At 43.3% G+C, this 142,472-nt stretch overlaps 8 protein-coding genes across 17 annotated transcripts in view; 7 read left to right on the forward strand and 1 right to left on the reverse strand.

Annotated features, from left to right (window-relative positions):
- Positions 1-12,783: 12,783 nt before the first annotated feature.
- On the reverse strand, positions 12,784-42,286 carry rasgrp2 (RAS guanyl releasing protein 2 (calcium and DAG-regulated)). 4 transcript variants are annotated; one of them, XM_061248076.1, is made up of 17 exons: positions 42,148-42,286; positions 35,121-35,257; positions 34,684-34,786; positions 34,022-34,078; positions 33,237-33,368; positions 32,286-32,436; positions 31,593-31,766; positions 30,575-30,691; positions 29,138-29,419; positions 27,568-27,648; positions 26,211-26,330; positions 25,814-25,929; positions 25,140-25,281; positions 21,666-21,702; positions 16,265-16,423; positions 14,553-14,615; positions 12,784-13,591 (listed from the first exon to the last, which is right to left on the reverse strand). In XM_061248076.1, exons 2-16 carry the CDS (start codon positions 35,224-35,226, stop codon positions 14,557-14,559), a joined length of 1,836 nt encoding a protein of 611 aa, XP_061104060.1. In that variant the 5' UTR covers positions 35,227-35,257; positions 42,148-42,286; the 3' UTR covers positions 12,784-13,591; positions 14,553-14,556. The 4 variants fall into 4 exon arrangements, with proteins under 4 accessions (XP_061104060.1, XP_061104059.1, XP_061104057.1 ...); XM_061248075.1 differs by lacking the exon at positions 42,148-42,286 and adding an exon at positions 40,614-41,259 and having other exon boundaries at positions 12,784-13,800; XM_061248073.1 differs by lacking the exon at positions 42,148-42,286 and adding an exon at positions 40,614-41,258.
- A 713-nt stretch (positions 42,287-42,999) lies between these two features.
- LOC133132613 (RNA-binding protein 4.1-like) lies at positions 43,000-57,615 on the forward strand. 5 transcript variants are annotated; one of them, XM_061248146.1, is made up of 8 exons: positions 43,000-43,131; positions 44,111-44,532; positions 50,932-50,988; positions 51,097-51,189; positions 51,920-52,116; positions 55,212-55,374; positions 56,544-56,656; positions 56,823-57,615. In XM_061248146.1, exons 2-8 carry the CDS (start codon positions 44,121-44,123, stop codon positions 56,886-56,888), a joined length of 1,101 nt encoding a protein of 366 aa, XP_061104130.1. In that variant the 5' UTR covers positions 43,000-43,131; positions 44,111-44,120; the 3' UTR covers positions 56,889-57,615. The 5 variants fall into 5 exon arrangements, 4 of the variants coding, with proteins under 4 accessions (XP_061104130.1, XP_061104132.1, XP_061104131.1 ...); XR_009709147.1 differs by lacking the exon at positions 55,212-55,374; XM_061248148.1 differs by lacking the exon at positions 55,212-55,374 and having other exon boundaries at positions 56,544-57,615.
- Positions 57,616-59,840: 2,225 nt separating this feature from the next.
- On the forward strand, positions 59,841-72,630 carry sf1 (splicing factor 1). Of its 2 annotated transcripts, XM_061248089.1 has the most exons (12): positions 59,841-60,310; positions 62,606-62,734; positions 65,009-65,084; positions 67,727-67,879; positions 68,157-68,246; positions 68,591-68,774; positions 69,224-69,339; positions 69,462-69,569; positions 69,750-69,930; positions 70,185-70,410; positions 70,717-70,878; positions 71,268-72,630. In XM_061248089.1, exons 1-12 carry the CDS (start codon positions 60,061-60,063, stop codon positions 71,597-71,599), a joined length of 2,007 nt encoding a protein of 668 aa, XP_061104073.1. In that variant the 5' UTR covers positions 59,841-60,060; the 3' UTR covers positions 71,600-72,630. The 2 variants fall into 2 exon arrangements, with proteins under 2 accessions (XP_061104073.1, XP_061104074.1); XM_061248090.1 differs by lacking the exon at positions 65,009-65,084 and having other exon boundaries at positions 60,098-60,310.
- Positions 72,631-75,479: 2,849 nt separating this feature from the next.
- pygma (phosphorylase, glycogen, muscle A) lies at positions 75,480-93,370 on the forward strand. Its single transcript, XM_061250541.1, has 20 exons — positions 75,480-75,824; positions 80,800-80,901; positions 81,242-81,320; positions 82,299-82,402; positions 83,193-83,324; positions 83,624-83,735; positions 84,141-84,223; positions 84,868-85,011; positions 85,607-85,699; positions 87,053-87,199; positions 87,736-87,899; positions 88,064-88,178; positions 88,374-88,475; positions 88,786-88,933; positions 89,532-89,590; positions 89,741-89,882; positions 90,552-90,759; positions 91,440-91,574; positions 92,689-92,755; positions 93,094-93,370. The coding sequence occupies exons 1-20, from the start codon at positions 75,582-75,584 to the stop codon at positions 93,241-93,243; spliced, it is 2,529 nt and encodes an 842-aa protein (XP_061106525.1). The 5' UTR covers positions 75,480-75,581; the 3' UTR covers positions 93,244-93,370.
- Positions 93,371-100,297: 6,927 nt separating this feature from the next.
- On the forward strand, positions 100,298-115,356 carry LOC133134117 (solute carrier family 22 member 6-like). Its single transcript, XM_061250544.1, has 10 exons — positions 100,298-100,708; positions 101,412-101,515; positions 108,198-108,352; positions 108,772-108,940; positions 111,815-111,938; positions 112,307-112,422; positions 112,614-112,828; positions 113,086-113,194; positions 113,515-113,718; positions 115,206-115,356. The coding sequence occupies exons 1-10, from the start codon at positions 100,298-100,300 to the stop codon at positions 115,297-115,299; spliced, it is 1,701 nt and encodes a 566-aa protein (XP_061106528.1). The 3' UTR covers positions 115,300-115,356.
- Positions 115,357-122,711: 7,355 nt separating this feature from the next.
- Positions 122,712-136,099, forward strand: LOC133134116 (solute carrier family 22 member 6-like). 2 transcript variants are annotated; one of them, XM_061250542.1, is made up of 11 exons: positions 122,712-123,174; positions 123,427-123,903; positions 126,221-126,324; positions 127,110-127,264; positions 129,854-130,022; positions 130,631-130,754; positions 131,145-131,260; positions 131,493-131,707; positions 132,060-132,168; positions 132,545-132,748; positions 135,496-136,099. In XM_061250542.1, the coding sequence occupies exons 2-11, from the start codon at positions 123,493-123,495 to the stop codon at positions 135,584-135,586; spliced, it is 1,698 nt and encodes a 565-aa protein (XP_061106526.1). In that variant the 5' UTR covers positions 122,712-123,174; positions 123,427-123,492; the 3' UTR covers positions 135,587-136,099. The 2 variants fall into 2 exon arrangements, with proteins under 2 accessions (XP_061106526.1, XP_061106527.1); XM_061250543.1 differs by lacking the exons at positions 122,712-123,174; positions 123,427-123,903 and adding an exon at positions 124,313-124,339.
- Positions 136,100-137,726: 1,627 nt separating this feature from the next.
- LOC133133652 (cytochrome c oxidase subunit 8A, mitochondrial) lies at positions 137,727-139,967 on the forward strand. The gene is made up of 2 exons (XM_061249775.1): positions 137,727-138,113; positions 139,617-139,967. The coding sequence occupies exons 1-2, from the start codon at positions 137,994-137,996 to the stop codon at positions 139,710-139,712; spliced, it is 216 nt and encodes a 71-aa protein (XP_061105759.1). The 5' UTR covers positions 137,727-137,993; the 3' UTR covers positions 139,713-139,967.
- A 704-nt stretch (positions 139,968-140,671) lies between these two features.
- LOC133134004 (ubiquitin thioesterase OTUB1-like) overlaps positions 140,672-142,472 on the forward strand; it is a 7,289-nt gene continuing 5,488 nt past the window's right edge. The window contains exons 1-2 of the mRNA XM_061250353.1: positions 140,672-140,773; positions 141,955-142,016. Coding sequence (XP_061106337.1) covers positions 140,728-140,773; positions 141,955-142,016 — 108 coding nt within the window. The 5' untranslated portion in view covers positions 140,672-140,727. The remainder of the gene's footprint in view (positions 140,774-141,954; positions 142,017-142,472) is intronic.

A 142,472-nucleotide genomic window follows, 5' to 3' on the forward strand; every position in this document is an offset into this window, starting at 1 on the left:
TCATTCACCTGTGTCTCGTTACCTGTTTCCTTGCACTAGCACCTGTTTGTCAGTGTATTTATACCTACCTTATTTACCCTGAAAGTACAGCAATGTTCTCTTTGGGTACTAATGAGTATGTTTTCAAAGCAAAAAAGCTACAAATGAATGATATATTGCTGGCTATTGTTTTATACACCTATAGGGTACCACCCCAGCAACAAGCACTTTTCATACCTTTATTTCTGACAGTATTCTGTACTGCTGTGGGGAGATGTCCAGCTATGTATGGCAGTAATTTGGAGGAGGAGGGTAAACGGTGGTGTGGTATCCCTCCCCATCCCTCACTCTGTTCATTCTGAGTTAAATCCCCCCCAGGCTCAGACTGGCTCTGATCTATGACCTCTGTACTGCGCCTCTTACAGTACGTCTGTTTCAGCCCGACTATCGTTCAATATCCCAGGAACTGGAGTGGAATCCGGAGTAAAAACGTATGCTATCACCAGGCACCAGCAATTACCCCGTCACCTGGTGTAAAATCCAGCTATGGCCAGTTTGAAATGACCAGCTGTTTCAAAACGTTCTGTAGCTTGAGCTGGTCCAACAATGTTGAGTATGGAGCTGCTCTGAACTGGTCAACCAGCTATCAGCTGTTTCAAAACCTAGCTTGAGCTGGTCAAACCATGTTGAGTATGGAGCTTGTCTGAACTGGTCAATCAGCAACCATTACATGGCATTTAGCAGACGCTCTTATCCAGAGCGACATACAACAAAGTGCAGATCAAACACAAGTACAAGTGCGAAGAGGACCTTAGAGGACAGTACAGTTCCGAGTCCTAGTGTAAACATACAGATAATCAGAACCCTTGAAGAATACAAGAACCAAACTGAATGTAATGTAATGTAATGTAATGCAACCAGCTGTTTCAAAACCTAGCTTGAGCTGGTCAAACCATCTTGAGTATGGAAGTGGTCAACCAGCTACCACCTGTTTCAAAACCTAGCTTGAGCTCTTTTCAGCAGGGCCCTCACCTGGCAACTGAGCCTGTTACCTACTGTACAGGTGTATATACACTTGGCTTCAGGTTCACAGCTCCCCTGCGCTCAGTGACCGTGTGAGCTGGTTCATGCTACTCCAGGGCCTTGCAGGCAGAACTGAAGGCCAATCGCCATTGTGCACACAAACACACTCCAGTGCTATTGTACCTTCTATATTTCACTCTACCTGTGACCATAAAATGAAACATTTAAAACCCTTTAAATCACCAATATGTGATTATAGTGTGCTTAATTGAACATAATTGTAGTGCTGATGTAACACTCACTGCTGGTGATTGAAAGTTTGAGAACACTGACTGAATTTTTAAATTAAAAAAACATTCAAAATCACTTGCTTTTTAAAGGATTAAACTGTGTACATTTCAGCTGCATTACACAGATATGTGAAAGAGATATTTTTCCAGTGATGCTGTATATATTGCTTCAAGACCAACACACACAGACAAACAGACAGTTACCAGGAGGTTGTAGATGTTTCCCTCCTGTCTCCCACTGCAATCTGATAGAAATTTCAAAATAAGGTGCAGAGGTGAAAGATGGTGAAACAACCCATCAGGATGCTCCACTGAACCAATGTGATGTACAATGCAAGACTTTCTGTTCCTGAAAATGAGCTTTCCTCCAAACTGAATTTATCTGGAGCATGAACCATGCGCCACAGAGGAAACACAAGCCCTCAGTCTTTTTCTCTCATGTCTCCACAAACATAAACGTATTTCTACACACACGCATATACAGTACACAAAAACACCTGCATGTTTACACACACGCATATACAGTGCACATAAACACCTGTATGTTTACACACATGCATATGCAGTACACATAAACACCTGTATGTTTACACACACGCATATACAGTACACATAAACACCTGCATACCTACGCACACACATACAGTATAAACCTGCATACTTACACATGCACATGAACACCTGCATGCTTACACACACACACACACACACACACACACATATTTCCCTGTATGTTTACACACACACACACACACACCCCTGTATGTTTACACACACACACACACACACATATATACCCCTGTATGTTTACACACACATACACACACACATATACCCCTGTATGTTTACACACAAATATACACACACACACATATATACCCCTGTATGTTTACACACACACACACACACACACACACACATACCCCTGTATGTTGACACACACACACACACACACACATACCCCTATATGTTTACACACACACACACACATATATATACCCCTGTATGTTTACACACACACATACATATACCCCTGTATGTTTACACACACATACATATACCCCTGTATGTTTACACACACATACACACACACATATACCCCTGTATGTTTACACACACACACATACATATACCCCTGTATGTTTACACACACACACACACACATACATATATACCCCTGTATGTTAACACACACACACACACACACACACACATATACCCCTGTATGTTAACACACATACACACACACACACATATACCCCTGTATGTTAACACACATACACAAACACACACACACACACATACCCCTGTATGTTTACACACACACACACATACATATATACCCCTGTATGTTAACACACAAACACACACACACACATACCCCTGTATGCTTACACACACACACACACCAGCATACTGGGGCTACCGTAGCTCAGTTGGGCCACAGGTGAGCACGACAGTCTCAGATTAATTCCGGCCCATACAGGTGTATGAGTGGGTCTCCACCCCTGCTCTGTGTGTGCATAGCTTGTGGCTGCAGTGTGGAAATAAGCAGCTGGCTGCTATCATGTTTTTATGAGGAGAACTGTGAGTTGTCTTCACTCTGCTGAGCCTGTAGCAGTATATGAGGGTGCTTTGTGCCCAAATTCAGGTGGGATTGGAAATAAATAAATAAAATAAAAATACACCTGCATGCACACACTATTAGACACAGTTACAGACTGGCTTACGTACACATACTCTGAGTCACACAGTCAAATACATACACATAATAGGAGACCAGATATAGCACATTTCGAAGATGTCACATTTACACACACACACATGCAGAGAGAGAGAGAGAGAGAGAGAGAGAGAGAGAGCTAAGAGAAGGCTCTTGGGAGAAAGTTTAGTAATGGGTTGGCTGACAATATCGCTTGGGCGGCAAGAAATAATGATTTCAAAAGAAGACATCAATTTGCCACAGCTGTCCCCTCATGAAGAGAAGCTTATGAAAATTGTGTTTAGTATGTTTGGGTCGACAGTTCAGTGTTAATGACAAGGACAACGCGCATCCACAGCACAAACAGATTTTCAGCTAATTGTGTTTTTACTCAAAACCACACAGGGAAAGCGGGGGCGAATTAAGCAACACTTGACAAAGTGCTGCCACCTCAGACATGACTGAGGAGAGGGAAACAACACACAGTGCCCACGGGGAGGAAACAAAATGGAGGGCAGAAGCATATGTGGAGAGCTTTTTAAAAACAAAATGGTGGAGACGCAGTGCCTGCAGCGGGTGTTGAAATAGATCAGTCCGACAGCGATATTGGTGAATCCCGTGGAGATGGAGACGTGCAGCCCCCCAATCTACAGCACTGTGAGTCTCCCCTCCTGCCATACAGTTCTTCCCTGTCTGCTGAGAGGCGGGCAAATTATTAATTATGCAGCCGGCCCTGTTGATCTCCCGTCAGGCCTATTGATTCTGTGTCAAGCCTCCAGCCAGAGACAGTCCACTGAGCGCCACTGACCATTCATCCTGATCAGGAAGATCCAAACCAGGCTTTGCAGTAGGGAGCCTCAAATCATGGTCCTCCAGGACTGCTGCTTTTCCAGGGGTTTTTGGGGATTTTTTAGATTTTCAAAAATCAAGTCACTGGTCTGTAACTTCACTCCTTTCAGTTAACACTCCTTTCTGGCCAATCAGTAGCATTAACTGTTCAGCTAATTACCTGGGAGAAAAGAAAACCAAGGCCAGGTTTGGATTTGAGGTCCAGATTTGATAATTGCTGCTTTAGAGGAAGGCTGCCCAACTCTGTTCCTGGAGATCTACCATTCTGTAGGTTTTCATTCCAACCCTAATGTGGCGCCATCAATTCTACTAATTAGCAGTTCAACAAGATCTCTAGCCATTGATTGTGGTGTGTTTTGTTATGGTTTGGTAATTGGGTAACTATTGTGAAGGCATTAAACTGGTACATCTTATATGGTCTTGTGCTATATACACCAAAATTTGTTTATGAATGTAACCTTGCGTAGGCTTAAATTAGAGAACTGTGGGTTCTCTAATTTCAAATTTTCAAAGGGCACAGTGCATTAATTGTCCTTGGGATTCTGGGAATAGACTGATATTTGAATGCAATCGACTGACACCTTCTGCACTTACTGTATGTGTGTTAGGTTTATAATTACACATGCTATCACATGTATTTACTTAAAGTGACATTTTGACAGGATGAGCTGTCAGTGGCAACTGAAGGCCTCAGCGGGATGTGTTAATACCATCTGTGTGCTTTTCAAATCCGTCAACGTACAGGTGATTTACCAGCCCTTAAATTACTGGCAGCTGGATTGGTTGACGGGTCTCTAAAATACCTTCTTTATGAAGTCTTGTTTACTCCAGTGGAACACGATAGTGGTATTAAAACCGCAAACTGTTATTGGAAGATACTGGACATAATTTATTTACTAATATATTTATTTATGTTTGCTGGATGGAGTTATGAGTGTTTGTATCTTTGTGTAAAATCTAAAGAGGTGATTTTCTGGATTGATTTCAGCAATTTAGCATGTCGTGCAAAAATCTCCCAGACCAATTATCTTCAGCTCTTGAATGTGATACTATTACACCATTACTGGCAACATATCCATGTATTTTCAAGGTGACTTACAGGGGTTATATACTGTACTTTCAGATCCATTTAAAGTCACAGTGAGAACAGTACCAGCTACCCTGATATGACGTATAGGTGAGTGAAACAAATCTTTCGGGGGGAATTTTAGAGGGGCGGGGAGTAAATTTGACTGACTGAATGAGAGAGAGGACGAATGCACACTGCTGCATGAAAGGACTTTGATTGGATGGAAAACATACTAAAATTGACAGACTTTTTATAGACATACACGCCCACTGGTACACAATGACATAAAATCTCAATTCAAATCGGTTTCCAGGAAGTGGATGGAAAAAGCTTTGGTGTGAAAATACACAGGTATTAAAATTCTTTACATTTTATGGAATATATATGTTCGTATTGAGGAAAAGGTTCATTTTGATTTCAGCTTCTCTTGTCTTAACAAATTTCACCAGGCAGCATTGTGGCGTATGATTTACTGAGCAAGGCTTATTACACAGAAGTTTAGAATCTCAAATCCTAGATACAAAACAGCCACTGTAGCCTTGAGCAAAACACCCAGCCTGCATTTCTGTATTAAATGTCCAGCGGAATAAAAAATGGCCATTAAAATGGTGTATAAAATGTAACCAACATAAGGGCACGGGTAAAGCAAATGCCTCAGTATTCTGCAGCAAAACGACTTTTCCAAGTGGTAGAATAGTTGAGTTCTGTATGGGAGATCTGCCTCACGTCAATATGATGATGAATTATGGCATTTCAGCGGCATCCAGCACTGTCTGTTTATTTAGCTAAACACACGCGCTGACTAGCGCCGCCCTGCTCTCACTCCACCTGAGTCCAGGCCCACCTGGTAATATGGAATGATGGCGATTGGATCCTACAGTAGTGTGCCATTATCGAGATTGATGGGACATCTTCCAGCGAGAAACACTCCAGTGATCTGTCCTACAAAGCCAGGCGCCCACGCCCTGCGTTTTCGATCCGGCCTTTCGATCCGGGCAGTATCGCTCTTTTTCTCTCTCTCTGTCACGTGCATTCATCACCCTGAGGCCGTTCAGCGAGAAAACGCCGCTCAGTCATCCAGTCCTTACAGGAGTGAGGAATGGGACTCGCTTTGAGTTCTCATTCCGTTTGTTGTGCTCCGTGACTGAAGACCACTAGGGGGCAGCCTATCTCTCGGCAAAGTAGCTTGACTGGGACCTGGAAGGTTGTTGGTTTAAGCCCCAATGTAGCCACAATAAGATCAGTACAGCTGCTGGGCCCTTAACCCCACACTGCTCCAGGGGGGGATTGGGATTTGTTAGTTGGATAAAAGCGTCAGCGAAATAACTGTAATGGTTATGGTATACTGATTTCATTGTTGTGCTTAGTGTCTGAAGACCACTAGGGGGCAGAATCACAGCTTCCTCAGAATGTTTGCGGTGTTTGCGCTCTCTGCTGTTCTTTAACACCCTCCAGTGATGTGGTGTTATCTGGGCACTCGAATCGCAGGCTCAAATTTGCATGTTGACAAAAAACACTGGCTGTGTTCAAAACCGTATCCTTAGCATGCTTCTCCTGCTACATTTCAATGAAAATCAGTTGCATGTGGTTTCAAACACAGCCAGTGTTTCACCCCATTGAGTTTGCATAACCCTGTTAAGGAGTCAATTGCCTGGAAGAGGTGATATTGTGGGCAATGGAAGATCCCATCCCCTGTTCTATTTCAGTCTGAGTGCACATGTGAACAAGGCCTGTTTAGCCCTGGGCTAAATTATCACATTTCCCACCAGCACAAGGTCCTAACATTGCCCTTTGCACATAGTTTTCTCCTCCTCATTAGTTATAGCACTTGCTTTAATTCTTCAAATTATGCTGCAAATGACAGGGATAAAAATTAATTAAACAAAGGAACGTAGACAAGGCACTGAAGTAATTCCCACCAGTTAAGATACGTCTTGCCTAGACTCGCACTTTCCACTTCAGCTCAAACGACTTTCGTTTTGTGTCGCATTTTGAGAGACAAAGGGTTTTTTACTATAATAATAATAATAATAATAATAATTTATTTGGCTGATGTTTTTATCTAATCATTTGATTAGACTAAGCAGGGGACAATCCACGCTGGAGCAAGGTGAGGTTAATGGCCTCACTGTGCGGATGTTATCGTGGCTCCACCGGGGTTGGGACCATGTACTACGAGGCAACAGGCTGCCCGATCAGGCCTCTTCCTTACCCAGCAACAGAAAAAGAGACAGTCAAACTAAAGTAAATTGAAGTAAATTCCCCACTTCCAGTGTACTTCTCATCCCAGCCTGGATGCAGGATTCTAATCTCGGCAAAATGGAGTCCCACATTCTCCTGGACACTTCCACCTGCCCTAAAGCATGGATAATGCATTATGGCATTATCCATGCACCCCCACCTCACATACATACAGACATATACACACATAGTTTTGTAATAAGAAGCGTGTTGTTCATTTCTCTATCCGTGAGGGACTTGGTAGATTCACAGGCCCCTGGCAGAGACAGGGAAAGGCATTGCACCGCATTAGACTCAGTCAGGTGAACAGGGGCCAGCTGTTGAACAGTTCTCTTGTTACAACCTGCCATGCTGTCTAATCAGGCAAACCAATAAAAACTGTTTTTTATTTTATTTTATTTTATTTTATTATTATTCATTCATTCATTATCCTAACCCGCTTATCCTGAACAGGGTTGCAGGGGGGCTGGAGCCTATCCCAGCATACATTTGGCGAAAGGCAGTTGCTGTAGTTGTTGTTGTAGTTGCTGTAGTAGTTTTATTTTTGTTCCATATACACTCTCAGAAATAAACAAAAAGTGCCTAAAAAGGTAAATGCTTGTTGGTGGGTCGGTACCCTATATATGCATAAAATTTTACCTCTAGCCAGCAATATAATTTGTACCTTTTTTGATTGGAAAAGTAATCATTTTACCTAATACATGAATTTACTTTCAGGGTACATTTGGGAAATTTGATCCTTGAATAGCAAAAATGTCCCTCCACTGCCAGTGTATTTCTGAGAGTGAGAGTGTATAAAACGTGGACTTGCACATGCAGTATTTGTTTTTGTTGTTTATTTTTTATCAAGTAGATGTTATTGATGTCCGGTGATGTACAGCAGCGTGACCACAGGAGTCGACAGAGCACAGAGCGCGCTGCTGAGGGTCCCCGGCGAGGGAGAAGCGGCGGGGAGCGGTGAAAGATAAAGAGCTGAAAGAGGAGGAAGTGATGGGGCCTAAGGGGACGGATGTAGGAAGCCATTACGCGTCCTAAGAAAAATGACTGCCATGGAGGAGGAAGAAGAAGAAGAAGAAAGATGATGAGAACAAGAGAAGGGGCTGTTGAACGTGTTTGCAGTTGTTGCAGTGTTGACAGGAACTGTTTGTTTCACTGCTTCCTGCTTTCATTGTCTTGCTCTATCCCTAACTCACAAAAGCAAAATGGCAGGCCTGGTATAAAATGCAGCTATGAGCAGCTTGAAATACCAACTGCCAGTTGTTTCAAAACATAGCTTGAGCTGGTCAAACCATATTAAGTATAGAGCTGGTCTAAATTTGTCAACCAGCTACCAGCTGTTTAAAAATCTAGCTTGAGCTGTTGTTTTAAGCAAGGAGGGCATCCACTCTCAGAAATAAAGGTATGAAAAGTGCCTAAAAAGGTACAAATGCTTGTTGCTAGGGCGGTAATCTATAGGTGTGTAAAATTCTATCCCTAGCCAGCAATATATAATTCATTTGTACATTCTTTTGCTTGGGAAATGTATTCATTTGTACCCAAAGAGAACATTAGTGTACTGTCCATTTCTATTGTGATGCTTTTCTTGAGGATGTTTTTTTCTTCTTCTTTTGCCAGACATAAGCTTTCACTGCTTGTGTATGGCTCATACATTGTATGTGCGATAAGTGCATCCAATCTACAATCACGCATTTCAAACATTATAAGGTCTTTGTTGAGCTCTGGTGAAATCTCACACGAGCAGTTTTTTCACTGAGGTGAGGAACTGAGGACTACATCGTACCGTAATTTGAAGAAGATTTTTGCCCATTTGATTTTATTTGCAGTGGAAAACAATTCAGGGGCTTTTGACTTGCATAATTGCACCGCGGCTCCATAGAATATTTCTGTAGTACACACATCAGTATTGATGAAGAGAGCTTAATACCATTATCTAAAAACAATACTTGGTATCACACATGATGAAACATCTACCCTGAGTCTATCCCGTGTGGTGGAAGTCATATATCATGCATGAAATGGGGTATTATAAGACAGGACAAATGGATCATTTTGCCAATCCTAATACTGTAGTTTCACGTGAGCGGTCTTTCAGCGAGACTGTGAAAATATGAGACAGTTAGAACACGGTATCGACCAGATCGCCAAACATTATCAGGGCAGGAAAATTACAGCAAGAGGCAGAATGAAAAGAGCGAGCATGATCCTCGCAAAGAAGTCATCAATAAGTACTGAAATAGCTTGCACAATATTATTATTGACCATTTATTATTAAATTATTTCAATATAAACTAGCAAAGGCTAAAGCACAGGAAGTGGACCCGATATGTAAATACAAATACGATGGATGGGAATAACAAGTGGGACAATAGAAAAAACTATGCATTATTCATGCATAATTATATTACCTGTAGAGAAAATTAATTTCATATTGGAGTGTATTTGCCAAGGTGACTCGTCTCATGATCAGATGTGCTATAAATTTAGCGACTGGAAAAAGTCGTAATCGGCGATAGCCTTTTATTCCATTATGGCGTGATTTAGGGTGTTATTGGTTAGCGATTGCATTATTGGTTGGTTGCCATGGGCATTAATCCTGGCGGCGTTATGAAAAGGGGCTGTTGAAAATGTACGCGGCGGTGCGGAGATGTGAACGCGGTAAGGCAAAAAGCAGAGTGTACGTTCCTCCGGCCATCCATCAACGTGATGCTGGTGTACTGAGGGGAATTGGATTAATCTTCTCTCTCTCCTCTCCTCTCTCTATCCCCACCGCACACTCATACGCACACACCTGGGACCAGCAATTCGAGGGGTCACGCGCCATAACATAATGGATAATGGACATGACCAGAAAATGCTTGATTGTCATGAACTGCCTGCACAGTAATCCGCAAATAAATCTGTGAATACATTTTAAAGAGGCGCATTCAAAGGACATAAACAAATTAGTAGCCTCATTTATGCATAGAAAGCCAATCACATCAGATTTTCTTCCACCATCTGGAAGTTCTTGAAATACCACATTTTCCAAAAAACATTTTTCAAGGAAAAAAAGCGAGTAGGGTGCGTGAAAGAGAGAGGGAGTTGTGTAATGAGGCGAGACACATCCTGTCGACACGCGAGAACCTTCCCTCATGGTCAGGATTTAAGTGAACAATGGATTCTTAAAGAAATGACGGTCTTGATCAAGTAGGGGACCGAACCCTGGTCGACCAAAGAAAGACATTATACAATTATCCATTTACCGTGTGAACCAGACTTCATGACCATGGATAACTGATGTGGATTATTTGTAGGGTTTATATGACACGACTGTAAATATGTGCAATATTTCCCCATGATATTTCTGTGTGGTTGATGCTTTAACTTGTGGAAGAACCTATGCACTTGTAAATCGCTTTGGATTAAAAGCGTCTGCCAAATGACTGAAATGTAAATGTCTCCTTATTTCTCAATGTTGTCATTTTTGTTGAATTGATGCTTTGACTGACATGCGTTCTGTTGTTGTTCAATGACTGGTCTGGTTTAGTAAACATATATTTGGATAAAAAGGCCAAATATGTAAAAGAATAAATATAATGTCATGTAATCCAGCCAGCCGTACAGAGACCAAACCTTTCGTAGTGACATTCTACCTGTAATGGCCCATACTTTTCAGAATTTATACAGTCATACAGATGCTGAATCATTCGGGTTAAGGGCTTTGATGGAGGATTCGGCAGAAGTGATTCACTGGGGATTCTTACAGTGTCCTCATTCCTAATCACCGGGAAACGATTGAGTGGTTCATAAGCTCCAGTGCGGTAGCGGTTTCACGCTCATTTCTGTTAGAGGAACATAAGTGGAACACAAGTAGGCAGAAAGCCATTTCATATTTTTCCTAATATACAGGTGGTGGTGGTGGGACCTGAAATACTAGTTTTGATTAAGACTGGGCCGGCCAATGTGTTGCTGCGTCCCTAAAGTGGTTCTTTGTAGCAACATTTTATTCAATAATTGTTTATATTTCTTGTTTCATTGTTTTTGACATATTTATTGTTCATGTTATGTTCTTGAAGCATAAATGGGGATCCCAGGGGATCTTCGTCAGGTTGGAAGTCAAAATCTTTTCAATCTGACGAAGATCCACTGCGATGGATCTTACTTACTGGACGTGCATATGGTGGCGATCTTTGTTCTTCAAGCATCACATGAGAAGCACCACATGAATAAGATCGTCTGTTATTTTAGCATAAAATGGCCAACCCAACCCTACCACTTCTCAACACAGTGTTCTTTTTTTCTTGTCATCATTAAATGACATCTCAATTTCCAGCAGAGCTTTCGCTACTAAGATTTATCAGGCACGGGTAAGTGGAGAGAGAGCCACGTGCTGGGAGGATGCATGCACATCTCAATTATACAATTCACAAGATCAGAGAGCAATGAGAAGTCTCTCAAAGCAGTTTAGCACAATATGCTTCGCCCAGCTTCACTGACCTAGCACTGCAGAGAAGACCGTGACCGTCTGTCTGTTCACTGCACATTCGGATATATCAACAGCTCCACCTAGTGAAGAACGAGATATTAAGCCATTTCACATTCCAAGGAGGTGGGGATATATGACGAGCTTAAAAATGCCTGTAGCACACTGTATTACAAAAAACGCACTTTGAGATATTCATTTACTCTCTCAAATTAGCATATCCTGAAAAAGGAGCAGCCTGGTAAATGTGCATTAATGTTTTATAGTTCATTTTGAAAATGATTAAAATTATGATATCCACTGCGTTTCATGTAAAAGCTATCATTGCCCAAACGTTCATGGGGGAATCCAGAAACCATAACTAACGTCACACTGGGCAGAACGGAGTTTCAAATAGGGTCATCCATCTCCTTATTTCCAAGGGCTGTTAGTTCCGGTTTACTGGCTAAATGTCTCAGAAAAACCTAAAGGGATCGTTTCTTTCTCAGTTCTTCATCAGAAAACCTTTAATGAGCACAGTGAATCTGAACCACTGTTTGAGACATTATCAGAAAGACAACATTTTCCCTGTCACTAAGGAGCATTCTAGACATGTACCAACTTACCAACGCAATAAAAATGTGCTATGCAGCATTAAAAAGAAATACAAAATTCTAACATGCTGAGGATCAATCGCTTACATCTTTTTAAGTCTGGTTCTGTGGGCCTCAGGAAGAGGTGTGGAAGCTGCCTCGTGCATTTCATGAATCTTCATAATTTCCCTGTCCAAAATTGAACTAGAGTTGTTACAAGCGGTGATTTTGAAAGCAGCCTTGAAAAGTCTAAATTAAGTTATGAATGGAGATTCTCCAGACAAAACTGTACACTTGTTTGTCCTTAATTGCACCTAATTAAGGTTCAAATATGGATTAAAAAACATTCCCTTGTGTTGCTGTTGTGTTGGACTGTCAACCGTTTGGAAATGTATGCTTGAATCTGACTTTTGACTATTGCCTATTCCATTAGAAAATGGTCTTGTACATTAATTATTGCTATTATTTTAAGTTCATACAAAATTCATATAAAACTATATTTTTCATTTTACAGATTTGCTGAACTGTTTTCTATACCAGACAGAATTAACCTTGGCACTGATATGGGAAAAAATAAGACAGTCTCACTCAACAAGTTCTTGTTTTCTTTTAATGCATCTGAAAGCAGGAAAAGATCCTTCACAAATGTAAGCCACAGTTTGCACACAACACTGCTGTCTCAGAAATACAGACTGTATTAATACACAGAAGGTTAGCACAGAACATCATCTGCACAAAGATCTGAGCTTTTACTTGTGCTGGACACAAACGGGTGACATTTTGGTTCAGACGAGGGTCAGAGGTCAATCAGGCTGGAACGCAGGAAGGTTTTTTTTTTTTTTTTTTTGTTTTTTTTCAGTAGACAGAAGGATGCTGGAATCATCGTTTAGAAAAGATGAGACTATCATCGCAATGACGGGTCCTGATTTACCTACGATGAGAACATGCCTTTCACACTTAAACCGCATGCTGTCAAATTGTTAACAGATTCCGATTGATTGTGTGTGACTGAAGCCGTGAGGTGTTATGTGGATTATTTGTAAGGTTTATATAACATGACTGTAAATCTGTGCAATGTTTTCCCCGATATTTCAGTGTGGTCATGTCTCCTTATGCCTCAATGTTGTCATTTTTGTTGATTTTCTTTATCACATAGATTTAAAGAGACGTAAAAATCATAGATATTTAAATAAAAAAATCACACACACACACACAGAAAGAATATTCCACAGTTTTCCACAAAGCGCCCTCGCCTGACCTCAGGGAGAACTGCAGGGCATCAGACCCTTTACCTGCATCACTGCTCTCATTCTGACCTCCCTCATATTAGACATGGAGCTGAGGATTTACAGTACAGCACTATACACCAGAAGAGTTCATTCATCCTGCAAACAGGCTTTCATTCTGCACTGAGAGAGAGGGAGAGACAGAGGGAGTGAGACCAAGAGAGAGAGAGGAAGAGAGAGAGGGCGAGACAGAGAGAGAGAGAGAGAGAGATATGAATAAACGGACATACAATAAACATACACATTGTCATTGTTATATATTGTTACATTTATCATAATAATTCTCATTGTTTTAACATTATTATTGTAATATTATTCATATGTATGCTTTGTATCATATGTACATTTGTATATTATGCCAGTAAAGCAATTTGAATTGTGTGTGAGTGTGTGTGAGAGAGAGATTGAGAGAGAGAGCGAGAGAGAAAGTGAGAAACAGAAAGTGAGAGAGAGAGAAGATTAGAAGATGGATGCAATTTCCCTCAGTACAGCAGAACCACAATGATGGAAATGAGATAAGATGATTTGCATGCTTATAATATCCATATCAATAATATCTACAGTATATCAGCAAGTCCATCAGTTACCAGTAGCTACAAACACAATAGGTCTTGGTAATTATTATAAAAATACATTAAAATCTGGTCTTAGGGAAGACACACAGCATTTAATCAATACAGTGAATCCCTTGTATCATGCTTTCAATATCCCATGACATTAGCATCAGACAACACTAGCCTGCAGGCTTGCACATACTTTCCTAGAGATTTCCTTTTCTTCATTAATACAATATTGCCTTCATTTAACCCGGATGTTCTTAAGTGAGAATTTCATTCTCTTTCATGGCAATGAACTGGGGAATCAATGTGGGCTAATTTTTGTGAGAAATGTCCAAGACACTCTATAACAATGCCCATCACTGTATGATGCTGAAGAAAAATTCTGCCATTATAGTGTCATTTAGAAAGGGGCTTATGCAGTGCAATGTACTTTAATGTACAGGAGGGTGGATATCAGAGCCTACTTAAGCCACTGACAAATGTGACCCCATTTCACAGTCTAATCAGCGGTCCTCTTACCCAATCAGAGGTGATCATCGAACACTTCATCCTCAGTGAAGTCCACATCTTCCTCCAAGATGGCTGCACAAGAACACACCATTCTCATTATTCTTATAACAGCACTACTAAAGTATATCCCAGTTTTTCAGCAAGTCCCAAACAAGTCAGATTACATAACCAACTTCTTTTGTTTTCATACAAGAAAAAAGGGCATTCTCAACTGTCTTTCTTTTTTATTTTTTATGTTATTATTTATTTGCATCTTTACTGACACAGATAGCTTTGCTTATATTAAATGTATACTTTTGAACAGAAGGAAGGTGCATCATACCCCTGAAAACATATAGACAGGAATACCAGCTCACTGCTATTGGAGCTCTAACACAACACTTCTCATTTTTAAACCTTTTTTGGGCAAATTTCATGTGGAGTGCTCATGTTCTTTTGACTAAATTAGGCTTGTCTGGAAGTCTGGAGGGTTCTCAGGGCTGAAAAGCACCTGGCACCGTACAAAGCGCAGCAAAGAGAGAACAGGCAGTGTCTTTACCGAAGGTGCTAATTAAACACCAAATCAGTCATCGCCTTTTAGAGAGATATTTTTAACTGAAAAGACCAAAATGTGCATGCAGACAAAGAGTGCATCCGAGTCTACGGACTGCAGTGTATGCAGAGATAAAACTGTTCTCAATCTCACTCATGTGTTCAATATTTGCCTTATTTCTGCCATACATTTCAATGATAGTTATGCAAGATTACCATGCAATAAGGCCAAGTGAATGAAAATGAACACTCATTAAATGTATAATATACTCCTTAAGGATTAAGCGGTAATTGTATCTTAAAGTATGTAGCTTTCAAGAAATCCTAGGGGTTGCACATTAGTTAGATGCTTAAATCCAAAGTAACAGTTGATTAGACTAAGCAGGGGCCAGTCTCCCCTGGAGCAATGTGGGGTTAAGGACCTTGCCCAAGTGGTACTTGTGTTCGGCAGGTTGGAGGTTGTTGTGGTACCTGTGTTCTGCAGGTTGGGGGGTGGGGTGTTGGGGTGGTACCTGTGTTCTGCAGGCTGGGGGGTGGTGGTACCTGTGTTCTGCAGGCTGGGGGGTGGGGTGTTGGGGTGGTACCTGTGTTCTGCAGGCTGGGGGGTGGGGTGTTGGGGTGGTACCTGTGTTCTGCAGGTTGGGGGGTGGTGGTACCTGTGTTCTGAAGGTTGGGGGGTGGGGTGTTGGGGTGGTACCTGTGTTCTGCAGGCTGGGGGGTGGGGTGTTGGGGTGGTACGTGTGTTCTGCAGGCTGAGGGGTGGGGTGTTGGGGTGGTACCTGTGTTCTGCAGGTTGGGGGGTGGGGTGTTGGGGTGGTACCTGTGTTCTGCAGGTTGGGGGGTGGGGTGTTGGGGTGGTATCTGTGTTCTGCAGGTTGGGGGGTGGGGTGTTGGGGTGGTACCTGTGTTCTGCAGGTTGGGGGGTGGGGTGTTGGGGTGGTACCTGTGTTCTGCAGGTTGGGGGGTGGGGTGTTGGGGTGGTACCCGTGTTCTGCAGGCTGAGGGGTGGTGGTACCTGTGTTCTGCAGGTTGGGAGGTGGTGGTACCTGTGTTCTGCAGGCTGAGGGGTGGGGTGTTGGTGTCGTACCTGTGTTCTGCAGCCTGAGGGGTGGTGGTACCTGTGTTCTGCAGGTTGGGGGGTGGGGTGTTGGGGTGGTACCTGTGTTCTGCAAGCTGAGGGGTGGTGGTACCTGTGTTCTGCAGGCTGGCTGGGGGCAGGTCCGGCGGGGGGAAGCTGTAGGAGCGCATGTGGCTGGGGTGGTGGCTGTCGTAGCTTGCGCTCTTTGTCCGTTTGCGGCACTCGACGGACAGATGACTACGACAGGCCTTATGACAGCTCACGCCACACGCTGGAGAGAGAGAAAGAGAGGGAGAGAGAGAGAATACAGTTCCCTGAGACTGATAAGAACATATGTACGAATTGATAGTCGTGTGCCTTTCCAATTTCTTTTAACATATAGCTTATTCACCTTTTTGTCAAGGGTGTGAATAATCTTTGAGGCAATGTATAAATATTGAAAATAATCAAACTTAACCAACATGGCAACTTCCCCCCTCCCATAGCAGGACAAGTAATTTCAATGAAAAATACTGCAATCTCTTTCCTCCCCCTCTCCCTCCCTCCCTCCCTCCCTCCGTCCAAGTCAAAATAAGCCTTAACGAACTTTGCCTGATCTCCAGACTGGGCTTATACACGCAACTCTGCTCAGAGATACATTTGGCAATTAGGTCCGATGACAAGCAGTTAGTTTCAATTACCTCTATCCCCCCTTCCCATCCCTCCCCGATCACAGGTAACAGCAGAAATAGAAATTAATGACTTGCTCCTGAATGGAATTCCCATTGACTCAGTGGGATTTAATTAGCACACAGAATGGCCCTATCGCTCATAAACACAAAGGAATTAGCCACTATTCCACAAGGTTGAGGGGGTTCTGGAAATTAATTCCACTGCCAACGAAAACTTTAAGTTGCCAGGTGATTGAGAGGCCAGTGAGGCATTCGGGTTTGTGAGACGCTGTGCAAGAAGACTCCCTTCGACCTCAAAGTAGAGCTTCATAATTTTAGGAAGTGATTTTAAAAAATGATAGGAGAAACAGTGAGCACCCACACGTCTGCCCTTCAAGATGAAACGGTATACTAATGAAGACCAGCACTGCTAAGCTGGGAACGATAGCAAGTCTCTCTTAATAGTGCTAAGCTTTCCGCCACTCAACCTTCATCAAACAGGCTTGTTAAAAATGCACGGAGTGAAGAGACTTAAAAAGGCAATCCTGGGTCCAATCATGATGCTGTGCACAGCACTGGTTGAAATGTATCTAATACGTGACAAAATATGTGTATTCTGTCCTTATACAATGGCAGGGTCAACTAAAGGTGGGTATATGAACTGGTATCACATATTTGAGCAGTGATAGTACTTAGACTGTAAACACACTGTGAACACGCATATCATGAAAATACATATCACAGAGTAGCCTTCCATGAAACATATTGCATTTATATAGCACTTTTCTAGACACTCAAAGCGCTTACAGTGATGAGGGGGAAACTCGACTCAACCACCAGCAAAGTGTAGCACCCACCTGGGTGATACACTGCTGCAAAATTGCACCAGAACGCCCACCACACAACCAGCTGAGGCGGAGAGGGAGAAAACAATGTTTTCGCCATTTGAATGGGGGATGATTAGGTGGCAGGTTGAGAGAACCCGGGTTGGGAATTTAGGCAGGACACCGGGGAACCCCCTATTCATATCATGGGATCACAGTGAGTCAGGACCTTGGTTTAACATCTCATCCAAAAGACAGCATCTCCTACGGCATAGCAAAGCACTGAAGTGAGGTATTGGCCCACCAACACCACTTCCACTTAGTTTTTCCAGAATGTCTCCCACCTAACCAAGTACTAACCAGGCCCACACCTGCTTAGCCACCACCATTCGGCAGGGGCTGGGTGCATTAAGGTATGGCTCCTGGCAGCTATAATGGCGTGTGCAAATAACACAGTGTGTAAGAATACAAAAAAAGAAATCGAAAAAATAAAAAGGAACAAAGTAATAACACTGTGCAATGTCAGTGTGTTTCTCTTTGGCACTTCAGGAAGTACCATCATAAAGAACCTGCAGTCTACAACTGGGAAGAAAAACGAAACATAAGGCTGCAGAAAATTACAGCATTACTCACACGTCAGATTGTTATTTAAACCCCCATTGCAGCTGTCCAAAACGTGGATCTGGTACAGTTCTCTCTGCAATGGGATTTTGCCAATGTCACCTCTGCCAGTCATCTCAGCTCTTTCAATGCCGTGAAAACGGAGAGGGACAACATTGTCAGAACAGCCATCAGACCAACTGGCTGTTGTACAGCATACACTCATTATCAGATCACAAGGCCATAAGCAGCCTTTCTTCTGTTACCTGCAATACCACCATCTACCAGAGAAAGTATGCAAGACCTCAGATGACAAACAACATGAATCTAAGTAGGAAAGATTAAATTATTGGGTGGCACAATGGCACAGTGGCTGGAACTTTTGCCTCACAGCAAGAAGGTTCTGGGTTCTAGCCAGGAGCCATAGAGTTTGCATGTTATGTCTATGCGGGTTTCCTCCCACAGTCAAAAGACATGCAGGTTAGGTCAACTGGATAAATAGCTCCTGCCGTTGCCCTTGACTGAGGCCCTGGCCTCAGAACTGGAGTTGGTCCCCGGGCACCGTACTATGGCCGCCCACTGCTCCTAAGCAATTAGGACAGATTAAATGCAGAGAACACATTTCATTGCCTTGGAAGGCAATGACAATTATGGATAAATAAAGAAATATTATGACAATGAGCTCAATTTCCAAATGGGTATAATTTCCATCCCAAACAAGTTCCAGAAGAGACTGCAAGGCACAATCTGTAAATTGTAGACTAATCAAGGCTTGAAAAAGCAATATGATATTGATTGAACAGTTACTACCAAACATGTTCTCACAACGGTATCTAAATGTTTTCATTGCTCTTGCTAGTCATGGTAGTTAGCTACCTGACACATACCCTGTAATTCAAAGTTATCCAGTTTATGTCAACCTAGAACCATAATACAAGTCAGTCTTACATAACATTATTATGAAATCATAAAACCTGCAAATGCCAAACTAAAATACTGTAGAACATAAAAATAGAGAAAGTTTAGGAAAGTTGAGGGCTTGTTGTGGTAAAAGCTGTTACTCGGGGCAACACAATGATACCCCTCCAGGTTCTTGGCTCTTTGCAGGCCGTTGTTGTGTCACAGGCAGCTGACAGCCTGCATACAGAAGGCAAGAGCCACAATGGAGCCCCTCCACTCATGCCATCAAAGGACACACAAGTATGGCTGTGGGCCATTTCATTTCAGGCAATATCAAACTGAATTACTTCAAGCTCATTTTCTTGCATTTTAAAATGGCTGCAACATCTTACACCACCTAATATGTGATTATTTTTTAGAAATCACACACACGTCCTAAAATTCTGCAGCTCGGGTTTAAAGAAGCAATTACACTGTGTGAGTAAAGAAGCAATTACCCTGTGTGTGACTGTTAAAATAGAAATCTGACTGCAAACCCTATCCTATCCAAGTACCAGTTGTTCCGCAAGGGATTTTTTGGGCCCCATGAAAAAATCTCACATTGGGCCCACCACCCAAGGCCAAATAATAAAATATTCCACTGATGCCAACTTCAAACACTGATGTTAGTGTTACGCCTCACGGCAACTGGGTTCGAATCCCCGTCGGCCGGGGCCTCTCTGTGCGGAGTTTGCATGTTCTCCCTGTGTCTGCGTGGGTTTCCTCCGGGTACTCCGGTTTCCTCCCACAGTCCAAAGACATGCATGTTAGGCTGATTGGAGAGTCTAAATTGCCCGTAGGTATGAGTGAATGGTGTGTGTGCCCTGTGATGGACTGGCAACCTGTCCAGGGTGTATTCCTGCCTTTTGCTCAATGTATGCTGGGATAGGCTCCAGCCCCCCTGCAACCCTCTTCAGGATAAGCGGGTTCAGATAATGGATGGATGTTAGTGTTATTAGTTCTATGTTCTCACATATTGTGACGGCTCCTTGTTCAGGGCCCCCCTTGCAATGGCTGCAGCTAATCTTGAAAGTCATATATATCAATTTTAGCCAATCAAAGTTAGCAGTGTTCCTGGAACAATCAGCATGTCCTGGCCTGAGTCTGAATGGCAGCGCTAAAGCTGAGTTTCTGCTCGGGGAGCCAGTGAGCCCATAAGCCAATGCTGCGGTCAGCTCTAGAGCAGTGCTGTCAGAACTGGGCCCCAGCAGTTCATTTCAAAGAGAGAAATTCTGATCTCCGAAAAGCAAAAGAACAAGCCTGGATCTCTGAAGACATCTCTTCACATCTCTTTCATTTTCACTCTTCATTCCCTTGCCCTACAGCACATTTTAAATTAAGATTACCGTGGGCTGAAAATCTGTGTTTTAGAGAGTGAAAGCGCAGAGAAAGCTTTTTAAGACATCGATGCAATCAAAAAGCAAAAGAAAATTGCACAAAATAGGCATCCCCATTAAAATCTGGGTCAAAATATTTTCCAGCATGATCTTGCCTGTATTATATGAACTAAAAGCAACATACGTAAAACACTGTATGTGGTCTGCTCAATTAACAAGACTACCAAATGCGACAAAGATCCAATAGAAAGTGGATTTTGCCAAAATAATATAAAATATAAAAAAGCACAAGAATGTCTGGATGCATGGGACACATTTTGGAGCGAAAATTGTTTCTAAAATATCACAAACTTTGATAGATTTGATTGATGTACAAGGTAAATTGCCACAGTTCTTCTGGAGACTGCTGTCTCACTTCCTTTTAGCTCTCCAGGTAATCCCAGACAGCCCTGATCAAGTTTTTTTTAATCAGGAAAGTGCTTAATATGTGACTTCACTTTACATAATGAAATACAAAACAATCTCAGTAAAATTTAATTATTTGATGGAATATTAATGCTTGAAAAACTCTTTTCTACTGACACACTAATACAGAAAGAAATAAACATCTAAACCAGATTTATATAAAACAATCTAAGCTGCTGAAGACTTTTGCACAGTACTGTAGATGCTTTAGGTCAATATAGTCAATATAGCACTTTATGTATTCATTAGCATTTTTGTGATAAGCCATAGCCACTGAAAGTTAATTGGTTTACAGTGCTGATATTTGTTGATGTAGCAACTTTCTTTATATACATATAAGAGTACATTGAGCAAATCTCATGCACACACAGACACACACACACACACACACACACACACACACACACACGCACACAACCACGCACACAACCACGCGCACACACACACACACAAAGTCTTGTTGTCAGCTAATAACAGTAATGGATATAAAATGCAGAATTAAATGTAGTGTAATATACAATAGAGAGGCACACAAACTTGCGCTGACTCGGCATTCTACAGCTTACAGCCATCCTCCAAAACTGGCCCCAGGAAATAAACACTGATCATGGAATAAACAAACATTCTTTTCAATTTGAAACAGATTCAAATATGCTGCTTAAAGCACATTTCTGACGGTTTTTGTAAGCCTCTCTTACCTTTGCACTTATATCCCCGTTTGTAAAATCCCCAGATCTGAAAAGACAGCAGTTTGCAGAGATTAAGCTAAGGAATTTCGATTGATGTCCACAGAACCATACAGAAAATCTGACTTGCACAGGACACCTGACAGTGTGCAACAGCAAAACAAGACCAAGACAGCAACACAACACAGTAGTATACACAGGGCTGGAGCTATGAATTTTCAGGCCTGGGGCAAAATATTTTGGGAGGGCACCCTCAATATATTTTATAACAAATTTAAAATGGTTACAGCCCATATCCTGTGCCTGGGACAACGTGTCCCAGTTGTTCCCCCTATCTGCGGCCCTGCGTTGACATCAACAAAAAACACTGGTCAACATTAAAACAGTTGGGTTACTGGCGAGTCTTGTTCAGTAGCTCTAAAGCAGGGGAGCACAGCAAGGGCTGAACCATTTCAAGATTTTGTGGCAACTCCTGCTGTTAATGATTTAATTAGCTTGATCATACTGCATTCTTGGTCGTTTGTATCAGCACCAGCTATAGTCATAGACTGCAGGGGTATCCTATAGATTTCACTGTGATCCAGTACAGGAGTGAACCAGTGTAATCTATAGAGCGGTCAGAAAAAAATAAAATTAAAATAAAGGTAACGGGTTGGAAGAAAAACCAGCACTCAGAACAGCCCTCCAGGAGTTGTGCACCCCTGTTCAGGTTTCAGGTATGAACGTCCTATATGTTATTGTTTTGTGTAGTGGCTGCTGTAAGGTTTCAGGTATGAAGGTCCTATGTGCAGTTGCCATTTTGTGTAGTGGCTGCTAGCTGGAAGGAGTGCATAACTCTTGCGTAGCGGATGGGATAGATCACTGATAATGCAGCTTTTTTGACTACCCTCGATGTGAGTAAGGAAAGGATATCTTGGGACCTTGCTCCACATATTTTACTGGCTGTATTGACAATTCCTGTTATCTTATTTTTTGTTAACAAGAGTGAGTGAGCGAAACCCAAGGTCATTGGGCTCTCAATAAACGTCTGATAAAACAGATGAGGTATGTTGCTCTTGACACTGTATTTCCTACGCTTTCCTAGGTGAAATCTCTGTGGACTTTTACTGTAGATTGTCTGTGTATTGATGTTCCAGTCGAGCTGTGAATCAGGGTGGGACCGCAGAGAGAGGTAGCCATCAAGGGCTTCAGCGAGATGGCTGTCCATGCTAATCTGTGGAGTGTGATCCTTTGCTGTTTTAAGGAATTTATCCCTACTTAAGCATAACAGATCATAATTATCCTACCCCAGTGTATGGATTTGGTATTGAACCAACCACAATTTGGCACTTCATATTGGGATAACTGTTCCCTGCAGAAGTGCTTCAGCAAGATTAGAGCCTGTCAGTTAGGACAGATGGTGGAGACAGTTATTGAGCTAACACTTTTATCCAAAGCAACGTACACTTGATTAGACTAAGCAGGGGCCAATCCCTCCTGGGGCAATGCAGGGTCAAGGGCCTTGCTCAAGGGCCCAACAGCTGCACTGTGGGAACCACCAACCTTTGGGGTCCCAGTGAAGCAGCTAAGCCACTAGACTACAAGCTGCCCTAGACTATAGATCAGTGAGGTATAGTGCACCATAAAGACAGGGGATAGAGGCTCCAGATCATGATGTCACTCCATTCCAAAACACCTGCCATTGTTCCACAACTGACTGTAGCAGAGTGATCCATCAAGGCCAATGAACATTTAATTAAACCTTTGTGTAAGTTGTATAAACAGCAGCAGCAACAGAAACAGAAACCAAGACCTGCCGTTTTGTATTTTTAGAGGAGGTGTATGTTTGAAAAGCCCTTATTAACCTGGCAGGTCCACACTGGATGAGGTCAAGAGCAGGAACACAGCGCTCTTATGTTAGGGACAGGGGTTTTCCACCCACACGTTGCGACAAAACAATGTTCTTCAAAGAAGGCTGTTGTGTCGAGCTTTTTCTCCAAAGAAGGCTGCCTTGCCACAATGTGTGGGCTGTAAGTAATTTACCTTTGTCCCTGGAAATCAAGCCTCCATTTTCTTTAATTCAAACATTCTCTGCAACAGTTTTAATGTTGCTCTTGGGGGTCTATTACATTCAACATTAAATATACTTTTCTTAAAATGGCTTGTGTGTACTATTTTCAGTTCACAAAAAAACATTATACAATTTGCCTTTAAAATATGGTTTCTGAAAATTGGATTCCAAAGGTTGATGCGTTCTGTTCACAGCATAATTCTACCATTTTCTATTAACACATTTGATTGATCCTGCTGTGAGAAAAAATCTGTTTCATAACTTGTGGTTCTCTGCATATCTTACTTGCTGCCTCCCGCAACTAAAACACTTATCTCTAACCTGTTTTTTAATCAAAAAAAATATTTGTGTGTGAAGTTCCCCTTTTTGCAGGAGTGAGAAAGGACAGGAAGGACTGTGAAAGCACGGCGGTTTCAGGGCAGGGTGGAGAACAGGGTGCGGTGCATTTGCGGTGAGGTTTATGCGCCGCGGTGATCCATCGAGAGGAGGAAGGAGAAACGCTGTGTTCATGCGCGGGGCCAGATGAAAAACGGGAAGTGGCTGCTTTTGTTGTTTCGGAGACATTTTTACCCCAGGCTTCCAAACGTTCCCACACTGTCTCCGACTGCGGCTGAGGCAATCTCTTCCACAAAAAGGTAGCGCCCCTCAATCTCTGCCACTCACTCGCTGACTGCTCTGCTAATGCTGTTTTAAGAGCAGACAGTGCACACAGTCCAGCAGGAAGGCTCCCGCAATAACCTCGTTTCACCACTAGAGGCCACAATAGTAGCCATGGTCACAAGGATGTGACCTGTTTAGCTCTCTCTCTGTGTTCATTGCCGTCCTTACGCTGTGCCTTTTCACGGCTGCGGTACAGGCTGCAGAGTTTTGACGCCGTGTTAAAGTGACCTCACCCATTTCCTCTGCGGAGAGACAGCCTTATGCAGCGGGGAAGACTTGCACAAACAGAACCAAAGCAGGACGAGGCAGGAAGTGACAAAGAACAGAGCAGGAAATGACCGTTACTGGCCTTCCTCTCATCTTCGCTAGGGGTGCCCCTTCCCTTCAGCGTGTTAAAAAAACAATATTTCCATATTTCTATCCTGAAAGAGGAATGCTGCAAAACTGTGTGTGGGGAAAATGATTCACTAAGACCTTTATAATAACGATAATAACTTGTTATTTAGCTGATGCCTTTATCTGAAGCGACTTACAGTTCATTAGGTTAAGCGGGGAACAATCCCCCCTGGAGCAATGCAGGGTTAAGGGCCCAACAGCTCCACTAGGCTACATGCTGCCTCTACCTTTCGTACATGCAAAACGTTTTACCACACAAAAAAACAAATAACATGACCACTGTTTGTTCATGGCACCTGTTTTGTTCCAATCATTGGTTGTGTTGTTAGTTTTGCATGCGCTAAAAGGTTTTAAAAGGGGGGGGCAGGGTTCGTACTCACAATGCCAGTGCAGTGTTGACAGAAGGAGGGCTTGACATTGTTACTCTCAGTAAACGTGTGGATGAAGCCCATTTTGCAGTTAAGCATGGAACTGGCCCCGGTGAAGTAATCAATCATCTCCTCTCGACTAATCTGGCCATCCCTGTGAGAGAGAGGGATGGAAAGATGATTCACATATTATTAGTGTTATTATCAGTAGTGTAATTATCAGTAGCAGTCATAGCAGCAGCAGTAGTAGTAGTAGTAGTAACTGCAATGTTAGTCGGATGGTTGTAGTATGACAATATCTTGATTAATATAACAATTTTGGTCACCATTATTGTTGTTTTGACAGTATTACATATTTCCATTTTTAATATTTTCGGAATTACATTTTTACTTCAGTAATCAGTTTTTAAAAAAATCATTTCGCTCAAATTGTAAAGATGCTGATGATCAACATCACTCATAATCACACAGGTGCAGGTGGCTACTAAGGTTTACACTAGGGATGTCCAATCTTTGTTAATTAATTTTGGATAATTATATTTCGGATAAGATGGGACACCCCTGGTTTGGACAGTTCCTGTTCTATAAAACAATATCTTGTCCAAATGAAAATAAGTTCCTGTGAAGCCGGAAGAGGCAGATATGCATAGCTGAGTCAGGGGCTGCCAGCTCTTTCCGTAACTCACTGATTTTTGTCCAGTTCCCCAAACTTGCTGAGGTAGGGGAAGTTGTTCCTGATGCTCTCAAACTCCTCCTGGGAAATGTACCCGTCTCCATCCGTGTCGAAGTTCCTGAATACAGACTGCGAGACCCAAGAAGACCAGTGACACCCAGACCCGATTTCTCCTTCATTAGTTTAGTCTTAGGTGCCTGAATATATGGTCCAACGACCACCACCTCCCATCCCATCCAGCTGAACATAATAAATAATAGGCCACTCTTGGTCTTGATGGCCAGACCACAGTCCGTAATCAGCTGGTCTAGCCTCAAAACGCTTCACAGCGGTAGACATGCCACCAAGATAGTTTCACAGGTCAGAGAGCGTAAAACTGAAGTTGTGTTTGAGGACCAAATGGCTCATACCTCCACCATGGTTTCGATGTGTTTGCTGATAATGGAGGGGTTGGCCTTGGGCTTCACAGAAGAGGCCCATTCATCCATCATGGAGGGAGGGGGCCCCGGACCTGGGGGGGAGCTGGGAGCCTGAGGAGTTTGTGGAAAAAAGAGAAATGTCCAAAAAGGTAGCGTATGCCTGAGATATATTTCAAATTTAAATTGACCATTTTCATAACATACAGCTAACAACTATGGTCTCAAAGATGCCAAACTAACATAAAACCATCCTCTCTATAACGCAAATTGTTAGCTGTTAAATGTTATAGGTCCACTCAGTAATTTTGGTGGCTAATATAATGCTAATAGCTTACAACAACCAAAAGGTCGAAGCTACAGTATAATAGTACAGAATTATTCTCCTAATAAAAATAACAGTAAAGATCCTTGTAAAAATCACTTGAAAGGAAAAATAAATATGTAAAATAACACAGTTCCGTGTTCTTAATCCACCACATTAACAGATGTTTAATAACAAGTCCCTTGTGCTCAAATGGAAATGACCATGGAAATGAACGCATAACTCACTTGTGGGGTAAGACATTGAAAATAATCATTAGCTTGCATTTTGTCTAACCACCTCATGTGCACTTTACCTTGCCACTGTGGCCTTATGCAAACTGCAACAGTAACAAAGACTCAGTATCACAGAGTTCAGTGGGCAAAGCAAAGCTGTTGCCTAGGTTACCAAGACGCCAGTGCAAGACGTTAAATACTACGAGTACCATGATTTCCAGGACATCCACGTCATTTCCGTGGAAAAGCAACTGGACAGTCAGCGGAGATTACCGAGTGGGTCTTTAAGGACCACACACTGAGAACATTCGGTGAGAAGGATAGGGAATGGAATGCCATTGACTTTTAAACTAAACGAAACTTTTAAACTCCTGCTGAAGTGTTTAACCTAGCAGTGCAAAACGACTTTGAAATATTTGATAATCTAAATATTTCCTAACTTATGTCATTCAGATTAAAGTTTTGCTTCAAAGGGAAAATTGTGAAAGCAACTAAGCAACTATAAGAAGATATGGTCTGGCTTAGCCTGTGGTCTGTGGTCTGTGCAGCTAGAGGGGTGACCAACAGGTCCTGGTATATCTAAATAAGGCTGCTTCCAGGGCATCTGGGAAGCCTGCACACTGGTGATTGCGGGGTTACTCCCTTATGTGGTTAGAAAATGCACTAAAGCATGTCCGGGGCATTTTTGTCCACTCTGCATTTTCGCCTTGCTCGAGAGAAAGCCACGATGTGGCACTTTTGGGATTCCCCTCCGGACAGGGAGAAGATGATCCTGCTCTCTATCGCCCCCTAACAACACACAAGTACTCACAACAGGCTGGGGGACACGTGGCTCTCTCTGCAGGGACAGCTGGTAGATCTCATCCTCTGTGTGGAACTGATCCAGGGACACCTGGACAGACAGACAGACAGACAGGCAGAAATGAGGATATCATTCCACACACAGGACTAGGTGGTAGGATGGTGTTGCTTTAAAGCAGGGTGCACAACATGGGCTGATCCGTTTCAGGATTTTGTGCTTCCTAATTATTGTGGTCTTAATTATTTAATTGACTCAATCATATCTTAACTGACATGTGTATGAGTACTGGCTACAGCTGCAGACTGCAAGTGTATCCTAATGATTTTACTCTGCTTAAGTACAGGCTTGAACCAGGGTAATTTATGGAGCAAGTTAAAAACAAGGCAGTTGGTTGGAACAAAAACCAATCGAGCCCCCGGCCTTCAAAATCTCCCCCGAAAGATCAGTTCCACTCGTGTATAAGTCACATCACTTCTGTTTCAGCTTGTCTTTAACAGAACTAGCCTGTACAGGGGCATTACAGGACTGGGCTGGAATCATTCTACAGAATTTGGTTTCTAATTGTGTGTTGCCAGTGACTTCTGTTGGACATTTGAGTGAGATGCATGTTACAGTAATACAGATCATGTGCAGTAGGTATGGTCCTATCAGTTTGTATCATCCTATGGCCCAGTTGGTAGAGAAATGTAACTAACAATGCAAAGATAGTGGGTTTAAAACCCAGGAGACTACCTATACTGAAGTTATGCATTCATAATCCTGTATGTTGCTTTGGATAAAAGTGTCAAATAAGAAGTGTATCTGGTTCATTCACTGAACACTTACCACATGCAGTTAATTTTTCTCCAACTTAAAATTCTTGCATGCTTTGTAATGGCTCAGATTGTTAGCCATTACACCAAATTTATGCATTTCATTTAAAAATACAGTTAAGTATTACTTTAAGGTGACATGGTTACATGAATTGGCATTAATTAATGTAGTTGTTAATTAATTACTGAGAGGTTAGTACAGCATTGTACATGCATATGTACAATATGTATCATTAATTCATCAGCTACATTACATAATGGCAGTTCATATTGGAATAAAACAAACAGTTAACGTATTTTCTAATGGTAAACTAATTCCATGTGTATCCAATGGTTTGTCAATGTATACATATTCATGCAAAATAACACATTAGTTGTTAACAAGTAAATTATGGAAAGATGTTAATTCTATGCATTTATTTGCACATGATTAGCTCATGATTAAAAACTGCATTAGTTAACTCCAATTCCTCCCTTATTGAAGAGTGTGGCCCATAAAAGGGTGAGGTGTGACCGTGTGACCACTCGACCGTATGACCGTGTGATCGTGTGACCATATGACCGTGTGACCATGTGACCGTGGGACCATGTGACCATGTGACCATGTGACCGTGGGACCGTGGGACCGTGGGACCATGTGACTGTGTGACCGTGGGACCGTGGGACCGTGGGACCAAATGACCGTGGGACCATGTGATCATATGACCGTGTGACCGTGTGACCGTACAACTGTGTGACCGTACGACCGAATGAGGACGGGCACAGACCGTGAGCAGGTTGAGCAGGTCGGTGTTGGCGTCGACGCTGGGGGGCGTGGCCTGCACGAGGGCCAGCTCCTGCAGGATGGCGTAGAGCTGCTGGGTCTTGGCCAGGTTGACCCGCGTGTGCTCCCGGTCCAGCCAATCGGGCAGCGCCACGTGCACGGCGATCAGGTCCTTCAGGTGCACGCCCAGGATGGGGAAACGGAACCCCGCGCTCTCCGCGAAGCGCCGCCGGTACCGGCTGTAGTTCCCGCTCGACGTCACCAGCTCTGTCAGGTCCTGGAACGCCTGGAATTCCCAGGGATTGGAGTGGGAGAGAGACTGGGATCAGCTGCACGTGCCAATCAAGTTATTATCCCACTAGCACGTTCGTTCAGCGAAAATACAGGGCAACCTTTTAAATGGTAAATGGTTAGTATTTCTGTAGTGCCTTCATCCAAAGTGCTGTACAATTGATGCTTTGCGTTCACCCATTCATACACACACTCACACACAAACGGCAACTGGCTACCATGCAAGGCACCAACCAGCTTGTTAGGAGCAATTGGGGGCTAGGCGTCTTGTTCAGGCACTTCGACACACCCAGGGTGGGATCGAACCGGCAACCCTCCGACTGCCAGACGACTGCTCTTACCGCCTGAGCTAATGTCGCCCCCTTTAATGTGTAAGGTCACAGATATGTGATTAGAATGTTGATAACTATAACCTAGTGGCTAAGGTACATGACTGGGACCAAGAAGGTTGGTGGTTCTTAACCCCGCATAGCCACGATAAGATCTGCACAGCTGTTGAGGCCCAAGATTTTTAACCCAAGGGATTTTTAATTGACCCTTGCTTAGTCAAACCAACTGTAAGTTGCTTTGGATAAAGGTGTCAGCTAAATAACTGTAATGAAACTGTAATATAACTGAACAGCATTTTGTGCAGCAGGTGTAGCGATTGGTTGGAATGAAAGCCTGCATACTCTCATACATGGCACATGATTGGGCACCCCTGCTTTAGACCAGGGATCTTTTCTCCTGGGCAAATAACTGAACATCCTAATGCTGATATAACAATCACTACTGGTAACTCTAAGCAACAGAGTTCTAGAACGCTGAAAAGTTCTAAATTTACTCTAGTTCTAGAACACTCAAAAAAAGGCTACTCTACAAAGGGTTACTTCATTTTCTTCAAAGGAAATCACATTTGGTTTATATTGGTGTGTCACATAAACAACAGGAAGACACAAACAGCTTGTGTGGTTTTGGGTTTGGTTCACAGGTCTGAATCACCAAGGCGCGGCTTCGGTAATTGCGGTAATTTTGTGCACAAACACAAAATGGCCGCTGTGAAGTTCGGCTGGAAACGAATAGCGCTGAAGAAGGGAATAATAAATAAATAATGGAGGAGGTCATTAGGGGGATGTATGGGTGTTGGGGCAGCGCTGGCGGGATTGCGAACCTTGCGCGTTTCGCTGCTAATGTGCTCCTGCGTGTCCTTCAGTCGAGAGATGGAGCTGTTGCTCAACCCCCCCACCACCGCCATCAGGGTGTTGAAGTTCTGCAGCAGCAGCAGCTTCTACAGAGGGGAGAGGGAGGGAGAGGGGGAGAGGGAAGGAGGGGGAGAGAGAGGGATGGAGAGTTGGGGGAGAGAGAGCGTTGGAGGGTGGGCGAGAGAGAGGGTAAGAGAGGGAGAGAGGGTGGGTAAGAGAGAGGGTAGAGAGAGAGATGGAGAGAAGGTGGGAGAGAAGGAGATAATGTTTCACATTCATTTCTGCACATGCACAAAGATGTTTGTTTGTATTCTGTTTATATACTGTTTATTTTGTTTAAAAGCTTTTCAACTTGAGAGACTGAGAGAGAGGGAGAGAAGGGGGGCGAGAGAAAGAGACTATGGCAGTCAGTTAAACAGGCCTCATTTTTTAAACGCTGTGTGTTTTTAATCTGGAAGGTTAACTGAGCGCTCATTTCTCTCACTAAATGAGGACTCTGGGAGAATGATGCTGGCAGAGAAATCGATTGATTGCACAGTGAAAGATCTGAAAAAGCGAGGGCTGATTGTGAAACAGAAGCTAACTCACTCACTCCAGAAATAGATGGCACCGGCTCTTTAATGGCCGCCGTGACTAAGGGCCTGCTTCATCAAATGCCATAGCAGAAAATTGCCAAGATCTGACAAAAACGGCAGCCGGGAACTGGCTTTCGAAAATGAGCTGAAGCGAAAACAGATTTAGGAGTGACTCACAGCATCTTTGGAATTTGGGCCTGTGACCAGAACATTTCCGGGTTCAAATCCTGCCAGACACCACCTACCGTGTGCTGCCAATCAACTGGCTAAAGCAATCACAAATACATCTCAAAACACAGAGGGCTCTTTCCCAATCATTTTCCTGTTACTAGCTCCAACCTTCGGGAGAGGCTAGAAAAAGTGGTGTGAAAAGGACCAACCTCCAACATCCCACCCACCCCCTGGCACTGACCTGGGCCACCCTGATGAAGTGCGCTATGACCTCTGCCCTTTGGGTGGCCCTGGGCTTGCTGAGGACCATGATCTGGATCCACTGCGACACGCTGTTGAACAGGGTGATGAATCTCTCCAGGACAGGGTTATCCACCGTGCACCCGTGCATCACAAAACTGTGGTAGTCCTGGAACTGAGGACCCAGAGGACAGGGGGTCAGGGGGTCAGACACACACCTGAGAGCACAGATTCTGTACACTCTCAGAAAATAAAGTGACAGTGGAGGCACATTGTACTTCAAGGACCAAATTTCTCAAATGTACTCAAAAGTTCTCTTTTGGTACAAAGAGAGTACATAATGACAAATACAAATAGAACTGAATTGAATCAAACCACCTGTTACCAAAAAAGAAACTCGTAGACTGCAGAAGTGAAGAGGGCAGAAGGAAGACAGGGGGCTACTATATGGTTGCTATACACAATCTGTGATAACAAACAGGATTTATTTCGTCCTCTGTACAGCCACAACAAGTTTTATTTTCCAACTGTAGGACCAAGGTCGTTTCTGTTTTCCCACATGAGCAGATGTTCTGTCACTGGCCCCACACTTCATAACTATTCATAATTTTAAGCTGAGCGCTGACAAGGAAAGAAATGTTAATGTTATGCAAACGGAGCTCAGTATCTTCTCAGTGAATATGGGCAGACTCACCAGGATCTTGCAGAAAGACCTGTACTCCAGGTAGGTGAGGTGCTCCGCCAGCTCACAGGAGTCCAGGTGATCAAACAGCAGGGACACCTTGCGCTTCTTCAGGACCGAAGCGTTGTTCTGGGTCACCTGCCGCTTCCACTCATAGGACGGCCTGAGGTGAGCCCCCAAAAATCTTCAATCAAAGGACCTGTCCATCTACTTTATCATGGTACTTGGCACTTATTAATGCACCGGAGCAACTGCTAGCAAGCACTACACTTTCCAATACCACACCTGTAAAATTCATGTTGCTGCTAAACTCAAGTCAAAGAATACCAAGCAAAACCTGTTTAAATATGTTACTGAAAGGTACACTCTCAGAAACAAAGATACAAAAGGTACAAATGCTTGTTGCTGGGCAGTATCTTATAGGGGCATAAATCGTACCCCGAGCTAGCAATATACTGTATAACTAATCTGTCCCTTTTTCTTTTTAAACATAATTTCTCATTTCTAACCAAAGAGGACATTACTGAAATTTCAGGGTACATTTGGAAAATTTGATCCTTGAGGAGCAAAATTTTACCTCCATTGTCACTTCATTTCCAAGTGTAAAATGTGCAGTTTCATTCATTTCTGTTGCCGCTAAACTCAAGGTCAAATCAAAGAATAGAAAGCAGAACCAGTCCCATGCCTGATATAAAGTGGCTCCATATATAAAGTGGTTGAGAAAATTTAGAAGGGTTTTAATATGGGGCTCAAATGAGTATAGTAGTTATTTTGATTTGTTGAAAAGGTATAAGGTCGAGGTTGCCATATGGCACTCTTGGGATTTTATGGTAGTAACACTTGGGACTGAAATGGTTAAATGTATTACTCGAAGATAGGGAGAAATTAAATTGTGGTCATTCTCCTTGTTCCAGGTTACATGATGAATATGTGAAATATCCTTCGACGAGGGGGGTCACTCACAAGCTCTCGATGTCGATGAGGCAGCTCGGGTTCTTGTCGCCCCCCTGGGAGAGGAGGTCTCTCAGGCCCCGGATGTTCTCTGCCAGGTCAGGGTTCAAATCGAACTCAGCAGGAAATTCTGAGATCCAGTACCTGTAGAGCGAGGAGGGCGGAAGGAGGCTGGAGCATTAACCTGGAGCTGGATCCACACACCGCCGTATGGAGAACCCCACTGTATCTGTAGGCCTGTGGCCTCACTGCAATGTCCTGATGTGACAATTTGGGAAAATGCACAAATGCACAGACACAGACACAGACACAGACACAGACCCTATAGAGTAAGGACATAAAATTGTACCCCTAGCCAGCAATATATAATTAATTTGCACTTTTTTGGTTGGAAAATGTTCTCATTTGTACTCAAAGAGAACATTACTGTACTTCCAGGGTACATTTGAGAAATGTGATCCTTGAAGAACAAAAATGTACCTCCACTGTCACTTTATTTTTGACATTCTGCAAAATATACCTTTAAATCCACAATCTGCTAGTGGTATAGGTATAGGGCCATGCGACCAAACAGTGCACTTAATAAGCAATTGTTACAAGAACACAGTTTATGGTCCACAGTTTATGGTCTGAATATTTTCATGCGATTTAATCAGGCCCGTTTTCACACTTTCTCAGCCAGTTTACAAGCTTTTGTAGGTCACTTTTGAAATTAAACAACACAGTAACCACATTCACAGTATTTGTACAGAGTTACTGTTAAATAATTGAACATTTTGTGCAGATTCTCTGAATACCTGACCAGGTGGCAGATTTGCATCCTGCGCTTGGTAGAGCAGCTGTCTGCCTGGGACCTGTTGCAGTGTTAGGGAATATGACCTTCTGTTTTAGTGAAGATAATTCTCACAGGGCTGGGGAGGGCATGCTGGCTTTCATTTAACACAAACACCTTGGCTCAACTGGCCCAATTACCTTATTACCTTAATGCCTATCCCAAAATACAATAATGACCTGAGCATAGGGAACAATACGGTCTTAGAGTACATCTATTATCTCACTTAAAATGGATAAAACAGGTAATCAGTTTGGCTACCCATTAAAGACTTTAGCAAAGCTAGTTGAACTCATTACAAATGGTTCATTTTTTTAATCGGCCAACATATGACACTACAGTGCGGGTGTTTCTTAACATAACTTTTTACTAAGGATTTCCTTCTACCTCAACCAGAATGCCCACAGTCATTTTCTTTTTCAACTGAACTATTTTTAGTCTTCAGTCAAATATGGGTGAAAATCTGAAGAGCAGGGGCTAGATCAAACATTTGGCATGCCCAAGCAAAGCTAAAAGCTGATCAAACCTTTCAGTAGCAGTTTAAGCCCCGGAGACCTAATAAAGGGAGCCATCTTGGCTCCAGAAGTGCACCAGGGAGCATGCCTTTATGGGGAAACTGAAGGATACATGAGCCGGAGCTTCTTGGCCAGGTCAGAGGAAGGGAGGTACCAGGGGTGCATCATGAGGAACCTGCGCACTAGAGAGACATCCTTGAGGGAGCCTTCATCATCTGAAACAGAGAGAAAAGCTGAAAATTGGTTTGCAGCCTGCCGCAAACCAAGACAACCCTCACTTCCCCTGCTGTCAAATCCAGCTATTCCAGCTTGATCAGATAGAAATTTGAACTGGTCTAGCTGGGTATGAGCTGGTCAACCAGCATGGTCAAGCTGGTCATAACGCTGGTCACACTGGATATGAGCTGGTCAACCAGTTACTGCTGGTAGCTTGTTTGAACTGGTAGCTGGTCAACATCACCCCATATAAATAATGGTTAAATTAAAATGTTTAAAACATCATGACATGGTGATGGTGGCTCTGTAAGGACCACGGTCTGGCGCACTGACCGAAGGCGTTGAGACAGGCCTCAACCAGCTCCTCTACTGTAGCCGAGTGCTCCGTCTCCATCTTCTCCTCCATTACCCTCTGCTCTTCCCTCCTTCCACTCTTCATCTCCTTCTGTCTGGAAGTCCTCTCTTCCCTTCTGCGAGTGAGAGGCAGAAACGAGAGACTAAAGCACTAAGTTCAATGGACTGCATTACTATACAGCTTTTATCCAAAGGGCTTTACAATTGATGCCTCTGGTTAACACACACTCACAGGCTGCCATGTAAGGCAGCAACCAGCTCGTCGGGAGCAGTTGGGGATAAGTGTTTTGCTCAGGGACACTTCGACACACACAGGGCAGGGAATCAAACTGGCAACCTTCTGATCAAGCGGCCAGATAACCGCTCTCACCTCCTCAGCTAATGTTGCTAACTAACACACAAAAATGTCAGTTTGGTCACAATAGTTCTCCACACTGGTTCTCCAGACTGAAATCAACCTTAGAATAGAGAGAATTCTAAGGTCCTAGAATTACAAGATTCTTGCTGACATTTTTGACAAAAATGAGTTAGTATCATACATAAGTTGTTTGAAGTTTTACACAGAAAATACTGTTTAAAAGTATGAACGAAATGCTCAACATAAAAAGGTTGCATCTGCTAGGAGCCCATTAACTTTGGTATCTTTGAAGCTCAATATCTCAAAACCACACAGAATGCAGACATTAGGATTCCAAGGTCACAAATTGTGAGGCGGGGCCTCTGAAATGTTTATCAAATATCATTAAGCCTGCTCAAGGCAGTTCCTTCCGTTAAAAGCCTGTTGACACAACTGATAACAGTTAGCCAGTGAGCAGACGTTTGCACCATTCTCTGCAAACTCTAGAAACTGTTTTGATGCCAGGAGATCAGCAGATACTCAAACCACCCTGTCTGGCACCAACAATCTTTCCATGGTCAAAGTCACTTAAACCACATATCTTCCCCAGTCTGACATTTGTTCTGACAGCTTTTCACCAGGTCTGCATGCTTTTATTTATTTTTTATTTAGTTGTTTCCACATGATTGGCTGATTACATATTTGCATTAACAAGCTGGTGTACAGGTCTACACAGTGAGTGTATCTTTGTGTAGGACCTCTGCTCTTAACCTGTCCTAAATGCATTTTTGTAATTTGCTCTGGATAACAATCATTCCTAGAGCGGGGATCATCAAATCACGGTCCTCAGTGTCCAAGAACTGCTGGTTTTCTCGGCTGGTCCCGGAGAGCTTGCTGTGCTTTAAATTGCTCTTGTCACCAAACCATCATTTACTCCATCTCTGCGGTTGCTAGTTCAGCGCTCATTAATAGCCTGCATCTGAAAATAGAGCCTCTGATTGCCAGTTCCTCTCTAATTAACTTGTCAACCTGTGGCAACATTTTCGAGCCGGGTTTTTACGGAATCGCAATCAGCCCGTATAACACCAGTCCAAGAGCGACGGATGCCGAATTGCTTTCATCTTTAGCCTCTTCTTAACCGAGAAGTGCAAACTGAATGTATTGTCTGCCGCCGTCTGGATAAAACCGCGCTCTTTGCCGAGACCATATCGCGGGATTTCTTTTCTTTTTTTTTTCTTTCATCCGTCGTCTCCTTCCATTGCGTGGGAAGAGAGGAGAGCGAGAAAGACTCTCCCTCTCTTCTCCACATCGGCAGTGGGCGGACAGACTCAACAGTGGGCGTTCAAGGCCACTTGGAGGGGGGTGGGGCTCAGCTTCTCTGCCTCTCTTTCATGGACATGGGGGGGTGGGGGGGAGCTTAGAAAGTATTATCTGTATGCTTAGGAAGAAGAGGTCTGCTTTTCCAACCACCTTATCCTTATCCTTATCTCCGCACCACCACACATATTCTATACTGGTTAATCACACTCACAACTCAACTCCCGTTTCATCTTCCCCTCAGGGTGTTCTGGGTCTAAAGCAAGAAAATAGAGTTCAAGTAATAGCAAAAGAAGCTAGTACAGTGATGTTATGTCTGTATGTTTCCAGACAGACCTTGCAGCCCTGAACGCCCTATACTTGCTTTTGTGAAACCGGCAAGTCTTCAGAAACTCAAAATATGCTTCAATAAAAAATGCTGAAAAAGTGAACTATCCTTTCAAGACAACAAACAAGAACATTGTATTCCAACATACTGCAATTAATGTCCCACAGGTTTTCAACAATTTCCTCCATGGAGTCCCGCTCTACCTTTTGAATACTCTGAACTCCTAACATAACATAACGATGAGAACAGGCCATTCAGCCCAGCAATGCTCACCTTTTCCTACCACTAAAGTAGGAAGCCTACAGCTTAATTTGCCTAAAGGCTAAATAGTATCTAGTACCATGTCAAGCCTGGTCAAACCCCCCAGTGTTTCTGCCTCCACTACATAACCTGGCAAGCTATTCCACGCAATGACCACTCTCTGTGTGAAAAAATACTTCCTAATATCTGTGCAGAATTTATCCTTTGCCAAAGTCCATTTACTCCTGGGTGCCTTAGTTCACCAGCCACATCAATTGGAGGAGCTCAGGCTGTCCTAAACCCACACTACCATGGACTAAACGATGCTGACTCAGAAACACACTCAGTGGAGGTACAATTTTGTTCACCAAGGATTAAATTTCCCAAATGTACCCTTAAGGTACAGAAATGTTCTCTTCATTAACAAACGAGTACATTTTCCAAGCAAAAAAGGTACAAACTAATTATATATTGCTGGCTAGGGGTACAATTTTATGTACCTAGGTGGTACCGCTCCAGCGACAAGCATTTGTTGCCTACCTTTTAGGTACACTGTGGAGTACTGTGGGCTTATCCCAGACTCAAACCAGCCATGCCTAGACTGTAGGACCAGCCCTATATCCATATATGCTGCTTTTAATTATCGGAGACCACAAATATATTTATACAGAAAGATTCATGGCAGTCCAGTGAACTGAATCTCAATGGCATCTTTTATGTACAGGCATACTCCTGTACTTTTGCTTTTAAAAAATCCATCCCAAGGCATATCTGTGTGCACTGGCAATCTCTATCTTTGTGGATGTTTTTGTAGCCTGTATTTGTTATTGTGAAACGTGATCAGGACGTTTCAGGGTGTGGCGCTCTGCTCTGTCTGTGGAGGGGGTGAGCGTGGCTGCACAGCCCATGGGGTGGGATCAGTACAGGGAACCGAAACCAAGCAGACAGGGCTCAAAAACCACAGTCAACTTTGGGATTGGCTTTCTTTCAAACTGCAATTAAAAAAAACGCTTTTGAAAAACTGAGATATGAAAATAAAAACTGTAAAGGGGATTTGACATAAGTGGGCAGGATTGAGGATGGAGGGGGTGACATCTTTGATTGTAAACGCAGGACCACAGCAAGGCAAACAAAAACCAGCATAGTATGCCTTTAACATTACATCTCTATGGCCCAAGGTCTGGTGACAAAATAAAGCTATGAAGGTAACTCAATGAGCTGGTTCATCAGTCAGCTGGTTCCAGGACAAGCAATTCCCCTCTCCAAATATTGGAGTTCCTATCCCATTGAGGTACTGTTTCTCCAGCAGGCTGGCACTGAACAGCTACAGGCCTGCAATGGGAGGCTACCTAAAGGCATATTTCAGCCTCTCAACCTCAACCAGAGGATACAAGTGCATATTATCATAAGGGAATGAGTCTCCTCAGAAGCGGATGAATAATTAATGAACATGCTAATGCAAATTGTCATCATTATTAAATATGCAGTTTCAGAGAAGCTCTTAATATTGAAATGTGAAACTCCTATTGACAAGGCTGGATCAATATACTCTGCTTTGTGACACTCTCTGTGATTGGTGGACTGCCATTTGATAGCTAGACAGACAGATGAAATTAATGATTCATTACTATTTAATATGTGTGGAATCAAACACAGGAAAAAAAACTGATGAAGGAATGAAAAGTGGTGTTCATATAAACTAGTTTTTAACCTTTGGGAGTTACCATAAACTTCCTGTCTGATTCGGTTGGCAAACGGTGCACCCCACCCCTTGTTTTTATTACTGGTATGACTCAGTAGCTCTCCTGAGCAGCACTGCTATAACTATATCTTCATAGCCCTGATGAGAACCAGTGCTCTTTAGCACTTCTGTACAAACTATGATTCAAAAAGTATCCTAGTTTATTGAGTGCATGACTCAGATTACTGTGGTCCTGTGATTTTATATTACTGCACTGCTTTGTACTTTGTTTTATTGATGCCTTCTGTAAAGCACTTTGAAACCATCTCTGTACGATGAAAAGCTCAAAATAAATTAAATATATTATTTTATACAAATAATACAGCTCAACATTATTATTATTACATATAAAAATCTGTAACTATGTTTCTATATGTTTGCTGCAGTACAGGGGTTTCTCAGAACTTGACCTCTAATTACAGCAATGAATTTGTAGTTTCTTCACACAAACAGGAAATTGCAAATGACCCAGAGCTGCAAAGTTATTGGCATTTTTTGGCGTGGTCTGAAAATCTCTACAAACTGTATATTGGTTCCCTGACTGTAGATTCATTTTCTGTCACTAACTTCACTAAATTCAGTGACACTACTAGTGTAATTTGCTGTTATTTCATTTCCACATGTTTACAGTGATTAATTGGGATTATTGTCTCTTTACTATAGCCATTGAGCCTTTCACTGATCTTTACAATATGGAGATTCTCTTTAATTTGGACACAAATCTGTCTGAAAATCTAATCTAATTGTCCTGAAATGTTCCACAAAGAAAGTTTAACTGAATTAATGATATTGTAATGCATATTGTAAAACTGAGTGACGAATACATATCGAGAAACGTGCCATCAAAGGTCCCATTTCGGCCCATGACACACGATAAAATAACACACGATCAAATAAATAAACCTTGGTCATCAGTGCGCTCATACACCCACCCTCAAAGACTGGTACTAGCTGAAAAGGCTGTTACTAGCTGAAAAGGCTGTTACTAGCTGAAAAGGCTGTTTGGTCAACTCCCAAATACGGCCGATATTTGCATACAGGGACCATTTTGATTTTGTTATTCTGCTTCAGTGAAAACATATTTAGTCATCAAAGCACACGCGTGAGATAGATTGTGTTGACATCCCGTTACGCACAACCAGTTAAACCGTTAGTGCACAAATTGTCGTAAAAAAAGTTGCTGTACCAACAAACTTGACATTACTAAATCAAACATTTTGTTCTTAGCCCACACGCTAGTCATCTTCTAATGTAAATACGTTTTTAATTCATAACTTTAAATGGCCTTTACTTGTATGGAAAATTACTAATGTTTTATCAGAACGTCTACATAAACCACTTCACTTACATACAAAATAAAGAATAAAGTTAAGCTGGGGAGAAGTCCAACAGCACGCATTCTAATAGCACTACTACTACTACTACTACTACTAATAATAATAATAATAATAATAATTCACAAAGTAGCTATGAATACTCACAATACTCTTACAAAACAGAATGTCTTACCTCAAATTATAAGCACCATCCCGTGTTCAAAATGATGAAACTGAATGTTGAACTATTATGGACTAATCCGTGGATCATTCATTGAGGATGCTGGAATATTGAGCTACACGTTCCTGTTTGCAATAGACTTAATGTGCCTGGCTTCCGTCAGGCTTGAACAGCTCCGAAAGACAATTGCACCGTTCAGTGATTCCAGCTTGATCACAGGGCAATAATAAGTTCACAATTTCAGACGCTTCTTTGTTTTCTTATCGGTTGAGCAATGTTAAAACCGTTCCACTTCCTCTGTCATTTGCCTAATTTCTTTCACTCTCAAACCACGCTTACTCAATTCTTTGCAAAAACACACCAATCACATTTCCCAGGATAGATCCTATTTCATTCTTAATAAGAGCTGTCCAATGTCAAAAACTTTCTTTTGTGCATCTGCGTGTGTATTGGAAACAAACGCGCTAATCTCACTGTTTGCCCAAAACAAATTTAGGCATATAGCTATAGGTGAGCGGGTGGTGGAGAAGTTCCGTCTCAGGAAACACGTGCTTTGAGGCTTGCAACCGTGTTGAACCTCTCTTCTTCTTCATCTTCAGGACAAATTGTCCCTGCTGCTGTCTCGTGATCGTCACGCAAAGCTACGGGACTGTTCCACGATATTGTTGCAGTTACGTCAAGTCAAATATTTACGCCAAATCATATACTTATGTTTGCCTTTTGTTTGATAACGACGTGATTTTATTCTATATTAGATACGCACATGGTTAACTGCTTTTATTGAGAAGGTATCAACCAGTTGGCAATCGCCTTTTTTTTGGTTTGGTTTGCCTTTTGTGTTTTACAATAAATGCAAGTCTATTTATTGGCAACTGATTTCACGCATGCTTTGATTTCCAAGTAATGTATTTTATTTGAACAATCTGTTTAAATGTCATGCATTGAACCTTATTTGGCTTCAGTAAATATCCAGTTTCAATGCATGAAGACATTGTGAAAAAATACATTGTTAAGCCTTTTAGGCAAATGCAAGATATAGAATTTCCCATTATGGAAAGTTATTTTATGTGATATAAATATGTTTATGAATATGCTATACTGTGGTAAATGGAACACTTTATGCCACAATAAGCCATGTTTATTATTATATTATTTAGTTGCCTGGAGGGAACTTATTTTTCTTGTTTAGTGAAACAATAAAGGCTTTGCGCCATAGGGGTATAATCACTGCAGACAGCAAGTGTAGGTTTTACTGTGCTCAAATACAGGAGTGAACAAGCAGAAGCAGTTTATAGAACTGTCAGAAAATTAAACCTAAGGTAATTGGTTGGAACAAAAGCCAGTACACAGATCTGCCCTCCAGGACCAGAGCTGTGTCTGTTTGAAGAAATGTATATATACATCTATATGTGCCCAACACATTCAACCATCTAATGGCACAACATGCTGTTGGCTGTTCAGTGTATCAAAATGCAAGTTGCCATTTGTCTAGAAACAAAAACAGTGTTTTACATAGACAAATACTGTTGATCAGTGGTGAGCAAACCTGTTCCTGGAGATCTACCATCCTGTAGGTTTTCACTCCAAACCGAACAAAGCACACCTTGTTCAACAGCTTCAGGTCTCATTGAGCTGCTAAGATAAAGTGGAATCAGGTGTGCTTCCAGAGAAGAACCCAATCTAGTTCAAGGGTTCTTTGTCAGGTAAAATGGTTCTTTGTCTGGGAGTTTTCACACTTCACACCTATGACTGAGGGTTCCATAAATACCTAAACAGGGTTCTCCTGTGGAATCAAGCCAAAGAACCCTTTCAGTGCCCCTTTTCCAAGAGTGTAGTGCGAAGGGTTATTTTAGAAATAGCATGGTCATAATATGGCCGATTGGCATTAGAAATGTCTACAGTTAGCAGCTTGTTACAATTCAGAGGTTATAGGAACTGGAATGACAACAGACACACAGCCCACACTTATTTGCCCAAGGCCTATATTGGCTGCTGATTGAAAGGAAACTAGCCTACAAAAAACCCACAGACAGTGGTGCCCTCTAGGGGTTGAATGTGACATTCCTGGTCTAATTGGAAGTATGATCATTGGCAAACGCTACATTATAAGCCAGTCTTAATAACATCATCTTTTCAAATGAAGTAAATTGTAACGCAATGGATACAGACTGCCTTGTTCACTGTGTAGTCGGACGGCAGAAACGGTGTTAAATGGGAAGCCAAGACGTTCACATTTTTACTTGCGTGAACTACTGAATTATCTTCATTTTTTAGGATTGCCTGAAATGTATCACATGGGACATTTAGACCAATCAAACTGGTGACTGCGCATTGTGGTCACGGGCAATACCATCACGCCAATAATCGAGCTTGAAATTGGAATGACAGAGCGTCTAACCAATTACATTTGATAAAATCTTAGCTTCTTCCAATCGCTTTGTCGTTCAAGCCACACCCCCTTACAGTTGCATGATATCACTTTGTGACGCCATTTCGTAACAGAGCGGGTGGAAGTTACTATAGCGAAAAGGTATGAAAGTGTTTTTATTCGTTTTAATGTTCTAGATCGCAAATAATGTTTATAAATTAGTGTACATATTTTTTAAGCTTGCTTATGCGTTATCCGAAATTGCAGTAGATATTTCGCTAAATAATAATCAAAAACGTTTGTCTTTCCTGCTGAACAATGAACACAACGTTCGCGGCTGAGCTAGCTAACTTCATTAACTCGTAGCTACCTCGCTATATCATTTTTACGTATGATTCTGTTGTTCCGAGCTAATCAATGGTAACTTGGCCGCTAACTGCCGTTTTAATTTTTGATGTCTGCTACAGTGGAGCTGCAATTTTAGTTGTTTTATTTTGCACGTTTTCCCCTCTGCGCGTGCCTCGAAGGCCTTCCTTTTTTGTTCGCTGTAGCTAGCGTTACTGTTGCGTTAATAACTTGTACGTATGTACTACGCAAAGATTTCTTTTCAATACATAGTTTCCCCTGTATTCATGCAACCGAGGACATATTCGCCTCCAAATTGATGTTATTCTGGTCATTTCGTTGACCGTTTTTGGTTGCATTTTGGTATCTGGTTTGAGGGTGAGGGTGAGTGGGGGTGGGGTGGGACTGGGTGATAGGGAGAAGGTAACATTAGTGTGAGGCCGCAACTTTTTTTCTGTTACTCCATTGTTCGGGTGGTTCAGCCCCTTAACGATTTTAAAAACTGCTTTTCTCCAGATGATGCAGCTTCAAAGCGGTCACTAAAGTTTCACTCTCGGGCTTAATGGTGAACAATTGCCTTCCTCATGACCACCACTACATTGAAACGAACGCATATCGTCTAATCGATCCATTGACGAGACTCGAAAATGTCAATTGTATTTAGTTATGTGGATCGGTGCTTGAATGAACATGCTAGAAACATACTCCGCGAAGCGTTTTTATTTATCTCTGTCATGAATGAACATGGACTGGCTAACGTTTCTTCCAACTACATTTTTCCTTCTGTCTTGTTCAGAGTTGGCAAAATGGTGAAGATTTTCGTGGGTAACCTGTCCGAGGACACCACGGCAGAGCAGCTCCGGTCGCTCTTCTCTCAATACGGCACCATCTCGGAGTGCGACGTGCTGAAGAAGTACGGCTTCGTCCACATGGACGACAAGGCCGAGGCGGACGAGGCCATCCGACGCCTGCACCACCACCAGCTCAACGGGCAGACCATCAACGTTGAGATGAGCCGCGGCAAGACTAAGAACTCCACCAAGCTGCACGTAGGCAACATCAGCAGCAGCTGCACCAACCAGGAGCTGCGCGCCAGGTTTGAGGAGTTTGGCCCGGTGGTGGAGTGCGACATCGTGAAGGACTACGCCTTTGTGCACATGGAGCGGGTGGAGGACGCCATGGAGGCCATAAACGGGCTCGACAACACCGCCTTCCAAGGTGACACCCCGGACAAGGCAGTTGGGTGGGGTTGGTAGGGGGTTAAACCGGGTGGCTCAGGTGCCAGGGCTGTTTGTCTGACTGTTAGGGGCTACTTTTGCGTCTCAAGATGGAGCAGGGAGTTGTGGTTTTGGTCGGGACATGGTAAGTGCAGCTGGTGATCTGACTGCACAGCGCTAGCCTGCGCTGGTACGTTAGGCTCTGGAGTTTGAGTGCAGTAGAGGTGGGACAAAGAGCAGGTCCCACAGATCCACTTCAGAAAATGTTGGAAACCTAGATTGCATAGATCCCCCCCCCCCACATCTGGTCCTACTTCATGGCTTTTTCTGTCTGCACAGTCAAGCCCCAAGGCTTCTGACTGGTGTGTGCGACAGTGAAACGGGCACCACAGTGATGTTGAAGGTCTCCATTTTGTATCGAGGCTTTGAGACTACTTTTGTATCTTATGTATTGTGGCCCACTTCTTAGACATTTTGAAGCTGAAATGACATCACAAAACTGTCTACCTTGCCTATACTTTTTTTTGGTTTTGGTTAATTTAAGTAGCTTTTCAGAGATATACAAAGAACCAAAATTCAATAACTGATGGTTCATTTTAAAAGCTTGTTCTGAGCCGTGAATCGGAGTACATGCTGCGTGGTAGTGGCTCCTTTTTAAAATGGCCGTTGAAATAATGTGATGAAGAAAATGGGGAGAAATGAAACGAGATGGAACCGTTCAGATGAAACGCTTCAGCGAGGCTGGGAACGGAGGGCCCAGCGTGGGCTTGAGGGCCCTTTCCAATTTTAGTCTCCTTAAACGCGCACTTGTACGAAAGCTTGGCTACGAAGAGCACTCGTCCTAAAAATTTCAAAATGTTTGCCAAAACATTTTTAACGCTTTGTTTTGTAGCCCACCTTTCATGTAATGCTTGGAAGGTCTGTTGTGGAGGTATACCTCAATCTTATCGATGCGTTGTTGCAGAGATTGTTGATTTTGGCTTGGGTGTGGCGCTAACGATTTGGCTAAAGGGCTAAGTGACGTGGGATTGGTTGGTTGTGGAGGGCTTCACCGTTCTTCATGTTCACAGGAGGGGGGTGTCCTGCAGTTTGAAAGCCACTCACCTCAATGTTCCCGTTAGCGCAGGAGGTACCAAAACTTTGCGTCTTTCTCTCTTCCCCCCCAAAGGCAAGCTGATGAGTGTGAAGCTTTCGACTAGCCGGCTGCGCACCGCCCCGGGCATGGGCGACCGGACGGGGTGTTATCGGTGCGGGCAGGATGGGCACTGGTCCAAAGAGTGCCCCATGGACCAGAACGGCTCGTTCGAGGCGGGGGCCAACGGCTTCGGCCCGTCCAGGTTTGGTGGCGGCGGCGGTGGCCGCGGGGGCTTCCCCCGGGGGCTGGGCGGAGACCCGGGCTACGGCGGCACCCACGGCGGGCCCCCCTCCTCGCACGCTTTCGTCCGGGGGCCGGTCTTCGGCGGGGGCGGGGGCCCCGGGTACGGCCGGGTGGCCGGGTACGACGGCGGCATGGCGTACCGGGCGGCGGCGGCGGGATACGGAGCCGGGGGCGACGGTAGCGCCTCCCGTGCGTTCGGGGGCGACGCCGCGTACGGATCCGGGCCCGGGTTCGCGGCCGCGGCGGCTGCGGCCGCCTACCCTCCGCGGCGCGCCGCCATGGTGGAGGACCGGGACCCTTACAACGTGGTGGACTTCTACGAGAAGTACCGGGCGCGGCCCTACGCCACCGGCTTCTACGACGAGACGCAGCAGCGCGTGGCCGCCCTGGCCCCGCCCCCGCCCCCCTCCCTGGCCCCCGCCGGGGCGTCCCTGGACCCCTACGATCGGCGGGCCCTCCCTGCCCCGTCGGCCGCCGTGCCCTCGTACTACGCCCGCGACAGGAGCCCGGTGCGTCGCGCCCCCTCCGCCGCGCAGGGGTACGCGTTCGAGCGCTCGCGCCTCTCGCCCACCGGCATGCCCCGGAGCGCCGCTTACGACGGGATGCGGGCCCGCGACCCCTACGCCGATCGGGTCCGCTACGCGTTTTAACCCCCAGGTGAGAGCCGGCTCGGCTTGCTTAGGGACAGCTGTCACGGCCTTGTTCACCCGCCTGCCCAGTTTGAGACAGATTTACTTCTCAGATCCACAGTCCTTTTTTTAAAAAATACTAAAGTATTTGTATTTATAGGTAATTTGAATTGATTTAAATTACGTGATTTGGCTTTTGTCAAATTATCAGTTGGCAAAATTTGCCATTTGAAGAGTAGGTTTCTGGAATTTTTCTTTGGAATTCTAATTCGAAACTCCACTGCTTTCAGTTACCAGTAGGTGTTGTTACATCACCATTATAATGTTCAGTCAAGAACCTCATAGTCGCACATGAGCAGTGTGGTGTGTTTGTGGCGAGTGGAGGCTCGGGAGGTCTCGGCCGTGGTTTCGGTGAAACCGTCCGGGCGAGGCGTGAGTATGAGTGCGTTCTCCGTGAGAAGTGTGTTGATGTGGTGAGTGTCCGCAGGCCTGCTGACGTCGGCGGCGGAAGCGATGCGTAAGCCCCCCCCGTCCCGTGATGGTTGCCATGGGAACTGACGGCGGTTTAACGTGGTCTCTCTCTCTGCAGGTGTCCGTGCCGTGACGCACCTCGACAGACGCGCGTTCGCTCCCGGTCGCTCGTTTCGGCTCGCGACGCGTTTCCGACGGTGCCGCGATCGGGGGGCCGGTGATACCGCGGACTCTCTCGCTCCTGCTACCACTTTTATTTTCAGTTTTTGTCTCTCTCTCTTGTACCGATTTTTCTCCTCCTCCTCCTCCTCCTGTGATCCAGAACTATTGCTTAGATATAATTTCTTGTTTTAGTTTTTTTTTAGTTTTGTTTTAAACGAGTGTAGCGATTCTTGCTGTCTTGATGAAACATTTTACACAGGAATGCAGAGCTGTTATTTTAAGTGTCACGGCAGAAGTAGACGTGCGTGTGAGCTTTGCAGTTCCTGTAGTATGCTCTCTCTCCTATCACTAACGTGTGTATTCTGTATCTGCTTTCAGAAGAGTTAGTCTTGCATACACTGAGGGAATTATTTCACTGCATTTTAGTACCATCTACGGTTTCATTTTGTGGTGGAAATGCTCAGCCTGTGTGTGTGTGTGTGAGTGAGACGGTGAGAGCGAGATTCTGGAAGCTTCTGCTTCCGAAATGAGTTGACTGGCTGTATAATCCAAATACACTTAGGATGTAGGCTAATACACTTTCGAAACTGCTCGTTTTTGTAATTCCAGCTCTTGACTCTCAGTGTTGAGCCAAATTGCTATAAACATGTTTGTGTTTCTTGCATACAAGGGATGGTTCTTTGCATGAAGAAAAACGGGTCGTGGGGGCAAGTGGCTGTTGAAAGGGCAAGGCCTGAAGCCTGTGTTCACTTACATGTAGGGGGAATAAAGTCCTCTTTGCCAACAATTCCATTTTAATAGTTTGCTGCTGTTTCTTATTTCAGTTTTTGGGGGGTGTTTATGGGCAAGTATCAACCAAATTGGTAGCAGGGGAAGGACAAACATGAGACGGAGATCTTGTTGGTAAGCCTCTTTCCCCTGTTTGGAGTCAAGTGGACGTCACCACTGCTTATGATAGGCCATATAATGTTTTTGCCCATAACAAAATGGCCGCCACTCCCCTGCCTTCATTACACAGGCAATGTGGACGCAGTGTCATCAAGTTCGCGCTGATAGCCCATCTCCTCGGTGTGGAAATTGACCCTGATGCCCGTTGCACTCAGGTTTTGCGCCAAGCTACAGCGGTTGTGCCCCTTCTACATTTTACATAGCCGTACACGCGCATGCTCACTTGTAGCTTTGTCTGTTCGCAGTCCAGTTAGGCCTGAGTTTAAAGTCTAGAAACGCATGGTAGCTGGACTGTCTGGCATGGTAGTTTGCCCTGTCTTACGGTATCGCTATTAGACGCTTGTTGGTTTTGATGGTCGGCCACCATTTAATCACTGAATGTTTGTGTTTAGAAGACCTGACCTCCGCTGCTTTGCAGCTCTGGCAGAATAATTATGAACTTTAAGAACTCTCTCCCTTAGTTTGTTTTGAGTGGTGACCACGGTTACTCAAATGTGGCAGTTTGAATGCGGTTGTCCGATGCAGTCAGACACCTGATGCAGCCTTGTTCCGCAGCAGAAGTTGGAGGGGGTGTGCTATTGTGCGTGCGTGCGTGCGTGATTCAGGTGTAACTGCCCCCCACGGTGGGAACGAGCTGCCATTTTTTAAAGATCTTTTTGTTTGGTCGCTAGGACATGGAGGCTGAACTTTGAGCAGTGTTTCTGTGAACAGTACCCTTTCTCAATAAAACTCACTGAAAACGATGCTGAATCCGTGTGCTCTTTTTCGCTGTGGTGCCTATAGTGTCCTCCCTCCCCTAGGGTTCATACAGTACATGAAAATGTGTTTCGCCTGAAAGGCATGAAACATAGTCTGCCGTCCTGCTTTTCTTACAAAGTAGCATGAAACTCACAACTTTTAAATGAAAAGTATTTTTTTTATTCATAAAGTCATGTTAACTTTAACAAAATATATCTTCATTGCATAATCACACGTCATTTTTAACTATCATTATGCTAATATTGACAACATACGGCAAATGATACATTGGCTTCTCTTGGAAATGTACTTTCGTCAAGGGTTTTCAGTGCACTTGCCCCTTGTTATGCACTTTGCTGTATGTGACCTTTGGATAAGAGCTTCTGCAAATGCCTGTAATGTAACCTGATTTGGTAAGTTAGGCCCGCAACCAATAAACTGGTCAGGAATTTGAGCATTGCTGCAATGAAAGTCCTCATCTCTGTCCATAAAATGTAGGAATTTGGGTGTGTTGGCACCCAGGTTTGTGTTCATACACAGTGCCTTTTGGTGCATTGCCCATCCCGTTATCTGGGAGTGCCTGGTTTAACACTCCCAGAAGGTGTGCACAGGAAAATGAGCTGGGATTAAAGTCCCTGCACTAGCCCTGTACAATATCATGTGATCGACACACTTATTGCGGGCGGTGGTCCTGCAGCACTTATGACTAGCTAACAAATAACTAATAATAAAATATACATTTAAGTATCCAATCCTGGTTAAATCCACAAATGGGTTCCCAGCAGATAATTGCCTAACTTCCAGCTACTAATACTAGTTATATATACTGTAAAGGAATCAAGGGATGGATTGGCTTTTGTCAAGATGAAAACCTTTTTTGGTTTGCAAACTAAGTACACCTCATGGTCACTGAGCCAAATGATACATCGACAAGCAGGCAGGGCTGCACAGGATGCTGAGCCCTTGTAGCAGTCTGAATGGGCAAAAGTTTTTAGTCAGGCCTTTTGTGGGCTCTGGATAGACGGTGACGATACAGAACCCGGCACCCATGGTTACCTGGCTGTAAGACAGACCACTTAAACTGCCCCCCTTTCAGTTTATTTCTCTCTGCTCTTATTGGCTTGCAGGTTGTGAAGCACTGTGGATGAAAGTTGCTGTGAAAATAAAGCATATCATTGTCGCAACGTGCAAAGACCACATTCTCAGGAGAAAGATTCAAACAGATTAATTTTCAGGTGTGTGTGTGTGTGTGTGTGTGTGTGTCAATATCGCCCAAGTGAATGGTTACAACGGAAAAAAGCTGGCCATATTTTTTGCCCATATTGCCCAAAGTTATTGCATTGCAACCGTACGGCAATGTTACAGCAGCATATTATTTACATCACCTGTCCAAAGCAGAACCAGACTTTGGGGAGCCTTGTGGTCTTCAGGCATGCCCAGCACCTCTGGGAGATGGTGTGGGTTTGATGACCTTGACAGAATTGTGATTGGAACAGAGTGGGTGGGGGAATCGGCGGAAGCCACAGTTCGGAGAGAAAGGCATGTTTACTTTGTTATACAGCAGTTTAAAAACAACACTGCTGATTGTGTGTATTCAGTGCAGCAGAACTAGAATACGGCTTTTTACTGCTACATCAGGGGAGAGGGAGAGGGTGGATCGAAGCTGCATAAGAATATTCCTGACTAAATTCCTGTGTGCCCATTCTGAGAGTGCCTCTTTCCTGCAAGATAATGAGCTGGAACTGGCATTGAGTGTTTATACATAAACGGTTGATGGGAGAATGAATGTTTTGGATAGGCCCTAGCATAGGCCTCTGTAGGATCCGAGGGTATAAAGACTAAGTTAAAAAGCCTCTAAGTCAGTATCTTAAAAATGGGACTTTTACCATAAGAGGATTCCCCAAACGCTAGCTGATTGTTTAAATGTATTAGACCGGCTAATTTAGGCTTTACTTTTAACACAAAAACACTGTTCTTCTGTATAGCTGTGTGATCCATTTCCCTTTGAAATCTTCCTGAAAGGAACAGACTCCTGTTTTTTACCTGCATTAAAAATTTATGTTTTCTTATTTAGGGATACAGGATCATCATGCCCTGCTGCAAAACGGGCTCCCAGCTCCACAATGCACAGGTTAGAGGCTTCCTTAAAGTGAGTTCAGCTCAAATATGTGTAAAACAAAAAGCACAGACTCATTTATAATAAATATTATCATCGCATAATGTGTATTTTGCTCCATAGGTTGCAGCTGCAAGTGCCCCTGCTGCCTGGCCTCTAAGGAAAGTGCTGTTCCTTCACAAATGACCAGCTCCGCTTGTTCAATGTGCCTTCAAGGTACGGTTACCAACTTTTTATCTTTTTATCTGTGCTTCATTTTATTTTCCATTTGAGAAGGCAGTATCTGCAGGCTTTGGCTTATTGACCCGCATTGCCACGATGTGATGCACATTTCCTCAGTTTGGTTCTGAAATCCTGCAGTGTGGACAGTAGGGTTGTACTATAACTACATTTCTTGCAGTGGTAGCTGGGATGATTAAAATTGTGCTCCTGACAAGCCTTGCGGTTTAGAGATGTTCTGATTAAATGGCCCTCTGAGATTTAATGTCCACGAAAACTTGGCCGAATGCTTACTAGCCTGATCTACTCCTCAATGGCCCTGTGCATGAATGGGCCTCACTTTAATTTCAGGTAAGAACAGAGGAGCTGAGGATTTAGTCATTACCTTCATAACAGCTCAGTTTCAGCACAAAATGATAAAAAAATAATAGAACACAACAGAAAACAATCATGTCTCATCCAGCTCTCTGAAGAGGAGGATTAGGTCTTCCTATCCCAACTGAGCTCTGAAAGTTGGCTTCAAGAGCAAATATGTATTAAACTATTTTTAACCGTGTTCTGAGATTAGAATGCAGTTTTAGCACAAGGCTCTGGCATTGCTGTGTACAGTTTGAATTCTACAGTTTTGGTCTTGTAATTTTATGTCCTCTTAATAAAAAGTTAATCCCCCCCCGAAAACAGAATGCGGTTTTATTTTGCCTTATTTCGATCACTTGCTCTTCCCCAGTAATGGCGAAGCTGAGCAGCTTGGAGAAGTCGGTGAAGGAGATACGGGCCTTGCTCCTGGCCCAGAGGCGGGAGGGACAGGACAACCCCCTGGATGGCCTTGAGGTCTACCTTCCCCGGGGCAGAAGGCTGGAGGCCATGGAGGAGCTGGTCGAGTTTGAGAAGATGCTGCAGGTGGAAGAGCACAAGAGGAGACTGGTGAGGAAACAAAATGGAGGGTCTGTTCAAAGAGGAGGCATCTTACGCGTGTGTTAGATGTGCACTACAGTGTTGGCCTGCGTTACACCGATGCTGGTGGGCAGCCTGTAGCCTAGTGGCTAAGGTGAATGACTGGGACCCAAAAGGTTGGTGGTTCAAACCCCAGTGTAACCTCGATAAGATCCACAAAGCTGTTCATATTGCTCCAGGGGGGATTGTCCCCTGCTTCATCTAATTAACTGTAAGTTGCTTTGGATAAAATTTTAGGCTAAAAAACAAATAATTATTATAATTACAATTATTATTATTATTATTATTATGCTGTGACACAGGGTTACCCTGGCCCTGGTTCTTGACAGCCGTATTCTGCTGGTTTAAAGCAGTGGGATCACGACTGGCAAACCCATTACAATAAAATATGCACAGTCTGAGGAATACGTTCACATCACGTTCAATTAAAACATTACCTACGACTGAGAATAGTGGTTCTAAGTGGCCTAAGTTTGGGTGACATCATCAGACAGTTTGACTCCAGGCTAAAAGAAATGGGAGTTTTCTCTTCAGCAGTCTCCATGGTTACATGCTGTGACTCTGCTGAGAGATTTAAATGACAGATAAATCAGTGATAGGGGAAAGCCAGTTGGCAGTTGGCATGGGAGTTTGACTCTAAAACCGGAATTGGGATCTTTGGCAGTCACCATGGTTATACTGCCTATTTAAATTATATTTGAATTCACAAAAAGTTGAAACCAACAGTCTGTGAAAATATGTAAGTCCTTGAGTGGTGAAGAAATAAATGTATTGGGCTGAAACTACACAAAATGAATGAATAGGCACAGAAGCAAAAATAAGTGCTACCTTGAGGAAGAGAATACGGTTTTGAGACGTGTTACATTACATTACATTACATTACATTACATTACAAGGCATATAGCAGACGCTCTTATCCAGAGCGACGTACAACGGAGTGCAGATCAAACACAAGTACAAGTCCGTGTTGTGGCATCAGCTCGTTTACAGCAGTGCAGTTATCTCCTACAGCTGTTTATTTGCTTTGAGGGGTTTAAGCTCGATACATGTGTTTGTTCAGCACTGGAAGGTTTTCCCAATTATTGGCTTTAATCCACTTCCTTATATGTCTTTGACTAATATTTAAATGACCTGCCCCCCCAGTTGTGAAAAAGCAAACTATGGCGTGCAAGCCATGCAGGTGGCCGCTGTTACTATGGGTGAAATCAGCCTTATAAGGCCAAAGGCACTTAGATGTAGGGACTTTACCATTTCACAGGGAAGGCCATCTTAGTTTCTTCTGAGATGAACCTAAATATATTATCCCTCCAAAATAGATTACATAATTAAATAAGTATCATGGTATTTGGTCTGCCTTTGAATACCACTAGGGGACAGTTGATAAGTTCAACAATCTCCACAATCCCAACCAGTCCGGCTTCAAGAGTGGCCACTCCACTGAGACCGCCCTGCTCACGGTCACTGAGGCACTCCACTCTGCTAAAGCCAAATTCTCCTCTGTCCTCATCTTCCTCGACCTGTCGGCCACCTTTGATACAGTCAACCATGAGATTCTGCTCTCATCGCTGTCTGGGATGGGTGTCACAGGATCTGCACTTGCTTGGTTTTCCTCCTACCTCTCTGGTCATTCCTACCAGGTCACTTGGAGGGGCTCAGTCTCTGACCCCACCCCCTACAAACTGGAGTCCCACAGCACTCAGTTCTTGGTCCTCTCCTCATCTCTCTATACACCATGCCTCTTGGTTCTATTATCTCTTCCCATGGCTTTTCTTACCACTCTTAAGCCGATGACACCAAACTCCTTATTTCCTTCCCCCCAGATACCCAGGTCACCACACAGATCTCTGCCTGCTTGGCTGATATCTCTGCGTGGATGACTTCCCACCACCTGAAGCTTAACCTTGCCAAAACTGAGCTTCTCGAAATCCCTGCTAAGTCCTCTCCGACAATCGACCTCTCACTCACTGTTGAGGACTTTGTAGTTTCCTCCTCCCGTACGGCAAAGAATCTTGGGGTCACTCTTGATAACTGCCTCACCCTGGCTCCACAAGTATCCTCCACTGCCAGAACCTGCAGGTTCTTTCTCTACAATATACGCCGTATCCTATGCACTTGTAAGTCGCTTTGGATTAAAAGCGTCTGCTAAATGACAAAAATGTAAATGAAAAGTTCTGCACTCTTTTGTTCATTAGCAGTGTTTGTGTGCGTATGTGTTTAAGCATGTTTTGATCCCATGAGGGCAAATCGTTCATTTTAATGTGATGTGTACATAATTTGGTTCTTGAATTCTGAGCGCAGAGCCTGTGGTTTGGGAAAATTGCCTCAGAATGATTTGAAGCTACTTGCTGACTGAAAAGCAATTACCGTGACTGACACCAACATTTCAGACACTGGATCTCACCGTGCTACCACAGAACGCCACACAGATGGTCAGGGTCATTTCCGCGGTATAATAGATACTCATTGTGTGTGACCAGCTACTCTGTGGTTGATATTCAAAACCTTACTCCTGAATTTGCATTGACAGTTCCATACAGGAAATATATTTCTGCTTTGGCACCAGGATGTACTGGTGTAGGTGGAGTTAGTAGACATTAATACATTTACAGCCTTTGACTTGATGCGGGCCAGACTAAAAAAGCCAACGTTGCTGTAATTTTGTCATGGTTACAATAAGTCATGCATGTAAAAGGAAAAGGAATACAGGATTTAATGTGCAGTGGAGTCTGTAAGTATTTGGACAGTGACACATTTTCAGTTGTTTGGCTGTTTCAGCTCTGTACTTGAAATTAAAAAAGACAGAGTAATTGTTTTATTTTGACTTTGATGGAATACAGAGCGAGAACAGCAAAAATGTGTCATGGTCCAAATATCTCCGGACTGCTCTGTACCACTGTATGTGTTTTAGTGTGAAATTCTGTTCAAGATCGTATTCATTTCATTACTTTACGGTGATGGGACACTGACTAATTGGCTAATGGCTGTTCTCCGTCAACAGCACTTAATCGGCTGTAGATCCTGGGATCCTGAGCTCAGGACCGGTGTCTTCCTGTCTCTGAGCGCAGGTGCAGACCCTGTCTAGTATGGAGGGGGGAGAGAACGTGGGCAAGATCTGCCGAACACTGATGAGGGCCCTGATGACCAACGGGCTGATGAGCCAGTTCAGCGTGCGTGGTCAGAAGGGCAAACTGGCCTTCAAAGACCGCCCGCTATGCGACGCCATCTTAAGTGAGTGCGCTGTGGCCTTCCCGCGATTACCCCACTGAGCACGGACGAGCCCCTGGTCTGCATGCTGCTCCATACTGCCATTAGCATTCCTTTACTTAAACGGGTGGACTCACTGAGATCAAGATCTCTTCTTCCAAGAGACCTGAACCTAATACCAAACACACATTACACACAAAGTCAAATAAAACTCGTACAAGCATCACTAAGAAATGTAAAGTCTTTGAAGACAATGAAAAGAAATTGTAGATTTTTACATTGTTTAATGAAATTAGAGTATCATATCCTATATTAGTGTAGTCTATCTGCGTTCTGAATGATTTTGAGATATTGAGCTTCATAGATGCCAAAGTGAATGAGCACCAAGCAGGGGTGGGGCTTGGATATGCATAGCCACACTGAGGGCACCAAATTATTAAATAAATCCCACGACTCTTCTTGGTCCACAGTTGCGATGCAAGTCATGTGAGCATGTCTGATTGAACTAACAGCAGCGTGATTCAATTCATTTTCCATTTTAAACTCATTCCGAAGATGTTGTCGTCTTGTGGGATTACTTTGTTGAAGCGTGGATTATTAAACATTTCCATAAGCCTACATTTCTATGTGATGCCAAAGCGGATTAGAGACTGGTATATTCTCATTTTAATAGTCTCACTACTTAATTCATATTGGCTTCCACTTTAAATGTAGGCATTAAAAAGACCTGAGTGACTTGCCCATCTTCCATTTTTTCAGCGTTTAATCCTGTCCTTATGATAGAGTTGAATATGTTTTTACTGAAGCAGATAAGGTTAATCACCTGGTTCAGGTTGTTCTCCTTATAGTTGATTAGACTAAGCAGGGGACAATCCCCCCTGGACCAATGCAGGGTTAAGGGCCTTGCTCAAAAGCCCTGCTCAAGGGCCCAGTAGCTGTGTGGATCTATCGGGGTTACACTGCGGCTTGAACCACTAAGGTTCTGGGTCACAGTCATGTACCTTCGCCAGTAGGCTACAGGTTGCCCCCTGCATGTACTACACTACACAATGGCGTGCATACTCCATCGTGGATTGTACTCCTGTGCATTTGAATGTTTGAGTATGCTTTGAATATGATGTCATACATATAAAAGGTTGTCATCTGCTTCATTGAAATGACAGCAGCATACTGACTAGATGTTTGTGTTTCAGAGGCGGTCCGTAAGTCCTTGAACGGAGACTGCAAAGACAGCGATATCATGTGCGAGATCGCTGGAGTGCTGCGAAATGCGCCCAACCACCCAGGAGGCACCAACTACCCCAAGGTGTGTATTTTATAAACAATCAAACTAAATTTACTAAACTAGTATTGTGTGTGTGTGTGTGTGTGTGTGCGTGTGTGTATGTGTGCGTATGTGTGCGTGTTTACATGATAAATTGTATTTTAACTATGCCTCTTACAAACATTTTAAACATTTCTTTTTTTTCTAGCTGGGTTGCACAAGAAAGCGAAAAGCAGAGGTTGTCATAAAAGAGATGCCTGTTGATTCAGATTGATTTTCTGAAATAGACGCTGAAAAAAAAAAAAATATTATTTGCTGTATCAGCACTTGAATACTTGCTCCTTGGTGGAGCATGCAGGATTTGGTGCCTGCACACAAAATGGGGACATTTCCTCCACTGGCCACTAGGTGTCAATTGCCCTTAACACAGGGGTGGTCACTAGGCCTTGGGGGCTGCGGTGCCTTTTGGGTTCTGTAGTTTTCTTTCATTCAGCAGCCAGTTAAGGTCTTGAGAGCAAGGTGTGTGCACTACAAATGAATGACTTGGATGAATTGCTGTCACTGAAACACTCAAAACCTGCAGACACTACTGTTCTCCAGGACTGGATTCTGACACGCGTGCCTTAACTACACCCAGCACTGTTCAATTTGGCTGAAAAAGTACACGATTTCATTTTTCAATGAATTATGCTTTTTTTTTTTTTGAGAAGATGCATTGAATTGCAAATGAACAATCATATTATCTTGCCAATGCTCCAGGTATCACATTCGAAGTGATTTTTTGGCATTTGAAAACTAAGAAACTGTATGTGAATATTCTTTTTATATTTTACACTGAATCATGTTACTTCCCGATTTCATATGAAGCCAAAGGCATATTATTTCACCTGTCCTGGAGACTGATAGGCTAATGCAGTAGTGTGTTTTGAAAGTCTTAACCTTTGTATAAAATTGTCTTATAACCCAACAGTGGTTTGCAATAAAATAATGACTTCATTGTTTCATTTCTAAGTTTCATGTATCCAAAATCATGACTGAAGTACAAGTGTTTGTGTGGGCTTCTTGCAGGGTCAGTATTTTACTTGGAATAAATTATTTCTCTTTCATTGAAAATTGAATTTTCTCTTCCGGCATAAGAACATTAGTCAGTGGGCTTGGTTGTGTAAAATAAAATGGTAAATGGGCTGCATTTATATAGTGCTTTGATCTAAATGTGTCTCATTCACACACACACTCACTCTCTCTCTCTCTCTCTCTCTCTCTCTCTCACACACACACACACACACACACACACACACACCAATAGTGAAAGGCTTCCATGTAAGGCACCGACCAGCTTGTTGGAAGCCTCTGAGGGTTAGGTGTTTTTGCTCAGGGACACTTTGACACCCCCCCCCATTTCAGGGCACCATTTTGGATTGGTAGTGGTCTGTTTAGTCAGTTGTTTTGAATCACTTCCATAGTGCAGGCTTCTGATTTCCATTGGAGTCTGAGAAATGGAAATAACAGTCCAAAGACTGAGAGAATCAGGAATGAAGACTAGACACTAGGATTTTTTTATTGCCTTTCAAGTCTTATTTGCATTTACATTTACATTTTAGTCATTTGGCAGACGCTTTTAATCCAAAGCAATTTACAAGTGGATTATAGAAAAAGTGTTGTTCTAAACATATAGTCATCATAATTGCAATTTTTTTTTTTTTTGGGGGGGGTTAGACAAGAGGGATAGGGATATGAGAAAGGGGGGCGGGGGAAATCAGGAGGTAGGACTAAGGTAGAGTTTGAAAAGGTGTGTTTTTAGTCTGCGTCAAAATAGGGGGAGGGATTCTGCTGTCCTGACAGTGGTAGGCAAGACATTCCACCACTGAGGAACCAGAACGGAAAACGGGCATGAATGTGCAGCTCGGCCGCCAGGTGCTCTTAGTGAGGGAACCATAAGGCGACCAGAGCTGGCAGACCGGAGTGGTCTAGCTGGGGAGTAGGGAGTGATTAAGGATTGTATGTAAAGTGGGGCAGTCCCCTTAGCAGCCTGAAATGCCAACACTAGGGCCTTGAATTGGATGCGTGCGGCAATAGGAAGCCAGTGGAGGCCAATGAGGAGCGGGGTGACATGAGCCGACCTGGGCTGACTGGTGATCAGGCGGGTCATCATACGGCGTATATTTGCATTTGCCAACATGATGACCAGAGTTGTGCCACTGAAAGTGAAGGAAGTGGCTGCCCCAGGTACTAGCTCAATTGTCTTCATTGATGATACAATTGATACAACTACTAATAGCAGCAGCAGAATGAATTCTGATGTGTACAGAATCATTTTATCGCCAAGCTAAATCTTCCAAACTCATTAGATGGGACTTCATCCTACAGCAAGAATTGAACATGAATCCAACCAGAAGAGGAAATGTAAAGCTAAATTTGTCCCAAATGTGTCCAAAACTTTGTGGTGCCCTGAAATGGGGTGGCTATGTTTTTTTTTGTTTTTTTTTTTAAAAAGGTAATTCCTTCATAAAAGCTGAGAATCTGCACTTTTAACCATGTGTAATTAACCAATTATTTGATTACAAATCTATAATTGTGGCGTACAAGGCCAAATCAGGAACCAAACGTTATGGAAGCTGCTTTCCCATATTAAATAGTTTCTAATAATTGGTCTTTTGAGGTCTATGATATTGATGAACAAATGTGTTTCACTAGGGGCAAAACTTACAAGAACGGACGAATAACAATTCAAATGGTTTCTCAGTCCTGGAATAAGATTCTTGGATGTTCTTTGTAGCCAGCAGTCGTTAATATACTATAGCAGATTGTATTGTGCTGTGAATTAGGGTGCAAAAACCGTTGTAGACGCTGAAATATCACTTCCGTGTGAACTGTAATGACCGCGTTCAGTCTTCAAAAAAGAAAGACTAGAAATCAAACGACGGCGCACTGCGTGTTGACATTTTATGTCAAGAAAGCGTCTGGCAAAAGCATATAAATGACAGTTTTGTTGTGAGACAAGGCATTCTTCTTGCTTCCTGATTCAGCTAAGCAGTTCCGGTTATATTCCATAGGCCCTAGCTGTTCAATCCAAAGTAAAGAGTTGATTGAATCCACAGACTTAAAAAAAAAAAGGCTGGTTGAGGCCGATATCTTTTTGTCGCCGATAAACAATCTTCGAGCCCAATCGTCTTCAAGTAGAAAGGAAAATACGTATGTCGAGGGCTTCAAAGGCAGCCTATGAAAACGTAGAAATATTGGATTGACGTACAATTCGACCAATAGAACGACGTGGTGTAGCAGGCGGTCCGTCTTTGTGTGACTCGTTGACGCCACACTAACTTCGCTAACTGTGGGAAGAAGTGCTGTCGTTCATCTTTCGTTTGAAGCGTTTGAGTTTAAGGACTAAAGCTAGATACATTTTAAAACTTAAAACTTGGTTTCGAAATAATTCATTTCCTTTTGAAATGGCAACGGGAGCTAATGCGACCCCCCTGGGGAAGCTGCACCCGAGTATCGGCGCCAAACGAGGTTTCGAAGCCGGGCCTGGTGCTGGCTTAATGGCTTCCCCCGGCCTTCCGGTACCCTTCCCACCACCCAACTTCCAGCCGCCACTGCCGACTGCTTTCGCCGCATCATCACACCAGTTCCCTTCGACCGCTGCTTTTGCTCAACCACAGCCGCCGCAGACCGGGATGCAATCGCCATCAGGTGGAGGTAAGCCAAATGGCGACCTAGCAATGCAACAGGGGTGGGCTGCGTTCGCTAGTTGGACAATCAGATGGGCCTTTTGCGGGAATTTGTTGGTTGAATCCTAGCTAGCCAGTATCTATTCATGAAACGAATACGCTTTGGCTACACGTAAAATGTAACACCTAGCTACTTTGACTGTGAATCAATCTGTTGGGTTCATTTTGACCGCTAGCAATGCGAACACTGGCAAAATATTAAAGTTGGGCTGCTCCAGTCAGTCCGTGAGTTGTACGATAAGCTAGCGTTGGTTGCGTTTTAATCGCTAGAGCAGTTTTTGGCGTGCACGTTTAGCTAGCTAACTAGCTAGCAAGCTAGCTGCGAAGTCTGCGATGGGGGTTACGTTTTGACCGATCTAACAATTGCTAGTTTTAATAATAACTAGCACTAACGACGTGGTCTGATTTGCTAACACCAGGTTAGCTTTTGACAAAATACTGTAGCGAACCATCGAGGCTAATTTGGCAACATTTGTGTAGGGAATGGTGTCCAATGTCACCAATGTTAACCATTCGTGTGAATACATGTGTGGCTACCCAACAAACCGGTCTGTGCGCATGCGCTTATAGTAAAATGTATTTATTGGGTAATTATTCAAACCTTTTAAGGTAATAATGTAAGCTTTGTCCATAGATGGATGGGGTGCAGAACATGGATATTTAAATATTCGAACCTCTCGCAGCATTTATACGTGCATTTTCGTGTTATTAAAATCAAACGGGGCCTTGCCTAGCGTTAGCCGATTGTTGAAGGCCCTTGCCGAAGTATCGCTTCGTTTCATTTGGCAACGGACGACAAGGAACTTCTGGGCCGTTATCAGTAACTGTTCTTCGATACTTCCTGGACGTACATTAAAAACCAACGTTTAGCTAAAGTGAAAATACATGTCTGTATTTGTCATAATATTTAAACGTGCTTAGTTTATATAAAAGAGGCCAGGGATCTACAGGACAGTGTCTGTGCGTTTTTTGAGTTTGGCAGGTAAAATAAGTTAAGTTCAAGTGACTGATTAGGCTACTTTTTGAATATTACCTTTTTTTAGAGGTGAAAGTAGAGATGAGGTCCTCTAATTAGAAGACCTTTCAACAAAACAAACAACCCATTACATCTGTGTCTACTCTGCATGTGGGATACAATCTGAATTGATATCTCAAGAAGCATTATGAATGTGTTCTCACTGGAAGATTCAATTCGATTTAAGAAGGTGCAGTACAAACTGCAGGGAACTGGGGTTGTTGTCAATAGCCTTCCATTGTAATATAAAGAGTTACCACTGTCTGTATAAGTGCTATATGTTTGCTCATACTTATCCCCAAGTCCTTTTGGCGCATACTTGAACAAAAAAAAAGACCCAGTTTGAATCATCGGTAAAAGCCGGGTGAAGTAATGTCAAAGTTTTGTCACTTGCCACATCCTTGGCAAATGGTGGTGGCATCTGCTCAGTGGATAATAAAATAATTTTATTTATTGCCTTTTCAGCAGAGCTGCCTGCCTCAATCACCTTGAGAAAGCAATTGCTTTTTGCTGGTGCCCTATTAAACCGCAGAAGCACTTGGTAAATGGCCATGGCTCTGTTGTGTTTTTGCACAGTGCGCCTCGGCTTAGATCGCAGTCAATGCACCGCTTGCTCCAATGGCACTGAACAAGCAGGAGTGGATGAAATGCCCTGCGGTTTGGCGCAGATGTGAAATGGAGAACCTGTTCTCATAAATAGGATCGCGCCAATGTGTGGTAATGCTATAGGCTTCCGTAAGGGTCTATTAAAATGCCTATGGTATTATTTTCTTTTCTATCTGATCCTGCCGTGTGCCATTTTCGCTGCGTATAGTGATATGTGTAGCTGTACGCAGCGGTCTGTATAGTAAACTTACACTGCCTAATAAGTAGAGGGTGCTGTTTTGCCGGAGACTGTTCCAGACCCTTTTCAGATGTGTATTATAGTAGAACTAGCAGGTAGCCCAGCTAAGTGATCCAAATTTTCTGTACAGTATAACTAGTCAACTAGGGATAAAAGACGATGATGTAATTTGCGTAGTAAGGTACATGACTGGGACCCTGCGAGGTTAGTGGTTCGATCCCTGGTGTAGCAAGGCCCTTAACCCTGCATTGCTCCAGGGGATGATCGTCTCCTGCTTGGTCTAATCAACTGTACATCGCTCTGGATAAGAGCGTCTGCCAAATGCCATTAATGTAATGTAATGTAATAAATGAATAAAATGCTGTGCAAGTTTCATGAAATGATAAATAATCTCCTGCCTGTAGATCTGGGGAAGAAGTCCCGGAAGAGGAGTCGCTGGAGCAGCGAGACCCCGGATCAGAAGACCGTGATCCCAGGAATGCCCACCATAATCCCCCCGGGCCTCACCCGCGAGCAGGAGAGAGCTTACATAGGTAACCACCTCCGCCGCTGCACCTTAGACATCCATCCTCCATCTTAATTTCCTTTCTCTGTTCTCTCCTGCCTCATCTCTCTTCTGTGTGTGTGTGTGTGTGTGTGTGTGCGCGTGTCTGGGAAAATGTTCTCTGATGTTGTTTGTCACGCGCCGTGCATTTATATGAGCAATTTTTGTCCCTCTCGTTTGGTTTGAATTTCATCAGTTGTGAGCAACAGTGTGATTCCTTTTCTGTGATGGGTCCTGGGTTTCTATTCGCCCCTGGATGCCAAGTGCGGCGTAATTGAAAACTCAAACTCTTACTGGTGAAATTCAGCTCTGCTATTGAAGTAACACTCATTTTGGGGAATGGGAATTATCCCCCCCACTCCCTGCAAGAAGTTATTCGCCAGTTATGTCTTGGTTGTGTTATTTTTGTGTTCCATCCTGTAATTTTTGCATGCAAAAGTGTCTGTCCATATGTTCTGGCATGTCATTGGTTGCCTTAACAACAGCCAACATGCAGTCAGCAAAACACGAGGTGAGTGACCTTGGGAAATAAGGTGCACTTCACAATGTCCACATGTGGACATCAAGGTCCGTGCTTCAAGGTCAGCGAAGTGTGGCCACTACAAAACTTTAAACAGAGAAGAGATTAGAGCAGTGTCGCTGGCCAGAACTTTCTGCAGGTTTTGGCCTGCAGAATTGAACCCAGTCATGATACCCTCCCTGGCCAGAGCTCTGTTCGATGAATTCTTTAGCCCAAAGTGGAGTTAATGGTAGCAAATTGCTCTTTAAAACCTCACCTGATTTTACTAATCAATAGGCGTCCCTCAGGTGCCAGAGTGGGGACCAGTTATTAAAGGCCCTTTGTTCTTTCTCACTGAAGCTAGTTAACAGCCGGTCATACTTTGACATGTAAGCATCTCATATTATGACCCTTTTGTCTTTTATTCTTGTGGAGGGGGGGTTGTGTTAATGTTCCTTGTTGTCATTCGTTGATTTTAAAAGCACAAGGAGTAAGCCCGTCCGACAGGTACAGTGAGAAGCAAGTGTCCACAGAGTTTTGCTCCTGAGATAACCTGCCACAAACCATTTCCCACAAGCCTTTGCAGCGCAGTTGACGTACTGCGGGGGGGCATCGCAGGCACGCTCTCTCCAGTGGCAGGGGGCCGCCCAGAAAGGCTGTTTAAATCAGACCAATAACGTGCGAGGTCTCGGTGGGGAACGTCCCACCTGTCCCTTCTGTGTCTTTCCAATTCCCATCTCCGGCTAACGCCTTTCTGGCTCCTTCACTGCGTGCTGACGGCTTGTGTGAATAGTGAGGGGCTTGCATGTAATGTAACGGTGGTTTCTCCCCCTATTTTAAAACCCCCGCCCCCTTGCCACACTGAGAAGGGTTAACCATAACTAGTTCAGGCGGCCATTCCGTCATGACCAACCAAGATGGAGCAGTAATCTGGGGGTTTTATATGAAGCTATGTTCTGAAGAATCTTCCAACTGACCAGTGTTAATAATAAAAAAAAAATAAAGTGATTATAATCTGGAGGTCATCTCTTTTAAGGGTTTGCCCTGATTGGTTGTTTTATGGTCGTAGTTATGGTTACGATTCTCAGTGTGTTTGGGAGAGGGATGTGCAGGAAAGCTTTGGTTTACAAGTTTATCTAGAATTACAATTTATGCAGCAAGTAGCTCAGGTGTGTTGGTTTATGACAATGCCAGAATGTTTTTAAAGTACCATTATTGAGAATGAGATTGTTTGATTGTTAACTTGGAAGTCCTGTCGAATCAGCATTTTAAATGATTGAAAATGGAGTGCAGAGCATTCAGTCTTAAGTGCTATGGCGTTTGGCTCTTAACATTTTACCTAAGTGTCAGTGTTAAAATACCATTGTGGAAAGTTTTAAATTTTTACATTGCAATTTAATGCAGAATTATTGCACTTATTTTGGTGTATACTGGTAGATTGAAGGAAGCCTTGCAGATTGGACTGAATGCCTCCCTAGATGCATTAATGTTTCATGACTGTGTGCACATTCCATGCTTTCTGGTTCAGTGGGGAGGACATTTTATGTCCTAGTAATACAATTGCAGAGATTGTGTGTGTTTTTAAATTGACCTGCCTTTCATGCCTTTTCTGATTCATTCATGTAACACTTCTTGCGGTAGTTATCTGGAAAGTGCTTTTCGTTCAGTGCTCAGTACTTCTTTCTTATTTTTTTTTTTTCTGTTTGCCGGTAACCTTATCTTTTCCCCCGTCCTTGTTTTCTTTCCTAACCTGGTTTCTCCCAGTCCAACTCCAGATCGAAGACCTGAGCCGTAAGCTGCGTACAGGAGACCTGGAAATCCCCGTTAACCCCGAGGAAAGGTCTGGAAAAAAGCTCTTAACCCAACAACCGTAACACTCTCTTTTACCTTCTCCTCGTAAGAAAACCCCCCAAAAAAAGCTTACGCACACCTGAGAGATTTTCAGGTTCAGCCAGTGTGTTAGCACCAGATAAGGGGTGGGTGGGATTAAGCGTCGCAGAGGCGGGGGATACTCCAACATGGCCGTCAAGGTCGGTAGTGCTGCTGGTTTTCAATTTCGGTTGGTTGTCCATAGTCCGATGAAGTCACTGATTGGCTGGAGATTACAATCGTCTGGTTTAAATTGGTCCCTGATTGGAGGGGAGGTATGGAAGCCAGCAGTCCTACTGGTTCTGAGGGCCATATTTGAGCACCCCTGCCCTTGACATTGCACGTAAATTTATTTTGTATCGGACAGTTATGCAGATTAACTTTACTGTTCTTGTGCCCCTTATTCTACCTGCTCCTTGACTTTTAAAACAAATGTTGCTAAGTAACATTTACCCTTTCTGAGTGTCAAGGACGTTACTGGTTTAGACTCTCAGGTTTTTGTTTTAGTTTAAATGAACCTCGAAGGTGTTTTGCTGTTGGAATTTTTAGTTTAAATTGCCAACATTATATTTTATGTAATATAACCATTATGTGCTATTTTCTCATAGGCAAATCTGATAGGCATTCATTTTAAAGTTAATATTTTATACATTATCATCAAGTCTTTTCAGGAGTCACGCAGAGCACCTTCGAATTTTAAGACAAATAAAAAATGTTTACAAATTGTTGCTTATATATTTTAAGAAAACATTTTTAGTGTTCGCCTAGTTATGACATGAATTTGCTATTATAACCACAGTTCTTTTATTCTTACATGCCTGTTTGTTCCTTATACTGTTTATTCTTTATCAGTGAAGTGGAAATGACTATTAATTGTAGGAGTAAAGATAAGTTATGATGGATGTTTGAGAAATTTTAGAATGCATGCATTTAAGAGTATGACCCAGTACTGACTTGTTTTGTCTTAATGCAAAAGGAAGCGTCAGTTTACAAGCAGGTGTTCTTTCCAGCCCCCAACCCCTTCCCAAAAAATTCAAAATTCTGGACGTTATCTTTGAAACCTGACTGCTTTTAAACTCTTGAGTTTGTTTGTTGGTTAGTGTGTTTCTCCGAAACATAAGGGACAAACCTGTTAGCCCTCTACAGGTAATAGAGTTTCAGGTTTCCATGTTGGAAGTAAAGCAGGTTTTGGACTGGAGAAGACATCTTAAATCATGGAGCACGCCTCTAAAACTGGAGAACGCACGCACGGCCAAGCTGTGCGCCCTCGCAAAACCTACAGTGCTTCTACTAAGCAAGAGAGCAGTTTCATTTAAGGGTCATTAATGCAATAGGTCCTCTGAATTCACCATATTTATTTTTTTCCTTCCCCCCCAATGTAGTCTGAACAGTGCTGTAATGGGGTTTTACAGCTATGCTGAAAGTGTGCACCAGGGGTCCATTTCAGGAACACTGATTTTTCTCCTGTTCCTGAACACATAACCACAGACCAAACTAAGCGATTGGCGGGTTTCAGCTTTTCACTGGTGGGTTTTTCAGTGATCGTTGGAGGTGGTTGTTTTATCTTGTGCTTACTGCTAAATGGTTTAAGGGCTTGCAGTGGAAAGAGCCCTTTTGAGCATGACTGGCTTGGGAGATGTAATCTAACGAAAGGACTTTAACGCTAACCCAACCCCCCCCACCCCCCTCCTCCCCCCATACGAACTCTAACCTTTTTCAAGCTCAAAGCGTTTTCACGCACGGTTACAGGTGTGTTCAGGTTCCAACAGCATCTCAAGGACTTAACCTGAAACCTGCTGACCCTCCGATATTTTCACAAACTCCACAGCCCATGTTTTTAACTCTTTTGGAGCGACCTCACTTTGTTTCATGAGGTCCCGTAGACGGGATTGATGTGATGGGAAGGGGAGAGGGTGGTGGTGGTGGTGGTGGAAGTGTGAAATGTTGGCTTGGGTATTCTGTGTAAACTCAAACTTTACCCCCAACCGCCAATAACGAGTTTTAGCGCTGGTTCCCCCTGCTCGTCAAGCGTAGCGCGAAGAGAAGACGCCACAGACCTGTTTTTCTGAGGCTCGGAGGTCTGTGTGGAGGAAGTCGACATGCGGACGTTTCCCCCATTGCTCTGGGGGTTATTTTGACCTTACTAACTTAGGACGACTCCCAAGGTGCAGCCTGTCAGCCCCCCCCCCCCCCCCCCCCCACCCCCCACCCTGTGTTTTCTGCAGTATCCAGTAGGTGGCAGTAGCACTTCAGAGGAAAAAAAATAAAATGTAGAATTGCCACTTTTTTTTTTTTTTTTTTTACCCCACAAATTTATTTTGACACCTTCCACAGGGCCATCCTATAACCCCCTGCCCTCTTAGCTGTGGTGTTCCTCTTTTTTTTTTTTTTCTTCCCCCCCACCCTGCCCTCTTGTGGACAAGAAAAAGAAACGGCCCCTTAGGCATCCCGTCTGACCCTAAGTGAGAGTAATTGATCTGTTTGTGTTTACGTGTGCGTCATGTTCCAGAGTTAGTTAGGTAAGGTGTGGTATATTTTTCAGTGTTTGTGCCGTTTTTAGTGTTGGATGTCAAAGTCTCTCTTTCCCCCCCACCCTCCCCTGTTCTCTCCCAGGTCCCCCTCCCCGGAGCCCATCTACAACAGCGAGGGGAAGCGGCTGAACACACGCGAGTACCGCACCCGCAAGAAGCTGGAGGAGGAGCGGCACGCCCTCATCACGGAGATGGTCCGGCTGAACCCTGAGTTCAAGCCCCCCGCCGACTACAAGTGCGCACCCCCTCTTCCCACCGCAGTCACATTTTACAGTTGTTCAGCTGACGCTCGGAGATCCGAGCCAAAAACATCCAGTGACATCTCTGGACGCGTTTGTTTTGAGAAGTCGTGCCCCATATTTAGGAAACCGCTACACTGATAGCGATTTTAAAAAGGCCTACACACATAATTTAAGCATTTAATTTTAATGTCTACTGAAAAAAAGTGTGACCGTGCTCCATTAATGCTGCTGAAGTGAGCCTGGCATCTGACCTGAATGCGTTTGCCCTAGGCCTCCAGCCACCAGAGTCAATGACAAGGTGATGATCCCTCAAGACGAGTACCCAGAGATCAACTTTGTGGGCCTGCTGATTGGACCGCGGTAAGTGAGATTTCGGACTGCAGTCGATGTAGTCAGGGCGAGTATACGACAGTGTAGTAAATGTGTCCATTTTATTGAACCCGTTCAGTCCCAAGCGCAATATGAAGGGGCTCCACCCAAATCCTGAGGCCTTTTGGCTATGCTTGAGTTTAGTTGGGCTTTAATGGGTCACTTCGGTTGTCAAGGTATTGGGTCGAGAGTGCCATATGGGTTTGAAAGGGTTAATGGCACGGAATGTGTCGCTCACTGTGAAAGTAGAGATGTTCATGGAGAGGCTGATGGGAGTTGAGCTTGTGGGTTAACCTCCCTCCCCCCCCCCCCCCTCCCCCCCTCGTGCCTCGCAGCGGTAACACCCTGAAGAACATTGAGAAGGAGTGCTGCGCTAAGATCATGATCCGGGGGAAGGGCTCGGTGAAGGAGGGCAAGGTGGGCCGGAAGGACGGCCAGATGCTGTCGGGCGAGGACGAGCCGCTCCACGCCCTGGTCACCGCCAACACCATGGAGAACGTCAAGAAGGCCGTGGAGCAGGTGAGCCTCCGCCGCCCTCCAAACCTTTATTTTAATCCCCATGCCAGTCAGTTGACCTTAAGTAGCTTGCTACAGAAGACTTTTTGCGTTAATATGCAAGTATACCGATGGGAATTTTAGAAATGTTGGTTTCAAGGAGAACCCAGGCATGACTATACCTCCTTTGAACATGCGACATGGGCATTGTCCAGCAACACTAGTGGCTTCTCATGTTCACAAAATGGAGGACTCTTTAATGTGATTGTGTTCACACTTGAGTGCCAGTAGCTGTCTGAAGAAGCGGCTTTCACACAGTTAAAGATCTAATGGGAGATCTTCGAGAGAATGACAGATGTGTACTATGTCATGGTTATGGACAGTTCCAGTGTTATGGATGTGGATCCCTCATATAATTTATGTGGTGGGGGTAAAGGCTCTAAACTGCACGTGTACGCCTTTTTCTGTGGTAGATCCGGAACATTCTGAAGCAGGGCATCGAGACGCCGGAGGACCAGAACGACCTGCGCAAGATGCAGCTGAGAGAGCTCGCCCGTCTCAACGGCACACTGCGTGAAGACGACAACAGGTACCCCCCTCCCCTCGCCCCATGTCCCCCCTCCCCCCTAGTTGGCGGTGAATGTTATGGTGTGTGGATGTTTGAATGTGTAATGCCGTTTCACTGGCTCATGCGTGTCATTTCTCGTTCAGGATCCTGAGGCCCTGGCAGAGCTCTGAGCCCCGCAGCATCACCAACACCACCGTCTGCACCAAGTGTGGGGGAGCCGGCCACATCTCCTCCGACTGCAAGTTCACCAGGTACAGTCTTCACTTGCGCTGAGTGAAAATGCTAAGTAAAATGGCGGAGAGTTTTGTGGGACTACAAAAGGACTTCTAAATGTATAATCAGACTCTGCTGTTAATGAAAAGTTGCTTTCAGAGGCAGATATTTGAACTGTAAGCGTCTGATTGGCTCACTCCTGTGCGCTCTGTCCCCAGCACCTTCACCCCACGCACAGGGGAGCCCCAGTCAGCGCAGGACCGCGCGCGGATGGATAAGGAGTACCTGTCACTCATGGCCGAGCTGGGGGAGGCCCCGGTCCCCTCCTCCTCCGGGGGCCCCTCCCACAACCCCTCCAGCGGCCGCAACTCGGGCCCCAACAGCAACCAGGGCCCTCCGGTGAGTTAGCCTAGCTGAATGACAAATTACTCATTTTAACTGATATCCACGTTAGCTATAGTCGGGAAATCACAGGGAGTAAATAAGAACCAGAACAGTTTGTACCAGACAGCCTTCATACTGACTCCCGGGTAAAAGGAGGGTGCAAAAGCAGCAGATGACCACCGACTTGTTGCCATTTTGAGTGCGAAACATAAAACTGAATTGAATTATATCAGAATTGTAAATTGAGGAATCCCTCCTCCCACACGCAGAGCCGCCCTCCCTGGATGTCGTCCGGCCACTCCGAGAGCCGGCATTATCCCAGCATGCACGGCGGCCATGGGAGCCATGGCGGCCATCACAACTTCCCACCGCCGGGGCCCAGTATGGGGGGGCACCCCATGCCGCCCAGCCACAACGGGCCCCCTCCCCCCTGGATGCAGCCGCCCCCTCCCCCGATGAACCAGGGCCCGGGCCCCCACGGACCCCCGCCCATGGGTGAGTGACTGCTGGCTGGGAGAGTGGGGCGGGTACTGGGGCCTGTTTCACAAAGCAGGCTTACTGAGTTAAACCCAGAACCGCCTTTACTTCAGTCCGTGTTCCAGATTTGGTTCATTGTTTATTCCGTGCAGTTATGCAGTCAACTGTGTAATCCTGCTATGTGATGCAGGCTCCTGGAGTCAGTTTGTGTGCGAGAGTCTTTAGGACATTTTCATGTTCAGTGTCCATCTGTAGCCGTCACATGTTCCCTCATTGGCCAGTGAAGCAGTGTTCTCTGGGTAATCCCCGTCCTCTTCTCTCCAGGTATGCTGCCCCCTATGGGCCTGATGCCCCCACCGCCTCCACCTCCCAACGGGCAGCCGCCCCCCCCTCCCTCCGCTCCCCTGCCGCCATGGCAACAGCAGGCCCCCCCACCTCCCCCCGCCAGCAGCATGGGAACCAGCGCCCCGTTGCCCTGGCAACAGAGTGAGTAGCACACTGGACATTTGTTTTTGGGCTGCTGCTCGTATCTGGTTAAAAAGCAAGTCTCAATGCAAACTGTTTATATTGCATTTCTGTTCCAGTTTTAGGCACTGTTGTTTTGAGCATGCCACTTGCATGCGAATGCTTTGGGTCTCTTTCCCGTTTTCTGTCCATCTCACTTTTCCTCTTTCTGCTGAATTAAAATAAAATTAGAAGTTGACAATTGTGTATAATTATTGTGGTATTCAGGGTATTCTAGCTGCCTACCGTGATATGCTACTTGATTTATTCTTCAAGCGTTAAAATTTTTATCCATGTGATCACTTTGTTTTCCTAAACTGAATAGTATCTCACACACACTGAACCCCCGTTCCCCTCTCTCCCCCCTGCAGACACCATCACCACCTCCAGCCCGGGCTCAGGGACCCTGCCCCCCTGGCAGCAGCAGCAGTCTGGGGCTGGAGCCTCCGGCCAGCCCCCGCCCCCCATGGGCACCCCGTCCATGGTGCCCCCTCCCCCGGGAGTCCAGCCCCCCCTGCCCCCTGGAGCACCCCCTCCTCCCCCGCCCCCGCCGCCCGGGTCAGCGGGCATGATGTACGCACCCCCGCCCCCGCCCCCGCCCATGGACCCCGCTAACTTTGTCACCATGATGGGCATGGGGGTGCCCGGCATGCCCCCCTTCGGCATGCCCCCGGCCCCTCCCCCGCCGCCCCCCCAGAATTAGACGCCTTTTACTTTTACCCCCCTCCCAGACCCCCTCCCACCACCCTGAGAAAATTAGGCTTGCAGCCAGGGCAGCACCTGTAAGACCATTTTACACACACACACACACACACACACACACACACACACACACAGACATGCGCGTATACACGCACACACATATGCACCTGCACCTGCACACAGACATGCGTATTCACACTCGCACCTGCACACACGCACACAGACATGCATATTCTCACACACTCACAGGCACACCTTGGGACTGCCTTACAAAGAAGACCACCGTTTAAACAAAACCAGCTGGTGGGGTGAATCTGTCGATGTACGCAATGCCACGGTCTCCATTTTTAAAAGGAAGGAAGGAAAAAAAAAAAAAAAAGTTCCTGTAAGCTCTTCAGCTCGGTTTTGTTTCTGTTTTTGTTTTTTAATATTGTTCTGTATTTGCTTAGCAGACATCGTTATTCAGGGGGACTTCAATAACGTACTTTTAAAAACAAGAAAAACAAACTCTGTTCTCCATTTATCCAGCTAGGTATTTAACTAATGCTGTTCATATCGTGTAAAACCTTGAATTAAATGGGGACAGTGCCCCCCAAGTAAGATTTGTACCAATGACCTTCTACTTGTACACAGTTTCCTAGTAATCCTACTACCCATAATGCCTTTCCCTCGCCCCCTCTTGTTGTGTCTAGATTGTCATAATCTATAGACCCTTCTGTTATAGGGGTAGGTAGTTTAGAAAACTTGCTATCACAACAGTAAATGATAAATGTGACTGGATGATACATTTTGCTTAACTTATTGACTGTGTTAAAGGGTTAGGCATTATTTGGATAACCCCCCCCCCCCCTCCCCCCAGTCATCACAGTGCAGCTTGGGGCAGGGTTTTGAACAAATTTAAGTTCCACAAAATGCTCGGATCAAGTACAGGATAACTGGGCCTATTGATTTCACTTTGTGTGGATATTTTATTTTTCTCATTTATTTTCTGTGGTCTCCCTGCAATTGAATAAATAACCTGGTTTCCTTAAATTGTAGACTGTGTGCTTGTGTGTTCCGAGTGTTTTGAAAATTGGTGATCTTACAGCTTCAATGGTTATAGTAGTGGTTTGTCACCTAAACCAAGCAGTTTTGTTGAGTCATGTACACATTTCTGTAATTTTGTTGAATCTGGGGTGTAGGGTGAACAAGCTGCGTTCGGAACATTTGAGCCTCCTGGCGGTTAAAAAAAAACAAAAAACCTTTAGTAATCCAATGGTGAGCTCCATATTACCATTGCAGGTTTCCGATTACCGTTGAATCTCAAAAGATTTCATGCCTCCTGTGACTTTATGAATGACTGTGAACAAAAAAAAAAAAAAAAAAAAACACCAGTTGAAGTACAGTGGATTTTACAGAATTGCCGTTACCAAGCGCTACCTTTTAAAAACGGAGCCTCAATTTTTGTGTTCTCCTTTCAGTCTGTAGCTAACATGGTCCTATAAGGCGATGTTTGTGGCCTCTAGTCATTTGCAGAGCATGCAAGGAATGCAGGAGCTGGCCATCTTGATTACAGTAGAGAATCTTCGCAGGGCTGGGTTTGAACTTGAGTTTACACTACCCGCCGTCAAATGTGCTGGCATATGACGTCTTAGTCATTCATTCTCTAATGGCGTCAGGGTTCACATCGTTATTAAAAAATTTTTTATTATTTTTTATTTTTTATTTTTACCAGCCTCAAATTAAATTGAGCAATAATCCAGAACAAAATAAGAAGGAAACCCGATAGATTCTGTGGGCAGCGAGTAATTCTGTAGAGAAGGGTCGCCAACCCAGATCTATCGTACTGTAGGTTTTCAGTCCAAACGTACCGCACCTCATTCAACAGCTAGAGAACTCATCCAGCTGCTAATTGGTAGAATCAGGTGTGTCAAATTAGGGTTCAAGTGAAAACATACAGGATGGTAGATCTCCAGGAGCAGGGTTGCTGACCCCTGCTGTAGGGCTTTGGATTCAACAGATGCAGGCCTCGGCTGCTCTTTCCATGTGAGACTGGGTGATGACTGAAGAGAAGTCGAACTGCCGTGCTTCAGCACAAATAAACGCGTCTTCGGTTTGATAAACATCCAGCCGTGTTCATGTTCTTAACAGCAGTACATTTATATCTTGGTTTGTTGGATTACATTTTGAGTTTTGTTGCTGAGTGAGATTTATGTATGTCAGAGTCCATTTCTACTTGCCTATAAAATTTGCTGTGCTTCAATTTGTGAATGATTTTTTGTTTTTCTTTGACAGTCAATTTTATTTTTCATTGTGTGAGAGGGTATTTCTGCCTGTCAAACCTGAATCGTTGGCCTAAGATTCTGTTGTCGTTAGCCTTAGCATTTTGTGCAAGTTAAGCATCTCCGTTTTCTTCCGTAGAAATGGGCGTCGGTCTGTGAATGCGGATGTTTGTTTTTTTTGTTTTGTTTTGTGTGTACCTCTCCTGTCCAATACCCTTTCAGGATCATCGTGTGCACTGGCTCGCCTGTGTGGCACTGACACTTATTTTCTTTTTCTTTTTTATTTGTACCGAGTGATTTCCTTAATTTTCCGGTTTCGATCATTTCTGCACCTTGCTTTCGTCTCCTGTTCTATGGTGTCGAAATATCTAAGTTAAGTCCCAGAGATGTAAGAATTTAAGGTGTCTTATTTGGGCTGTCAACGATGTACCTGTGGTTTTCCCCAATTTGAAAGGTTTCTTCCCCCCCTCTATTGCGCTCTCTGTTTCTTTGTGGTACTATACAACTATTTTTGTACAAATTAAGCCCGTCCTCCTGTTTTGGTCAGATCTAAAGTCCACACACAATTAATCAGCCCAGTTTTGATTAAGGGTGGGGGAGGGAGCGGAGGTGGTACTCGATCGTTTTAGAATGGAAATAAATTAAACTAATTCCCTGGGTTTCTGGTGACTGGTCATGTGACCCCATGAAACTTCACTACCAGCACGGCTCGTTGGTCGTATTCTGTGATCTCCGCACCAGAAATCTTGCTTGCCCTATTTTCAGTGTAGCCATCATGGACTTGTGTTGCCCCGTTCAAATGGATAATTTTTGTATGTATATAGTACACATGCATATGTCACGTGCAGGTTGTTTCTGTTATCCCTTTTTTCATCTGTAATAAAGGAGTATAATTACCGAATACATTTCTTGTTTTCTGTGCATTTATTTTTTCGTCCCATTTGAGCAGTGTATTTTGGATGCAACTCGACCATCTTTCAACCGTTCTGGCCGTGTTTTAAAAAGGTAATTAGCCGTATATCTGACAGCGAGTGGCCAGTAAATGTAGTCTCTGGCTAGCTGTGAGGTGAAAGACTTCACTTGACATTCTCATTGGCGTGCCTTTCAAATATCACGACCTTTGGGAGGAGAAGGGTCACTATTAATAGTCGTTGGTGTCCTGTACCATCTTCAACCGCGTTTCCCATTAACGTTGCGTCAGTAAAAACCAATTCGCGAGTAGCATTCTGGGAGTTGTAGTGCTACTTATTTAATTTGATATTCATGGTTCCCCGTGATTACGTTTTAACCCGCGTGTGTTTGGTAATTTGGTAGTTTTTCGTTTTAAGATTTCGTTTCGGATAGCTCAAAAGAAGGCTACTCCTATCAAGAAAATTCATACGATTATGCACTTCTCAGCATTTTGTGTCCACTTGTAAACATTTTCCACCGCATATTTATGATCAATAAAATTGTTTTGATTTATATTCTTTGTGCCAACTCCGGCCATACGGTTGTGAATTAAGGTATGACAAACTTTGATGGTTGCCTGACGGACAGTCCATTGGTCCAGAGCTTTGGTGAGACTCCGCCTTATGATACATATAAATGATGCCTCCTTTAAAACCCTGTGGGCCAACAGTGTCGTCCTGTGGGCAAGAGTGACGGGCGGCTGCTGGTTAACTGGTTACATTTTTTTGTTTTCTTTCTGTAATCCAGATTATTTGTAAACCGATAGGAAAGATGTCAAAACCACTCTCAGACCATGACCGGAAAAAACAGATTTCGGTGCGAGGACTTGCGGGGGTGGAAAATGTGGCAGACCTCAAGACAAATTTTAACCGGCATCTGCACTTCACGATGGTGAAGGACCGAAACGTGGCGATGAAACGGGATTATTACTTCGCGCTTGCCCACACCGTCCGTGATCACCTGATTGGAAGGTGGATCCGAACACAGCAGCACTACTACGAAAAAGATCCCAAAGTAAGAGGTGGCGCTCTGCTTCCCTGGCATCTTCGCGCAGACAGGTGTTAGACGCGCAAATATTATACGAGGTGGGGCAACTGACAGCGCATAAGAAGGTATTTAATTTTGAGCCAGGTGCAAATATCGACAGTCTGCGAAATGATACAAAATGAGACGATTAGAACTATCGATATCAATACATTGATCAGTCAACCAAATTCTAGCTGCCTTTTTGCTATTGACTATAAGCGATAAATCTAATGTAGGCTATTGCATTTGCAGATCAGAGTCGACATTATTTGGGGACATGGAAATGGCCGCAACTTGCAGATGAATTATGGGGAGAAGCGGCCCTGAGGTTGTTGAAAGTTGTGGGTTCGATGGTAGCAGCCTACAGAAAGTGATTTGTAAAAATTAAAAGCGAACATAGTTTTCCAGTTTTGCCAGATGCCTTTCCATTTCTTACCCAAATATTCATCAGAAGTTCCCATCTTCAGTTGATCCCCAAGCAAAATGTCAAGGCCTTCCAATTATACCTTCTTTTAAACGCTCCCATACACTGCACACTTAAATAGAAACGCCTTCTCCACAAACCTGTTTAAGCTATTTTACTGTTGCCGAGGATCAGGAAAGTTTTATTTCTTTAGTGTACCGTGTTGAAAAGAGGAAGAAAACTATCACTTAATTAGACTAGGCCTACTGTAATGTTTTGAATTTGATTGCTAATGTCACGATAATGCTCTTACATTTCTCCAAAGCCCGTGTGCACTAGCTGGGTGGATCAAGTTGTTAATCTGTAGAGGTGAGGTAGAATCTTAAAAATATCTGACCTTCTCTTGGTCCGGGGTGAGTTTCTACCAAGCGGCTAAGAAACGTTTGATAGGACAGAGGAAGCATATATCAGCTTTGAAATCATCACGAAATTGACAGCTGTGTTGTATGAAGCGTCTGAATTACATGTATAAATGTGTGCAGTGCGACCTGTATTTCATGTGCACTGCATACTGAATCAATAAATTATTTTGCAGGTGCCACCAAATACATTTTACTGATGCCACTAATCAGTCGATTTTTACAGACGCAAAAAAAAATCTGGTATCTGGTAATTCAAGCTGGTCATAGCTGGATTTTACACCAGGGTAATCAATCAATTTTACTGGTGCCACTAAATCATCCATTTTACAGGTGCCAGTTGAGTGGGCAATGATAATACTATCAAAAATAAATTGGGAGATACCTATTTGGAGTCAAAGTAATAGTCGCTATCATTTTATCCAGAACCTTAATTTGTTTGTTGCTGTTTTTTAATATCCAGGTCGGTTAAAAGTGTAGTTTCATGTTTCAAAATTTGATCTGACAGTACTCCTTGGGAGTATATGTGTGTTGTCTATCAAATTTTGTAATCTGAAACCTGAGTGGAGATATACAAGTGTCATCTATTTTGTCTTTCCTTTTTAAATATCACAGCAATAGAGGTACAACTATACTTCTTTCTAAAATGAATCAAAATCATATGCTGGTATCAAGCAAACAAACAAATAAAAATCCACTTGGTGATTTTCCATTGTGTCCAGTCAGGGTTCTCATCATTAAGGTCCTTACCTGTACTGCAGGTAACATAATGTAATATTCCACTACATTCCATCATTCCTCACCAGGTTAATATCGTTAAGGTGGATTTGCATTATTTTAAGAGTGAAAAAAGATGTATTCTGTGCGTTGGTAACAATGGGTGCAGGGTCTCTTTGAGGCTGTGGTACAGTGTGAAAGGTCATATAGTATATCACGTCTGCAATTGAAAGGAATGTACAGCAATCAGGGTTTCTTCTGACCTTTTTGGGTAACAGCCAAGGGTGACCACCAGCTTCACTACAGCTGGGGCAGGGAGGTGAGGGGCCTGCTTTTGGGGGAGCTCGTCAGAGCTGGTGAGGGCAACAGGAAAGGTTAGAAGTTTAGCCTCTGTTAAAGGTCAAGACCGAAATCAATACGGGGCATGTGGGAGCCAGGTTATTCAATATGATATGAAATAAGCTGAGGATGAGGATGGTAAGCTCTTCACACTTAGTCCTGGCCCTCTTCCCCACATCAGCCAGAGTCTACTGCTGGTGTCCTAGGTCTTAATGTAAACATTTTGTCAGAGTTCAGTTGGTCATTTTTCTTTAAAAAAAAGGGCACTGTGAGCAGTGTAGCAGAGAAAATGTCAGATCCTGTAAGTGGGGAGTGAGGCTTTATGCTAAGCTCTTGTATCGAGAGATCACGTGAGGACAGTCACCATTTATTACTAGAAACGTGTTCCAAAAAAAGTGCCTGGTCCTTCCTGTCGGGGGCTTTGTAAAGTTGTGATATCCCTTTCAGCCAGGACCCTCCTGCCAATGAAATGTCTGTCATGTATGGAGTACCATACTCGGGAATACAGTGTAGACAGATGCAATCAGTCAGAAAACAAATCAAAAGAAATTTGAGCTTGTGATAACAGTAGTTCCTGTAGTGTAATGATTGGTGATCCAAATGACTGCAAATTATCAACATAAAACTCATAACATTCTTTAAAATAAATGGTCCAGTTCACTGGTTTAGCCTTTTCTTATAGTATAAAGCTGACACCTTGCGCCTTGTCAGTTAAGGTCAGATGCACCTTTTGAAAAGTCGTGGAACCCAATCTCACACATGTAAAACTGCGGACCTCCTAAACTTCCTAAAGCTTCTCTTTAAGCGTAGTATATTGCCGCTTGGCTATATCCTCGTGCCTCGTCTTGAAGGCAAGGGGCGACTGGGTAGCGCCAGTCTATGCAGTAGGGCCTAACCTTTGCAGACAACCCCTATGATCGCTATTAATACCCAAGTCGAAATGCCACCGTTATGCAACCCCAGGCACGCCTCGCCCCCACCCCTGCCCCCCGACCCCTTCTGCCTCCCTTGAACTTCGAGGGAAGAAAACAAGAAATGTCAAAGGTTCAAGTTCAGGCTCAAGTGTCGTGCCCCTACCTCCAATTGACTAAAATACCATATAAAAAAACAGACTGAAGTGAAATGCATTGCTTAACAGTATTCATCTTTTTTTTTTATTATTGCTTACATTGACAGTATTGAGGCTTTTTGTTGATTTAATAACTACACAATGTAATGTATTGTATAGTGTTGGAATGAGTTATCAGCCATGTTGGATTTGTTTGTCAGTAGTAGTACTGTGTAGGGCTAGTATGAGCAGTCAGTAATGTTGTAGGTTTGGAACATGATGCCTGTATGGTATGCAGTGTTGGAATAGGAGTCGGCCATTTTAGAAGGTTATCAGAACTATGGACAGTGTCAGAATAAGTTGCCGGTATTGCTTGGAGCGAGTTGTGAGTTCATTATAAAGTTCTGGGAGAAGTCACTGGTAATTGGTAACTCTAGGAGTAGACGGTCAGATTGGGGACAGGGGTGTGAAGGGGACATGTTGGGCCAGCTGGGCGTTAGCGTTATACACTGGGGTTCACTTTATTCACCGACTGGTCTGTCAGAGCAGCCCTGCACCACAATCATATGCCAGGTTTGAAGATGCCTTAAGTTACTTCAAATTATTCTGAGGTTTTCCCAAAACAGTTCTTACAAAATGTTAACCTTTCCTTCAACATTCCAAAAGTCCATAAATCAGAAATAAAGTCTAATATACCTTTTACTTTTTTTTTTGTATTTAACCTTTATTTATCTAGGTAAAGTAAGAATCTCTTTTGCAGGAGACGTCCAAGATGACCGCATTAAGATAAACAGAGCTACAGACACTAAAAAGCTTGAGGCCCAGTCATACCCTCTACTAGTATAAGCAGCACATGAGAAATATACAAGTGAAAGGCCTCTACAGTGAAAACAAATTAAAATAACCTGCAATAAATTTGTGGTTATTCCTATACTTGTACCACTGTACAAATTAGAGCCAGAACCAGCATGTCTAACGGTGTGTTCTCAAGGGTACTGTACATCAGTAGTGTGCCCATAGGAGTCAAAGCTGCAAACCTGTGGTTTCAGCAACCCCAGCTTCCTATTCACCACCACCACAACAATTAATAAGCTTTGTTTGATTTAGTAAGTGTAAGAGCAGGGCACTCCCTGTCTGAAATGTCTGAGGCTTAACGTATCCGAGTTCATGGACTTGAAGTGCGTTCAAGAAAAATGGCATCTTGGCAGCTCCTGCTGCTGTTAGTGTGTTAGAGGACCACAGCCACAGAGTGCTTTGTGAATCGGGGTGAGGCGCAATGCCATTATAATTCCACCAATTCAGGAAATGACTGCCATGTTCCGAGAGTATTTGATTAATTGAATTCCTGTGAATCCAGGCTGGACGGTCTGGTCAGGTCAGGACTCTTTAACGTTGCTGAAGCTGACGCAGCAGCAACTGTACCACATTGCTTTCTCTCTGGTTGCCCTCAGTGTTGTGCTGAATTCTTAAAGGAGAGACACTATGCTCTCCGTTCATATTTATTTATTGATTAATTGATTAATTTATTCAGTCAGAGATGGGGAAAGTAGATCTCAGCTCAGAAGGTGTCATGGTTCAAAACCTCGCCTTGGGGAGGTGGGGGACATGACTCGACACGTCTTGCAGTGGCCCTGAAATTTATCTTTGTTACCGTTAGCGAGGCTGGTTATAATGAGACGGCACCTGGGAAATGGAAGGCATTAAAGGAGAAATTCAGTTTGCATGAATAGCCCTGTGCTTGACTGGGCCCCAGAGGGTTGGTGCTTCAAGCCCCAGTGGAGCTTAAGATCCTGTTGGGCCCTTGAGCAAGGCCCTTAGTCCCACATCGCTCCAGGGGGTATTGGCTTAGTCTAATCAACTGTTAGTCACTGTGGATATTCAGCTAAATAACAAATGTAATTAATGTAATGTAACATGACTATATCTCTCTCTCTCTCTCTCTCTCTCTCTCTCTCTCTCTCTCTCTCTCTCTCTCTCTCTCTCTGTGCCTACCCCCCGTCTCTCTCTCTCTGCCTCCTCTTCTCTGTCCCTTCCCAGCGTGTGTACTACATCTCTCTGGAGTTCTACATGGGCAGAACCCTGCAGAACACCATGGTGAACCTGGCCCTGGAGAACGCCTGTGACGAGGCCACATACCAGGTGAGGAGCGGGGGGGAGCGGAGAGGGGAGGGGAGAGGGGAGGAGGGGAGAGGAGTGGAGGGGAGGGGAGAGGAGAGTAGGGGAGGAGAGGAGGGGAGAGGGGAGGAGAGGGGAGGAAGAGGAGGGGAGGGGAGAGGGGAGGGGAGAAGGGAGGAAGAGGAGGGGAGAGGGGAGAGGGCAGGGAGGCGAGAGGAGAGGGGATGAGTGGAGGGGAGAGGGGAGGGGTGGAAGAGGAGGGAGGGGAGAGGGGCCGGAGTGTCCTGCAGAGGGACTCCACGCCTCTGTGCGTCTGTCGCTCTGCCTGCCGGTCTCAGTGAGGTGCACGGCCCTCTCTCCCCAGCTCGGCCTGGACATGGAGGAGCTGGAGGACATGGAGGAGGACGCTGGTCTGGGGAATGGCGGCTTGGGACGTCTGGCAGGTGAGGCTTCCTGTCCTCTGTCAAACACAACACACAGTCAGGTGCAGAGCTTAGAATGTCTTTATGAAAGAGAGGGAGAACTTTGTTAATCCCTTTATGAATTTAAAATCCTCAAATTGTATATTTCCCACCTGTAAAACTTTTGTATTTTAGCTTACTCAGTGTTGTGAAATTGATATAATTTCCAGCCTAGGAAGTAATGCCGAAATGCTGGTAACTGCCTTGCTAAAATTGGCTGGATTACTGCAATGCTTTTTTGATTTACCAGACTACATTGCAGTGGGTTCAGTTACACAATGCAGTTTACCGACACAAGCTGCCCAGATCACACCACTCATATCCTTTATTGCATGACCTCCCTGTTAAACCCAGGGTTGCATTTACTAAATATTAAGCACTTAATGGTCTTGAGCCTCCATACACATACGATGTGTTTAAAACTTTCCTGGCCGTAATATTGATTTCTCTCTGTTTTTTTACAGCTAATTAGTAACATTAATAACAGTTAACAGTTAAGGAGAAGAGCTTTTACAGTAGCTGTACAGCACCCTATCTCTGGAATTGAAATTCAAGCCATATCAGAGGTGTAACTTCTATTGGCTCTTTTAAATCAGGTCATGATACTTACCTGTATTTTGTGTGCTAATTTCTATTGGTTTGGATTATTAGTTAATGTTTAATTTTCTTGTAAAGCAGTCTGGGATATGCACATTAAGTGCACTATATAATGGCCTTCTGTACTGTATTATTTCACAGTACCAAGATGGATGAGGGTGGTATAGTACTAGGAAGCATTTATCCGATCTGTGGAATCGATCCATGCAGCTGTTGGGCCCTTGAGCAATGCCCTTAACCCCACATTTCTCCAGGGGGGATTGTCCCCTGTTGAGTCTAATCAACTGTCAGTTGCCTTAGATAAAAGTGTCAGAGAAAAGACTGTAATGTAATGTGATGGTCGTCACTCTCTCTCTCTCTCAGCCTGCTTTCTGGACTCCATGGCATCGCTGGGGCTCGCAGCCTATGGCTACGGCATCCGCTACGAGTTTGGCATCTTCAACCAGAAGATTTCCAATGGCTGGCAGGTCTGCTAGACATACACATATGCATACACAAATAAATAAACTATGAATGAATGAATGAAAAATGAATTAATGATGTACAAATAGGCGGCACGGATGGTGCAGTGGGTAGCACTGCCGCCTCACAACAAGGAGGTCCTGGGTTCGAATCCCCGTCGGCCGGGGCCTCTCTGTGCGGAGTTTGCATGTTCTCCCCATGTCTGCGTGGGTTTCCTCCGGGTACTCCGGTTTCCTCCCACAGTCCAAAGACATGCAGGTTAGGCTGATTGGAGAGTCTAAATTGCCCATAGGTATGAGTGTGTGAGTGAATGGTGTGTGTGCCCTGTGATGGACTGGCGACCTGTCCAGGGTGTATTCCTGCCTTTCGCCCAATGTATGCTGGGATAGGCTCCAGCCCCCTGCGACCCTGTTCAGGATAAGCGGGTTCAGATAATGGATGGATGGATGGATGATGTACAAATAATGTACAGATACATGAATGATGTACAATTGTACAAATACATTATTGATGTACAAATTATCTACAAATACATTAATGATGTACAAATGTACAAATGCGTTATTGATGTGCAAATTATGCACAAATATATTAATGTTGTACAAATGATGTACAAATACTTTATAATAAACACATTAATGAATGCAAATCATGTGCAAATACATAAACAAAAAAACATTAGTTAATGTAACCTTACTATAAGCTGTTAACTTTATTCATTGAATGATCATTTGAGCTGCTTATTTTTAGATTGTATTATGTTAGATGGGTTTGAGCTCAACGGGTGATTGACAGGTGGAGGAGGCAGATGATTGGCTGCGCTATGGCAACCCCTGGGAGAAGGCCCGCCCCGAGTACATGCGTCCCGTCCACTTTTACGGCAGAGTGGAGCACCACGAAGACGGGGTCAAATGGGTCGACACTCAGGTCAGTGAAAACCCAGTGGGGATCTGCCATTTTTTGGCGTACCATAAAAATGAAAATAGAAAAGGAAACGGCTCACAGTCAACATAGTCAGTGAAGTTTTCCACTCCATCCTCACTGTTACTGTGGGGCAGCTGATTTTGTCCCTGCTATGCCATCAACCAGATGGCTTTACAAGAGAAGAAATTCACCGGCTGCAGCTGTTTCTCCAGGGAAAGGAGGAGAGAAGGATGGAGAGAGCGAGAGATGCTGATGCTATTGCAGAACCAGCTGATCCTAAATGACTTGCTCCCCCCTGACAGGTAGTCTTGGCCCTGCCTTATGACACCCCCGTCCCTGGCTACAGAAACAACGTGGTCAACACCATGAGGCTGTGGTCCGCCAAGGCTCCCTGCGAGTTCAACCTGAAAGACTGTGAGTCCAACACTGAGACGAGATCAGCAGTGATGGGTCTATCCGGGTGGAGATGGGTGGAGAGGGTGGAGATGGATGAGATCTATCAGGGTGGAGATGGATGGAGAGGGTGGAGATGGATGAGATCTATCAGGGTGGAGATGGATGGAGAGGGTGGAGATGGATGAGATCTATCAGGGTGGAGATGGGTAGAGCAGGGTAGAGATGGATGAGGTCTATCAGGGTGGAGATGGGTGGAGAGGGTGGAGATGGATGAGATCTATCGGGGGAGATGGGTGGAGTGGGGTTGGAGAAGGAAGCTTACAGCACAGAGCTCTCCATTTTCATTGTGTTTTGTGGTAAAAGTGAGCCACGCACTGAGACCTGGGGTCTTTCCACTAACGTTTGATGCACTCTGTTGGACAGTCAACATCGGTGGCTACATCCAGGCCGTGCTGGACAGGAACCTGGCTGAGAACATCTCCCGTGTGCTGTATCCCAATGACAACGTGAGTGGCCTGCTTACAGACACCACCGCCAGGGCAATATTGCTCCATATCTTCTAGGTTTCTTTCCTTAGCAAAAAAAGAGTGAGAAGAATGTTTTTATGTTTTCAGTTGGTTGGTGTTACATGATCTTTTGATGCACATGGTAGCAATGGCTCAGCTCTGAGGTTTTTTTGTTAACAAATGTACAAAAACACTTTACTTGAACCCCTTGCCATAAGGCTGACATAACACTAACACTGTCATACACATGACATAGCAGCTGTCACAAGACGGCATAGCAGATTAAGTTAGTTGATGTGAAATCATATAAAGCTGTCACAGATGTTACGGCTAAATATACAGATAAAAGTATGACAGTTTTATGTCATTTGACATAACCTGATATAATCTGTTATCTTGTGACAGCTGCTGTGTCATGCGTATGAGTCAGAGGTTCAAGTAAAGTGTTACCAAAATTACTTAAAATTTGTAAAAATAAATAAATAAATGAACATTAACTGCTAATTATGCCCTAAGCCTAATTAATGTGTTAGTGCTGTATGCTGTTGAAAAGCATTGTGGCTGAGGTGCAGTATGCTGTTGAAAAGCATTGCGGCTGTGGTGCTGTATGAGTGAAACATGGCTGTTTGTGCACTGGGCCGCAGTTCTTCGAGGGGAAGGAGTTGCGTCTGAAGCAGGAGTACTTTGTGGTGGCTGCCACCCTCCAGGACATCATCCGCCGCTTCAAGGCCTCCAAGTTCGGCTCCAAAGAGGTGGTGCGCACGGACTTCAATGAGCTCCCAAAGAAGGTGAGCCGTGCCCTCCCCCAGATTAGAGTCAACTTTACTGCCATTGTCCTCTGTACCACATCTTAGTTACTTAGGAGTAGTGGGCAGCCATAGTGTGGGGCAGGGACCAACTCCAGTTCTGAGGCCAGTGCCTTGGTCAAGGGCAATGGCAGGAGCACACGGGGCAATTTAGACTCTCCAATGAACCTAACCTCCATGTCCTTTAACGGTGGAAGGAAACCCACGCAGACATAACACGCAAACTCTAAGGCTCCTGGCTTGAACTCAGGACCTTCTTGATGTGTGCTGACAAAATTAGCCTTCATTTACACCCTTTCTTTTTATTGATACTGCCTCTGTCTCACTCATCACACAAGTGCCTGTGCAATTCCATTTTCCCTGCAGGTTCATTCTTGAAAATTGAGTAATAATAATGATAATAATGATAATAATAGTAGTAGTAATAGTAATAATCTCTGTTCAATCACCACAAATGTTGTTGCTTTCTTCTGTCATTTTGTAAAAAAAAAAATCAATGAATGAATAAATGAATGCATTTAGTGGCGTCATGCTTTGTGGTATGTGCCTGTGGTGACCTGGCTGGTCGTGTGTACAGGTTGCCATCCAGCTGAACGACACTCACCCTGCCATGGCGATCCCCGAGCTGATGAGGGTCCTGGTTGATGAAGAGAAACTTCCCTGGGACAAGGTGAGCTCCGCGGAGAAGCGGCCATCTTTGTGTCCGCCGACCGTGTCTCCTGCATTACCGCATCAAACCACCTGGTGGCGACAATGTGCCAAATGATGCCCATATGTCTGCGGTGCACCGTTAACATCATACGTTTGCATTGCATTTGCTTATCTTTGCTGCTTGTATCTTCTTTCTGGTGTGCCTCAAATTTGTCTTTGCCGTGTCCATTCTAGAGTCGTAACACACAAGTTTTGTTAAGGAATTTGAGAAAATGCTTCTTTGTTTTTTGTCTGAAACCTGCTAGAAAACGGCTGTTCAATCTTATTTGAACAGGGCTGGTGTGGGTGCAGGTTTTTTTTTAAATCCCAAAACCTGCTTCAACGAATTATCATGGTCTTCAATCAACACCCCAATAACTAGAATCAGGTGGCTTTATGCTGTGCTGAAGTTCACCCACACTGGCCCTTTTAAGATACGATTGGACACTGCTCTACCAGGTTTGACTTGATTTAAGCCTTTGTTTTCTACAAGAAGGAGCTTATTCACAGCATATTAGAACATGATTATGTATGAATGTACTGTGTAATGGCAATAACAAGCCATTCAACCTACCAAGGCTTGGAATTTTACATACAGATAAGATTAACCAGCATTGGATTTAACCTACTGAAGGTCTTTCTCTACTATATGGTCTGGTACGCTGTTCCAATCAGTAACTAAAAAAAAAATCCTGATAGCAGTGTGATATTAGAATGTGTTTGACAAATTTCTACCTTTGTACTCAGGTAATGTGGTTTGTTCAGCATGGCCTTGATGTTATTTTGTTGTTGCATAATTCCAACTTGTTTCTAATCACAGTGTATATTCCTATATTCTACATGACAAGCTAAACTAACAGCCCTGTAGTTTTCAGGCTCCTGGACTGTAGTACTGTCCTTTTAGGACACTAAAGTAATTCTACTTGCCAGTCAATCAATTAATGTTTCTGTCAATTAATTTCTCATACAGATTACAGCCCCATTCACAGACTATAAATGAATTAACAGGTCATTAGGAATGAACAGGTCAGGTCAGGTCATCCTGGAAATATATATTTCAGCTGGACCAAAGCCAGCATGGGACTCCCAGCTTGGGAAAGTCCTATTTTTCCTGTGACACTAGAGGGTGCCAGATCATTGCTGCGAGATGTTGGTTGTCAATGCACGCCATTGTCAATTATTATTGACACTGCAGTGTACCTCAACAGTGTCAGGTATTGAGTTTGAACCTGCAACCCCTAGTCATCAGCTAAATTTCCCTAATTGTGTGGCAGTACCCCGGCCGGTTTAACCAGAACGGCGAAACCCTGACCCCTGTTCTCTTCCTGTCCAGGCCTGGGACATCTGCACTCGCACCTGCGCCTACACCAACCACACCGTCCTGCCCGAAGCCCTGGAACGCTGGCCCATTGATCTGTTCCAGCACCTGCTGCCCCGCCACCTGGATATCGTCTATGAGATCAACCGCCGCCACATGGAGGTGAGGAGGACCAATAACGCAAAGCCGGCCACACTCTAATCCCAAATCCAGCCCTGGTTTTCCTCTCTCCCGGGTGATTAACTTAACAATCAATGCCACCGATTGGCAAGATTTTCTTCAAACCTGACTTCCAGGTAAAGGCAGGGTGGGAAACCTGCAGTTCTCGGCCCTCGAGGACCGTGATTTGATGATCCCTGCTCTAATATATTCACGAAGCAGGATTAACTGGATAACTGCTCGAGTAAAACCCAGAGGATTATTTCCAAAAGGTTAATCATAAGGTGAATTGTAAATTTGGTTCATAACCCTTTGAAGAGAAGGTTTTTCTTGGAATGTTTTTTAGAACTCTAGAAGTCAGCGTTCTCGAACTTCATTGCTGTCAGTTAGCGCAGTTCTGATTGTTACATTAGCTTTAGAATGTTCAGTTATCACATATTTGTGACCTCACGTCCCAAAGGGTTCATTCCCGAGGCGCATTTCTCCCTGCCCTGCTGCTGTTTCTGACTCTCCCCTCCTCCCGCCCCGCCCCGCTCCAGCGCGTGTCTTCTCTGTTCCCCGGCGACGTGGACCGCATGCGTCGCATGTCCCTGATTGAGGAGGGCCCGCAGAAGAAGATCAACATGGCTCATCTGTGCATCGTGGGGTCCCACGCCGTGAACGGTGTCGCTCGCATCCACTCTGACATCCTCAAGGCCACCGTGTGAGCACCCCCTACCTGCCCCTCCCGACCCCCCCATTACATGTTTTAGGGCAATGAGGGCAACGGCGCGCACACACTCACTCACACACACACACACACACACACACACAGCCCTCTAATGTGGGTTTTGGGAGCTTGTCACTTACCTGTGGCTTTGTTTTTAGATTTAAGGACTTCTACGAGATGGACCCCGACAAGTTCCAGAACAAGACCAATGGCATCACCCCACGCCGTTGGCTGGTGATGTGCAACCCTGGGCTGGCCGAGGTCATCGCAGAGGTACCGACTGTAGCAGAGCTACGATTGTTAATTGAACAGAGCCATGCCATTTCAATTTTGATCTTGTTCAACGTTTTAATGACGTGTGGAGTATTAGCAATTTTAATATAGCTTGTGAATATGTAGGCGTGTTAGCTTTGTTATTTTGTGTGTGTAAGTTCATTTATGTAACTGTGTGTGTGTGTGTGTGTGCAGAGAATTGGAGAAGAATTTGTCCGTGACCTGGATCAGTTGAAGAAATTGCTCAAGTTCATCAACGACGATGCTTTCATCCGGGACGTCGCCAATGTCAAACAGGTCTGGGGTCACCCTTTTAAATATGGTAGAGACCTAAGCAGTGATGGTCACCAACAGCTTGTGTTTGGCACCCCAACCCTTTAATATGGTTCAGACCTCAGTAACAATAGTTATCACCAGCTTTTCGTTGGTTCCCCTGCTATTTTATATGGTGCAGATCTCAGTCATGGATGTCAGCAACTTGTGTTGGCTCCCATTGATTAACACAGGCTTGTGTTGGCTCCCCTAAATTATGTAATATGCACATACTTTAGAAATGGTGGTTCATGCCAGTTTATGTTAACTTGTTACCCCTCTGCCCCACCATCAGGAGAACAAGCTGAAATTTGCCGTACACTTGCAAGAGCACTACAAGGTGGCCATCAACCCCAACTCCATGTTCGACTTCCAAGTCAAGAGAATCCATGAGTACAAGAGACAGCTGCTCAATTGTCTTCACATAATCACCTACTACAACAGTGAGTACAATCTTTACTCTAAATACAGTGTGCTCACAGTAATTTCTTTAAGCCTTGAGTGCAGCCTTTAGTCTCTCTAAAGTGAGTACTCTCCACTAAACTGTAACTGTTTTAGTTGCTTTCTTTCCTGCTACTGGACAAGAAACAGAAAATACAGTTGCTTGTTATAGAGAATGGTAAAATATCTCTAATTTGATTCCCGTTTCAAAAATATTCACATTTTAAAAGGAGAGGCCTTTGTTAACAAACATAATGGAACTTTGTGAACTTTGTTAGCACTTTCACTAGCATTGATTGTTCACTGCATCCATGGGGTATGGTAGCTATGGTTGCTGATTTGCATTAATGTATGAACTTCCACAGTGTCAGGTGGTCCATCTCTGCATCCTATTTCTGTATTTTCACTGAATTTCATGCAGGTGATAATAATTTAGAGATTACTGCACGCTTGCCTGATCACAACATTGAACATCAGGAGGTACTTCAGTAGAACATCCCTTTGACCATCATGCTGACCAACAAAGAATGAACATGAAAATGAATAAAGAATGAACGATAGGGACAGATTATGTGAAACAATTTCTTTTTTTCTCCTCAGGAATCAAGAAGGAGCCCAACAAGCAGTGGACACCCAGGACCATCATGATCGGTGGAAAGGTAAGGCCCCGACACGCACACATACTCGCGTGCCTGTCTGCTGCTAATGCCTAAATTCCCTTCATGGGTTTTTGAAGGGGATTTTCTCGCCTGAAAGCATTGAGCGCCCCTGACGCTTGCCTGTTTGTCCTCTGCCCCTCCACCGCCCAGGCCGCCCCAGGCTACCACACCGCCAAGATGATCATCAGACTGATCACTGCCATCGGCGAGATCGTCAACAACGACCCCGTGGTGGGCGATCGCCTCAAAGTCATCTTCCTGGAGAACTACAGGGTGACGCTGGCTGAGAAAGGTGTGGTTACCAAAGGGCCAGGATTTGACTTGGGGGCCCTTCCATCCATCTATCTATCCAGTATCTGGGCTGATTATTCCCGGTCAGGGCCGTGGAGGGTACCGGAGCCTACCCAGGCTGAATTTCACCTCTACTTTCTCACACTCAGAGCTTAGATGTAGAAGATAATGGCCACGAACCAATTGTTTCCCAGTTACGTTTCAACATATCGTGACCTTGGAATTATAAGGTTCTATCTGCATTCTGAGTGGTTTTAAGATATTGAGGATCAAGATACCAAAGTGAATTGGGTCCAAGCAGATACAGATACTTTTAAACAGTGTGTTTGTATACACATATATGTAGTGCCCTATATTTATGACAATAACTCATTTTTCAAGCGGAGTCTCCTGGTGAGGTTTCTCAAGTGAGGTTTCCATCCAACTGTCTTTATGCGATTTTTCAATTTGTACATGCTAATGCCTAAATTTATACAAAACTGTGGAACATTTCCAAGTCACATGCTTCTGCTCCAGAAAACCCAGCCCACAAGTTGGAAGCTGCCTCTCGTGATTACGCCCTCTTCAGAATATTCAGTAGTTGATGGAAACACAAACTGATTCGGATTTTACACAGTTTGCAAATCCTCACATGACCTTCTCCCTCCCTTCATCCCCTTCCCCCCCACAGCCATTCCCGCTGCTGACCTGTCGGAGCAGATCTCCACGGCCGGCACAGAGGCCTCGGGCACCGGTAACATGAAGTTCATGCTGAACGGAGCCCTCACCATCGGTACCATGGATGGGGCCAATGTGGAGATGGCAGAGGAAGCCGGAGAGGAGAACCTCTTCATCTTCGGCATGAGGGTGGAGGACGTGGACGCCATGGACGCCACAGGGTAACATAGCATAGCATAAGATAGCATAGCATAGCATAGCATAACATAACATAGCATAACACAGCATAACATAGCGTATCATAACATAGCATAAGATAGCATAGCATAGCACAGCACATAATATCGTAACATAACATATCATAACATAGCATAACATGGGCATAACATAGCATAATGTATATCATAACAACATAACATAGCATAGGATATCATATCATAACATAACATAACATAACAACATTGCATTACATAACATAACAGAGCATCACATAACATAGCATAAGATAATGAGAACACCACCACTAAAGTGTACGTACTGCTTAGTTTGCCTGAAAACTAAATAGTATCTAGCATCATATCAAGCCTGGTCTTGTTCCCCCAGTGTTTCTGCCTCCACTACAGTGACCACTCTCTAGGGACCACTCACTTGGGTAGGGGTACTGGGAGGCCTGTACTTCCTTTAAACTTGTAAAAAGACAGAAAACACAGGTACAAGCACTACCATAACAAGTTTTGTTTGTCTTAATAGAGCGCCTTGCTGGAGGCAGTGTGTACTGGATATCTGTCATCCTGTGAGGGAATATGGGGGGAAATCTCTCTCTTTCTCTCTCCCTCTCTCTCTGGTGCTCTCTCTGTGTCTCTCTTATATCTCTCACTTTTCCTCTTTCTCTTTCTCACAGGTACCATGCTAGCGAGTACTATAACCGCATCCCTGAGCTGAAGCAGGCCATGGACCAGATCTCCGGGGGATTCTTCAGCCCCGAACAGCCTGACCTCTTCAAGGACATCGTTGATCTGCTGATGCACCACGACAGGTATGAGTGCATAGACTACATATACCTGCACACTTGTTCCTACAGCCATAACCTACATATACCTGCACACTTGTTCCTACAGCCATAACCTGCATATACCTGCACACCTGTTCCTACAGCCATAACCTGCATATACCTGCACACCAGTTCCTACAGCCATAACCTACATATACCTGCACACCTGTTCCTACAGCCATAACCTACATATACCTGCACACCTGTTCCTACAGCCATAACCTACATATACCTGCACACCTGTTCCTACAGCCATAACCTACATATACCTGCACACCTGTTCCTATACCCATACACACGAGCATCTATATCTCAGACCTGCAGTCATCAAATCTGGACCTCAAATCTTCTCTCCCAGGTAATTAGCTGAAAAACTTGTGCTTCTGATTGTCTTCACACCTGACTCCCAGGTAAAGGGAGGATGGAAAACCGGTTCTCGGACCTCGAGGACCATGATTAGATGATCCCTGTGACCTAGCCCTACATCTATGCACATACACCTGCATCTGCAAGAGTACAACTACACCTATTTGCATATGTACCCATATTGTTTACATACACATGTACCTACCTACACACCTACTGTATATAGACTACCACCATCTCAGTAAGTGCTGGATAGGCTCTTTCAGTATGCATTGGACAGCACCAAATGTGCGATCAAGACGGCAAACGTTTGCGGTGAACAATGTTTGCAGCAAACAGATACTGTTGGACCATTTTAAATTAACATTCCATTTAGTTTTCCACCCTTTTACACCCTTTTAATACAAATGGATGTCTAACAATGCTAGCTAGCTGATTTGTTGCTTACCTGTGATTTATTTTTAAAGGTAAGAACTAATATCACATTGATTAAAGTGTATAGCGACAGACAAATAATTGTCAACTTTTGTTCTCTCTGCATTTTCGCCATCAGCAGCCAATTTTGTTTGCCACACACTGCCTTTTCAGACTGTTAGGTAACGTTCATGGCAAAATAAAAAATTACAATAAGTTGGTGAATGTTAGCTAACCTTAGCTAATGTTTGCCATCTTAAGCGCTCGTCTGGCTGCCTGTCTGTGTGTAGGTGACTAAATGTCACTCTCTGCTGTTCAGGTTCAAGGTGTTTGCTGATTATGAAGACTACATCAAATGCCAGGAGAAAGTCAATGCACTGTACAAGGTCAGTGTTCAGTTAGGTCAAAGGTTGAAATGTCAGAGTTCATACATTTTAATCATAATGTAATCAGTGGCCCTGATAGAGTTTACATTGTCTGTTGTTTTAAGTGGCTAGAAATCATTCCAACAGCTTAAAACATCAAGGGTATGTTTTAAAATGTACAAACATTGCAACCTGTAGCCTAGTGGATAAGGCACATGACTGGGACCCGGAAGGTTGGTGGTTGAAGCCCCGGTGTAGCGATGCACAGGTGATGGGTTTGCATTTACATTCTTACTGGATCAAAATAACTTTCTAAATTCCTGATGGCCTGCATCTTTCATTCGCTCCCTCCACCGCAGAACCCCAAGGAATGGACCAAGATGGTGATCCACAACATTGCTGGTTGCGGCAAGTTCTCCAGCGACCGCACCATCGCCGAGTATGCTCGTGAAATTTGGGGTGTTGAGCCCAGCCTGGAAAAGCTGGCTGCCCCCGATGAGCCTCATTAAGCTGCCCTGGCTCCACCGAACACCACCCAATCTGCTCAACAGAGTCCGGGAAATTCAACATCAAATAAAGCAACTAAAGAAACAAATAATAAAAAAAACAAAAAAATAAAAAAATGTTCTCCCCTGATGTTGACATAGATTTTGCTTGTGAGAAACCTGACCCCATTTTCCACATAGTGACCCTACTTAGTTTTGTGTTCCATGGTGGTGTGTCTTAATTAACTTTTCCAACCCAAATTTCCCAGCCAATTTCTAACCTTCCATACATGGTCAATGGACAGTCTGGTCTGTTCACCGCCTGGAATCTGCATCCTATCGCCAATAATCAACTTCTGATGTCATGCAGCCTTCCGATCTCTCTGCAAATGACCGCCACCAGAACCCTGAGGTGACAGCCCGATTCCGCTCATCTCTCTAGCTGGGTAAATCTGAAAACGGTCCACCATCCGCCATTTGTGACAGCGGAAAGAAAACCCAGTGAATTGCACTCAAGAAAATCTGGGACACTTACAGTAACACACAAGTGTGTATTCAGGTGAAATACCTGATCATGTCTGTCAGAGACTGGACCCTGAATCTGGATTGGTGACGCAGTGGCCACCAGGTTCACTATTTCAGTTATAGTTATCACCCATGCTCCTTGTGTTACTAAATAGAGTTAATTGAAATAGACCAGCACTGACTGAGCTTGGAGTACATTCGATGAGTTTGGTGCGCAAGCAGTTGCTGTAATTTTTCAAACTAGCCTGCCTTTGAGCTTTTACGTGAAGCTGGCCTCCTGAATTCATGCTCGTTTGTCCGAAAGAATCTTGAGTTCTGGTTGACAGAGACTGAGCTCCTGGGAGTTTGGTCCCTATTGGCTGCACCAGTGGGCTTTAGCATGACGATCTGCAGCTGGGCGCATTATGGGTGTTTTCACATTTTAGCCTATTTAAGTGTGAAACCACTATTTTCTTTCCCCCACACCTCTGCGAATTAGTTACGGTAGAGTATGTTTCCTCCAGAATAAGTGAATATCATCACTTTGTCCATACACTCTTGGGCTTTCTATATGGCTAACATGACAACATCGTCTCCAAGAAGCAAAAACTCTGGTCAAAGGATGGGTGCAGGGTCATTGCGTATTCTGTGTACATGTGCGCGTGTGTGTGTGTGTGTGTGTGTGCGTGCTTGTCTGCACTGGCACTGTGTGTCTGCCTCTTACCGTTCCTGTGAGATTGGGTGGCCGGATGGGGGGCAGATGTTGGGTCGACTGTCCTAGAAACAGACAGAGAGGGCAATGGGCCCTCGGCTTCGCCCCAAACCCTGGTGTCTTACTGCAAACGCTCGTCAGTCCAGAAAAAACTAAATGGAAAAAAAAACCAATAAAGGTAAAACTGCCAAGAGAAAGTGCCCTTTTGTCTTATGTTCAGTATGGCTTCCCTTTTATTTTCATTTACTTATTTATTTGAAAGTTTCTTTTAGGGAAAATCTGGGTGAAGGATAATATGTTTCATTAACTATGTATCATAAAAGCAATATAAACAGATAATTACATTATTGGCATTTGGCACCAACTTATCCAGAGAGACATAAAACAAAGTGCAAAGTGCATACCAGGGACAAGTGCACTGAAAGGGAGGTACAATTTCAAGTGCTAAGAGTACAACAAAGCTAAGGATTTGGGCCTATTTGATTAATTGATTAATTTTTCTACAGCACAACGTGATTGAATGATTTACACTTACACAGGAACAATAAACAGCTTACATAGCTAAACAAAAGTAGCAAAAATATCATACTGGCGAACACATTATTACAAGTAGTGACACATTATTGAGAACTGAAAAACATCAACTACCAATCAATTACAGATTACAGGCAGGTAGGGAGGGGTGGGGAGAGGTGCAGCTTGAAGAGGTGTGTCTTCAGTCTGCACTTGAAGGTGGTCAGAGTCTCTGCTGTTCTGACTTCTACGGGGAGGTTGTTCCACCACTGTGGAGCCATAACAGTGCAGAGAGGGGGAGACACCAGACATCTTGTGGTGGCCGAACAAAGAGGTCTGGCAGGCGTGTAGGATCTGAAGATCTTTTGGAGGTAAGATGGGGCTGAACTCTTAACTGCTTGGAAGGCTAGCACCAATGTTTTGAATTTGATTCAGGCCAAACGGGACAGGCCACTTTGTATCAACGTAGCATATTACAGACCGTGACCAATGCCAGAGAACAGGGGCAAAGCCCCTGGAGCAGATTTAGAGTTAAGCGCCTTGCTCAAAGGGCCCAACGGCAGGGTTCTTTTTAGTTTAGGGAAAAATTAATCTCTCTTGATGCAGGTCAGCATCCCAATGTGCAGACCAGGGGCTCAAACCAGCAATTCTACTTTTGTTTTTCATTTTATTTGAACCATTCTGGCTCCTGAGTCAAATCTATTCGTCACAGAAACAGATCCCTCATAACAACTGTAAGACTCCAAAGAGATAAAAGAAGGTCAGAGGTCGGAATTGTAGATGATATGTGTTATTAATTCTACAGAAAAATACATGCAAGTAGCATCTCAGGAAGTCTAAGGCACCAGGAAAAAAGTCTGTAATAAATAGAACAAAGTGATACAATTTCACACAATGAGTCGGTGTCCTCAAAAACTCTCTCCAAATTTGAACACTTGCATATCTGTTTTTGCAGCCATATTTAACTTCTAGAAGCTAATTCAAGGGGGGCATCCCCTGGAACCATAAAAATATGCCTCATCTACCCATTCTCTCTTTTTGGCTAATCCCTATAATTCAATCAAACGGAGAGCTCCCTGCACGTCTACCGACTACGAGATTGCCTCTTCCCTCGGTACCGTGCTTTTTGTTTGTTTTATATTTGTTTGGCTGGATCTTCGTGTATGGACTTTGCTTGTGTTGACTACGCTCCTGGGACTCGTCCCGAATAAAGCCCTAACGGGACTTTATTTAACTATTGTTTCTGAGTCGTGCATTTTGGGTCCAACCCCCACGCACCCCTCTCAGGTGAGCTTCTGCGCACAAAACCTATTCTAAATTACTACAGTATCACATACACGAAGTTCACTTAGAAGCACACAAAATAGCTGTCTTTACCTTGCAGTACCCCTGACCAACAGTACTTAAGTACAGAATACCTAAGTATCGATACTCTTGGTTCACCTGAAACAGGCCTGCGTCAGTATATTGCTTTCACGGGCACAGGCATTCCTACGCAGTGTTTACGCAGCGTGAGTGCCCGTAAATATTCTGGGATTGCTCCTGATTAATTCCGACCGAGAGCAGGAGACGAAACGAAAACCATGTGAAATGGCTGAGAAGAAGGGAAGTGTTGTGTGGTGTTACTTCACGGCATGTGGAATAAGCTGGGCAGTCTGTGACATACAGCACGATAGTGCAACACTCTAATCTATTTAAACATTTAACACTTAATACACCCCGATCAATACGAAGAAAGTCAGTCAAAAAAGAGGGAAGAAGATGGCCACAGAAGCACCCCAAGAACTCAGACGTCCACTGATAGACCATTTTAAAGAGGCGGAGTATATCGTATTCAAGAGATTGATGGTTTATTCTAGTCAAATTCCTTCATGCAGCATGCCTATAATCTAGTGTCTTTACTTGTTCGCTAAATGTCTTAACCGATCCAATATGCTTACCTAATGATGATAGCTAACTAGCTAAATTATCACCAATTTTAAAGGGTACCTGTACCCAAAACGAGCATATGCTTAGATCTGTTCAATACATTATAAAAAATAACTTTTCCCATTCTCATTAGCTAAATAAATCACGCCTAAGAACATATTTCATTTATTTATTGCTTAATCCAATGTATGAGTATATAGCCTACGTAAAATCCTGGGGATTTGCTTTTCTTGTAGTACTTGTACTTGTAGTCCTGTGTGAGAAAATAAACACACAGCACCGTGGTACTTCCGCACATCTCGTAGTATTCCATTCATTGCAATATTCGAGCATAAGCGGGTATACAACAATTATGAATGGCGAAAATTATTCAGAAACTTCAACAGGTTATTTGTATGAAGCACGTAATCGGGATTATACACATTTAGTATGCTCAGGTGGAGAAAGCGACATTATGGGACTGGGACTTCCAGCACAATCGCTAGCTTGCAAGGATCGCATAAAACACGCATTGGCTCCTGGCTCGCTATGACTTGATCACACCTTCGTCAAGTATTCGGCAATATGTCTGCTCACTGAAGTGTTACGTGACCAACGTAGTCTGATGAAGTAAATTAAATATGTCCTCATGCGTCACTTATTTAGCTTACGAGAATGGGAGTCATTTCTTAATAACCTCCAACTGGATGAAGACTGAAACATGTATTGTTTTGTGCACCCCTTATTGCTGAAAAGTACAGAAATATATTAGTAGAAACATTTTTGCAATTAAGGCTTGACACAGTTGACAGTGCTTCATTCTTTTTTCTTTTTTTTGTTACTACTACAGAACAGTTGTTTAAAGAATAAATGTGCACTTTTTTATTAGTGGTCCCCCCCATTTTAACCCCCTGCATTATTTTTTTCTTGTGGTGTAGTTTAGGTTACTCAAAAGTGCCAAGGAATATGCCAAGGAAGCAGAAATGCCTGTATTTTTTCGCTGTGCTCACTTAGTAATTTTCTTACAACAGCATTTATTATTGAAAAGTATTGGTATCGGTATTGATGATACTGGCCTAGAATTACTTATATCAAACCCAGAATTTGCAGTATTGCCCACCCTTAGTGCTCACCTGTCAGGAGAAGAGAAGGGAGAGTGGACTGGTTGAGGGTAGTGCTAATGGTTACATATTCAAGGAATGACTGTAGAGAAACATTGGCTAAAACTGGTCACCCTTTCTACTTTGGCCCCCTCTACTTTCCGCCTATATATATTTGTGTACAAATGTGTGCACAAGACTTGGTAAAGATATCTACAGGCATCCCAAACTGCACCCAGATGTCCTCAAATGTCCCCAAATCTATCCAAATACAAAACATCTGCATATATATTTTGCCCAGACACATGAATGATTAGAAAAGCTTATTTTTCTATTAAAAGGTTGATACACAATGTAAATAAAATTAACCTTCATGTGTTTTTTATTCACAGGTATGAGTATAGGTGGCACGGATGGTGCAGTGGGTAGCACTGCCGCCTCACAGCAAGGAGGTCCTGGGTTCGAATCCCTGTCGGCCGGGGCCTCTCTGTGTGGAGTTTGCATGTTCTCCCCGTGTCTGCGTGGGTTTCCTCCGGGTACTCCGGTTTCCTCCCACAGTCCAAAGACATGCATGTTAGGCTGATTGGAGAGTCTAAATTGCCCGTAGGTATGAGTGTGTGAGTGAATGGTGTGTGTGCCCTGCGATGGACTGGCGACCTGTCCAGGGTGTATTCCTGCCTTTCGCCCAATGTATGCTGGGATAGGCTCCAGCCCCCCTGCGACCCTGATCAGGATAAGCGGGTTCAGATAATGGATGGATGGATGGATGGATGGATGGATGGATGTATGAGTATGTTTTTATAAAGCATGTCCAAAGTGCCCAAAAGCTCTCCAAAACAAGATTACACAATGCTTTCTAAACCTGCATCAAGTTTAAAATGGACTGTTATTTCAGAAATAGGTAAACCCGAGCTGCTTTAGCCAGTACAATTACAGGTGCATTCATAGCAAGTCCAATGCAAATGCTCACTGGATGTTTTATGCACATCTGAATATTCATTCTGCTATGCAAATGCAGCAACTGCTTGGAAGGCTAGCACCAATGTTTTGAATTTGATTCAGGCCAAACGGGACAGGCCACTTTGTATCAACGTAGCATATTACAGACCGTGAACAATGCCAGAGAACAGGGGCAAAGCCCCTGGAGCAGATTTAGAGTTAAGCGCCTTGCTCAAAGGGCCCAACGGCAGGGTTCTTTTTAGTTTAGGGAAAAATTAATCTCTCTTGATGCAGGTCAGCATCCCAATGTGCAGACCGGGGGCTCAAACCAGCAATTCTACTTTTTTTTTCTTTCATTTTATTTGAACCATTCTGGCTCCTGAGTCAAATCTATTCGTCACAGAAACAGATCCCTCATAACAACTGTAAGACTCCAAAGAGATAGAAGAAGGTCAGAGGTCGGAATTGTAGATGATATGTGTTATTAATAATACAGAAAAATACATGCAAGTAGCATCTCAGGAAGTCTAAGGCACCAGGAAAAAAGTCTGTAATAAATAGAACAAAGTGATACAATTTCACACAATGAGTCTGTGTCCTCAAAAACTCTCTCCAAATTTGAACATTTGCATATCTGTTTTTGCAGCCATATTTAACTTCTAGAAGCTAATTCAAGGGGGGCATCCCCTGGAACCCTAAAAAACACATATTCCTTATCTACCCATTCTCTCTATTTTTGGCTAATCCCTATATTTCAATCAAACGGAGAGCTTTCGGTGAGCTTCTGCGCACACAACCTATTCTAAATTACTACAGTATCACATACACTAAGTTCACTTAGAAGCACACAAAATATCTGTCTTTACCTTGCAGTATCCCTGACCAACAGTACTTAAGTACAGAATACCTAAGTATCGATACTCTAAAGCATGTCCAAAGTGTCCAAAAGCTCTCCAAAACAAGATTACACAATGCTTTCTAAACCTGCATCAAGTTTAAAATGGACTGTTATTTCAGAAATAGGTAAACCCGAGCTGCTTTAGCCAGTACAATTACAGGTGCATTCATAGCAAGTCCAATGCAAATGCTCACTGGATGTTTTATGCACATCTGAATATTCATTCTGCTATGCAATATTCCAAAACTGTTCATCACCTGAATATTACACATTATACTTTGGAAACCCTGTACAAGAAGATTACCATGTTTTACATTAGTTCAGAACTGAAATGACCTAACAGTGCATTTACTCATTTGTAAATTTTTCTCCCCCTAGATATTCTTCAACAACTGTCACCTTGGTTGTTATTTTCACATCTTATCCAGTATCGAGTGGAGTTTGGAGCTTGCCGTTGTTTTCGAGTTTGGTTGTGGGGAGTCGATCTGACCTGGGTGTTCTGCCATGGCATTTGACGATGTTCTGGAGACGGTGGGCAGCACAGGCCGGTTTCAGGTGCTGCACGTGATGCTGCTCTGTAGCCCAATGTTCATGATGGCCAGCCACAACCTGCTGCAGAACTTTGTGGCCATCGTGCCCCCCCACTTCTGCCGTGCCCCGAGAAACTCCTCCATCTCCCACCTGGGCCCCCAGGAGGCGCTGTTGCTCACCGTGCCCTTAGACTCGGAGGGGAAGCCGTCAAAGTGCCAGCGCTACTCCACCCCGCAGTGGCACCTGCTGGCCCGAAACAACATCCCCACTGAGACAGGGGGCGCTGTCTCCAGTACCCTGGATCCACTCAGCACAGAGCTGCAAGGTTGTGAGGAAGGATGGGAGTACAACATGACTGAAATTACCTCTAGCATCATATCTGAGGTAAGGGCACCTTAAAGTACATGATACATACACAGTGAGGCCAATTTAAACATATGGGAATGAATTCCGCCACACAGGGCACCAGGAAGTGTAATAGTGTCACTCAGTGCTCATGCTCATTTTTGTCCTTGGTCACATGCCTAGTCACATGCACAATGAAGAAAACCCAGGTTAATTATGTGCCTCAGAGAATTAACTTATGAAAAACGCTTGGGCAGTTGCCAAATGAGGGTGAAAAAACATCAATATCTTTGTCTGTGCGCTAGGTGCAAAAATCGTACCTTCGCTAAAATAGTATATATAATATATATAATAATATAATAATATTTAATTTCGCCAATTGATATGAATATTTTGTTTCATATCAATTGGCGAAATGAATAGCTTGAAAGCTGTCCCCATGAATAGCACCAGGGGACATGCTACAAGATTAGGATTAGGGTTATGGTTATGTTATGGTTAGTAATAAATCTTTCTTTCCCAAGTTGTCCCTTGTTAGGCCCCTTGTTCAGTCCTCTTGGAAATAAAGTACTACATTTTAGAATCCAGTGTTTTTGTAGCCTGACTCTCCTTATGGTTAGGGTTAGGATTAGGATTAGGGTTAGGGTTAGGGTTAGGTTAGTTAAAAAATACTATCTTGCCCTGTGGTTGTGGTTGAAGTTAATGTATTTTACTAAAAATATTCTCTCCCTCTCTCTCTCAGTGGGATCTGGTATGTGATTCTCACTTGCTGAAACAGATGGGACAAAGCATTTACATGGGAGGGGTGCTAGTCGGAGCAGTGGTCCTTGGGGGCCTCGCCGACAAGTAAGACATCACTTCACTTCAAACCCATCCAATCTTCCAGCCTTGTTTACCCCCTCCACTCCTGTTCTGTTTGAATTGATGCTTGATTTTGTTGCTTTTTTTTGCAGCAATAAATGTCACAATATACAGTCAGGTCCGTAAATATTGGGACATCGACACAATTCTCCTCTTTTTGGCTCTATACACCACCACAATCGATTTGAAATGAAACGAACAAGATATGCTTTAACTGCAGACTTTCAGCTTTAATTTGAGGGTATTTACATCCAATGCAAATACATCCAGGTGAACGGTGTAGGAATTACAAGTTTCTATATGTGCCTCCCACTTTTTAAGGGACCAAAAGTAATGGGACAATTGGCTGCTCAGCTGTTCCATGGCCAGGTGTGTGTTATTCTCTCATTATCTCATTTACAAGGAGCAGATAAAAGGTCTAGAGTTCATTTCAAGTGTGCTATTTGCATTTGGAATCTGAACATGCATTTCACTTGCTGAAGACAAAAATGAAGGGAAAATGCCCCAAGAACAAGCAGGAACTGAAGACAGTTGCAGTAGAGGCCTGGCAGAACATCACCAGGGATGAAACCCAGCGTCTGGTGATGCCTATGCATTCCAGACTTCAGGCTGTAATTGACTGCAAAGGATTTGCAACCTAGTATTAAAAAGTGAAAGTTTGATTTATGATTGTTAGTTTGTCCCATTACTTTTGGTCCCTTAAATAGTGGGAGGCACATATACAAACTGTTGTAATTCCTACATCGTTCACCTGATTTGGATGTAAATACCCTCAAATTACAGCTGATTGTGATGAGTGTGAGCACTAAAAGTAATTAAGATGAGCCTGTGGCTACTCGCAGAAGATAAGGAAAAATATTTTACTGCGTACGCATTTGAAGTGTGGTGGAAAATCTGTTAATCTTCCTGAAGGTGGTCCAAAAAGACAAGCACAAAGTCTGAGAGCACGCTTTCCCATCACTCTGCCAAAAACAGGAACAGTCTCTTCTTCTAACGCATCCTCAAAAAACTCTTAGCAATGAGTGTCTTTACTACATAGGACGGGACTGCAGAGCTTTTATGTCTGGGTCCTCTGGCTCCTCCGTGGGGCAGTGCACATATCTCGCATCAGCCAGGGTGCCAACCGTTCTGGATACAAAAGAGCGAATGCATTTTCGCAGTAAAAAAAAAAAGGTAAATGGTTGGCATTTAAATAGCACCTTTATCCAAAGCGCTGTACAATTGATGCTTCTCATTCACTCATTAATACACACACTCACACACTGACGGCGATTGGCTGCCATGCAAGGCGCCAACCAGCTCGTCAGGAGCATTTGGGGGTTAGGTGCTCAGGGATACTTCGACACAGCCCAGGCGGGGAATTGAACCGGCAACCCTCCGACTGCCAGACGACTGCTCTTACTGCCTGAGCCATGTCGCCCACAGTATAGGGACACAACAAAGATAGATTGGCTTGTTCTTCTGGTAATTATCGCCGCATTGCCAGTTCTGCAGACCGTATTCTAGGCCTAAGATAAAACCCAGACATTCTGACTCAGGATAACTTATGGGGTGAGTGTACAGGAGTGTGGGGGAGCTGGTGGAATGCGGTTAGAGAGAATAAACATAACATAAGGGCGGCCTGTAGCGTAGTGGTTAAGGTAAATGACTGGGACACACAAGGTCAGTGGTTCTAATCCCGGTGTAGCCACAATAAGATCCTCACAGCCATTGGGCCCTTGAGCAAGGCCCTTAACCTTGCATTGCTCGAGGGGAGGATTGTCTCCTGCTTAGTCTAATCAACTGTATGTCGCTCTGGATAAGAGCATCTGCCAAATGCCAATAATATAATGTAATGTAATGTTTATTCCCTTAGCTGTCTGCACTGTACGATTCATAAACTGATACCGCTGATGTCCCTTTATATCATACTCATCTCCCTCCAACCAGGTCTCTTTAGCTTGTGGTGAATGTCTCTTAATTCTTCCTCGGACATTGGTCGACAGTGTGGCGTTCCCCTGGTATTCCTTCTCCCGCATCACGATTATTGGTAACCACGGTAACCAGGAGTGCGATGAGGCCAAGGGCTATGAGGCCGACGTCAGCGCTGTGTCCCATTCTGCAGAAGGGGTTGAATTTGCCATTCTTCGTGTGACATGTTCGGAACAGAGGTTGCTAGCACGTGCTTCTTGTTGGGTTGGTTCTCGGTGAGTTTTTAAACTCCTGGGGAGCTAGCGTTTTCCGTGCATCATTTGAGGCGGATCTTCCACCCTGAAGTGGGCCCACTCGTATCATGGTTGGCGTGGTGAGTAAGACCCAGTGTGGTCCTCTCCACCGGGGTTGGTTCCACCTCTTCTTCCGGAAGTCTTTTATTACCTGCTACATTGCTTCAAAAGGGATGTTAGGGAAAATTGCCCTTTTTACATATCACAGGTGAGCATCGTCTGATGAAACAGATCCACAGTAAAACAACAATAGCTATACTTTTGTATTTACTTGCAAAGAAATAACAAAAAGTGAGAGAGCTTACCGGCTCTCTCATTTGAATCAGACATGTGAGACTTGTATACAGTTTTCAGTACACTGACCCAGAAAGGGGGGCTTTACCAAAACAAAAAGACATAAAGCTGGCCTCTAACATTTATCAGTATTTTGTCTTCTGATTACCCCTTGTTGACCTTGCTGTAAGACTGGAATGTGCTAGCTACCTCCTTCTAGGAGAAGCAAAGACATTAAGGCCAAAGGTTGTCTATTTGCTGGGAGAGAGACAGAGAAAGACTCCTGGTAAGCACTTATTTCAGAAAGTGGTCTAATAGTAATAAGGATTATAATAAAAGGTTATTTTTAATCACATGATTGTCTTTATGTTAACACACATTGTCAATTAAGAAAATTACCCTGTTGTGGTGTGTACGACCCCCCCATCCCTGTAAGGATCAGTGGTAGGGCCAATCCAACCCTGTTTTGCCCATTACCTTGGTCAGTCACCCTTTCCCGCACTGGGGACCTTTTGTCATCATACTTGGAGTTTGCTCACGCGTAAGTGGTACTTGTTTTGTTTTTCAACAATGAACAAGGAAGTGTGAGACAAGGTTAACAGATTAGGTTTGAACAAAATCTGACACGGTGCTGCAACAACCTTATCTGATTTGACACGGAATGACCCTATACTATCTCTATGTTATCTGTATTATTTACATTATTATCCTTCTGTGAGGCCACTTACTTAGGATCCCAGATCCTTACGATCATTACTGTGTTTAATTAATGTGGACCCTGTCCTTTTCAGCCCTGAATTTTTCCTTAGGAGCCCAGATCATAACGACCATATTGTGACCTCACCTTTTAATGTATTCTTTTGGTTCATGTATTGACAATCCCGGCAGACAGTTTCAGTGTAGGTGCCTCCTGCTCTATCCCGGTGGCTTTCCTTAGAGCCTTACACGGGACAGGCTTGTCAGCTCTGGGGTCCCAGACATCCAGCTGCACACAGTTTCAACCCTTGCCTTGGAATCTGCATGAAAAATCACGTTAAATATCCTGCTGACAACACCAAGTACTGTAGTGGAAAATCTGTTTCACTTTCTTGAGGTAAGGTGGTCAGTCACACAATATATTTATGAGACTTTAATACTTTACATTGCCTTACGTTTTACCCAAAGTGACTTACAGTGGATTAGACTAAGCAGGAGGCAATCCTCCCCTGCAGCAATGCAGGGTTAAGGGCCAAGCTCAGGGGCCCAACCACCGCCTCAGTCATGTACCTTAACCACTACGCTACAGGCAGCCCTACTTGCAAGCACGAAGAATGAGAGCACTCTTACCCATCACTCGGCCAAAAACAGGAACAGTCTCTTCTTATATTCTGTTTCAAGCATTACATTACATTAATGGCATTTGGCAGTTGATTAGAATAAGCAGGAGACAATCCCCCCTGGAGCAATGGAGGGTTAAAGGCCTTACTCAAGGGCCCAACGGCTGTGCGGATCTTATTGTGGCTACAAGTCAGAACAGCAGAATCCCTCCCCCTATTTCGACGCAGACTCAAAACCCACCTTTTCAAACTCTACCTTAGTCCTCCCTCCTGATTTCCCCTGCCCCTCCTTTCTGATATCCCTATCCCTATGCACTTCTGATGACAACTATGTTTAGAACAGCATTTCCTGTGTATTTTGCTAGTTTCTGGATGTGATGCTCTGACTTATGGTAGAACCTATGCACTTGTAAGTCGCTTTGGATTAAAAGCGTCTGCCAAATGACTAAAATGTAAATGTAAATGTAAATGTACAACAGGGATCAAACGAGCGACCATGCGGGTCCCAGTCATCCACTTTAACCACTATGCTACAGGCTGCCCAAGCAGCTCTTTGCATAAATGTGTTTCTCTGCATATAGGTCAAATAATGCGATAACTTATGATCAACAGAATGTGGTTTCAGCTAATAATAAAATAGACCTTTAACCTAGACAGCAAATCTGCCAGAATAGGTAACAGAGGACAGCGAAAATGTCAGAGTACAAAAGAAAAAAAAACACTTTACCAAGCCTCAATGATGCCCTCTGGTGACAAATGAAAGAGTGAGATTTTGCACTGAAAAGAGCACTACAGCCTATATGGAAATTCTGGGGTTTTACCTCTCTAGACCACAAGAGTGCGTGCTGGCCATGTTCAGCATGAGCAATGACCGGAATGCAGGTGTAATCATGGCCGACTGCGGTCAGCTTCGTGGAGAGCTATTTAAGTCTCTTCCTGGCACTGCTCTGGCCTTTGGTGTTTAATTTTTTAACCTACACTGAGCCGGTATAGAGGTATAGAGGTAGTTGGAGGACTGAATTGCTTTTAGTCTGGAAAGGCATTCAGTTACCTCTTTAGAATTAATTAGAAGCATAGGGACCAGTTGTTTGGTTTTTCTTGGGTTGGTTGGTTCCCCTGGACCTTCCCTATTTTGATTGCTTAGGCCCTCTTCAGTTTAGAGGAGCGAGAGGCGGAGTTTGCCTCTTGGGTCTAGCCTTTTTGAGAGGAATCTCGTTTCTCCCTGACCGCTATAGTCCAGGTGAATCGCCAGGGAGTTTGGTTCCCTTTTTCAGTTATTTTTTCACATGAAACCCGTTTCTTCTGGCATTCCTTATCATTGGTAACTTTGTGATCCCGTCCCAGTCACTCTTGGTCTCCCGCGCCCTCACAAAATCAGGTCAGAGTAATAACAGGCATATTTTTACATCCCTTCGAAATAAGGTAGTAAGGAACATAAGGAAGGCTAAAGCTTTGAAAAAAAATAATAAATACGTTTTTGGTCACTGTCCAAATACTTATGCACTGCACTGTATACATACGTACAGTACTGTGCAGAAGTCTTAGGCACCCTGGACTTTATTATATATATGTTTATTTTTTTGTGTGTGTTAGTATTTTCCAAAAGATTTAATTTTACAGATACATTTTTGTATTTAATTTTAAAAAGTAACATATTACTGCAAGCAATTTACTAGTTTTTGCATAAAAACTTGATCAAGATCAGAAGCAAGGAGCCAACCAAAGTCTGCAGAAGAACTGTGGCAAGTTCTCCAACATGCTTGGAACAACCTCCCTGCTGATTGTCTTAGCCAACGGTGTCCTGCAGTTCTATATCTCAGAGAAGTGATGCAGTTTTAACAACAAAGGGTGTTCACAAAAAATATTGATTTGATTCAGTTCTTAACTATTCTGCCAAATTACTAAAATGTCATGTAAAATGTATAGTACGTTTATTTATTTATTTCATTGAATTATTTTTGAAAGAATCTTATCTGTACAGAATGTTATACAGGTGCCTAAGACTTTTGCACAGTACTGTATGTCCACTGACTGTCAAGTCTTCAGACATAACAAATGGTAAATGGACTGCATTTCTATAGCCCTTTTTCTAGCTAAGGCTACACAAAGTGCTTTACAGTTAATGTCTCGCATTCACAGACACACTCACACACCAACGCCGAAAGGCTGCCATGTAAGGCGCCAACCAAAAACTACAACATAACCCCTAACACGAGAAATTCCCTGGATCTGTCCCCACATACACTCACCAAGCACTTTGTTAAGACTATTTTTACTTTATTACACCTTCTAATTCATGCGATTATCTAATCAGCCAATTGTATGGGAGCAGTGCAATGCACACAATCATGTAGGTACAGGCCATGAGCTTCAGTTAATGTTCACATCAACCATCAGAACGGGGAAAATGTGACCTGACTATTTTCACGCACACTAGTTTCTAGAGTTTGCAAAGAATAGTGCAAAAAAACTAAAATCCAGTGAGTAGCAGTTCTGCAGACAGAAACGCCTTGTTAATGAGAGAGGTCTGTGGAGAATGGACAGACTGGTCAAAGCTGACAGGAAGGTGACAGTAATGCAAATAACCACACATTACAACAGTGGTATGCAGAAGAGCATCTCTGAACACACAACGCATCATAACTCTAAGTGGATAGGTTCAAAAATAGTCAAAAATAAGTCTACTAAATATCCAATAAAGTGCTTGGAGAGTGTATACTGATCTTTACCAGCAAACTCTTACAGTAAAAAAGGACAGCAGACCGATGACAAGCAGATAAGCCCTTTTATCGATACATGCTTACGAGATTTGGTTTCGACATTGTGCTCATCCCTCTCTCCTCTCCTCCTCTTCCTCTTCCTCACCCTCCCCAGGTTTGGCCGGCGGATCCTGCTGATGCTCTCCTACCTGCTGATGGCGGTGTCAGGCACCTGCGCTGCCTTCTCCCCCTCCTTCCAGCTCTTCTGCTTCTTCCGCTTCCTCTGTGGCATGGCGCTTTCAGGCCTGGGCCTGAACTCCCTGTCCTTAAGTGAGCCTCGCCTCAGTGCCTGACTTAGCAGGCATCCGGGGTAATACTTAAATACATATCCAGCTTGAAAACCCCCAGTGTTTCCACCTCCACTATGTGTCCTGGCTAGGTATTCCACACAGTGACCACTCTGTGAAAAAATACTTACTAATGTCTGTGTGGAATTTATCCTTTGCCAATTTCCATTTATGGCCTCTCATTCTGCTAACCAAACTCAACCTGAAGAATCACCCGTAGTTCACTTTGGTAATCCCCTTAATGAATTTAAAAGCTTCAATCAAATCACCCATAACTCTTCTCTTACTAAGATTCAAGAAGTTAAGCATCTCAAGTCTTTCCTCATAACTTTTATGTTTCCTTATAATGAATTTGATACTACATTTATATATCACTGACAAGTCTCCTCCTCCTCCTCCCAGTTTTGGAGTGGATTCCCACACGCGTGAGGACGGTGGTTGGCACGGGGACTGGGTACTTCTACACCGTGGGACAGCTGATTTTGGCCGGGATGGCGTACTTCATAAGGGACTGGCGCTGGCTTACGCTTGCCGCCTCCATACCCTACTTCGTCGTTTTCCTCTACTCCTTGTAAGATTCTGCACATTTTTGTGGGAGGGGGCGGGAGGTTGTGAAGGAATAGTAGTCCGGGGGAACATGTCCAGGTACATCATCACAGAGGTTGCCATTTTCTTGCAGCTTACGGGACCGGCGAGTTCCAATCATTGCATTACATATGTTTGCGTCAGTTGACACTTCCATTCAAAACAGCCACTTTTGAACCTCAACATCTCACCCATTTCAAAACCAATCTCAATACCATTTCGCAGGTCGACTAGAATAGCAAGGAGCTCATCAACTACATTTGGTACTGCTACGTTGTGCAATTTCTGTGTTAGGGATACGCTTAAAAAATCCAACGGATCCCGACAGGACGACTCCGAAGCATGTTTTCTAATTTCACGACTGTAGGGTTTTATTAAATTTGAATTAAACCTCAAATTTAGACCTTTAAATTTCAACCCATAGACTTAACATGGCGAAACACATTGCTAACTTGACCGTGGCTAATTTAACGTTCTAAATGAAGAAGAAAAGGAGTTATAAACGTTATGTTAACATGACATCGTTATGTTCAGCAACGTTATCGTGTGCAGGTTGTTGCTAGACGACACGGATAGGAACACAGCAGCCAGTCTCACTGTCTGTCCAAAGTGGAAAGCAAGCAATCAATTTGTGAAAAAATGCCGGATACAGTAAAGCGAGGGCGACCAAAAATGGGCCAGCTAGCTCGGCGGACATAAAGAGAAAATGATCTGCTAAATTACCAGATATGTCAGTTTATTAGGCTTGTCATAAGCACCAACAAAATGAGATCAGTAGGCTATCCAGCTAGCTCCAAGCTACACGACAAAATGTCACTGACACTGTGTAAATACCAGCTACTTAGCTAACCTAGTTAGGTTATAGTTAGGTTTTATAGTAGTTGCTAGCTAGCTGAATGGCTGATGTGGGATATTTCTCATTACCGTTAGACATGAGAGAACATACAATTTCGCGAGGAAAGGTAATTTAATATGGAAATACCATGATGATGGTAGACAGTTGGTGTCTCCTTAAGATTTGACTGAAGAAATGCGTTTCAGACAGTAGAATTATCTTTGAAATGGAAAAAGAATGGCGCTAACTACACTTTTAAATCATAGCGATAAAAACAAAACCTTTGGAGAACTCACTTCAAGTTCAACCAAGAAAAAATAAAAATACCTCTTTTTGCCAGTAGATGGGATCCGCGTTTTAGAAATGGGGACAGTTATGGGGATAGATTCTTTAAAGGTACAATAGGTAAGATTTTTGTGTTAAAACATTGTTACAAAACCATTGTAAATCTCTTCCTATAATTTAAAAAGGCTCGCTCACATGTTGACACTGCCTGTGTTTATAGTCATTGTACAGCTGTACAACAATTCAAGATCATTGGTTGAAAATTGGTTATAACTGCCCCAGCCAATGGTGTGAGGTCTTATTCCGATTGTTCTTGTAGCTGCCCAATTTGCACTCCAGACAAGCAATCACTGAAATTCTGTATATTGCTTATTATCCAAGCGAAGACTACATATCTACTTATAAAACAATAGGCCTACCAGTTTGTTATTGGTAGCATCAACCAAATTTTCTATAGTCAGCTTAACAAATTTAGAAATATATTAAATATAGGCAAGTAGTGACTGCGCAAGTGTTGTGCTTCAGGTGGATATTTGTAAATTCGGGTAGCTAACTAGTAATACTAATTTGCTTGTTGTTACTGATAGCGAACTGGTATTGTTTTCTAACTAGATAAGCAATAGTATACAGTTTCAGTGATCGCTTGTCTGGAGTGCAATTTGGGCAGCTACACATTCCTGTTATCTCTTTAAGTGTGCAATCATCTGTGTTTAGCTAAACCTTTATTTCTCTCAAATTGTAAGTTACAGTTGCATCGTTTGTGGTAGACTATCATAAAGTGAAAACTTCAAAATGACAAAAAAATATAAATAGTGTTGTATAGCACACCAAAGTCGAGATTTCATAAAGTCACCAAACATTTTCTTACTAGAACACAGATGGCAGGCTCTGTTGCATTTGTTACTGTCAGCTTTCCAAAACGAGAACAAGAACACTGAACTGTATAATAATGCTTTATATTACGCGTTATTACGCGGAGTCCAAAATTACCAATTGTACCTTTAACTTAAGCCAAGTTCCTAGCCAAGGGTTTTGCATGCATATTTATAATGACCAATCCAGTATTAATTGAACCTCTCGGTGAAGGAAATCCTTTAAAAAAAAGTTTTAAGAGAAATGTTTGCATTACATATTACACATTATAAAATGTATTCCTACAGTGATAAACAAAGTGATTTGTGGGTGACACTATCATTGAGTGACTGTGAATGCACAGTAGTTAGCCATGACTTTGTTTAATTGGTCAATTACCTTTGGACAAAGTACTTTCACTTAAATCACTGTTTTTTGTGATTAATTACATTACAGTTAATTTCCTGATGCTTTTATCCAAAGTGACTTACATTTGATTAGACTACGCAGGGGACAATCCCCCCTGCAACCATGATAGAATTCCCTGACTGAACTTGCTCTGCATACGCCCTACTTCATGCGCGACACACATAAAAGTCTTTAATATAAACGTTACGGCATGAGTCGTCTCCAGGCAACTGCACACAATAAGCTTACACTATAAAGTGACAGTGGAGGTACGTTTTTGTTCTTCAATTATCATATTTTCCAAACGCACCATGAAAGTACTGTAAGGGTACAAATGAGTTAATTTTACAAGCAAAAAAGGTATAAATGAATTTCTTGTAGAGGATAATGTTCTTTGTTCCATTAATCTATTTATAGGCTCTCAGGTGGCTTCTGAATTCAATCTTGAGATTGAACCGTAATTATGGTAACTCCACGCAGGTGGTTCCTGGAGAGTGCTCGATGGCTGGTGCTGAACGGGAAGTCCAAACAAGCGGTGAAGAACCTGCGCTACGTGGCTCTTTTCAATGGACGGAGAGCAGAGGGGGACGAAATCAACGTCAAGGTCAGTGTCGCCGTAGGAACCTCGGGTGGCTGGATTGGTACAATTACAGTTAATTAGCTGATGCTTTGGATTATCTCTTTGTAGTATGCATGCTCAGTATGTCTACAGTGTGTATTCTCTGTAGTATGCATACTCAGTATGTGTACAGTGTGTATTTGCTGTACTGTGCATACTCAGTATGTACTCTTTGTAGTATGCCTACTCAGTGTGTATTCTCTGTAGTATGCATACTCAGTGTGTATTCTCTGTAGTATGCATACTGTGTGTATTCTCTGTAGTATGCATACTTGGTGTGTATTCTCTGTAGTATGCATACTCAGTTTGTATTCTCCACCCTGTACCAACTCAGTCTGTGTGTCCATCTCCAGGTGCTGCAGGAGTCGATGAAGAAGGAGATGTCCTGTTCCCAGGGCACACACTCTGCCTTGGACCTGCTGCGTACCCCCGCCCTGAGAAACATCACAATCAGCCTCTGTGTTGTCTGGTCAGTGTCCTACTACTCCCTCTACCTGGCCTTGTTTTTATCCAGTGAACCCTTAGCAGGCTTAATAATGATAATTCTTTATTTAGCTGACCTCTCAGTATTTGAACTTGCAAGAATCCACTCCTGAACCATTAAGGGGCGTGGTGGATCCAGCCAGGCAATGACAATAAGGACACTCATTTTACAAACAGGTTCACCACCAGCTTCGCTTATTACGGGCTCTCCATGGACCTGCAGAAGTTTGGTGTGGATATCTACCTGATCCAGGTGATCTTCGGGGCTGTGGACATCCCTGCCAAAGTCATCATGACTGTGTCTATGAGCAAGATCGGCCGGCGAGTTTCCCAAAGTGCTGCCATCATACTGTCCGGCATCATGATACTAGCCAACTTACTAGTGCCATATGGTGAGCTTTGTGTGTGTGCGTGTGAATGTGTGTGTATGTATACAATCAAGCACAAGGTAGCCAACAAGTATACAAAGCACTTCTTCAAACAAAGTGAATAATTGCATCTATGGTTTCATTTTAAGTTGTATGTCTAGCTAGGTGGCCTGGTGGTTGTACTTTAATGAACTTAGGTACCTGTTAATGATGGAACCCTTGTTCTACAGACTCACAGACTGCACTGCCTTCTGGGTGATCTGTTTCCTGTGTGTTTGCAGAGAACCAGGTGTTACGCACCACTCTGGCAGTGCTGGGCAAGGGGTGCTTGGCTGCATCTTTCAACTGCTGCTTTCTGTACACTGGAGAGCTTTTCCCCACCATTATCCGGTAAGCATTTCTCTCTCTTCATGTCTCTAGCTACTTCTTTTCTTTCCTCTCATCAGTCCTCTCTACCTTCCTAATGTCAACAGGTATGGCCTTCCAGAGCTTAGGTGTCCTCCCAGAGAAGGCTCTATCAAGTTATGTCAAATTATACAAAACTGTCATACTTTTATTGTTAAATTTGACAGTAACATGTATTTCATGTGTTTGACAGTGCTGTGTCAGTCTTACGGCAATTAAAGTGTGACCAAAAGTTGCATTTGATTTCCAAATGAATAAATAAAAAGCAGAGATTTGTTAACTCTCCTTCCTCTCTCCCCCACCAGGCAGAACGGAATGGGCTGGGTGTCGATGATGGCGCGTCTCGGGGCCATGGTGGCCCCCCTCATACTGATCCTCGGAGATGTGGTGTCCTGGCTGCCTGGCCTGATCTACGGGGGGATCCCCATCCTGGCTGGAGGGATCGCCCTCTTCCTGCCCGAAACTCTGGGGATGCCCCTCCCTGACACCATCCAGGACGCAGAAGAACGGTGAGGCAGTTTCCTGTTTAAATAATAACTAATCTGCCTTAATCCAAAGTGATTTACAGTTGATTAGACTAAGCAGGGGACAATCCCCCCTGGAGCAATGTGGGGTTAAGGGCCTTGGTGAAGGGCCCAACAGCTGTGCTTATTGTGGCAACGCCAGGGCTTGAACCATCAACTGTCTGGGTTCCAGTCATGGCCTGTGGGAACTAGGGATGTGACAAATCATCAGTTTTAGTAACTGGTTACAATCCCATTATTTAAACGGTTAACCGATACTGCTTATGACCGCTAGAGGTCGTATCTTTTTCTTTTTACTAGATTACTGGGAAATTTTGTATTGTATTTTCAAACTTTCTTTTGGCCCATCTCAATAGTTAAATGCCAACATTGTAAGTCAGCCTAATTGCCAAATTAAATATTTACATTTACATTGACATTGTGCATTGTAACCTCACAGTTGTAGAAATCTGTAGTTAAATCCCTGTAGTTTACGTCGAGGCAATGCTCGTCGATCGTGTGAAAATTTTTTTAATGCATCGGTTAAAATAATAATTCTTCATGTTTTCATCCCTCCTCTCTATGGCTTCTGCCTGATAGAATTGATTGGCATGAAATATGTGAATATGCTGCTGTTAACAACTTTCTTACAGACGGGTTTGTGCACTAGGCACTGTACCATAGGCGATCGGTCTAATGAGTTTACTTTCATGTCTCTGTACAATTTGATATATTCTTATGTAACGGTATAAACTCGGATGAATAAACGCCATAGAATAAACTATAAGTGAACTAACAGCTACAGACACACAGAAATTATTTGACAACTATAGTACTGTAGCATTCAATTCCATGCGGTGTTTGCATTCTTAACCCTCTGAAATGGCCGCAGATTGCTTGCTTGTACGACTGTAGCTTGTGGATTAAATGAAAACAGCTATTGTAACATTTGTGCAATGATGTATCGCTTTGCTCATTCTTATGTGGATAAAGCATAGTGGAAAGCTACGTTCAGTTTGCCGGTAGTTTCGCGTGACAACGAATATACACGGATCTTCTGTGAACCTTAAGAAACGACATAACGTTACAATAAGCCACAAGTTAACTTACAGCTTCTGAAATTATTTTATAACTGTAATATTGTAGCATTCAATTCCCTATGGTGTTTGCATTTTAAACCCCTTGAAATGGCCAGATTGCTTGCTTGAACTGCTGAAGCTAGTCGATTGCTAGTTTAGCATAGCAATAATACGCCTGGTGATGAACGTGTATTTATTTAAAACTGAGCTTACAATTTCACCTTCAGAAAAAAATATCGGTTAACCGATATTGGGAACAGGATCCATAAACACACCTGCCTGTTAAATGAGTCATTTTGTTTAAATGTGAGGACGTGCACCTCAGTTACGTTTTCAGTCCTATCCTGGTTGCGATGAATATGCTGATTTTTTAAAATTATATTTCTTAACATAAACGTCCATTCCCTTTTTCAGATCGCTCCGCCGGAAATCCTCTAAGTCACTAAAAAAAGGAGATATCATGCTGAAGGAAGCCAACAATTCTCTACTGAGAGTAGAGACCATCTGAAGTCACTGCCCATACAAGTTACTGTTTCTATCCACAAGGAGATGCATTCTATATATATTTTATAAGGCTATGCATAGCTCAAATGGGGATTATATGCACACAGCAAATAACTTCTAAAAGTAGTTGGCACAGATGGAATGTCATATCAGGTTCTTGGAATGTACTTGTTGTTACATTAAGCTGGATCAAAAGAGTTACTCCTCCTGGCATATATATTTGATTAATTACTTTATTAATTTTCACTCTGGCTTGAAAAATAATATTTTATTATTATTACATTACATTAATGGCATTTGGCAGACGCTCTTATCCAGAGCGACGTACAACAAAGTGCATATCCATAACCAGGGATAAGTGCGCTGAAAGACTCTAGAGCAGGGGTCGGCAACCCTGGTCCTGGAGAGCCGCAGGGTGTGCTGGCTTTCGTCTCCACCTTAAAATAAGCAACCGATTCAGACCCAAGAAACCAGGTGAGGTGAGTTAACTGTGCAATCAATTTCATTGCTTTCATTGATCAATTAATGCCAAGTAACAACGAAAGCCAGCACACCCTGTGGCTCTCCAGGACCAGGGTTGCCGACCCCTGCTCTAGAGGGAAGTACAATTTCAACTGCTACCTGTACAACAACGATAAGGACCAGGGCCCATTTGATTTTTTTGATTTTCTTTTTTAAACAAACAAATAAACAAACAACAAAGCAAAAGTGACCAAACTTAACCAGCCAAACACTGCTTACCTAGCCAAACTGAAAATACAGATACACAAAAAAGTAAATCACAGAAAGACAACAATTAAGGTTCACAAGGAGGTAGGGAGGGACGGGGAGAGGTGCTGCTTGAAGAGGTGCATCTTCAGTTTGCGCTTGAAGGTGGATTAATGATTATTAATGTGTCTGTAATGGTTGAGAGGAATAAAATAAATTGTGTTTGATTTTGATATGACTATCTGCATAAGACAGAGTGCAAATTATGTCCGCTTAAAACATTTAGTTAACATGTCATGAAATCCTGATGGCAATTACATTTATTAAAATAGCTGTGATAGATTTCTCCAGAATAACTAGATTCATCACACCTCTGTGAAGAAAAAATTTGTGAGGATAGGAAGGATTCCAAACTACTTGCCTTGAGAAATAAGATGAAAGGTTTGACATCAAAGTGACATTTTTTTGTATATTTGGAATGCATTTGAAGCTTTATATACCAGGGAACTAAAGGTGGCACATTAATTGATAGCTAAACAAACTAACTAGCCACTAGATTTCTTTTGGGTCAATCTGCCTGTGTCAGGTCTCAGCCTAATATGTTTGAAATAATGTTTAATGGTGCCAATCATTTTGACAGATATGTTTGAGAAAATAGCATTAATTTTTTAACATTTTGACATGTATTTCAATCAAATATTTTTGAGAATAAACATAAAACAACTACAAAATGTAGTTAATTGCCTGTGTAATTTCTTGCAGCCTCGTTTTCTTCAAGGGTGACAATAATGCTTGATCTGTGTATAGCTTGTATTAATATCGCGCTGTGAGTGTCTATGTTTTGTACACACCAAATATGTAAAGTATCAGTGTGGTTTAATGTGGCTGTCCATTTGAGACTGAAAACCAGATATGCCTGTTGTACTACCATTTCTTAATGCGCCAGCATCATTACTAGACCAGCCAAGCACCAACTCAGCTCATTCATAAGTCTTTTATGAGAAAAAAAATTGTCTCTTGTTGGTTTGTGGAAAGTCAGCTCCTGGCTCGGGCATGTTCAGCTAAGCCTACATAACATTGGCCAATGTTCGCCTTTCCATTGAAGTAACATGAATCTAGCCAACGTTTCTAGGTAGCAACTACCTAACCACAATCATAATTTAACGCTCTCAAATAGACATCTTTAGGTTTCCGATTAGTTTGTGACATCATACTACCTAATACCTACTTGTTTTGTTTTGGATTAGCTTTTTTATGCTTGATTGATCTTGCATGGTCTAGCTGAGCCAACCAAGAGGACCAGAAGGCAGGGTTTGCATATTTTGAGAGTGTTTCATTGGTTCTGATACACCAGACAAGCTGAAGTGTAGAAAAGTATTTGAATCCAAAATGATTATGTAATTTCACCCAGGACTGTTTAGGAGCAAGGGAACTGGATGGACATAGAGGGAAATGATGTGAATTTAAAGTAAAGAGCAGTCAACATTGACTAAATATAGTCCTTACTAAAGGACAATATGCCTGTACTTTCTGGGCACTTGTAAAAAGACTAAAAACACAGATACCAGCACAACCATAACAAGCCCTGTTTGTCTTAATGGAACACCTTGAGGCAATGTGTAATGGATATCTGTTGTGCTGTGAAAGAATATGGAGAAATCTCTCTCTTTCTCTCTCTCCCTCTCTCTGTCTCTCAATCTCTCCCTTCCTCTCTCTGTCTTTCGCGAACATTTGTCATCTTGAACACACGTCTGGCTGCCTGTCTGTCTGTAGGTGACTAAATGTTTCGTGCTCTCCACCATAGAACCCTCAAGGAATGGACCAAGATGGTGATCCATAACATCACTAGCTATGGCAATCTAGCTATGGTTCTCCAGTGACCGCACCATCTCCGGGGTGTGGAGCCCAGCCTGGAGAAGCTGGCTGCCCCCGATGAGCCTCATTAAGCTGCCCCAGCTCCACCAAACACCACCCAATCTGTACAACAGGGTCCGGGAAATTCAACATCAAATAAAGCAACTAAAGAACGCTAAAAAACAAAAAAACAAATAATTGAAAAAAACAAAAAAAACAAATGTTCTCCCCTGATGATGTAGATTTTGCTTGTGAGAAACCTGACCCCATTTTCCATAGTCCTGTACATGTAGTCACCCCTGTCTTAGTTTTGTGTTCCACGGCGGTGTGTCTTAATGAACTTTTCCAACCCAAAGTGACCTGTCAATTTTTAACCTTCCATACTTGGCCAATGGACAGTCTGGTGTGTTCACCGTCAGGAATCTGTGTCCTTTCACCAATAATCAACTTCTGATGTCATGCAGCCTTCCGATCTCACTCCGCAAATGACCTCTCTACCTGGGTAGATCTGAAAACAGTCCACCATCCGTGACAGCGGAAAGAAAACCCAGGGAATTGCACTCAATAAAATCTGGGACACTTACAGTGGGGTCATCCCTATGTTCCCACAGCCCTATGTTCCCACATTTCTAAGATTTAATTTTTTTTCAAAATTAAATGTTTATTATTGATCGTGTAAACTGAACTTTATATATTTAGATGTCAAAATAGTCCTCAAAGGACAGCACTTGCAGATGCCTGTTCCTGGCACATAAAAGGTTGAAAAGTACTGATGTAGAGCCCTTTCCAGTTTTAAGTGAACTGCATAAATAGTGTATTTTCTTTTCTTATTTCGCTTGTTTGCTTGTTCATTAAAAACGTATAGATAATTGAACGTGTACTGTGTCTAAATTGCACAAACATACACTGGATTTCTTCAGGTCCCACGCAAGCAGCCTGCTGAGTGTGAAGTCAACTGAACATAGAGCTGTGGGAACATGGGGCTGTGGGAACATAGAGCTGTGGGAACATAGACACGCTCCCCTTACAGTAACACACAAGTGTGAATCTGGGTGAAATTCTTGACCACCATTTTGTGATCATCTCAGGGCCAAATTAATCTCTTTAGACACAGATCAGTATGCCCAGTATGCTCAAACCAGCAATTCTACTATTTATGTGTTGTTTTAACCATTCTGGCCCCTGAGTCAAACCTATTAGTTCAAGTTAAAGTCTTTAACCCTTGTGCTGTCTTGAGGGTCAAAAATGAGAAAACCCCCTAAATTATCTTTTTTCAACTTGAAATTTGATGACAAAGTTTGTGATGAGTGACAGGTTGTTTCTTCATGCAAAATAGATTTGAAAAATATAAATTAAATTAAGCTGCTTTATTTTAGGGGTTTAGGGAAGGCATTTTTTACTCTTAGGACAAGGGGAGTACACAAAATGTTAAGACTACACAAGGGTTAACTTTATCGCAGGTCAAACAGGCAGGGGTCGAGAAACAGCAAACAGGAATGGTGCAGAATAGCCAGGGAGTAATCGATAGTCCAGGCAAAGGGTCGGTATCCAGGCAAACAGAGACAATGCAGGTAATCCAGAGAATGGTCACGGTCACAGGCAGAGGGTCAAAAACAGTCAAAACAGGCGAATAAACAAAATACTCAAGAAAAATACATGCATGCATTTTCTTTGTTCTCTAGTGATTACATGCATTGGACAGAATATCTGGAGCGGATGGAACAAAGCAATGAAATTTCACACAGTGAGCCCCAAAAAGTCTCTCCAAATTTAAATATTTGCATATGTTTTTGCAGCCATATTTCACTTCCAGACGCTAATTAAATCAAGGAACCCCAAAAACCGCAAATTCTTTATCTACAAATTCTCTCTCTTTGTGGCTAATCCATGCATTGCAGTCAAAGGGAGAGCTTTTGGCGAGCTTCTGTGCACAAAACATATTCTAAATGACTACTTTATAATTATCACATACATTAAATTAACTTAGAAGCAATAAAAATACCTTTCTTTACTTTGCATTACCCCGGATCTACATTACTTAATGTGCTCACCTGTCAGGAGAAGAGGAGGGAGGGAGGACCAGCTATGGATAGTGCTCAAATTTACATACACAACATAAGCAAACAAAAAGTGTATGAAATGAGGCTGAGCCTCGTGCACTGTGGCTCTAAGCTGCCTGATTTGAGCCAAAAGTCAGACGTACGAGAGGCCTACGGTGGCTACTTGCGTAATGCGTTAAGCCAGCTGGCAACTCACTCAGACTAGTGAGCCAGACTTCTAGACTAGTGAGCCACCTGCCTAGACTGGAAACTCTGGTTCCCTTTGTCTAATATTTCATTATTTCTGAAGATTTGAAACCCTTCAGTGAGACAAAAATCAGGGAAATCACAGCACTGTATCTAATTTTTAATCAATTCCAAAATTTCCCTTGGGATGAATAAAGTATCTATCTATCTATCTATCTATCTATCTATCTATCTATCTATCTATCTATCTATCTATCTATCTATCTATCTATCTATCTATCTATCTATCTATCTATCTATCTAATTTCCAAATCCTCATTTTGAATAGTATTTCTTTCTCGGCATAATAACTGACTTTGCATTAGAGTTTCCAGGTCTATTTTCATACACTTCATGAACACTTTGATCACCGATTTTTCATCACCATCTTCATTGAAACTTTTCACCTGCATCCGTGGATAATAAGTAAAACTTTAAAAATATATAATTTCAGACATGGAAGTAACTAATAAATAACTGAATTTCTGGGTTTGATCCACACATTCTGTTTTGTAAACCATTGTGCGTCAAATACACAGGATAAGTTACCTGTTTCTGGTGAATATTATCTTATTGAGAGATGCATTGTGACTAGCTTACCCATGGCTCTCGACCCAGTGAGAGATCAGGTGTGTGTGTTGTAGGAATTTGGTCCTTTGTGAAGTAAAACTTGTTGTCCGATATTCAGCTTAACAACAAATTATTAATATAGCAAAATAGTCTTTAATTGCAGTATGAAGCATACCGGGTAAAAGCAAGGCAGGGCAATGACAAAATCCTGTGAGAAAAGAATGAACTTTTATGCCCCAAACCTCCTGAAGTAAAATGCAGGTACCTGTCCCTGATTGGGTGACAGGCAGACAAATACACATTATTATTATTCTTCCCTGTGTGTGTGTCTGAGCGTGTTTACGTGTCTCTGTGTGTGAGTTTGCAAGCTTGTGCATGTGCATGTACGCATGCAGTTGTTTGGGTGCGTACATGTGCGTCTTTCTGTCAATACACAACTTTGCTTAACTTATCCACCTTTACAAAAAGTTTTTGAGACAATTTGTGGAGAGAATATGGGGTACTTTGGCAGAGGGAATAGAACAGAGTTAAGGCAGCCTGTAGCTTAGTGGCTAAGGTCCATGACTGGGACCCGAAAGGTTGGTGGTTCAAACCCACAGGTGTTGGGCCCTTGAGCAAGGTCCTTAACCTCACTTTACTCCAGGAGCGATTGTTCCCTGCTTAATCTAATCAACTGTAAGTCTATTTGGATAGAAGTGTCAGTTAAGTAACTGTTAAGACAGGGCCCATTTCAAAGGTCACTTCCAGTACCCTTCTAAAAGGCTAAAAACACTGATACCACGACAGACCGTCTTTATCTGGTATAATAAAACCATCACGCTACGTGATGCCCTCATTCATTTGACGAGTCATTCTCCAGCTGGGTCTACCAGCTCGTATCTCATATCTCTTGTCAACAGCCCTGAAACATATGCCCCCTCTCTCTCTCTCTCTCTCTCTCTCTCTCTCTCTCTCTCTCTCAATAATGGGCTCTTTGCTGGCCATACAGTATAATTCAATCATTAGCTTGTTCCCGTGTGTCAAAGCGAGTCTTATGTGTGCTAAGTTGGTCACATGGAAACAGCATTAAACTGTTTGAGAAGGGAAACAGGCAAAGCAAGCAGATATAGTTACTCATTAGCATCCATACTGTGTTGTGAAAAGAGCTCTAAAAAAATGCTTTTTTTGTCAAGAAAATATTATGTGAATTTACGTAAAATGCATTGCAGTGAAAATAATAATTAAAATAAGCATTACCATGGGCTACACCATCATGGGTATTTCACCCAAGGAAATAGTGTTCTCCTCAGTGTTCTCTATCATAATTCTAACCAAAACATGCCAACATGAAAAAGTCACTGCATCTTCTGTAGCTCTGGAGAGGCGCACTGCTCAGGCAGGCTCAAACCGAAAAAATGTTGCCTTCTCATGCATTCCTCTCCAAGTTACCCCCTTGTGCTTGAGTCCTCGACATCCAACATCTAACATTATTGTTGCGTTCATATTTATAGACGAGAAAAAAACAATGTAATATAACAGCAAAACTGCGATGCTAGATTGTTAAAAAAGACTTATGCAACAAGCTGGTGTATAGGTCAACTGAATAAAGTGCTCAGTGAGTGTGTATTTCATTTGTAACCAATTTACCACCACTGTTAAAAGTCTGACTTGTGTAACGGGGACACCGGCAATGTGAGAGCGTTTGAGTGTGTGCGTGTGTGTGTGTCTGTGTGTGTGTGTGTGTAGGGGCCGGCAGTAGATGGACTTTGCAGTGTGTCTAGAAGGAGGCGGAGTACATTATGTTATTATCTCTCTCTCTCTCTCTCTCTCTCTCTCTCTCTCTCTCTCTCTCTCACTCTCCATTGTAATGCACTCTGGGATCAACCAAAACTATGATAATCCCTTCAGTGGTTTGTTTACCACACTTCCTCGGACCCTCCCCACACACACCTCCCCTTCGCAGCAAAACATATAACAACCCCAAATTTTTAACAGTCCCAACGCTCATGGCCAGGGCACAGCCATAACCACGGCAATCAGAAGAAGGACTGTATCCCGCAAGGACAAAAGAAAAAGAAAAAAAAGCCGCAACAGGAACCCCAGGGGGATTGATCTGACTTTGCTATTTCTAATCCAAAGCTGGAAAGGAAAGAAAGCCACAAGTGTGAAGGAATTCCTCAGTCCTTGAACAGACCACAACCTGCAGTGTTGGTTTTTAAAAATTATATTTCTCATGTGATTTAATTATACAGTATGCGAAGGAACAGGTGAACTGCAGCCAAAGGGAAATTATAGACTTTTTTCATTGTATTTTGTACATTGTACATGGGCTGTAAACAATTTAAGAGCAGCACTGAATGGAAAGTAATACCCTCCATTAATTGTTAAAGACATTGTTGATTTTATTGATAGAGTTGTTTTTTTTCTAAGACTTTCTAAAAATCTTTAAGATTACATACATTTCTATCCCTGCGACACACAGTGTAAGTATATAGTCTAGCTCTTAAAAAAAGGCATAAACCAATGGATGATGTTTCAGAATTTTATTTTATATCTCACTCATAGAAAATACTCTTGAAATGCAAATATCATCTGCTCCTGTTTTAAATTATAAAATTGATTTTATGTAGGAAACCAGAAAATATTTGCATCGAAAGAACATTTTGCATGAGAGAGATATAAACTAAACTATTTAATGCCAGAGTATTTTTTTATTATATTTCAATCATTTCTAGAAAAAATCATATCGAGTGCAGTTCGGAGCTTGCCGTTGTTTTCAAGTTTGGTTGTGGGGTTCTGCCATGGCGTTCGCCGGTATTCTGGAGAAGGTGGGCGGCACTGGCCGGTTTCAGGTGCTGCACGTGACACTGCTCTGCACCCCCATCCTCATGATGGCCAGCTACAACCTGCTGCAGAACTTTGTGGCCAACGTGCCCCCCCACTTCTGCCGTGCCCCGAAAAACTCCTCCGTCTCCCACCTGGGCCCCCAGGAGGCGCTGTTGCTCACCGTGCCCTTAGACTCGGAGGGGAAGCCGTCAAAGTGCCAGCGCTACTCCACCCCGCAGTGGCACCTGCTGGCCCGAAACAACACCCCCACTGAGACAGGGGGCGTTGTCTCCAGCACCCTGGATCCACTCAGCACAGAGCTGCAAGGTTGTGAGGAAGGATGGGAGTACAACATGAATGAAATGAGCTCTACCATTATATCTGAGGTAAGGGCACCTTACCGCTAGGTATATGATATGTAGAGTTAGCAACGGCAATTTGAATATATGGGGACAAATTCCACCACGCAAGGTACCAGGAAGTGTAATAGATTCAGATGCATTTCTGTTCTTGGCCATTAAGAACATGTAGGATTAGGATTATGGTTAGGATTAGGATTAGGGTCAAATTAGTAAGAAAATCTTTCTTTCCCAAGTTGTCCCTTATTTGGGCCCCTTGGGAAAGAAAAGTTTGCACTGGCCATTCAGAGTACTGGAGCCTTTAAGCAGGGAGAATTTGGTCCATCTTGTGTTGTGCATTTGTTCAGGCCTCTTGGGAATAAAGTGATAAATCTTAGAATCAAATGTTTTTCTAGCCTGCGTCTCCATGGAAACCCAATATTTCTAGTGCATCAAGGCCATGGTGAAGGAAATGAGCCACCAGGTGTGTCTGTCTCCTTATGATAGCTAATGTTATATATGTTCTGTGTATACATTTCATTGTATTTCCTGTCTCTCTACTACATACAGTGTTTACACTTTATGGCATATATGCAGTTTTTTTGTATTATATGTAAATGTTTGTTTTCTTATGTATGTTGTGTTTGTAGTGGTGTTACTGACTGTAGTGGTTTGTTTGTAGAATATTAGACTTTGTGTGTGTATAGTGTTGATTTCTGGTAGTTTGCTGCTCACCAGATGGTCTTTAACATTTTTATTTCTTGTTTAATTTTGTAGTCCTGGATTATGTTTGTGTTGTGTAGGGTTTGGGTCCGGTTCTGTTTAATTTTTCTGTTTGCAGTTTGGCTAAATGTTATGTAGGTGGTGATCAGAAAGAACATTTTCTGTGTGTCTTGTTGTCTCGTGGTTAAGAAGGTTTTCCAGACCTGTCTATGGAAAGATCTGGAATACCCTCTTAGGTTTAATCCATTGAAGAGGGTTTTGGTAGCCACTTAATATTCTGTATCCTGTGTACAAATCCTGTTGAACCTGAGCAATTGTGATCAGGCCCTTGAAAGTATGTTTAGGGTGGAGGCTGTTTTTGTGTGCATGTGTGTGACTTTGCCCATAGCCATGCCATTGATTTGTCAGAACAATTCTTTGTTGAATTCTAAGTAATTTTTTGTGAGGATGATTTCTAGAAGTTGTAGGGTGGCTGTGGTCTGGTACTTCTAATCCTGCTGCTGTGTTTATATTTCTGTAAAGACTGTCTATGTCAATTGTGATTAGGATAGCGTCTTGTGCTATTTTAGTGTTTTCGATTATGTTTATGAAGTTCTATGTGTCTTTAATGTAGCTGTTATGTTTTGTGGACAGTGGAGTAAGAAAAGAATCATTGTATTCTGCGATCCTGTAGGATTCGCTGTTGCAGTCTGAAACAATGCAGGGACCTCACATAGTATGTTTAGGACTGAGGTGGCTAGTGTATTTTGGGGAAGAGGTCAAAAAATCCTTGGTCTAGGATTACCCCCTTAGGTAAAAACTTAAATAACTTAAGTTATTTTGTGATGTATTTATTTTGTTTAGTTGTCTGTACGCTGTCTGTAGGATTTGGCATTGATCTTTTGGAGACTATGTTGACCTTTCATACATCATAAACATGTGGACCAATTACTGGTGTGTTCATGTAGTGCCCTGCCAATCAGAAGTGAACTTGAAGCGGCTATCCATATTGAACGGACATGTTCTCTCCTGCTCTCCTGTTGTAGAAATTATGCACTTTACATAAAAATAATACAAAAATAAATGATCCTGGTTGTACATTTGTAAAGAGTAAGGGCCCATCTTTTGGCAAGTGATTTTGTAGCATGATTAATGTGTTTATTCTGCCATAGCCATTCATGCCCTTCCTGCATTCTATGTTAAAATGTCCTCCTTACCCTTACCGTATCCTATTCCTCCTCGTGATCCTCCTCTCTGTACTGCTGTTTGTCTGCAAGTCGGTTTTGATTTTTTATGCATTGTTGTTATTGTATGGATTCTGTTCTTTGACATTATTGTCATGAATGGTACAAAATGAAATTTGCTAATATTTTTTCCAGACACATAAATATTACTCATTATTAACCAAATATTCATGTTTCATATTACTAATAATATTAAAGTTACTGTATATTTTTTGGTTTGCAAAAGGATAGCGCTGAACACAAATTATGATCATTTGCTTCTGCATGTAAACATATATGTAAACTAGTATCAATATGCCAATATCCTGTGCAATACTGCCTTGCCCTGTGGTTGTGGTTGAAGTTTATGTCTCTGGTTGTGGTTGAAGTTTATATTCTCTCTCTCTCTCTCTCTCTCTCTCTCTCTCTCTCTCTCTCAGTGGGATCTGGTATGCGATTCTCGTTCGCTAAAACAGATGGGACAAAGCATTTACATGGGAGGGGTGCTAGTCGGAGCAGTGGTCTTTGGAGGCCTCGCCGACAAGTAAGACATCACTTCACTTATTTCACCTGTTCATCCCCTCCACTCCTGTCTGCTCATTGGACAGGAATGATGAGGAAGCACAATAAATCATCTATAAAATCCTATAATGTTTATAATTGTGATGAGTGTGGCCACTAAAAGCCATTAAGATGAGTCTTGCAAAAGAAAAGGAAACAACAACAATATATGCTAGAGTCTCACAAAACTAACACTTCAATCTTTGAGGGTTACCCCACATCGTATTATAACCATGTTTGTGTGACAACAACAATGATAACAGTGCAGCGAGTAACACATTTGTTGTTGTTTTGGCTTTGTGCTTCAGCACATTTGAAACAATGAATATGCTTTAATTTGAGGGCATTTACTGCATACATATCGGGTAATCCATGTAGGAATTACATCAGTGAGTCGTCCCTTCATTTTAAGCCAGCAAATGTAATGAGTTAATTTAGATCTATTTAGCTCAATTGAGCTCCCATGTGCTTACTGTAGCTGGATTCTTAGCGTACACTTAGCCCTCGACATTCAGAGCCCATTACACAATGCCAATCTTTGCTCTTTTCAGCAAGGGAATGGACTATCATGTAAGTATCTTTATGAGCAAATTCTAATTGTAATGAAGTATGAAAGGACAGCAGACCCATGGCAAGTAGATAAGCCCTTTTATCGACACACGCTTACGAGGTTTGGTTTGGTCCACCCACAGCTTGTTAATCGTTTATCTCTCCTGTGCTCATCCCTCTCTCTCCTTTCCTCTTCTTCCTCTTCCTCACCCTCCCCAGGTTTGGCCGGCGGATCCTGCTGATGCTCTCCTACCTGCTGATGGCGGTGTCAGGCACCTGCGCTGCCTTCTCCCCCTCCTTCCAGCTCTTCTGCTTCTTCCGCTTCCTCTGTGGCATGGGGCTTTCGGGCCAGGCTCTCAACTCCCTGTCCTTAAGTGAGCCTTGCCTCCGTGTGGATCACACTGCGTCACGGGGGGGGGACACTTCAAAAGACACCCCACTGTAAAACCCAGCTATGAGTAGCTTGAAATTACTGGCTACTAGCTGCTTCAAAACATAGCTTGAGCTGGTCAAACCCTGTCAAGCTGGGAGCTGGTCCGAGTAGGGTTGCCACATTTGATTTGTGAAAAACCGGGACATTTGACATGCGACAATTACCTCTAGGCTAGTAGCTAGCTGAACTTTTCCACGGTAGGGTCATTGAAGCGAATGCACACGCCAGACTGACCGGCAGTGCTAGGCGATAAGGTAAACTTTCGGATTTCTGCTACCAATTAAAAAGAAGTATAGGCATAAGGCCAATCGTCGCTGTGTTTACAGACACGGGATTGGATGTCTGAACGTAAAGAGGGGAAAGCAGAATAGCAGTAAAAGAATCCAGTTTTATTTGGAACTCTGACATTTAGAAGTACCAAAAACCGGGACAATTCGTGTCCCAAGGATTCATTTTCCGGGCCAGTTGCTCGAAAAAGAGAACAATCCCAGGAAAACCAGAACGTGTGGCAACCCTAGGTCCGAGCTGGTTAGCTAGCTATACATGTAGCTGTGTATGGTATGTGTATGCTATATTTAAGCATTATGGAATAACAAGCTGTGGTATATCGTTGATATTGTCACAGCTAGCAGGGTGGTTAGGCATGGTGTGAAGCGGAGTGCCGTTACATCCCATAGCTGTGCCAATATCCACAATATACCATAGGTTCGAGTTCCATAACGCTTTAATACAACGGTTACCACATTTATCTTTTAAAATTTCAAACTGGCAACCCTCCGACTGCCAGACGACTGCTCTTACTGCCTGAGCCATGTCGCCCCTTTAAGGCCCGGACACACCAAACCGACGGTTGGCCGTCGGACGTCGGTGGCGCCCTGTCGGGCGAGTCTTTCCGGTGTGTCCCGCACGCCGACACTCCGTCGGCGTGTTTTGGAGGGCTCCGACGCCGATTCCACATGTTGAATCGGCGTCGGAGCCCCCGGAGCCGTCGATGAGAGAGAGCTCTCTGATTGGCTGTCCAGCTAGCGAATCAGTGCACGAGAAGAGAAACGGAAGCGACGAAAGCAAGCAAACGAGGAAGTCAAGAGGACACAGACAAAAAGCCAGTGCCATTCCAAAGTTACTATCACTACCAGACATAATTTTCGATTAGTATTACTAAATAGCGAGAGAACAAGGAAATTGCCGCAAACTGTTTGTTGTGAGCGAAACAATGGCTGCTTCTAGGTCCAACGCAATGCAAACGCATTCCCCGGTCTTCCGATTTCCATTTTTTGAAAGACAAATACAGACTACCGCCACCTGCTGGAGAGTTATTACCTCTCACACAGGCGCAGAACGTACGTGCAACTCGGCCGTCGGCGGACCGTCGTTGCGGTGTGTTCGGGACAGCCAACATTAACGACGCGTATTGACGCGAGGCAATCTTTGTCGGCGCTCCGCGGCCGACCGTCGGTTTGGTGTGTCCGGGCCTTTATATGTATAATGAAAATATGTTTTATGCTAAATGTATTATTCCATGAATATTAGTTTATTGCTTGCTAAGCAACGGTATTGCTAATGTTAATTAGCAATAATATATCCCACTGCACTAGCTAAGCAACGGTAATAACTTCAGTTACTTGCATATAATGTATCCCCACTGCACTAATGTTAGCGAAGCAACACTATTGCAAGTTTATGCTACACCTGACAACTCTGACACACAAGTAATTTGTCTTTATCCTAGACATTTATCTGGACACTGCCAGATAACGGCAGTTAATGAAATAACTCATAGCGTTGTTACGAGTCATCATTTGTTTCGCAGGGTTTGGTGGTTTTACTGATATTTTGATGCAAGGATGTTGCCTTAGTTGTATTTTTGTCGTTCCGACTCCTTTCTAAATCCCTGAGAAGGTCAAAGGACACTTTAAAATAACACTCTGGATAAGAGCATCTGCTAAATTACTATAATGTAATGAAACATAATGTAATGTACCAGCTGTTTCAAAAACTTAGCTTGACCTGTTTTTTTCAGTAGGGTTTCCATTTATTTGACTGGATATTTTACTGAAGGTGTTCATGTTAAGTTTCTCGCTCAAGGTTAATAACAGCAGTGCCCCACAATAGATCTGACCTCATGGTCACTGAATAACAAGATTAAAGTGGTCATTTATTACCATATTTAACAACAACCTCAAAGCAGTGATTTATTAGCATATTTTCTGGGCGGAGGTGACTGAAGGTTTCTTCCAAAATGCCACGCCTCCACTACATGTCCTGGCAAGCCATTCCACACAGTGACCACTCTCTGTGTGGAAGAAATATTGTCTGTGTGGAATTTATCCTTTGCCAATTTCCATTTATGCCCCCTAGTTCTGCCAACCAAATCACCCTGAAGGATCTCCTGTAGTTCCTTTTGTTAAAAAGCAACTACACCCCCCCCGCCCCCCCCCAAGTTTCCTTTTAAAGAGATTAAGTGTTAAATCTTGGCTTGTATATCTCACTGACTTGTATATCTCACTGACAAGTCTCCTCCCCCTCCCAGTTTTGGAGTGGATTCCCACACATGTGAGGACGGTGGTTGGTACAGGGGCTGGGTACTTCTACACTGTGGGTCAGCTAATTTTGGCCGGGATGGCATACTTCATCAGGGACTGGCGCTGGCTGACACTTGCTGTCTCCATACCCTACTTCATCGCTTTCCTCTACTCCTGGTGAGATTCTGGCAATGTTTGTGGGGGGAGGGGGGGGGGGGGGGGGGGGGCTTCATGGAGGATTAGCAGACTGGGGGAACATGTCCAGGTACCTAACAAACCTTAACCCTGTCATGTGTGTCACCAATGTCATCACATTTGCTCACGGCTTGCAGGACCTGCAAGTTTCAGTTATTACATTACAGTACAGTTAATTACCTACTTTTATCCAAAGCCACTTACATTTGATTGGGCTACACAAGGGACAATCCCCCCTGGAGCAATGCAGGGTTGGTCACCACCATTGGTCAGCCGCAGTAGAGTTCCCTGACTGAACTTGCTCTGCGTAGGCCCTACTTTATGCGAGACGCTCATAAAAGTCTTCAACATAAACATTACGGCATGAATCGTCTCCAGGCTACAGCACAAGCACATACCTGCACAATAAAGTGACAGTGGAGATATGTTTTTCTACAGTAAGGGTACAAATGAGTTCGTTTTCCAAGGTCCAAATGAATTTTATATTGCTGGTTAGAGGTAAAATGCACCTATAAGGTACCTGTATATCAAATGTAGACACTGGATTTGGCTGTTGTGAAGAAGACTGTAATCATGGCAACTCCACGCAGGTGGTTGCTGGAGAGTGCTCGATGGCTGGTGCTGAACGGGAAGTCCGAACAAGCGGTGAAGAACCTGCGCTACGTGGCTCTTTTCAACGGACGGAGAGCAGAGGGGGACAAAATCAACGTCGAGGTCAGTGCCGCCGTAGGAACCTTGGGTGGCTGGGTTGGTACAGTTACAGTTATTTATCTGACACTTTCATCCAAAGCAACTTACAGTTGATTAGACTAAGCAGGGGAGGGTTAACGGGCTTGCTCAAGGGCTCAACAGCTGCACTGATCTTATTGCGGCTACACCAGATCTTGAACCACCAACCTTCTAGGTCCCAGTCAAGCACCTTAGCCACTAGGCTACTGTCTTAGCATGGTTATCTGGGTCTATCCCACTTGTGGGTTGTGTTGAAATATTCACACCAAATCAAGAATGACCACTGATCAGAGGGCTTTAGTCAATCTGCTTTCTCGGTCAATTCAGTTTGTATTCTCTGCTCTGTACAAACTCAGTCTGTGTGTCCATCTCCAGGTGCTGCAGGAGTCAATGAAGAAGGAGATATCCTGTTCCCAGGGCACATACTCTGCCCTGGATCTGCTGCGTACCCCTGCCATGAGAACCATCACAATCAGCCTCTGCGTCGTCTGGTCAGTGTCCTACTGCTCCCCCTTCACCTACCTGCCCACGTTTTCACCCAGCAGACCCGTAGCAGGCTTAATAATGATCATTTGTTATTTAGCTGACAATGTTAAAACACACTAGGGACACATAAAGTGTGCCTCTCAGGATTTGAACTTGCTAAAATCCACTCCTGAACCATTAAGGGGCGTGGTGGATCCAGCCAGGCAATGACAATAAGGACACTCATTTTACAAACAGGTTCACCACCAGCTTCGCTTATTATGGGCTCTCCATGGACCTGCAGAAGTTTGGTGTGGATATCTACCTGATCCAGGTGATCTTCGGGGCTGTGGACATCCCTGCCAAAGTCATCATGACTGTGTCTATGAGCAAGATTGGCCGGCGAGTTTCCCAAAGTGCTGCCATCATACTGTCCGGCATCATGATACTAGCCAATTTACTAGTGCCATATGGTGAGCTCTGTATGCATGTCTCTGTGTGTGTGAGAGCATGTGTGTATGTATGAAATCAATCAAGCAGAAGGTAGCGATCAAGTATACACAACACTTATTCAAACAAAGTGAATAATTGTACCTATGGTTGGCGGCATCCTTCATTTTAAGTTGTATGTACAGCTAGGAGGCCTGTTGGTTGTACGTTAATGAACTTGTGTACCGTTGCTATTATTTGGTCTTCCTGAATATGTTATATCCTGTAAGAGCCTGTTAATGATGGAACCCTTGTTCTACAGACTCACAGCCAGAAACATAACCAGCAGAGTTGCTGCCCTGCATTGTGGGTGATCTGTTTCCTGTGTGTTTACAGAGAAGCAGGTGTTACGCACCACTCTGGCAGTGCTGGGAAAGGGGTGCTCAGCTGCATCTTTCAACTGCTGCTATCTGTACACCGGAGAGCTTTTCCCCACCATTATCCGGTAAGCCTCTCTCTCTCTTCATGTCTCCAGCTACTTCTTCCCTTCTTCTTCCTCTCATCACTCATCTCATCCATTTTTAATTTGGCCGTTTAAAAATATTCACAACCTGCATCCCCTGTCACCTTTCTCTCTCTCTCCCCTTCAAATTCAAACTCTAAACAAAATCTCTACACTCCTCCAACTTGTGTTTGGAGGTCACGTCAAATGACATAAAACATCATCTGTTATGCCATCTTGTGACAGCTGTTATGTCATGTGGTTGACAGTGCTATGTAATTCTTATGGCAAGTAAAGTGTTACCAAAAAAAGTTGCATTTGATTTCAAAATGAAGAAATAAAAAGATGAGTTAACTCTCCTTCCTCTCTCCCCCACCAGGCAGAACGGAATGGGCTGGGTGTCGATGATGGCACGTCTGGGGGCCATGGTGGCCCCCCTCATACTGATCCTCGGAGATGTGGTGTCCTGGTTGCCTGGCCTGATCTACGGGGGGATCCCCATCCTGGCTGGAGGGATCGCCCTCTTCCTGCCCGAAACTCTGGGGATGCCCCTCCCTGACACCATCCAGGACGCAGAAGAACGGTGAGGCGGCACTCTGTTTTACAGTTGATTAGACTAAGCAGGGGATAATCATCTCTTGAGCAATGTGGGGTTGAGGGCCTTGCTCAGGGGCCAAACAGATGTGTGGATCTTATCGTGGCTATACCACCAAACTTCCAGGTCCCAGTCATTTACCATAGCCACCAGGCTACAGGCTGCCCCCAGTGTAAAACCCCACAGCTAACCCAATGACGGAATTTAGCGGGGGCCGAAGGGGGTTTTGCGTGCTTGTCCTTCTGGCGTTGCTGGGAGAACATTAGTTGGGTTAATTATTATCCTCCGTACAAGAACAGAGCACAATTATGTTTAAGAATATACTGGGTCCGTTGCTATGGGTCGGATATGGATTGACCTGCCCCATATCCCGCTTATAGCTGGCCAGAATATTAATATTAATATTAATATTAATATTCTCCGTTCTCAAACGGGGCCGTATTGTACGCTTAGTGGTTACTATAGTTTTACTCGTTTATCTGACTCCATTTAAAATATAATCTAGAAATTTGGGTTTGCAATTTACGCGGACCTCGGGAGTGATTACATTCAACTTGTACCTGCGCCACCATTACTCAATATATGCTCCCGGGATTAGCATTACTGCTGAAATCTCAGTTCGGTGGAGAACTCAGAGGCTGAGGGTCCAGTCAACACAATACATGCAAACCTGCCATGATAGTTGCGAGCCCAGGTCGGCGTAGCATTAACTGGGCTCCTTAGAGCTAATTTGGCAGGAACCAGCGCCGTAACGCCCATGGGTTCCCTTCGCACCAGATTACAAGAGCCGTGCTTCCCCGACCCTTTAAGGGACAGAAATTGCTGGCCGTACAGCTTAGAACTACCACAGGTGTACCACCCCGCCGATCGGTCGGTCTTTGGCCACCATTTCCCCCTGAGTATTCAGTTGTAATTTAGGCTGAAAAGGTACAAGATGAATTAGAGTCATGGAGATCACGCAAGTTCCAAACAAAATAGTTTATTCGCAGACAGGTAGGTTATTAGCTTTAGAATATCACAATCAAGTATAAAATACACAAATTAAGAATAGAGATAGAGTAAATAATCATACCTAGCCTGCTTGGACTACACACAAACACAGAGTATAGAATATGCCGTACGGAAAGTCGAATACGATCTTCCTGATACTTACATACACGTACAATATGCTGTGTGGGAAGTCGAATACGATCTTCCACTGCTACACATCCATACATACATACATACATACATACACAAGACATGTTGCGTGGGAAGTCGAATACGATCTTCCCAGATTGGTCTGTCTCCCTTGCTTTTATGCCAAATCATACGTTTGAAACCAGGCGGCAGTGCCATAAATCAACCTGGAGGGGTGGTCAAATCTGGAATTTAGACCCCCACCGTTGGGGGTTGTTGAGTAGGGAAAATTAGATGATTACCAAGAGAGGACGTGTAGGTTTTCCCTTGGGATACTGAAACTATAGTTTATTAAATTCCACTTGGTATGAAATGTATCTCATCCGATTCCTTGATTTTATCAGATCACATCCATACCAAACAGATTACCCTTATGTTTTATTATGTTGCAGTTATCATGAAACTTCCCTCCTGATTATCCATTTTACATGCAATTCCTGTTACCATTACATAAGACTTAATGCAATAATACAAGGATCACATGGGCAATGTTTTCAAGGTGTTACCGGGTCTATTTACTATAATAGCAGTTTTGAATATTTAATCCAAGAGAGCAGTCACCGGTGTAATGACAGCAGTGCCCAAATGAGGGCACTGTGGCATTGTCCGGAGTCTTCCCCCTTGGAAGTGACCAGGTATGGGGTCACAGGGAGGTCACCAATGTTCGGGAGGATTCTTTTCCCATGACCCAACTGGCCTTGGACCACTCATACATCTTAACTCCCCAACAGGTAGTCTAAACAACATTGAAACCCCAGCTCTCAGGCCCCTCACAAATGGCAGCCCTTCCTGACCTTAACCACTATGCTACAGGCCGCCCCATTATATCTATGAATGCTGTAGTTGGGAGTTTTCATGATAACTGCATTATGCTGTAAATATGTCTTTGTGCCTCTCATGGTAATATACCTTTTGGATAAACCTGATTTGGGTGAATGAAAGGAAAGGAGACATCCCAGACTGTTTGGTTTCTTCTCCTTATCTCCGAAATCCAGGCCTTAGTTCTTGACCCTAAAAGTGAGTCACCCATCTATAATTTACAGCCAGGCCCACCAGGCAGGGGGCTAAAACACATGGCTTCTACAGAGACAGCTTTTGCCCAGTTTCCCCTCGGCTCCTGAATGGTTGTGATATCAAAGGTAGACTGTTACAAAAACTAGACCATTACACCAGTCGCACTGAACCAATCAGAATAACACCAAACATCACTATATTCTGACCTGGGATTATCATGAAACATCTTTATACCATCTCCAATATTCCTGTTCTGGAATGTGAGAAAAGAGGGCCCAAGAAGGCGCCTCTAAGAATCCTTCTCTAGCTCTCCCCCACAGGCATGTGTGCCAATGGTGGGGGCTAACAATGTATGCTCCAGGAGGGGGAAGTCAGCAAGCTGACCAGCACATGAGACCAAATGTTACTTATGACTGGCTTACACCAGCCTGTGGGAACAGGGTCCATAAACACACCTGCCTCTTAAATTAGTCTTTTTTTTATTTTATGCCTGCCGTGATGATGTGCACTTCAGTTACATGAATGTGCCTTGCCTTTTTCAGATCGCTTGCCCAGAAATCCTCTAAGTCACTAAAAAAAGGAGATATCGTGCTGAAGGAAGCCAACAATTCTTTACTGAAGGAGACCATCTGAAGTCACTCCTCGTACAAGTTACTGTTTCTAGCTACAAGAGGATAAAATGTATATATATTTACACAAAATTATGCCTATGCATAGTTCAAATGGTTGGTTGTATGCACACAGCAATTAATAACTTATAAAAGTCACTGGTACAGATGGGATATCATGTACTTGGAATGTACTTGTCGTTACATTAAGCTGGATCGAAACAGTTTCCTCCACTTGAGATTAAAATATTTGATTTAATTATCACTATGGGCTGAATAATGATATTTTATTGTTTTGACTGTATGTGTCAGTACTGGTCATGAGAGGAATAAGTAAGTTTGAGTTTAATATGACTCTATCCACCTAAGACACATACTGAAAGCTCTCTTATATTGTACCTGTGAAGCAATTTGTCCCAAACATTATGGTGTAATGGTGACAATGTATAAAACATGTTGCTGTAATTTCAAAATGGTGAATCCAAAATGTATTAAAAAAAATACCCTTTATAATAAAAGCTGAAAATCTACACTTTAACCACAGATTGTCTGATCATTATTTTAAAAAGTCTTTGTCCCAATACATATGGATATTTCCAAACAGTTATGCAGTCTCACTATTATGGTTCCAAATAAGGAGCAGTAGAGAAATGTTTGAATCATTGCCATTGAGGTAGGGATGACTGTCTGTTAAATGTGAATTGTATGTTACTTAAATTTGGTAAGGTATTCAAAGTACTATAAACGGGATAAACCATTTTGGACTGAATACAGGACTGTTGGCTACCAACATTAAACCTGCTGTCAGTGAAGTCGTGAGAGACAAATGTTAGGTTCACTCTAAGAAACTGATGCCTAGTGTTGGGGTGGAAGGTGGTAGGGGTGAAAGGTGCAATATTCAGGTTTTCATCCGCATGGGAAAAGGATGCATCATCAGTCAAATGGACATGAAAATTGACATGACTGGTGTACGTTTTGGGAAAACATACACAAAGAATGTGTCATATAAACTGTTGACATCTCACGCTGGTTCTGGTGAAACATGCACAGCAACCTGACAGATCCTTGTATGTACAACCTGACAGTTTCTTGCCTCAATCTCAAGAACCTCTACTTTTCTACTATGCTGCAACCTACACTACAAGAGGACATCTGCTAAAAATAAATGTTTTTTTAAATATATACATATATATATTCTTACTGCAACATGATTTTGGTCATGCAACACTTGTGCTGCGTAAAGAAATTAAATACTTAGCCTTTTTTCCGCAGGGTCTGAAAAGGATATCTTCCTGGCTTGCCAATCAGAAATAAGGTGCCAGGTTTCACATCCAAGTGACACGTTAGACTGAATATTATTCTCTTTCATCTAATTAACAAATCGTCTAAATAACAATTAACTGAAAATTAGTTGTTTTTGTGCATATATCCATACTTTTCAGTTCATTATTTTGAGCATTTACTAATTAGATAAACCACATTCCAATCTGAGATTATTGAAGCATTGTAACAAGATGATAATGGTTTCTGAGACTGTAATGTTAGCTTTTCAAGCTGGGTGCAAGTGCTAATCATTTTGAGAAAATAGCGTTCATTTTTATATTATTTATTATATATATTTGCATTTGAATGAAATATGTTTTGAGTATAAAATATAGCTTAATATCTGTGTTATTTAATGCAACCTTGTTTTCTTCAAGGGTGGCAATAATGCTTGGTCTGAGTGTATAGCCTGTATTAAACAATAACTTGAACAACAATACCCACAATTATTTATCGTATATCCGTAAACGTATTTCCGAAGCGACATTTGAGTCGGTGAGGTAGACGGGGTGGACGCTGAAGCTAGCAAACTCCAGTGATTCCTGGAAGTATTGCAGTTTATTGAACCCCGGTGCCAAAACGGAAATATCCCCAATTACGTCAATTCAAAACTAAGAATTTAGGCTACCATGGCGGAATTATACTATTTTGGAAAGTACATTTCAATTCTAAAATTTCTTTATAGTGAATGAATATAATACCCTCCATGGACCGATTATTTTCTGAGCCGCACATATTTTTCATTCATTTACATCCCTTCCCGTCTAGGTACGCATTGCGCATGCTCTAGTGGCAAAAAAGGCCCATACTCAATCGTCGCAGCCTTCATGCGCAATTGAGAAGCTCCTATCGAAATCAATGGAATCGGTAAGGGGAAGCTATCTCCAGTTCATATACAACTCGGTGACTCAATTTGTGGTTCGTATTCATGAAACGCGCTGTGTTTTGCGATTGGTTGTGATGTAGGGGATTCGATATGCGAACCAATGAGACAAAAATGATGCTGTAAATGATTAGAACAACAACGTCATGTGTGACGCGCTTACCTAAAGAGGATTTTACAAATCGCGGACATTTGGGATACATTCATTTGAGACTGAAAACCAGATATGTCCGCTGTACTGCGAGGAATCGTGACAGCCCGCTCGGCTCTAGCCTTGCGTGGACCTAACATTTCTCAACGCGCCAGCATCATCACTAGACCAGCCAAGGAACCACTCGGCTCATTCGTAAGTCTTTTATGAGAGAAAAATAGTGTCTTGTTGGGTTGTGAAAAGTCAGCTCCTGGCTAGGGCGTGTTCAGCTAGGCCTACATAACATTGGCAAATGTTCGCCTTTCTATTTAATCTTTCCAACGTGTCCAGGTAGCAGCTAGTTAACCACAACCATCATTTAACGCTCTCAAATAGACATCTTTAGGTTTATGACTCGTTTATGTCATCATACTGATGAAATTATATTATGGATCCGAGCTAGTTTAAAGACAAACAGATATGCTCTTACGAAGGTCACGGTTTTGTTATGGAGGTCGTTAACCAGCTAGCTAGCTATACAGTGAAACATTGAAACTAACAGTTAGCCAACTTGGCCTAGTTAACAGTGTTACCGTTCTCTGTAATCTGCAATGTATTATTGCCTACAATGTACTATTAAATGAAACTAGTTTACTGGCAATACATGATTAAATGTAGATGCGTTTAGTTGGCTAGCTAGCGAAACTTTTGCTGACGTTAGCATGTCACATCTTTCTTCGCATTTGTTTCACAGGTAAGTTAGTAAGCTAGGTAACATTGAATAATGTAACGTTAATGCTGGCAATGTAGCAACAATGACTATCACAGAACACGTTAGCTATAAAGTTAGCGAGCTACTTTGCATCGAAAAATGATTTGATGGGAAGTCTTAGCTGAACCAGAATTGTTATTCAGAACCTTGTTATTCATATTCAGAACTTTTTATCTTACTGTCTAAGTCAGCCATCATTAAATCTGGACATTGATTCAATTCTGGATACCGATTCATTACGGTTAATTTCTGTGGAGTGTATGGTTGCTAAAATCGAGCTGATCGTGAGATAGACAAGTCGTTTTTTGTTTGCCAGAGATTATTACGCACCGAAGTTAAGAAAATGTAAGGTTGTCAACAGAAAGATCAAGGTGGATTTGTAATTTAAGTAACGTTAAATTACTGAAATATAGGATAATATCCATAAATGAAATGTCTAACGTTACTTGATTACCAAATTGCATGATGCCATGGTGTTACCGAAAAAGTTGTATGCAGAAAATCTTTTACCGTTTGTGAGTGACTGTGATTAAGTTACACCTGAGTGTAGTTGCAGGCTATGCTATAGGACTGTTAGCTTATTTCTGTCACCGTTTTTATGTTAGTAAATAAATCAAGAGTATTAGTAGGATTTAAAGTTTTACCTTCGCTAACTAGGCTACGTTTGAACTGAAGTACAGCTGCAGTGAAGTTCCTCCCCTTAGATCTTCGTTTTCTTCTGTTACAGGTCAACTATCCAACCTTTATATGAACTTATTGACTGGGCACCATCATAATTTTTTTTTAACGGATGCCATGTCATCTAAGCCTAGTTTATCCCCTGTGATTTTCCGCAAAAATGAATGGGTTGCTATGGCCTCCCAACACGTTTTCATCAAGGAAATTATCACGTTAGAACGATCCATATGTCAACTGATGGTACATTTTCCTGCGCCTTTCATACACAGGAGACGATCACTGGCATGGGGCTGTTTGCGCTGGCCATCCTGGGACCCTCGGGTTGGATCCTGGCTAACATAGACTCCTATAAGTCGAAAGAATGAGAAGACTGCACCTGTACACAGCCTGGACGTCATAGCTGTCATTCCCTATTCGGAACCATCACCCCTCTGCTTCCGAACTCTCCGTGGAACAAATCTTAAATTTCCCATTAGCCAACCAGCTACCTCTCCACCAACTGTTTACTTAACTTCAACAGTCTTTGAAACCTCAACTGTGGGTGCACAGATGATCACAAAGCTCGTATTTGCGGAGACTTCTGTTCCCTCTGTTACAATAAAGACGTATTTAAACCTTTACATTTTTGTTTGTCTTCCTGTAAGCTTTATCGGAATCAAGGTTTATGTAAATACTGGATGGCTTAAATGCAATCTGTTTGATAATGCACTTTTTTTTGCTGTTAACATTTTGATTACATTTCCTTGATTGAAAGGATTTTTAATGTTCGTTCCCATTGTATAGCCTGTCATTAGCTCGAATGACATTTATTGTAACACTGTAGCTCACAGGTAATTAATACAGAAAGCAAATGCCTTGTATAAATCAGACCTGGTTGAAATATGTATTTGTTCCAACGCTTTGCTGAGCTTGTCTGGTGTATTGGAACCTATGAAATTCTCTCTAAGTGGAAGCACTGCCTTCTGGTGCTCTTGTTTGGCTCAGTTGCACGAGGCAAGATCAATAGAGTACAGAAAAGTATTTTAATCCAAAACAATTAAGAATTGAAAAATTAATTGATAAATTAAGAATTGAATTGAAATTGGTAGCCGAAATGGGCCACATCGTTGGGGTGACATGCTCTAGAATTTCCATTCACATAACTATTCAGATTCTGTGATTGATATTTACGTGACCATCGTGGCCATGACGTCTGGTGTTCTAAAGTTCGTAGGAAAGTATCTTAACATATGTAACGTATATTAATACTTCGGACTTAACCGCTCCATAACACCGAACTGTATCCACAACCATTAAAAATAGATAAACCTGTGCTTGACCCGGAAGCGTTCATAAGTGTAACACAGGAGTTGGGTTGGAACGGGAAGAGAAGAGGGTAAGATGGCGGAGGAGCAACAGCAGGAAACAACACAGAAAGATATGGAGGGTGAGTGAGACTGCTAAATGCTTCCTTTGAACTACAACTGGGGGCCAGGAGCAATGGGTCATACAGCATGTTACCTACCTAGTTTAATGTCATCAAGTCTGGTGTTCAGATACAGGCAAAGCATCCCCGGGTAGTCATGGACAACACAACAACCCGTACAACAAGCTCCCATGTTGGCCAGCTAGCAAGCGAATGACTGTTGCGAAAATCAAATAGGATCTAACGTTAGCTGATTTTACCTATGGATAACTGACACGCTAGCTAGCTAGCAACATTCAATTTAGCCAACGTTCCTATGTTGGTAATGCTGCTACAATTGCTAGCACTAGTTAGCTAACGTAGTTCTAAAAGCTATGGGGTGTTTACGAAAATGTAAAACATCCCACACTTATTTTGCCAATGTGTTCAGTCCATTTTAGAAAATTTTACTATCAGTTTCATATTAATGATTCCATTCGAATGATTAACGTTAATTTAGGTTAGGTTTTTACAGAATGGTTAAGTTAATAGCTTCCTTTCTCTATTGTAGATGACTGCATAACCATCTGCTTTTGCTACCATAGGTATATTCGCTAGCTCGCTAACGTTAGCTAGTTAAAATAGTAACTGCCTCCTCGCCAGTCCTGGGAGCAAGCTGTTTGACTAACTAGAAAAGCTGCTAGAGTTACATAAAAGGAATCCGAGGTTGTACGGTTTGCAAGACTGCAATGTAGATAACTCTAGCTAGCATTATTATTATCCGGCTATAGCTAACGTTAGTTATTGACACTGGCACTAGACTAGTTGGCTATATAGGTACGCTCACTAAATTAATGTACATTTACATACACAGGTGTGTAATACATAATATAGAATTAATAATTACCTTGCCCCACAGATATGTTAACATTTGCATGCAACAATGCATAACTGGACTGGCTAACGTTTGAATGTCTGGGTAGCCAGCTAGCTAGCTAGTTTTAATGTCATGCATGTTTGTACCATATAACATTGCCACATATAACATCATAGCTGCCAACTCTCACGCTTTCGGCGTGAGACACACGCATTTGCATGTGCGTGTGAAAACAGGCAAATGCGTGTCTCACGCCGAAAGCGTGAGAGTTGGCAGCTATGTAACATTGTCACATGTTGCATAATACGAACTCTTGCTGTGGTAAAATACATACTGCTTTTTTCAGGGGTGAACTGCCTCGCATATGATGAGGCTATCTTGGCGCAGCAGGACCGGATCCAGCAGGAGGTAACGGGCCGAGCAGCTCAATGTCCTGAATGCCAGTCACACAGTTTTGTCTTTCCAGTGTTTAACTGGCTAGCTAAGCAGCTCTGCAGACAAATCGTGACCCTCAGTCTGGCATCGGGTGTCAGCAACTCTGAAGGTTTGATTGAGATGTAATAGCCTGTTGAGTTGTTGTTGCCGTATTCCCATTGCCTCTCCAGTTACAGTGCCTCACAATTGGCTGATGTGGCATACATGTTACCCTGTGTCACCGGGGGCGTGTGTGTGTGTGTGTGTGTGTGTGTGTGTGTGTGTGTGTGTGTGTGTGTGTGTGTGTGTGTGTGTGTGTGTGTGTGTGCCATTAATTGAATTGAATGGGTGAATGAGAGGCATGAATTGTAAAGCGTGTTTGATTAAAGTGCGACATCAAAGATCAAAGTGCTATATAAATACTGATTTGTATTCTCATCTGTGTGATAT

This window comes from Conger conger, chromosome 7, assembly GCF_963514075.1.
Source record: "Conger conger chromosome 7, fConCon1.1, whole genome shotgun sequence".
Classification (NCBI taxonomy): domain Eukaryota; kingdom Metazoa; phylum Chordata; class Actinopteri; order Anguilliformes; family Congridae; genus Conger; species Conger conger.

Bases quoted from the DNA above. Each gene is read 5' to 3' on its own strand.
- LOC133132613 (XM_061248144.1), top strand. From the start codon at position 44,121: ATGGTGAAGATTTTCGTGGGTAACCTGTCCGAGGACACCACGGCAGAG. The intron at 44,533-45,699 runs GTGACACCCCGG...TCCCCCCCAAAG, and splicing joins CGACAACACCGCCTTCCAAG to GCAAGCTGATGAGTGTGAAG.
- sf1 (XM_061248089.1), top strand. From the start codon at position 60,061: ATGGCAACGGGAGCTAATGCGACCCCCCTGGGGAAGCTGCACCCGAGT. The intron at 65,085-67,726 runs GTCTGGAAAAAA...GTTCTCTCCCAG, and splicing joins CCCGTTAACCCCGAGGAAAG to GTCCCCCTCCCCGGAGCCCA. The intron at 69,931-70,184 runs GTGAGTTAGCCT...TCCCACACGCAG, and splicing joins ACAGCAACCAGGGCCCTCCG to AGCCGCCCTCCCTGGATGTC.
- LOC133134117 (XM_061250544.1), top strand. From the start codon at position 100,298: ATGGCATTTGACGATGTTCTGGAGACGGTGGGCAGCACAGGCCGGTTT. The intron at 101,516-108,197 runs GTAAGACATCAC...CACCCTCCCCAG, and splicing joins CTTGGGGGCCTCGCCGACAA to GTTTGGCCGGCGGATCCTGC. The intron at 112,829-113,085 runs GTGAGCTTTGTG...GTGTGTTTGCAG, and splicing joins CAACTTACTAGTGCCATATG to AGAACCAGGTGTTACGCACC.
- rasgrp2 (XM_061248076.1), bottom strand. From the start codon at position 35,226: ATGAAGAGTGGAAGGAGGGAAGAGCAGAGGGTAATGGAGGAGAAGATG. The intron at 32,437-33,236 runs GTGAGTGACCCC...GGCTCACCTCAG, and splicing joins CTCATCGACATCGAGAGCTT to GCCGTCCTATGAGTGGAAGC. The intron at 27,649-29,137 runs GTCTGTGCCCGT...CTGTCTGTCCAG, and splicing joins ACCTGCTCAACCTGCTCACG to GTGTCCCTGGATCAGTTCCA.
- LOC133133652 (XM_061249775.1), top strand. From the start codon at position 137,994: ATGTCCGCTGTACTGCGAGGAATCGTGACAGCCCGCTCGGCTCTAGCC. The intron at 138,114-139,616 runs GTAAGTCTTTTA...TTTCATACACAG, and splicing joins AGGAACCACTCGGCTCATTC to GAGACGATCACTGGCATGGG.
- LOC133134116 (XM_061250542.1), top strand. From the start codon at position 123,493: ATGGCGTTCGCCGGTATTCTGGAGAAGGTGGGCGGCACTGGCCGGTTT. The intron at 130,755-131,144 runs GTCAGTGCCGCC...GTCCATCTCCAG, and splicing joins GGGACAAAATCAACGTCGAG to GTGCTGCAGGAGTCAATGAA. The intron at 132,169-132,544 runs GTAAGCCTCTCT...CTCCCCCACCAG, and splicing joins CTTTTCCCCACCATTATCCG to GCAGAACGGAATGGGCTGGG.
- pygma (XM_061250541.1), top strand. From the start codon at position 75,582: ATGTCAAAACCACTCTCAGACCATGACCGGAAAAAACAGATTTCGGTG. The intron at 83,325-83,623 runs GTCAGTGAAAAC...CCCCCCTGACAG, and splicing joins TCAAATGGGTCGACACTCAG to GTAGTCTTGGCCCTGCCTTA. The intron at 84,224-84,867 runs GTGAGTGGCCTG...ACTGGGCCGCAG, and splicing joins TGCTGTATCCCAATGACAAC to TTCTTCGAGGGGAAGGAGTT.